The sequence below is a fragment of the Epinephelus lanceolatus genome, chromosome 19, assembly GCF_041903045.1.
Source record: "Epinephelus lanceolatus isolate andai-2023 chromosome 19, ASM4190304v1, whole genome shotgun sequence".
In the NCBI taxonomy this organism is placed as follows: Eukaryota; Metazoa; Chordata; class Actinopteri; order Perciformes; family Serranidae; genus Epinephelus; species Epinephelus lanceolatus.
The window spans coordinates 6343735-6474852 of NC_135752.1; the positions used below are offsets into that span (position 1 = coordinate 6343735).

General features: G+C 39.3%; 3 protein-coding genes across 3 annotated transcripts; 1 reads left to right on the forward strand and 2 right to left on the reverse strand.

The window, feature by feature from the left end:
• Nucleotides 1-4395: 4395 nt before the first annotated feature.
• On the reverse strand, nt 4396-41126 carry homer1 (homer scaffold protein 1). Its single transcript, XM_033647731.2, has 9 exons — nt 39954-41126; nt 20016-20172; nt 15103-15234; nt 13620-13712; nt 9964-10106; nt 8365-8524; nt 8170-8280; nt 8006-8086; nt 4396-6118 (listed from the first exon to the last, which is right to left on the reverse strand). The coding sequence occupies exons 1-9, from the start codon at nt 39956-39958 to the stop codon at nt 5930-5932; spliced, it is 1071 nt and encodes a 356-aa protein (XP_033503622.2). The 5' UTR covers nt 39959-41126; the 3' UTR covers nt 4396-5929.
• A 475-nt stretch (nt 41127-41601) lies between these two features.
• jmy (junction mediating and regulatory protein, p53 cofactor) lies at nt 41602-84866 on the reverse strand. The gene is made up of 10 exons (XM_033646852.2): nt 83114-84866; nt 69432-69605; nt 53576-53726; nt 53071-53240; nt 50716-50881; nt 50277-50467; nt 49904-49984; nt 49257-49349; nt 48628-49156; nt 41602-46590 (listed from the first exon to the last, which is right to left on the reverse strand). The coding sequence occupies exons 1-10, from the start codon at nt 83969-83971 to the stop codon at nt 46280-46282; spliced, it is 2724 nt and encodes a 907-aa protein (XP_033502743.1). The 5' UTR covers nt 83972-84866; the 3' UTR covers nt 41602-46279.
• An 8088-nt stretch (nt 84867-92954) lies between these two features.
• LOC144458757 (uncharacterized) lies at nt 92955-97079 on the forward strand. The gene is made up of 9 exons (XM_078162133.1): nt 92955-93186; nt 93751-93885; nt 94195-94329; nt 94521-94589; nt 95473-95567; nt 95676-95802; nt 95904-96024; nt 96109-96179; nt 96342-97079. Exons 1-9 carry the CDS (start codon nt 92965-92967, stop codon nt 96456-96458), a joined length of 1092 nt encoding a protein of 363 aa, XP_078018259.1. The 5' UTR covers nt 92955-92964; the 3' UTR covers nt 96459-97079.
• Nucleotides 97080-131118: the final 34039 nt, after the last annotated feature.

A 131118-nucleotide genomic window follows, 5' to 3' on the forward strand; every position in this document is an offset into this window, starting at 1 on the left:
ATACCAGTGGTGGAAGAAATACTTCAGTGTTTTACTTGAGTAAAAGTAGAAATACTACAGTGTAAATACTCTGTTCAAAGTAAAAAGTCCTGCATTCAAAATCTTACTTACTAAAAGTACAAAAGTAACAGCATTAACATATATTTAAAATACCAAGAGTAAAAGTCCTCATTGTGCAGAATGGCCCATTTCAGAATAATGCAAGTTATATTATTGGATTATAATTATTGGTGCGTTAATGTGTTCATTAGTTTGATGTTGCAGCTGGTAAAGGTGGAGTTCATTTTAATTACTTTATATACAGCTGGTTGGTTTATTCTATAATAACGTGATCATTTACTTGTTGATTATTATTTTGTTTTAATAATCAAAATATGCAAAGTAACTTAAGTTATCAAACAAATGTAGTGGTGTGAAAAGTGCAATGTTTGCTTTTTAATGTAGTAGAGTAAGTACTAAGTAGCATAAATAGAAATACTCAAATGAATTACAAGTACCTGCTCCTCAAAACTGAACTTCAGTACAATACTTAGTTACTTAGATACTTAGTTACTGATCAATTGTTTGGTCTTCCTCACAATAACATTGGAAAAAATGTCCATCCCAGTTTCTCAGATTTCCCTTTTATCGAAGTGATAAAAGTATCTGTGCACCGCCTATATCAATAACTGTCCACAAGGTGGCAATCATCAGTAGCATATAGTATGTTTCTATATGTTCAACTATAATACACTGCTCAAAAAAATAAAGGGAACACTAAAATAACACATCCCAGATCTGAATGAATGAAAAATTCTTATTAAATACTTTGTTCTTTACATAGTTGAATGTGCTGACAACAAAATCACACAAAAATTATCAATGGAAATCAAATTTATTAACCCATGGAGGTCTGGATTTGGAGTCACACTCAAAATTAAAGTGGAAAAACACACTACAGGCTGATCCAACTTTGATGTAATGTCCTTAAAACAAGTCAAAATGAGGCTCAGTAGTGTGTGTGGCCTCCACGTGCCTGTATGACCTCCCTACAACGCCTGAGGGATCTCCTCCCAGACCTGGACTAAAGCATCCGCCAACTCCTGGACAGTCTGTGATGCAACGTGGCGTTGGTGGATGGAGCGAGACATGATGTCCCAGATGTGCTCAATTGGATTCAGGTCTGGGGAACGGGCGGGCCAGTACATAGCATCAATGCCTTCGTCTTGCAGTTCCTGCAAGACGAAGGCATCAATGCCTTCGTCTTGCAGGAACTGCTGACACACTCCAGCCACATGAGGTCTAGCATTGTCTTGCATTAGGAGGAACCCAGGGCCAACCGCACCAGCATATGGTCTCACAATGGGTCTGAGGATCTCATCTCGGTACCTAATGGCAGTCAGGCTACCTCTGGCGAGCACATGGAGGGCTGTGCGGCCCCCCAAAGAAATGCCACTCCACACCATTACTGACCCACTGCCAAACCGGTCATGCTGGAGGATGTTGCAGGCAGCAGAACGTTCTCCGCGGCGTCTCCAGACTCTGTCACGTCTGTCACATGTGCTCAGTGTGAACCTGCTTTCATCTGTGAAGAGCACAGGGTGCCAGTGGCGAATTTGCCAATCTTGGTGTTCTCTGGCAAATGCCAAACGTCCTGCAAGGTGTTGGGCTGTAAGCACAACCTCCACCTGTGGACGTCGGGCCCTCATACCACCCTCATGGAGTCTGTTTCTGACTGTTTGAGCAGACACATGCACATTTGTGGCCTGCTGGAGGTCATTTTGCAGGGCTCTGGCAGTGCTCCTCCTGTTCCTCCTTGCACAAAGGCGGAGGTAGCGGTCCTGCTGCTGGGTTGTTGCCCTCCTACAGCCTCCTCCACGTCTCCTGATGTACTGGCCTGTCTCCTGGTAGCGCCTCCATGCTCTGGACACTACGCTGACAGACACAGCAAACCTTCTTGCCACAGCTCGCATTGATGTGCCATCCTGGATGAGCTGCACTACCTGAGCCACTTGTGTGGGTTATAGACTCCGTCTCATGCTACCACTAGAGTGAAAGCACCGCCAGCATTCAAAAGTGACCAAAACATCAGCCAGAAAGCATAGGAACTGAGAAGTGGTCTGTGGTCACCACCTGCAGAACCACTCCTTTATTGGGGGTGTCTTGCTAATTGCCTATAATTTCCACCTGTTGTCTATTCCATTTGCACAACAGCATGTGAAATTGATTGTCAATCAGTGTTGCTTCTTAAGTGGACAGTTTGATTTCACAGAAGTGTGATTGACTTGGAGTTACATTGTGTTGTTTAAGTGTTCCCTTTATTTTTTTGAGCAGTGTATATTAGTCTTACGTTATAGTAAATTGCACATTACTGGGTTTTGGACAGTTTGGGAAAAACAAAGACATCTGAAGACGTCTCCTTGTGCTCTAGGATATTGTGTTAAGTGGTACTTTTCATTGTTTCTAATCTTTTATAGACCAAATGAAATCAGTCTTTAACAAAAATAATCACAACTTTTAGCCCGTGTAGAAAATGTGAAGGTACATCCGGTTGTGCGGGATGGGAGTGCCATTTTGTGAGGGGGCGGTGCTGATTTCTCTCTTCCCAAAGTGTATGCACTCAGTCAAAAAGTGAGACAGTTCACCATGTCCGGGTATGTGAGTGGAGGCAGTGCATCAGCATCTGTAATTCAGCCTTGGGCTACCAAGTCACAACACCCCTTAACTGTTGGATTGCTGTTAACTAAAGCCTCAAGTGGCTTTTATAAAATGGTTACTACATATACCTGGCAAAGTCTCACAGCAACAGACTATAATTACTGCCTCATGTTCGCACATTCTCTGCCAACCAGTCATGTTGCAGTTTACTTCCATGTCTGTCCTGACACATATATGTAGTGAAGAACTTAAAGGAATCTGTTAGGTGTTAAGTGTATTTTTTGGCAAAACATGGATGTTTCACACACATCGTCCAGCCCAGCAGCACAGATCTATATAATCAGCAGTTTCACCATGGACACCCAAGATTACTGTCACCAATTCAGTATCTGACCAAATGTTTCCCCTTCTATTATACATTTTGACATTGAATTAATGGCCAGAAAAGTATTTTGCAGAACATTTTGATGTCACAGTGAAGCTGACCTTTGACCTTTTGGATATAAAATGTCATCATTTCATTTTATCCTGTAAGATATTTCTGTCAAATTTTGTCAAATGTATGTATGAATTCTTGAGTTATGGCCAAAAACATGTTTTGTGAGGTCACAGTGACCTTGAACATTGACCTTCGAACACTAAATTCTAATCAGTTCATTGCTGAGTCCAAGTGGACGTTTGTGACAAATTTGTGGAAACTCCCTCTAGACCTTCTCAAGATATCGTGTTCACAAAAATGAGATGGATGCATGGTCACAGTGACCTTGACCTTTGACTACCAAAATCTAATCAGTTCATCATTGAGTCCAAGTGAACATTTGTGCCAAATCTGAAGAAATTCCCTCAAGGTGGAGGTGGACGGACAGACAACCCCAAAACATAATGCCTCCAGACACGGCTGTAACTGCTGTGACACCAACTCAGTATCTGACCAAACGTCTCCCCTCCTGAGTTATGACATTGAGTAATGGCCAGAAAAGTGTTTTTGAATATAAAATGTCATCACATCACACAACTTTTTATCTCATTAGACATTTATGTGAAATTTTGTCGTAATTACCATATGAAATTTTAAGCTATGGCCAAAAAGGTTTTGTGAGGTCACTGTGAACTTAGACCACCGAAATCTAATCAGTTCATGGTTAAGTCCAAGAGAATGTTTGTGGCGAATTTAATTTCTCAATGTATTGAGATAGCTTGTTTGCAAGAATGGGACAGACGGAGAACCCAAAAACATAATGCTGGTATTTTTACCTCTGACCATCCTCGTCCTGGTGGATGACAAATTATTTGGGCTTCAGTTGGCGGTTGCCCCTTTTAGCTCTGCATCCCATTTCACAATAGGCGACTAATTGTCTTAGTAATACTGAAACTGTAATGCGGTCGCAGCTGTGTTAAACAGCAGCTTTGAACACTGCTCAGCCAATCATAATCTAATGTAGTTTTAAGCAGATATAAGTTAATTAATGCATTTGTCAAAAGATAAATCTCCTTACTTTGCAGTATATTGTTATAGATTGAGCCTAACCAACTTTACTTTTTGTAATTTAAGTATATTTTGATGCCAATATTTTTTTGTATTTTTACTGAATCTTTTAAAAGCAGGATTTTTACTTGAAAGTAGAGTATTCTGAGTATTTTTACACTGTAGTATTGCTACTTTTATTTTTAAAATCTCTGAATACTTCTTCCACCACTGGAAGCCAATGTGCAACATGATCAGAGTGCTAACTGTGAAAGAACGACACGACTGCATGATTTTCATTTGGTTTTGTTTTACTATAAACTCAAAATTACAATTTGTGTTTTGAAGCATGTGGTATAATCAACATTTAAAAGTCTTATTCAAATGTTTTTTTTCCCTTTCAAGCTGTAATACTCATCATGATAAAGTCACCGCTAAAATCATTCAAGTCTCCCAAATGTACCCGAACCAACAACAAGCCCTTAAATAGTGTTCTTCAGGTGTATATACTATTCCTCTTAACATCGCTGAATTTTTGGCAATAGTAAATCCCACGAAAAATAAAGTACCACTAGTCAGCTACCGTTGATGCATCTCTGTACCAAAGGCAACATCAGCAAAAATTCAAATCTGTACAGGAAAACGTTATTTGGCAAAAGAAAAGATTCTCTGCAAATCCAACCTGCCATCGCCTTCTTTATATTCTCATTTCCTTTTTCATAAATAGTTCAAAAATATTGCCAGTTTTTCAAAAAGGAAAGAAAACTGCCTCGACAGCCATGTACCAGACAATAAAAAAAGATTAAGTGAAAACAAGATGTAAATAAAGATCTTTGCTTTTGTACAACTTTCATCATCATTTTCAGTCACGGTTAAGTAATAAATTAACAAACAAAAAGGATTCAATCATTGCACTTCAAGTCGCAACAGAAACAAGAGGAGAAAGAAAGATCCACTCATACACACAAACTCCAGTTTTACAAGTGCACTATGAATTTGTTATATTCTTTTAAAAAAAAGTGTATAGAAAGAAAGTGAATAAAATCTCGCCTGTGGACTAAACATATTCGAGAGAGGAGTAAAATTACCTGAAAGTGAGAGTGGAAAGTGTTTATTTACCCTCTGATGCTCCCTTTTTTGTATTGCTCATATATTGTATAAGAATATAAGACAAAGTCCTCTCTGGCCGTTTGTTTTTTTGGCAGTCCCTCGGTGGATTTCAATCACAGGAGGAACGTTTGTCTCTTTAAGACATTCGAAAGTGACCCGACACCCTCCAGAGTTCAAATAACTAAAAATTAATCAGAGTGTAGGAAAAGCTCGAGTCCTTCTCATCTGACTCCAAGTGTTCATTTGGCTGACGATGAATTAAAGAAGATGGGGGAGAAAAATCACCGGCTCCAGGTGACTGCAGAATGCACCAAAGCGAAACTCGAGAAAAGAAAAACGCAGCTTGTTTTTTATTAATTAAAGTCTGCGTGATTGCTGGAGCAAAAACAAAAAATTTCCCCACAAACGGAATGATTTTCAAGAAACAAACCAAAAAAAATCTGATTTAAGAAAGTCAAGAATATTCCAGAGTGGAGCGGAGGAAAGGCATGGTCCAAGCAAAGCCTCTTTCACTTGGCTTGTTTGTAAACGTGTACTGTAGCAAAAAATGTGTGTACCGTTAATGCATAAAGTTGTGTGTAAACCTTTACACGTATACATGTGGGAAATTAATTTCAAGTTACATGTCGGTGATGATGTGCCAACATGCAGGTGGTTTCTTCTCTGAGCGCTGGCTGTGGTGTTGGTGGTGCTGTTGGTGACGGTGAATTCGCCTCTTTAGCTGCCCTCGATGAGCTTACCCAGCGTGTCTCGCAGCTCTGTCAGCTCGAAAATCTTGCCGTCCAGCAGCTCCAGCAGCGAGCGCAGGCTCTTGCGGAAGGCTTCCCTCTCCTGCTGGTTGCTCTCTAGACGCTGCTCCAGATCGCTTAGCTGGGCCTCCAATGTCTGGTTCCTCGACTCCGTGTCCTGAAGACAAACAAGATCATCAGTTTATTTAAACAGTGGTTCTCAAACTCTTAAACCATCCAAAGTTTTGATCAACTTTTTTTTTTCACATTTTCACAGTCGTGTAAAATGTGTGGAAACAATGCACTGAAACAATTCTGATAGCTCTAATTACTCCTCCTGTTTATACTCACCATTAAAAACTCAAACTAATAGATCTCTTCCTGATGTGCTTTTAGTGTAAATGATGAGGGACAAAATCCAGTGCCCCAGTTTTGTTCAAAAATATATTAAAATAACATTTACCTAAAGCCGATATGAGGCGTCAGCAGTCTGAATTAGACAAGTCCTCCAAAGGTATATGTTTTTAGCACAAAATTCCCTCTTTTTGTAACTGTCATTCCACTGCAGCTCAATAGGGAAATGCTGTATGAAGGAAATTTTATACTGAAAAAGAGTAACTGTGGAAGCTGCACCAGCAAACTGAAATGCATACTACTGCAATAAATGGTTAAAACCTTGAGGTAAGCATCCTGGCTGAACATAAACTCTAAACTAAGGCACGTCTGATTTTTTTAGTGGGAAATGCTGCATTCATGCCATGTTGGCAGGAAGATGTGACAACTATCGCCCCTACTAATACTGGATTTTTCCAATGTTGATATAGAGTGTTAAAATGACCATTTCTATATCCATTTCTCACCACCTTTTGACATTGAAGAAAACTTTGTTTTTCTCACGTTTATTCTGGTGAATAAAAATCCAGAAATAGAGGTCTGTGTTAAACAACAGAAAAACTATATCAAAACATCTGTTAAACTCTCACTCAACTCACGCAGTTTATTCCAAGTCTCATTTATCCAGTCATATATGCTCAGTACTTCCCAAACAGACAGCTCTTTCCCTCTGGGAACTGACCTGAAAGTGAAACTTATCTATGCTCTCTTCAAAACCAGACTGTAATTTCACCTCGCTGTACATGGGAGCTGCTCGTCTACCACTGCCTTAATCGGAAGTTTGTTTGTGTAATTGTACGACTTTGGTGAAGCCAAACTAACTTTTTAAAAACACCGAAGTCACACAATAGCCAAGACAAACTAACTGATCAAGGCAGGAGTAGACCAGCAGCTCCTGTGTTCAGCAAGATAAAAATAGCGCTTTTGTCAATGGAGTCTGGCTCTGAGGAAAGCATAGATAAGTTCCACTTTTACTTCAGTTCACCATCGGAAAAGGCTCTCTGTTTGGGAAGTACTGAGCATATGACTGGATAATACTGCACAAGTTGTGTGAGAGCTTGTAAATGGACACTTTGATATACTTTTGCTGTTGGTGAACATGGACCCCTATGACTTCAATTCATTTGGAATTTTCTCTGTTCTTGGATTCTTCTTTCAATGTGGAGGCATGCATGAAAATCAAAGTTTTCTTCACAAAATCACCATAGCATGGTGTGAGTGACTGATATAAAAACGGTCATTTGGGAAGTGAAGCATTCCTTTAAAGAACTGTAATAAATACACTGTTTCTGAATTAACTAAAGCTTGTTTTAGCATTTCTGAACTGAAATGTCTTGTTACTTGGGCGACACACGTGAAAATTCTGATAAATGTACAATAAGCTAATATCGCCCAACATATCAATGTCACTCTGGTGAAATCTTTTTGTTGTTACTACTTGTGTGATGGTTAGCTCTTCTGCTGGATTTTATTTATACTGATCTGTTGTTGCAGCCAATTTGGCACCAGTTTGTGGAGACATCTAGGTGCTTTTCACAAACTGGGAAATATTGAAGCTGTCAAAAATTCACCTTATTTGGAGTCTGAGTTAAATTTGCAGTTAATTTACAGTCTGTGGAATCTGACCTGAATCAGCTGCAGGTGTTACTGTGCGTACACCTGCATTACTCACTTGTAGTTTCTGTGTAAGGGAGTCTTTTTGAGACTGAAACTCGTTGGCACTCTCCACTTCTGCTTTGAGTCTCTCCAACTCCTGAAGTAAAGAGAGTAAATATTGAAGATGTGTAATACAGCTCAGTACACAAACACATCTACCTAAAACACTCCTCCACGTACCTCCTCCTTGGCTTTCAGAGCCGACTCCAGCTCTTCTATCGTTTGGTTGAGTTCTGTCTTTTGGGATTTGATCACTGTTGTTTGGCCACTCACACACTCCAGCTCTGTCACCTGGAATACAAACCAAAAAAATCCTCACAACATGGTCAAAATTTATTTTCAGTAAATCAGATCATTTTATTTGAGCAGTGATACCCGTTTGTGTAGCCTCTCAGCTTCTTCCTGATAGGCTGCCAGCTGTTGTTTCCACTGTTTGACATTGGCCGTGGACTCGAGCAGAGCCGCCGTCAGCTTGGCGTTGTTGCCCTTAAGTGCCGCCAGCTCTGCCTCCCAGTGCTTATTGATGCTGGATGAACTGGGATGTGAGGAAGAGACAAGACTATCAGAAAAGCTGAAACCAACTATAGTCCCTTAACATTTAATAGAACAATGTGCAAAGCATTTTAGAAAACTTTAATTTCTACGTGGTTATAACTTTTTAAAAAGTTTTTCTGCTGCATTAATATCCCCTAAAGCACAGCTGACAAAACTATCTCCACTCATTTAGTGGTTTATAATTAATAGGAAGCATGCGTAGTGTTTTAATGTAATGCTTTAATGCTGTCCAGAGGCCCGGGGACCAGATTAATAATGAATGAATGAATCGACATGAGCTGCAGCGCTCTTTGCTGCACTGTGCCAATTTCATTTTAAATCAGCACTCAAGAGAGTCGCGAGCGGACAAGTAACTCTCTCATTTACACTCCTGAATGTGATCATTTCACAATGTGGAGGTGTCAACAATTAAAATGTTATTTAAAGGGGACCTATTATGCTTGTTTTCTGATTCATACTTGTATTCTTGGTTTTTACCTGAAAATGTGTACATGCTGTAATGTTCAAAAAACACTTTCTCCGTACTGTCTGTACTGGAACACTTGTATTCACCGTCTGTATTTGTATTTTGTTGAAACTGTTTTGAGGCACTAGTGTAGCTATTTTGGGATCTGGGCCAGGTTTAAGTTTTTCAAAACATAGCATATCTTTATTTGTTAGAGACACTAGTTGCAAGGTTACTGTTTAATTCGTGTTTTTGTTTTCACCAATTCAGGATAGTTAGAAAAAAACATCACCAAAATGTCTGATTTATATTGTTCCACCTTCCCTTTATGAGCTGGGTCATAACACTCAGTAAAAAAACGCCACTTTTCATGGCACTATAACGTTAGAAAAACACCAACAGGTCACTACAAAACACTCATGCTTGGTGGCTAAAAAGCTGCTGGAAACACAGCAATGACACACTAAAACACAACCAGTTTTGTTGTTTGTTGGTCTTGAGCAGTGGTCTGCAGTGGTCTGCAGCTATGGCAGCCGTCTCAGCTACATGTCACGTCATCCACCACCCACACTAGCTCAGGATAACGTCACTTTACAAATGTTGATAGGATATGTCTGAAAGTTGCTAATGTAACGTATTCTTGGTTTGTGGAAAAGCAAAATGTCAACATTGTCCTCTGGCAACTGGGCTGTGTTTCTGTGACGTTAGCATGTAGCTACATGTAGAAGTGTATGGTACATAATGTAAACACTTGCAGTGGCGTGCCTGGAGCAGATGACCATAAAAAGAAGTCCATAACAAGCTGACGGCCATCAACATCCGACACACATTTTATATATATATATATATATATATATATATATATATATATATATATATATAGACATATATGTATGAGGAAGACGATATTGGGTGATATTTGGTTGTCTTGCTTGTGGCTGGATCTGTTCTGTGTTAACCTGGCTCCCGTTTACCTGTGTGAGAAGGGCAGTGCATTCTGGGAAGGCTCTGCTCTAGGTTCAGTGTGCTGAGGTGTGTCTGGTGTGACTCTCTCATCATCTGTACCATTGATGCTCTCTGAGGTCAAGGGCGACTGCAGGTCACCTGGGGCCGACTCCTGTTCCAACACATTAGTGAAACATCAAAAAAATATTATTAGAAAAAAAAAAAAGACTGAAGCAACAGGTCAACATTTTGGGAGAAGTTTATTTGCTTTCATGCCGAGAAGATACTAAATATGAAGCTACAGCCAGGAGAGAGTTAGCTTAGCTTAGCATAAATACTGGAAACGGGTATACAGATAGCCTGCCTCTGTCCAAAGGTAACAAAGTCCCCCTACTAGACTAAACAAAAAACTTTTATCATGATCATAAGTCAGCTTTAGAGGTGCTGGTAGGTGGATTTTGTTACCTTTGGATAGTGCCAGGCAAGCTGTTTACCCTTCTTTCCAATCTTAATGCTAACTTAAGCTAAGTGGCTGCTGACTGTAGCTTCATATTTAATGCACAGGGAGCAGTATCAATCTTCTTATCTAACTCTTGGCAAGAAGACGAACATATTTCCTGAATGGCTGAACTATTCATATAAATGTGGATTAAGACACACAAACAAATCAAAAATCAATAAAGAGTTAATGATTCTGTGCTCTCAAAAACTAACAGTAATTTCTGTTGAAATGGAATTAGGGACGCTAAAAGCTTACAGACCCTTTTTGTGCCTGAGGTGCTGGTTGCTGGAGATCAGACATATTTCCACACACACATTTCAGAACTATGACTCCATTTTCTGAAGACACCATGTCTCCTTTTCATTTATCTATGTCTTATAATCATTGTCATTTGTGATCGGCACTGCTCAAACATCCCTAATTGTAGCAGACTGTCACTTTTTGAGAGCATGAAAGGAGAACTGGAGGGATATGTGGGATAAATTCACAGAGATGGGGTTCCTTTGGCTGTTAGTCTGACATAAAGATGATAGACAATGTTGTTAAAGACTGATGACTGGTTTCTGCTGAAAAAAAATGAGTACAGTGATAAGACTTGGCTTTACTGATATGCAGAAATCCATCACTGTGCTCTCATTGTTTAGAGAATAATTCTTTTTTTTTGCAAGACTACTGCCGGGGAGGGGGGGTAAAAGTAGGGGAAAAAGGGCCATCGGGGGCAGGTAAAAAATTCTTTCCATTTCTTTTTTACCTTCTTTTTACCAGGTTTGTTGACTGACAACACATTCCTTTTTACAGCGCCACCCTGAGGGGGATTCATGGGGAGGTAAAACAAGCCACAAGGTGTTAGCTTAGTGGCTTTAATGTGAGCATAATGCTGAGTGAAACATAAAACAGCTTAGTACAGGATTGCATTAATTTCTCATCAATTTCTAATTCTTCTAGGTTGGCTTTGGTGTCGCATGGGGTTTGTTACCAACATTATTAACATATTTACATTACATTAACACTGATTCTCAACAGAAAACATACTCACACTGTAAAACACATTAAACAAGAATGGCTGGGAGATTATAAGGAGATTAAAATGAAGAGTTTTGTGCTTTAAACTGCACAAAACACAGAAAGTAAAGTCTTTTAGCATCTAGACTCTGGTCAGTCCCATGAATTTCTTTTCATGATCCTATACAGGTCATAATGTTGTGTTGAACCCTGTATTGCCATAGTTTGTTATGAGTTGAAGTTCATGCGATGTCTCACAAATGTGAGACATCTGACTCTATTTTGATAGTTAACAGCAGTAAGTTCATACATTCTGACATTACTAATATAACACCCAGAATGTCTGTGCTTTTAACTTAAATTTAAGATAAATTTGCTTGTATGAGTGCTTTCAGCCCATCACACACAGGCCATTTCTCCCTACCTGTAGAGTAACTTTGTGTACTGTTGGTTTGCATTATCAATTCCACTACCTGCTAGTTCTTACTAGAAATTGTCATGTTTGCTAACTAGTGTCAACAGATGTCTATCAATGTGAGCTATGTGGTAAAACAGTTATGGTAATATGAGGATGAGTGCTGCATACAAATGTACCCCCAAAAAGTACTTGTTTCTAGCAGGTTGCTTTATTTCCCAACTCTAAAAACATCTACATCTATAAACTACCATGAGATTGCCATCCTTACAGGTATACTTTGCAGGATTTCATAAAACAAACAAAAACAAAAACAAAAAACCACCTTGTGGTTTTATGCCTCCGCGCACCGGTCAAGTTGCACTTAAAGTTTACACCCATGTCTGTGAAAATGTAGATGCTTCACACACATCTTTTCCCCGGGCAGCACAGAAGATCTATACAATCAGCACAGTTTCAAGGTGGACAATCAAGATTAGTGTCACAAATTCAGCATCTGACCAAATGTCTCCCCGTCTGTTCCTGAGTTATGACGTTTAGTAGTGGCCAGAAAAGTGTTTCTGCAGAACATTATGATGTCACAGTAAAGCTGACCTTTGACCTTTTGGACATAAATTTACAACACTTTATTATTATATCAAATTGAACACGTGTGAAATTTTGTCATGAGTAGCATATGAATTCTGGAGTTATGGCCAAACATGTTTTATGAGGTCAAAGTGACCTTGACCTTTGACCACCAAATTCTAATCGGTTCATTGTTGAGTTGAGAAATTCCCTCAAAGTGTTCTTGAGGCTCCGGAATCCGGAGACAGCACTGCATCAAACCTATGTAAAAGCACCAACAGAAAGTTTTTGGAATATGATTTTTGATATTATAGTTTAATAGGTTAATTGAAGTCTGGCTGTTCAATAAATTTGTTTTAAATTGCATTTGTTTCCTTTTCAATTTAAGTTCCTATTCTTGCATAAGATTTTTTTGTTACAAGTATTTAAGTTGTCTATAATATTTTAATACAAGTAGGCAAATTTGGAAGTTACCTAAAATGCCCATCCCTAGTATCAATTCATACAAAAGTAATCCCTCAATCCCTCTCAGTCATCACTTTTGACTGACCATAAGTGAGTGGCAGTGTATTTATCTGCAGAGACTCTGCCCTCTGCCTCTATATTTTTTTTTATTTTGCTGTGTTTGTGATGTTCCTAAGCACAGCATGCAGGTGAGGTCGGGATTTCATAAAAAGGTAGTGAGCAGGTGCCAGACTGTAAGCAACAGCACCTAAAAAACTGAAAGACAGTAAGGTAAAACGGCAAGTGGACAAAACTGAGGTTTGCTTTTACTTTCACTTGTTATACTGTTTACAAACAGTAACGAACAATTCCTGCATCGTATACCTTTAACACTTTTTAATCAGAATCCTGCCTATATGGTCAAGTTGTTTAACTGTACTTATTCTCTGTGTGTATATGTAACTGTCTATCTTCCTTGTAAATATACCAGTAATTTAGTTTCTCTTAATCCTTCCTTTAGTGCTACTTGTATATACTATGTTATGTTTTATTGGTTATTCTATTGTTTCATTCTATTCTAATTTGAATATTTGTTATGTATAGATTTTCTGTGTGTTCAGCATGGAGGGGGCTGTAACTGCGTCTCACTGTGCAATCCTGTATTGTATAATGACTATAAAGTTAAACCTTGAACCTTGAGGTTGACTTCTTCAAAGTATGCGAGAGGATGCAGTGGTGGTGATGGTGTTTGATACCTGAGAGGGAGTGCTGGTGAGCTCCATCTTCTCCTGAGACTTCTCTTTTGCTAACCGCGCTGCCTCCTTGAACTCGGCAAACTTTTCTGCAAACTAAAAATAACAGGAGCAAGTTACACTACAGTTCAACAACAACTTCCACGTTTTCAAGACAGAGTATACACACTTGGATCAAAATCAGAGGGGTGTACTAGGAAGCAAGATTTTTTGGGTAAGGTACGTTAAGCCTAAAATCAGAGTTTTCAGCGTTACAGAGGTGGCTCTCCTTTAATTAGGCTAGGTTGCCATGGTAACTTATGTTGCATGTCTACACTTGTCCAGACCAATTTATGTTCTGAGTATTGCAGTGAAATCAGCTATCGGTGTCACCACTGTTGCAAAATCCCATGGACCGTGGTGCCAGAACTATGAGAGGTTCACTTCAGAGGAAGAGTGTTTGAAGACCAAATAGATGCATTGGCTTTTTCATGACAATATTCTCTAAGAGCGACACAGATTTCCAGCTAAGGCGATATGTTATAAATGCAAACGTGTTGAGCCGCATGTTATTAATGCCACAGTAATGATGCAAAACATCTGAGAAAAAAATGGTTTATTTTATTTGCAAGGTTGTTCTTGCTTTCACTGAACTACTTAATATGTTGATATTGTTTTCTGGTCCATGCTGGCTTTAAAAGAAACCTTGTATAAAATCACAGGTAGCATACTTTAATAGTTCACTATGTTATTTATCAGGATGACCTTTACTTGCATATGAAATGTGGTAGAATTTCTTCAAACCAAACCACAACGTTACCACTTTGAATTATGTTTTTATGTTTGGTCTTGATTTGCTGAAGTCCATTTAACACTGCTAGTATATATGACGTATTACAACTAATAGAACACCAATTAGACAACTGATTAGTTTACTGGTATTTGTCACATATAAAATCCTCACATATAAAATCCGATCAATAAAATAAATTTACCTTGATTTGGCCAAGAACTTAAGTGATTTCCATCCGTCCTTCATTATGGGTCAGTGTCAATATAGCCAATGTAAGTGCAGTTCTTGAGTGTAACATTTAAATCTGCTGCATCAAGTGTAAAGTTTAAGAGCTGTAGAATGTGCAGCTGTCATGTTAGAGAAAAAACAGAGTGGTAATATAAATATATTCACTTTTCTGTGAGCATCCCTCTCTTGCCTTATTTGCAGCAGCAGTGTTGTTTTTGCTGTAATAAGTTTTTCATATTCTTCATAGGCTTAAGTAGGCGGCACATGATCGATCCAAGAGTCAAACCAAACACCCTCTTTTTCAGGAGCGTGCACAGAGCCTGAGGAAGAAGGCCTGGGTTAACAAAGGCAGTTGATAACCACCTGTTATGTCTGACTGGGTTTTTAGGCTTTGTCAATCCAGCTAAGGCAAAGAAATCCTGGCTCTGTCCAGCTTGCTTTGTGGTAAACCCTTATGGATTCCACTGTGGGTCCAAGCGTTCTCACCTTTACCAGGTTGCTCTCAGATGAGAAGCCGAGGCCGTAGACTGTGTTCGCCCGACTGTCGGCCCACTGTCCAAACTTTTGCGACGTCTTGGTGAATGTCATATTGGGGGTGATGGTGCTGTTGATAATGGCCTGTGGAGGAAAAAATACATTCAAAAAGTTAAAATGAAAATTTTGTTTGTTGAAGCCCCATTTATTCAGTTAACAGCTGTTAGTGGGGCCGGCTGTCGTTTGGTGAGAGCAGCTAAATGTCCTGACATCTACTGGGACGTGGTGGTAGTGTGAGTGTGTGTGTCATGTATAGACTGGGGTTTGTATTTGCACTGTTTGGTAAACAGGAAGTAGTCAATGAAGAGTTCTTAAGTGAGTCCAACCGCCTGTCATGTTATTGATCAGTGTGGGAGGACTCACTGGCAGAGCTGGGAGAGAGGCGAGCACTGATGGTCATGAGAAAAAAATAAAATTTACCATTAAGATGCCTTTAAGAGTTTATTCTTGACATTAGAAACAGATCTCAACTCAAGGTCCGCCAACTTACTTTTCTGAAGCTTTTAACTGACTCTCATCAGCAGATTTACTTTTCTTATCTGCCATGAAACTGTAGATATCCAAGCTTTCTTCCAGTGCTTTTCATCTGCTTAGAAGTTGAGCTTGAGGAAACAGTAAATGAAAACATGGTCAAAAGCTCCAGAACAAGTGAGTAAGAGGACCCTGAGTTCAGACCTTTATATCACATATCTTTAAAGACGAACTCTAACACCCACTGAAAATGTCTAATCTGGGGCGACCTCTGACTCCGCAGGTGGAGTGTGCGCATCACATAAGCTTAGTCATTACCAACGGCCCAGGTTTGATTCCAACCAGCAGCCCTTTGCTGCATGTCATCCTCATTCTCTCTCCACCCTCTCCTGTCACTCTAAATGGGCTTTCACAGTACTGCATGGTAAATCGCTGCCTCCAGTCATTTTAATGAGGGGAGGGTAGCACAGAGGAAGCGGGTATCAGCACAGCGGTAGGGGTATGAAGCAGTTGCTGCCCATATGCACACTAGGGTTGGGTACCGAAACTCGGTACTTTTTGTACTTGGTACCGATTTACGTCGGTACTACCGAGTACCGATTCACTTAAAATGAATCGGTGCCAAATTTCGGTACCTGAAGTGGAGGCGGAGCGAGAGCGCATGACTCGCACCTCAGACTCAGTAACACTGGTGACAAAAAAAATGTGCAGACAAAAGTTAACATGCAGCACTGTTCCTAAATGTTCTCAATAAAATGTTGAAACTGAGAAGTTTAGACTATGGGCCCGAACGATGCATAGTGCAATCCAATGTTTTCACAGCGAAAAAAATTGATGAAGTTTCAATAAAATGATGTATAACAGAGCTTTCATACAGCTTTGCACACACATTACTGTTGGATGGATTACTCGCGAACGCAGGCTTGCACAGAAATGCCGCGCATATCACATGAAAGCGCAGGACCACACACATCATTGTGCTGTCATCCCATCACGCTATAAATCCAGATCAATTGTCTATAAAATAAAAACCTGACAAATTTCTTTACAATCCATTATACAGATCTTATTATCAGTCACTTCATATAGTGAGGAATATCGTATCTTACCACGTCTTAAGCTTGCGTGTGTTTCTCCCTGTCTATCCACATTTGTAGTCCAGCTTTCAAGATGCAAATATCTCCATATTGTCCAGTTGACACTCCATCAAACTTTGTATGACAAGACCAGCCACTTCACCTTTGCGCACCCAGACAACTGCAGCCTAATTATGCATGCTGACAGGGCCGTAGTCACCATGTACATTGAGGGGGACACGTGCCCCCCCACCAATGCCCAAAATTATCCCCCCAATATATAACTGAAACTGAAAAACAAATATTATCTTGGAGGACATCATTGCACTTGGTTGACTATTTTTCTATTATCTTAGATGTAAATATTGCATGTTTCTTTCAGATAAAACACATTTTTGACTTGTGAATGAGTCAGTGGAATTTCTTGCAATAATGAAAAAATACTGGCAATCATGTCGGCCTGGCACAAACCACATGTTTTGGACAGCTGTGAAGTGACAGAATGTCCCAGCATCATGGTTCTTATATTGCCAGATTCCAGAGAGTCTCCCCTCTTCATATATGGCAGAATATGTCAACTTCCAACTTGCTATGGTGAGGTACATATAAAAATGTAAGAATTTAGGCACACGGATTTGTTTTTTTCATTGATATAAAAATTAATATAAAATACAGGCACATAGAAGGACATGAAATGATGGCAAATCTGGTTAGCCCAGATTGTCCTGAAAAAAAAAAAACCAAACAAGATATAGCATGTGTATGTAGCCTTTATAATGACTGTGATATGAGCTTAAAAGTAAAAGCAGTAAAAAATACCCCAAAAAGGCCTAGAGCCCATAGGGTTAAAAAGTACTGAAATAAGGTACCGTTTGGTATCGGTACCGAATTCCAGATACCGGTACCGGTACTGTATCGGTTCAGTTATGAACGGTACCCAACCCTAATGCACACGGATAGATTTTGTTTTGCTGTGCTGAGTTCACCATGTTGAACGTCTGGCGGTTGTTGCCTGCCCCATAAGCCTTCCCAACTGACTAATTGGCAGGCATCACAGAAGAACAAAGCAGGACTTCAGATGACTGGTAAATTGTCCAAATATGTAGGAAAAAAAAGCTGACCTCTTCTAATTTTACTTCTCACCTCGCTGTAGTGATATACAGATGTACTCTGTGACATCACTCTTGGATATGGTGTAAAAGAGGACAATCAAATACTGCTTATCAGTCTGTTGTTAAGTTACTCTTTAATATATATTTTATATGCAAGTAGCTTGGCTCTACCCATCCTGAAAAAAAGCTGACAGAACAAAGCAATTCTGTACAAAATTTCCTCACAAATTTGACAGATCTTGTGAAATAATTAGCTGTGACGAGAGAGATTCACAAATTTGACAAAAAAATCTGCAATCGAAAAAGTACACTGACTGAAAACTGGCAAAACTGTACGTATGCAGTCGTAAAGATTAAAAAAGTGATTGGTGGATCTGACTGAGAAGCTGAGCACACTAATAGCAGACTGTCACTCAAAGCAGCCCGCCCTTAATTAGAATTACAAAGAAATTCACTCCCCATACAGTCGCCATGAATGTTGAAATTAACTACTGAGACCAAAACCATTTTCTGTACCAATGTGAACATGTTTATTTCCGCTGTTAAAGTTTGTCATTTCAACATGGTGATCTAAGTAGACTGGCTGGCTTCTGGGGTCAGCCTCAAGTGGTCATTCAAAGAACTGCAGTTGTTGGCACATCCACATTGGCTTAATTTTTCCGCCCCAGAGGTTGACGCTTGCTTATGACCAACTAGAAGAGTGCGGCAGGGTATTTATGTGCAGAGATTCTGCCCTCTGCCTGGATTTTCTTATTTACCTCTTACGTTGCTGTGGTCGGGACAATTATGGGCTGCAACTTTTGGGCCAGTGTTGTAGCCTCCAGCTAATAACAGCATGTAGGTGAAGGTGATGTAGTGGTAACTGATGAGATGGATGTGCTATAAGGCAGATGGGTAGGTTACTGAGGAGGAAGCGGGTATACTCCCCTATAGATTCCAATGGGTTTTTTTGCTGATGGGTGGGCATACAGTAAACTGCCAGAAAAAGAGGTAGTTATAACCCCTATACCCACGTATACCCTCCACTACACCACTGCAAGGTCAGGACTATAAAAAGGCAGTGACCAGCTGTCACACCGTAAACAGCACACATTCATGGAGGCCACAAAAATTGCACACATAGTGCCAAAAAAACCCTGCAAATATAGTAAGGCAAAGCGTCAAGTGGATAAAGCACATCCCACTGGAGTGAAATTGGGGTTTGCTTTCGTTTCAGCTGGCAAACACTGGGGGAGAATTTGGTGATGAAGAGTGATGCAGAGTTGACCTGTGTTCTGTGTGACAGGTAGGTCCTAGTAGTAAGCTGAAATATCATCTCTTCAATTACAACAAAAGTTCCTACAATACTAGCTTGCAGTGTATGTACAAACAGTGTAGGGAGGAGGGTCCAAGTTTGTGGTGTTGAGGTCTTTAATGTAGTTTAGTACAGTTGTTCCCAACCATGGGGTCACAAGACAAATCTGACATGTTATAAGAAAATTAACAAAAGGGCAAAGCAGAAGAGTTTAGACTTCCCTCTGTCATTTTGCCTTGGAAAGGATGAAATACTTTTACTTTTTGAGGGAAAACAAATCTAGTCAACAAGGACAACAATCAGTCTTTGATTCAACTCAACACAACTGGTAGGTTTTGTTTAGTTTTAAGGGTTCACAACTTTAAACTGGACTTTCTGAAATATTTTCAAGTCTTTCTCACAAGTTTTCTCACTTCTGGAATTTGGAAAGAAACACAACCAGAAAGATGTTTCATTGTGTGGCATCTGTCTCTGTTTGTTTTCTTTTTCTCTGCTGAGAAGACTTATTGTTTGTCTGGATAATAACGTCCTCCAGCACCAACCCACCCAATCTCTGCTATTTCCAGCAGAACACAGCAAAAACTCTCTGGTTCAACAACAACAGCAGTAGTCACCCAGAGAGGCTCTTACATAACTATGCTAACTCCACCCCTGCACCTCTCTCCAGACTAAAATAATCACTGCCACATAGATATGACAGGCTCGACCGCCTCCTTCACTGCCTCAGCACAGAGACAGGCCAGGCTGAGGCGAGTTGGGGGTAGAGGTGGGATATATTTACAAAATCAAATGTGGTAATGGCACTGGACAAGTTAAGTTGGACTGAGACCTCTCTGGAGCTCCATGAAGGATTGAAATAACACACAGACATAAATATACTAACACTTTACTGAGTGCGATATTCACACACACCTTAGATCCATCCAGACTGATGATTCGATATACATTCCTGGTGCTGTCGAAGAAGTAGGAGACGGTGACAGCATGTTTACTGGTGGGAACCCAATTCTTCTTGGTGTTTGGGTCAATCTGGAAGACGTGGGCCCGTGTACTGAAGATGGGCTGCTCTCTGTGGAAGAAACAGAGGGGGGAAAGGAGGGAAAGATGGTGCAATCAGTATCTGGTACAAGGCCTCAACTCTGAGATCCCTAAATTAGCAATTTGTAACTGAATACTGGGCCATGTGGACAACAACTTAGCTGTGGTTACACCAAAATATGTAGATAAAACAATACACACGTCAATAACCACTGCAGCTACATCAACAATTCAGCAAATGAATATGCTGAAGTAGAAAAGGAACGATTCCAAAAGACAAAAATGCTAAATCTGCAAGCAGGGAATAAACACTGGACCATTGCTATACATCATTCAAAGGCAGCTGCAGAGCAGAGTCACTGTATAGATTTGGGGAAGAGCACCCATGTAACAATCTTTTTTATGTCAAGAAACACATTACAGCGCATACCTCCACTGACACTAGATATGGAACCAATCAGAGTCTGAAGAAGCACATTCCAGTACACCACTCTTAACGTCACAGATGACATAAATAAATTTACTGAGTCTATGGAGTATTTAAATTGTAAAATAACAGAAGCAACTCTACCAAAAACTAAAGTTAAATCATTCCACAACCAGAAACCATGGATTACCAGAACCACACATAGACAATTGTAAAGCACTACCAAACAATCTAAGAAGAGGCAAAAAAAGGAGTAAATCACAATGGACAAGTTGAACAAGCTTACAGGATCACATTTCATTGGAGTTGTGCCTTGTATGACCATATGTGACAAGACAAATAAATAAATCATTGAATGATGACAACCCTAACAAGCTGATGTTTAGTGGGAATAGTAAACATTTTCTCTAGCTTAGTTTAGCTTGTTAGCATGCTAACATGTGCTTATTAGCAACAAGTACAGCTGAGGCTAAAGAATTGGTCATTTTGCAGAAATTTGGTCATAAACCAAATTTCTGGACAAACAACTTTTTGACCAGATGATAGCACTGTAATTCATCCTCAGGGGGACATGAATATGTGCACCAAATTTCATAGCAATCCATCAAACAGTTGGCCATACTTTTCACTAAAAACAAAAATGTGAATCTCATGTTGGTGCTAGAGGAAAGGTCTGGGGATCACCAATGTCAGTAGACTTCATCCTCTAGGGGGACATGAATGGCTGTACAAATTTCATTTCTAATAGTTGTAGGAACAAAGGTGGGGACCGATTGCCAATCTTACAATTCCTTGAGCCACGGTGCTAACATGGCTAAGAGACACAAAAGCAAACAAGTGAATAAAGCTGCACATCAAATATCTAACACTGTCCTGGCAAAAGAAAGGAAGTGAAAGTATTGAGGAATGTTAGGAATCAGAGGAAGGTGAGAGAAACAGCCTCTCAGGTCCCAGCACATCCATAATTCACCAGCCTTCTGTGTTGCTGCACTACCAGTGACTGGACGAGGGTAAAAAAAAAAAACACATCCACTAGGCCTTCATACCAAGAACAAGAGTGTTTATATAAAAACGTACAGGCTTCCTCTTCACATGTGGTGAAAGGTGTAAAGTAGCACACAAGGGCAGATAGTAAACATACTTTACTTTGTATATGCAAAAAATGACTTGGTAGGATTAACAAAATAAAGAGTGTCTATGAATATTAAAATGTGCAAATCACAAATAAATTCCAAATCATTCCAGGATCACTTCATTACTTGGAGTTAATGGACCTTTGCAGCCAGCGGGTGTTGAAGTCATTACAACGGATTTATGTTCGAAATAAAGCTTGACAAAATAATGTCATAGAAAACAATCATAATGCTCAGGATTAAGGCGACCTGAATGAATTTACTGAATTTACTCTGCTAGAAGACTGCAGCATTACACACAACACTCATGTATTTTGGGTGTGTCAGAAAATCAGTGTCAGAACCAGTAAAGGTTTACTGCCAAGTAGGTTTTCACATCCAAGGAATTTGCTTTGGTAATTTGGTGCATAACAGTCACAAAAAATAGTAAGAGAAATCAAAAAACAAGTACTGGAAAAGTCAAGAATTACAACTATCAAATTTAGAGTAAAATATATTGGAAATGTATTGTATTGTGATGATGTAAAGGAAGGTAGGTAGGTAGGTAGGTATAGATAGATAGATAGATAGATAGATAGATAGATAGATACTTTACTTTTCTTTACTTTACTTTACTTTACAAGACAAAACTACCATCCAACTGTGAGAGAGCTAAAAAAAATGTGCAAAGATCTTGGTCCATACAGCGTTAGTGAAAACAAAGGCTTTTTTTATATGCTTAAAACACTTTGTCGGTATGTGACTCCGTCCAGACATCTCTTCACTGACACACCCATAATCATGCTCTACAGAGAAGTGAAGCATAAAGTTGAGGAATCTGAGTACAGCAGGAAGGGAGGCATGAACTTTTGATGCCCGGACATCAAGGTCAAAGGATTCATATGAGACTATAATGGCACATTATCTCACAGAGGACTGGCAACTGCTGTCTCACATTCTCCAAACTAGAGTAGTGCACCAAAGTCACACCACAGCAAAGTCAGATGAACAGACTGAAAACTTCATCTTATGAGTTCTTCTTTGGGGAAATCATTTGCAGTTGAGAAAAAGGTAATAAATTACAATATATTGCAAAATATTATATCCCAAATTCTTCGCAATATCGCTATAATATCGTATTGTGACCAAAGTATCATGATAATATCGTATCGAGTCCTGTGGCGATTCCCACCCCTACTATCGAGTCAGATTAATGTATCGTTACACCCCTATTTTCTACCAATGAATTGTTGTTTGCTATGTTTAGGTAGCATGACACAGGGAAATGTACAACATTAGGGCCAATATCCTCTTTAGGTTCTATTAGCAGGGACCAAGAAGGCAAACCCTTACTCTAGGGAAGCACTGGACATCATTAAAGAGATAAATGATATGTAAAGGCTCTCGTGTTTTGAGGATTCTGGGGAAGTGAGACTGTATCACAACTTGAATCACATGTAGACACGCATTCTAGTGCAGGTGTGGACATACTTGGAACTGTCCACCTGTGATCTGATCATCCATGACATGTTAATACCAGGTGTAAACAGACGTTTTTCTGAAGCAGCAGTGACATTTGAAACTTCAGCCATTGTAAACATTTTTAATAACATGAAACACAATAAAATGTTTGTTAAAAAAGAAATTCTTGCATCTAATAAACATCAAGCAATAACTCTGACATTGATGTTGAAAATGGGAAAGAATAACTGTAAAAAGTTATAGGGGAAAAAAACTGAGAGTAAGAAATGCAGAATGTAACCTGGATACAGGAGAGAAATGAAGCAGACAGAGACAGAGATGGGGGCGTCTTTCTTTAAACCAACTGCTTCATGTGTGGGCAGTTAAGATAAAAATCAAGCAGGAATAATGCATTTTTTAAAAGCAGCAAAAGAAAGAAAGGGCAGATATGCTAATTCCACTTCTACTTTTAAAATAACAAGAGCTGAACAATGTGGTAGAGCCCACACAGACCTGGACAACCATCAGCAACTGTACTGCTGCAGAGATGATGGACAACTCAAAGGCCCAAGGTATAGAGAGAGGCAGGGCTCGACAGTGCAAGCGTTTCACTCGCGTTTGCGACTAAAAATAGGTGTGCGCGAACTCTAAAAAATATTTAGGGGCACATGTGCGCATAAAAAAAAATCAGCCGAAGCAGCCTATATTTTTGTCAATAAAAAAATATTATAATCTAACCGCAAATATTGGAGGAACTCCAGCCACCTTCCCTCTTCCCCATGTGACACGGTTATGGGCGGTTTTCCAAGCCACTGTCGGCACAATGAATATAAGTCCCACTGTCGGCAGGGTGGAAATAAGTCAAAGTGTGGCAGAGACGAGGGACTGGGAAAAGCGGCGGACCTCCAGGGAAGCCTGCTCCATTCTCCCTGCAGTTAGGGACCGTTCGCCACGGTACCGCTGCTGGGCAGGGTGGAAATAAGTCCTGCAGAGTTTCAGAGGACCTGCAGAATGTTTTAGGATAGTAATAACATTATATAAGATAGTCATATTGCAAAGATAATATATATAAGATAATAACATTAAAGACAAAATTAAATTGCAATACTTTTTCAAAACTTGATGATTTTATCTTTCTGTACATTTTGTATACAAATTCATTAAATAATTTTGCTTGTAAATGTCTATTTGCATCACGTTTATTACGGAAAACACATTATTTGATCAATTTACATTGTGCCCCTAAAGTTCTTTGTGCGCTCCTTACTTTTTCAACTTAGGAGCACATGTGCTCCTTGGGAAAAAAGTTAACGTCAAGCCCTAAGAGGTCTACATGCTTCTCTTTGATGGTGGAGCTGCTGAGCAACTTGCATGACAAAGCGGGGATTAGACTAATTGAAAAAACCACAGGTTGATTAATTGGACACAATCACGTGGATCAGATCGATATTGTGGAGAGAGTTGGTACACGGCCATATTTGTTTGGCTGGTGTAGCTGTGGAGACACTATCTGTGTTCACCTGTCACAGAGGTGGCTCAAAAGTGACATGCTCGAATGATTTGGCTAGACAAAAGCAGCAAGGTGTTACATTCGAGGCCTCGTATGTGTGAGTGTGTCTAGGCTAGAGCTGAGCAGCAGGGCGAACACTGACGTAGAGACAGTGAAGCAATGCCAAAGGTGACCTGGAAGCACCTGTGCCAACATACAGAGATCAGCAGGCTCTGGACGGCTTCCAAACGTTGCTATGGATGGAAAGCTCCCAGGGTATTGGATTAAAAGCAAAACAAGCTGTAACTGTCTGGTTGTAACTGGTCTGAATGCTCCACAACAAATCCACAACAAACTAAGAGCAGATTTATGTCTGGAGATGTCCAGACTCTGTTTGGAAATGTCCCAGTCTGTCATTTTTCCTTCAAAAATATCAAACTGTGGGACTGATGACCTGCTCCAGCTCAAAAGAAGGATAGATTGTAAATAAATGTAAAGGAGGATATAACAGATTTGGCATAATTGTCAAATTTTGCAATGTAAATTGACAGTTACACCCTTGTTAACACCCTAAATACAAGAGTCTACAAACAGTATGCTGCAACGTTCTCACCTAAATATTACTTTAAAAGCTTAAAAAAGTGTTTCAGTGTTTTGTTTTCAAAGTAAATGAATTTCAGTGTAAATGGAATTTTTTTTTCACCCATATTTAATGAGGCGAGTATGTTGAGATCATTTCTCTTTTTTATAAGGGAGACCTGGCCAAGACAGCAACATAAAAGGTTACAAACAACACATAACCACGAGAAAACAAAGAAGATATTTAGATATATATTAACATGTCGAGATATTAAAATACCAACGCACAGTGACAAGTACCAAACATTTTTTTACCCACTGTACCTATGTGAGCTTTAAAATCCAGCAGAGAGACTAATTCTCCTAGTTTCAAGTCTTTTTGAGGTGAGCAGAGCACAAAACAGCTTTCTTTCCAAGGTCAGCTATACACTTGGAGAAGACAACAAGAACACATCTTGTGATCTCAGACTATAACTGCAGTCAGATTCTTGCAATCAAAATGTAAATGTATGATGGTGGTCTAACCTGAATGGCTTTATAAATTAAAAATATCAATGACAGAGCCTACAAAAGGTCCAAGATGGTAAGTCAGCCCTGGAGTAAAGCATACATTAAATGAGTGAGGGCTTTACCGTTTGTAACAAATCTCAGTACACTGTGATATGCAGGACCTAATGTGCAAGCTATGTTCAGATGCATTTATGTACAACAGATCATTGTGACCAAGAATTAGTAAAAACGTAACAGAGACCTATCTTCTACTGGCCTAAAAAGTATAGGCGGGACTTGTTCCTGGAGTGAAACCCTACCTTCAGCCTCAGCTTTTTTTTTTAAAAAGATTATCAACCTACCCTTTAAAGAAAGGTCATCAAGCCAAATCCTGAGATATTTATGACAGGAGACAACTTCTAATTACTTTCTGAGCAGTTATAATGCCCAAAGTGTGCACAGGCAATTCAATGCATTACCTTAGTTTTATCAGCATTTTAAACCAGCTTTAGTTGTGAAAGATGAATTTGAATTCTATTTAAGACAACTTGCAATGTGGCCACAGCCAATATATCACTGTATCATCTGCATTTAAGTGAAGGGTGGGACCATCCACATTTTAACCTAAATCCCATGTAGAAAGGCACTGTCTTTGTTTTAGCAGCTGTGGATTTGATTCCAGCCTGCGATCCTTGGCTGTATGTCATTCCTTTCCTCTCCCAATTCATGCTTTAGTCTGTCCTATCAAATGAAGGCAAAAAAATCTGACATTTGAAAAATACAATTGCATTAATAAAATAAATAAATAAACAAATTATTAATTAACAAATTACTTATTAAATATGATAGTGTTCACCACCATCATGAGGTAATAGCACTATGTTGCTTTCTGAGGCCAGACTGATGTTTGGATAAAATGGCATTTTTACATAAAACTCAAGCTGCTCTCTTATGAGCTGTTCAAGAATCAAAGCCAGAACTGCCATCTTAGAGAAGGGCCTACAATTAATTTTTATAATTTTGATAATTAATATTTAAACGATAAGAAGAAAATTTCAGCAGATAAAATAAGTCATGCTACCGGACCCATGAGATGCTTTGAGCTAAATGCTAATCTCAGCATACAACATGCTGCTTTTTAGCAGGTGTAATATTTGCTATGTTTGGCATCTTAGCTTGGCAAGTTAGCATACTAATTAGTACTAAACAAAAAGTACAGCTGAGGCTGATGGCAATTAGTTTTAGCTATAAAGTACTGAATAAATGATACTTCAGACCTCAAGGTTTAGAGACTAGACGAAAAGTTTACGATTCAAATGTAATGACAATCCATCCAATGCAAATCCAACTAATGATTGCTGACATATTTCAGTCTGGACCAACATCTGTAAATGTTTTGGTTATCATAGCCGTTACTCATATCTGAAACAGGTTATCAAAATGCAAAATGGGCATCCAAAAATGCAAAACATACTCACTTCCAGCACTCTGCACTGCAATGAGTCACGGGTAAATTGAGATCCTTTTCACGCCTCTGTCACTCTGGACAACCGCACAAAAATAAACAAGAGAGCCAAACAATGTTCTTAATCCTTAAGATTTCACTTATTTCTGTTAAAGCCATTCATGGGCTGGCTCCAGAATATAAACCTGAACTGATGTTCCCTTTCCAACCCTCAGGCAGGAACTTGCTGTTCCCACCTCACACTGTGGACCAAGCGTTTGCTGTTAGGGCTCCTAGGCTCTGGAACTCATCTTTATCAAATAGCTTTCCTATCATTTATCCTCTAAATTTGTGGGTTTATTTTTATTCTTAATTATTGTGTTACACTGAACTCTTGATATTGATCTTTTAAATTTTAATGCAGCCATTGTTTTTACATTTCTCCCTGGTGTTTTATTTATGGTTTGAAATCATCTATTGTTCCTGATTTTATTCTTCTTTTTTCTTTAAAGTGAGGGTGAGAAAAACATAATTAATTATGCCTTATCACAATACAACAATATCCGAAATCTAAGACGCATATCTTGATAACGATATAACATCTTCATATTGTCCGGCCCTAGCATCAACACATCTGGAGATACAAGGTTTTCACTGGACAGGAAGGGGATGAAAGTACAAAGTAAAATAAAATGGAAATATGTAAGTTCAATTATCTCTAATATGTACTTGAGTACAGCACTTGAATAAATGCACTTAGTTACTTTCCACCACTGAACATTAGTAACAACTTCTTCTTGACACTAGGTTTCATTGTAAAATGTCTATCTGTCAGTCTTTCAGGGAAAGTGGATATGATTCCTTGGCTGGGAGCTATGGTCTCCTCTGGGACACAGAAATTGTTCTGCCTCTCTGGGATCCCCTCGTCATGTCTCAGTGTGTTAATTAAGTCAGCAAATGTTATTTAAAGATAGACACACTTAATCAGAGAGATAGTGGTAATGTGAGGGCATGTACACGGGATTCACACCCTCTCAAACTGGATGCCAAGAATATACTGTACTGCATGTTAAATATGGAGAGTATAAATGTGTGAGTGACATACACAATAATAGATCATTATTTATAATCCTTTGGTATAATAAGTCCTTTTACTTTTGGTATTTTGAGTACACTTTGATGCTAATTCTTTTGTACTTAATATTTTGCATACAGGACTTTCACTTGTAACAGAGTATTTTTTACAGTGTGGTATTGCTATTTTCATTTGGGTAAAACATTTGCATTCTTCCTCCATCATTGTACAGTACATTGGTGAGTAAACTGATACCAAGAAAGGAGATGAGATGATCACAGTTTGATTTAGTTTGAAGTTTGAGTCATTACATCAGAGTCCATGTTCTCTGTGTGTACTTACTATGTTTTGGGGGGGGGGGGGTTGTATGCAGAGGCTTGCATGTGATCATCAGAGAAATTTCATTTCCTCTGATATTATTTGCTTACAGACCTCTGTAAAAGCTTTTTAAAATATGCACTTGACAGCTACCTACATGATGTGCTATAAGACTGAAGCTAAAGATACCATGTCTCAGGCAAACAGCATCCTCACCAGAGGCCTGTACTACGTAGCCAGTTCAACTTACCCAGGATATCTTTTCGTTATCTGGCTTGACTAACCCTAACATTGGCCATCTGGATAACCAGTTCTACAAAGCTAATTACCAAGTTCAGTTCAGTCAACTTTGCGTTTATGTGAAAGTTTTATGAAGGAAGTAGGCTACTTCATATGATATCAGAAAAAACTGTACCAAAAATGTCTGCTGATGCGAGATATGCGTACAATGAAAAATTGTAGAAACATTGAAGATACCATCCAAAAATTCAGTCAGCTGAGACTTACATTACATGTACGGCTATTTTCTTTTTTTAGTTGTGGGATGACGACACTACTCTAAATAAGTCACATAAAACACTTTAAAGTAATGTCAGATTGTTTCTGCTACCTAAGGGTGGAAAAGCAGCCTATAATTAATGACTGATGAGATCTATCTGACCCAAAATGTAGCTTTTATTCAAGATTCAAGAGGCTTTATTGTCAATTCTACAGTTATGTACAGGCATACAGAGAATCAACAGAAAATTTTACTCTGACTTGACACACAATGCAGACAGTGCAAAAGGATAGTATAAAATAGAAGCAATAATACAAAAGTAAAAGTAAGTAACAGGAGCCAATTAAGAGTCTGTGAATTATTGGGGCGTTGGTGGCTTAGTGGTAGAGCAGGCGCCCCATGTACAAGGCTGTTGCCGCAGCGGCCCATGTTCGACTCCAGCCTGCAAAAAATGCCCATAAAAATATCTTTAAAAAAAAGTGTGTGTGAATTATTGTGATAAAATATTATCTTTTTTCAACCTTTTTTTTTAATCTTTATCTTTGATGGAATCACGGTGTAAAATCACCAACTGTCAGCTATCACTGCAGGCTAAAATAAACTTAATAAAAAGTTGAAAATACTGCTAAAATCATGTGTTTAGGGTGTAAATGATCTCTCAGTTTGTCAGAATCTCTGTTTTAAAACCAGTGGAAATAGAGCCCTGGAACAATGAAATGATTCTACTGACCTAACAATATATTTTTACTCGAGACTCCAGACCTTTGCTCATAGATACTCTTTTCTTCGGTGATCTTATGGGTCAGAGGTTGGGTGTTGACAGGTTGTGACCCGATACCCTGAGAATAACCTGCTCCGGAACAGGTTATGTTCAGCATAAGTTAGCACAGTGATTTATCCTGGTAAAAAGAGAACCAGCTTCGTAGTACTGAAAACCCAGAGTAAACCCTAAAGTTACCTCGCTAACTCAAATCCTGTATAAGTACAAGCTTCAGATGATGATCCCTGTAGAAGACATGAAAATAAAGCAACAACATTGTTCTTGTATTGCAGTTTAGAGCAAGCTAGTCCTGGTGTTATAGTAGTAAAGCAGGATGAGGGAAGATCAGTCTCCTATTTCAGTCTAAAAGAACCCTGTTTGTTGGATTTATACTTCGTTGTTTGCAAATTAAACAGTATGTTTTCATTCATCAGAGAGAAAGACTTTTAGGATGAGAACAATGTGTTGGGTGAATGTAACACTGCTTTGGATAATGAGTTTGGCTGAGGTTGCTGGAATATAAACTTAAACAAATCCAATAAAGAGCTGACAGAGCTGCCTATATTACCCTAAACTCTGACGGCATCCAGGACTGGATTCCAAACAGTGAGGAAACACTACACAGTGGATGTGCTATCACCAATATAATCCCACAAAATGCAGTTGACTAATGATGTGCTCCTTCTGAGTAATGCTGGGTTAATTTACTACTGTAGGCAGCGAGCGTGTCAGCCGACATGCTTATGTTCGCAGTTTATGATACAGCAGATAAACACAATATTTGATTCATTCTTTACACATTTGCTCTTGTGTTTCTGGTTGGGAAAGGATAAAAAATATGACACCACTTTCCAAACTCGATTGCAAGCATCACATTTACTACAGTCTCATGCACCCCGCTAAGCTCTGATTGGACAATCCCTGTTAATGGGAGTGATTTACCGAACAGCATTGACAGAAAAATAATTATCAAAAGACTGGTTAATTATTACAGAAATTTTCATCTTGAAAACTTTATGGGAGAGTTCAGATTATTTTAAGTGGGGTTGTACGGGGTACTCATCCATAGTCACTATGTTACACAAAGTAGATGTCAGTCAGCACGCCCCAGTTTGGAGAGGTGGCAGGAGTGCTGACATGGAAGCTAAGCAATGTACTGCTGTGGAGAGGCAGCAAAACATATTTTAGCTACCTCACAAAAAGCCCCACTTAAAAAAATTACTATTAGTTTAAGTTACACTATATTGAGAATATTTTCAAAGCTTTACCTTTCTGTCTGATGGCCCGTCACAATGGAGAAGCCTTTAATGCCTTCAGTTCTCCATCTATGTTTTTGTCAAAGCTACCAGATTCAAACAGTAATTTTTCACTGAACACAGAAGCTGCTGGACTACTGGTGCTTTGATCACTTGGTTTGTGTTATTTCGTGACTTTGGTGAATCCGATCTTAACCTTTTAAATGCCAAAGTCACACAACACAAACAAACTAACTGCGATATAATGGTTTCATTTTCCTGTTAGAAATCTCTGTCTGATGGCAAGGTAAAGCAGTGAAAACATTTTAAATATAGTGTGAAGTTAAACTGATATTTTAGGTGGGCCTTTTTTGAGGTGGCTAAAAATATGTTTTGCAGCTTCCCCCGTCCACAGCAAGACATTGCTTAGTTTCTGTGTTGGACTCCAGCCTGCTTCTCCAAACTGGGATTGTGCTGACTGACATCTACAGTGAGTAATGTACTGACTATGGATAAGTACCCCATACAACCCCACCTCAAATAATCCAAGCTATCCCTTTAAATAATATAAACAATGTATAACTTATATTTTTGACACTGTGTATATAATTAGTTTATATTTATTAAAACTAGTAAACTATTTACATTTCTGGCATTGTGCACATTTGGTTTTTGCACTTTATCGATAATCTATTATTCTTTCCCTCAGGATACATATGAGTCTATCTAGGGATGCAGGATAATATTGGCACGTCATCAGAATTGGCCAGCATACTTTTTCTTATTTTGCACAATGAATGAATATTGCATAATTATAAAGTATTGTATTTCATGTCTCCATCTGCTGGTGGGCCATCTTGATAAGAGTATGCATTCATAATGTGACGTTAATTCCACTACAGAAGAGACTTAATGATCACTTAAATTAGGTGAGGAAAAAAGTAGATAAATCCATATCGGTATCTGTCAGCAGCCAAATAAATTGTTTTATATCAGCATATTGGATATCAGCAAAAAATCTCATCTCATGCATCCCTAGATCCATCTTATTTCATCTGGTAGCGTCTCATCACGTCTCATCTCGTCAAATGAAGTAGCCTTTGTAGCTTAACTCAAACCCTTGTTTCAAGTTAGTAACATTTAAAGACTTCAATAAACTCAATGCAAACAGCATTGAATTGGGAATCAATTCAAAAGATGTCCAAATGTCTTTCAGGACACAGACTGCCTCTCTGGAGAAAACGCTAAATACCACGTTTGATTTTGGTGCTTTATGAATATATTTTCTAAACTTCAGTTAGTGTTAGATGCCCAGCAGGCTGGCACATTAAGTGTAGATTGAAATCTACAAACAAATGATTTGATTAGCAAAGAGGACATCATTTGCATTAGAGGACACTGTTTCATCAGCTAATGGCTTAGCTGACTGGCAAGTCAAGTTAGCTGAGGTGTGTAGGTTAATACAAATGTATTTGTTCATATATGAGTAATTTTTTGTAAATTACAAGAACATAGAAGACCAATGGGTCAACGGATGAAAACTAAAAGTGCGAAATAAAAAAGTAAATTCAACCAACTGAAAATTAACCTGTAAACTACTAATCACATAATTTGGTAACACTTTGTATCTATTCATGGTTTTATTAAAGACAAACCATGCTTCAGCGTTGTTTTAAAATGAAGACAATGATTCAGATTCAGAGGATTGACTAGATTAAGTCACTACTGTAATTCAACTGTTGGAAAGCATGCTGACTTTGGCTGTGCTCAACCCCAATATGAAAGTCCCAATTACCCATTGTTACTATGGGGGTTGAAGTGGGCGCCCTCATCACATTTTAGCGGGTCATTTTATATTTCAGGGTGTCATTAGTCTGACAGCGTGGCCTAGATCACAATCTGCCCCTGTGGTGTGTGTCTCTATGAGAGTGTGTGGCGATTGTTAGCCCATAATCCCTTTTCACAATGAAACATACTGAGGCATTCAAGTCTCAATGACAAGTGCTTTGACAGAGGAATCTGACCGCAGATGTTATCAGATCAGCAGTTCTCCACTTACAACCAGCAGAAAACAGAAGACACACACAGACACCAGTGTTTGCATACTGGGAGACAAAGGCATGCAGTGTCTGCGGCTAGAAAGTTCATGTGTTCACATTAGTTTCTAAGTGCGTACAGTGTGTTCTTTATCAGGACTGTTGCAAATCAGTTTCTCAGGACACTGAAACTTGTTAATGCCACATTATCCTCATACCAACTTGGATTCAATAGATTAGTCACATTATTCATATTTAGAATGAAGTTTGCCCTCTGTCTGTATTAAGGCTGATTTATGGTGGGATGCTCAACAGATATTCAACAGTGCAACGCTGTCAATTTATGTTTCAGCAAAAGGTTTTAGTCATCTCCTTAACCACAGACCCCCTGTGTAATCTGCAAAGACAGCTGTTCAAAATCACACAAATATCCCACTGCATATGTGTTTTTAACTTATTACCGTATCTGCATTGATTGATGTGCTCCCAGTCTGTCTGTGAGCAGCAGGTTCCCCTCAGTCACTAGGGAGGGCTGGGAAATAAAATCAATAAATACAAAAACTGTTGATTTCCTCCTGTGGTGCTGACATGAAAACTATTTCGGATCAGTAAATATCTGCTGTCAGGCTGGTGAAGGTAGTTTAGGCAGCTTTTGTCTTCTCAGCTTCCAAGGAGCTGCTGCTGACAGACAGACATAGTAACACTATCAATCACATAGTGTGAGAAAATATGACATTGTCTGCAGCCTTACAAAATCCACCAGGTGTGCAGCATCAAAGAGAAGTGTTAAGCGACACTTTTTTCTGTCACAAATATATTTATGTCGAGCGAGACTCTTCAAAACTTAGCCTTTTTGGGAATCCTGGGTCCTTATGAATTAATACAGTGACAAGTGTCCCAATTTTATGTAAGGGTGCAACTAACAACTATTTTCATTTTCAATCAATCTATTATTTTCCTGATTTGTAAATGTCTTGTCCCAACCATGCACAGTATTATAATAATGGACATATCATTTTGTTTCTTTGTGGACTCCTGTTTTACAGCACTGAGTTTGGCATTTTGGCTGTCGACATCTTTAGCCCTTTTTAGATATGAATTGTGCAAATTTGTAGGAAAGCCCAATCAGTCTTTTTTCAGCATTGGCAGTATAAAAACAAAATCGAGGAGTGTGGCAAAATGCTGCCTACCTACTATTGATTATACACTGCCTGGCCAAAAAAAAAGTCGCCACCTGGATTTAACTAAGCAAATAGGTACGAGCCTCCTATTGGATAATTACTGCATGGGCGATTATCTTTCAGCTGGCAACAAGTTATTTAACCCCAACTGGTGCAATGAGTTGCTTCTCATTTCCTAAACAACCATGTCGAAAGACACATCCCGTGGTCGTGGAAAAGATGTTAGTCTGTTTGAGAAGGGTCAAATCATTGGCATGCATCAAGCAGAGAAAACATCTAAGGAGATTGCAGAAACTACTAAAATTGGGTTAAGAACTGTCCAACGCATTTTTAAAAACTGGAAGGATAGTGGGGACCCATCGTCTTCGAGGAAGAAATGTGGCCGGAAAAAAATCCTCAATGATCGTGATCGGCGATCACTTAAACGTTTGGTGAGATCAAATCGAAGAAAAACAACAGTAGAACTCAGGGCTATGTTTAATAGTGAAAGTAAGAGCATTTCCACATGCACAATGCAAAGGGAACTCAACGGATTGGGACTGAACAGCTGTGTAGCCCTAAGAAAACCACTAATCAGTGAGGCTAACCGGAAAAAAAGGCTTCAATTTGCTAGGGAGCATAAAGATTGGACTCTGGAGCAATGGAAGAAGGTCATGTGGTCTGATGAGTCCAGATTTACCCTGTTCCAGAGTGATGGGCGTATCAGGGTAAGAAGAGAGGCAGATGAAGTGATGCACTCATCATGTCTAGTGCCTACTGTACAAGCCTGTGGGGGCAGTGTTATGATCTGGGGTTGCTGCAGTTGGTCAGGTCTAGGTTCAGCAACAGTATGTGCTCAAAGAATGAGGTCAGCTGACTACCTGAATATACTGAATGACCAGGTTATTCCATCAATGGATTTTTTCTTCCCTGATGGCACGGGCATATTCCAAGATGACAATGCCAGGATTCATCGGGCTCAAACTGTGAAAGACTGGTTCAGGGAGCATGAGACATCATTTTCACACATGGATTGGCCACCACAGAGTCCAGACCTTAACCCCATTGAGAATCTTTGGGATGTGCTGGAGAAGGCTTTGCGCAGCAGTCAGACTCTACCATCATCAATGCAAGATCTTGGTGAAAAATTAATGCAACACTGGATGGAAATAAATCTTGTGACACTGCAGAAGCTTATCGAAACAATGCCACAGCGAATGCATGCCGTAATCAAAGCTAAAGGCGGTCCAACGAAATATTAGAGTGTATGACCTTTTTTTTTTGGTGGTGACTTTTTTTTTGGCCAGGCAGTGTACATAGTGCGCCTTTTTCGGGGCAATGTGGGGCGTGAGCAAGTAACAAAACATGTTGCTCAGCGTGTGATGTAAATAGTGACGTGGGAGGGAAGCCACGGCTAGTCAGTTCTTCGGGAGCTCCTTCAGGAGCTCTGTGCTTTCTCTTGTACGACGGCCCGTTCTTCACCGTCCCCGTCATTTGATGGTTAATGGCCTCTTCGTTTGCGAGGACAAGGAGGGCGCGCAATTCCTTGTCTCCCCAGCTGCTCATCTTTACAATGTCTGTCAGGTTTGCATTTCCCTCTTGCTAATAGCTAATTCCTGCTATCAGCTGTTTCCTGTTTATCCACCGCCAGTGGCTCGCACGTGCGGTGTCATCAACAGCTCCTCCCACAAGTCTTCAACAGCCCCTCCCGTTGTGGAAGGCAGCCTCGGTCTGTTTAAACTAAAAGGGTTCCACCAATATGACTACCCTACAAGGCAGAAAATTGGGCACCTGGGATCAACTCACCAATCCGGCTCCGTGTGTCTAAATATTTGCAGCTTGCCAACAAAACGGCCCAACATTTGCGGAAAATCTGGCAGTGTAAAAGGGGCTTTTGATTCTGGGAGTGTAAAAGGGGCTTTTGATTCTGGGAGCCAGAAGTGACCATAGAGAGTGGAGCTATGGAGGAGTGAGGGGTGGATTTGACTCACTGTGGTGAAGCCTTGCAGAAAATCTGTCACTCAAAGCAGCCCTGCCTTTAATCATATGTAACTTTAAGCCTTAATAAAATGCAAACAGAGAGTTGTGTAAACATTCATCCTCCATACAGTTGTCACAAAGTGGAAAATAAGAGTACAGAGACCAAAACCGCTTTTTGTACCCGACTGTGAACATGTTTACTTCCGCTGTAAAGCTGGGCATTTTAACATTGGGATTTATGATTAATTCACTTTTGGAGCCAGCCTCAAGTGGCCATTAGAGGAACTGCAGTTTTTGGCATTTGTGCATTGGCTTTATTTTTCTACCCTTGAGGTTGTCGCTTGGTCCCAACCCAAAGAAAACTAATTTATAATGACATAAAACTGAGAAAAGCAATACAACCTTGCATTTGAGAAGATATTTCAGTCCTAATTTTAATACCAATTTGTCTTTGATGTGGCTCACTATAGGTACACACAGAATCTTGTGCCATTATAGATTCATTTGTTTATTTTCTTGATTAACATAAAAATCATTTGGTCCTCAAAATGTTAGGGGGAAAAAACTAAAAAAAAATACTCATCCCGATTTCGCCAAAGCCCAAACTGAAATTCTCTTTTTTTGTTGTCCTCTGTCTATCTGAGAGTCCAGAATCTAAAGATATTCCGTTTAATGCCATAAAACACAAAGAAAACCAGCAAATGTTCTCATTATAATTACTATCAATTAACTAATCGTAGCAGCTCATGTTCTTTTCAATACAGTGTCTTCTTATAAAGTTCCATTTACACTCTTAAAATAAGAATTAACAGCTATATTAATTCATGATGCCATTATAAAGTAGTAAACATTAATGTTCATACACAGAAAAAATAAAATGATCTGACTACAGGAGAAAACAGTGTCAGAGTACGGACGGTTGCAGTCTGTGCTTGCAGGAAAAATAACCCTGCATTACTAACTTAGCTGCTGTGTCGTCATGGTAACAGCCATGTGACTCAGGGCTGGTCATGAGCAGCAAACATCCTCCAACTCTCTCTCCTCTCTCTCTCCTTCCTTCCACATGCTCTCTCGCCCAATCCGATCCCAGCGTCCTTGTCGGGTTAACCCACTCGCAGAGGGAGGCAGCAGGAACTTGGCAAGACACAATCTCCAGTTTGAAAACACCCATATGTCATTCACCGGCCTCACAGCTTTCAGCGGCAGATAGAAATGAGTAACAGATGAAGAAAGAGTGTGTGTTTAAATGTTCACATTTAAAAAAGATTTTGGTCGCCACTTTCAGTCTTTTCTTCTAACAATTTCTCAAGGTACAGGGACGCACTGACGACTGACTGTCTTTTTCAATTGTCTGAGTGTAATAAGTCAAGAGAAAGTTATAGTATGTCTGCTGCCTTTTCAAATCACTTATCCTTGACCTCCATGGAAGATATAATAAGACCAATATGAGAAGTGAAAGAGAAACGTTGCATTATGAAATGGCTAAATTCATGCTTAGAAAACCCAACACTACATAACCGTGCAACATCAGCTGAGAACGTAAACTCTGTGCCATTTGAAAAAGGGTTTCAACTAACGATCATTTTACTATAGACCGATCCATATTTTAATATCTTGTAATCATTTGGGCTATAGAACAGACATCACAAGTTCCCAGAGCCCACAGTATTGTCTAGAAGTGTCTTGTTTTGTCTGACCAAGCAGTCCAACACCAAAAGATATTCTGTTTAATATGACAGAAGATGAGGAAGAAACTGCAAATATTCACACTGGAGAAGCTGGACCAGGGAGATTTTGCCACGTTCTGCTGAAATTATTAATTGATAATCACAGTACTTGCTTATTAATTTTCTGGCAATACACTAATCACTTCATCCACAAAAAATTCCATCTCTTTTTGAAACATCCTTGGGTTGAGCACTTTTAGGATGGCAGCATCTCCTTTCCTTTATGATAGTCCTTGCATTTAGAGACAACGCCTAGTTCTAATCATGAACTCGGGAACCGCACCAAATACAAACAAAAAAGAGAGAGAGAAAAAAAAGACACATAGCTGCATTACTATACTGTCTGTCTCTCTTGTAAAGTCTGGGAGTGATACATGTTGTCTTGAGCTGCTCAGAGAAGCAAAGGGGTGAGGAGTGGCACCTTAAACATGAGTTGTACCAACAGCCACATGATCAGATTCTGTTCCTTTACTTCTGAATGTGTATGAATTTTGGCAGAGCCTGTTTTACACCTGTTGGTGGACAATGTATTGTACTTAGTTTAGCTCCAACATTCCAGTCTTAGTTTGTTGCTAATAATTCATGTGAGATCTTTTCACAATAATGTTTAATTGGACTAGTTTCAAAGTGAATGCCTAATGAATGGCCTACAGGTTAAAATGCGAAGCATCTAATCACAACGTCCCCAGTTTGCCCAGGAACCTTTGTTGCTGGAGGTCCTTTCTCTCCTCTTATTGACCTCTCTGCTGTTGCTATAGAATAAAGTCAAAGTGCTATTTTGGGAGACAAAAGTGTGCTTCACTAAAAGTAAAAAAAATGACATCTGCAAGGTCAATATGCAGCTCATTACACTACTAAAGATAAAAGGGGAATCTGTGATAAACCATACTTTCAAGTAAGCTGTACTTAGTCCTGTTAGCCAATGACAGTAAACAATAAATGGTCTGTTCTCTTATGTAGTCTATGTATAACAGGTGTCAATATGTCCTTGTCATACCTGAATTCCTGTGCTCCCAAAATACATGTCTGTTTCTAGTGAAAACATGGTGGCAGCGAGTTGAACTCTGACCTACTGGCCTCACTGTTAAGTAGAAAATATCATCTGGACACTGTTTTATTCAAAAGAGCCGATACTGAAGAGGACAGCTTGTTTACAATCATCTATTATACAGGACTAGAAGCTCCAGTACTTGTTGGAACAGCTAAGTCTGACTTGCTAATTAGGGGGTAAGTGCACACACAGGACACGCTCTCTTTTCTGCTCTGAGGAATTGATTGTTGGACTGGATTATAACCAATGGCCTTGAGAATTACAGAGGATGTGCTTCACCCCCCACCCACTACCCTCCACCCCACCCTGCCCTACCACAATATGACAACAAACCAATCACATGCTACATCATCTGCTTTCATCTGGAGTAAGAACTAGGTCGCTCTTGATCAGGAGAATCACCATACATCTGCAGGTTCAGCAGCATGCATTACACGAGCCAAGTGTGCAGGAGAGCTCATTGTTGTCTGCCGGGGGATTTAAGCAGGTTTGCTTTCCCTTTGGCACCACAAAATTAAACACTACACTCTTTGAAACTATATTTTCTTGTGGAACTGACAGAAAAACAATAATGTCTTATATTGCTTTAAATCACATTGTACCAAAATAAGCAACTGTCTGAGCTCTGATACTTTCACAACAGTAGTTTACTGCATTACTGCCTAATTTTTGTCAGTGTATGGAGGCTGTGAGTGGATAAATGATGGACGGCTACTTCTATCAGGAGTATGTGGTTTATTTGTTGTATGTCTGGGGCAGTTTGCCACAGAGGGACAAGCATTTCCTTCAGTATGACAGGAGTACTTCATACAGTTAGCCATGGGTGGCTAAGCTAGCAGTGTTTGCAAGACAGTGCAGCTGTAATGCTCTGCTGAAATCTGCATTGGGGCTACTCAAATCCACAAAAACAACGTCAGCCATACCCTGACACGCCGAATGACAACTGTAGCTTGGCATGCAAGTTACATACCCCATTTTGCTGGATTTTGGTGGCTTTAGTTGAGTTGAAAATGATCCTCTCGGTGGTCTCTTGAGGGCGGTGTGAACAGGCTGGAGGCTAGCTTCAGCTTCTGATCCCCTCTCTCTATCTCTGTCTGTGTCCAACTAAAGCCGCTCTGCTTGTTGTGGCTTCACGGCCGGCGGAGCCACGGTGCTGTTCTCTCACCAGACATGGGCTCGTTGTTGTTGTTGTTGTTGTTGTTGTTGTTGTTATGCCCTTGGGTACATTTTCGTTTGGTGGTTTCATCCGAGGAAACGTGTCTGTGCATTCATGATGAAGACAGAAGCAGCAGCACTGGCGCTAGTAGTTAGTTGCAGCCGTTAGCCAAATAAAACTCACAAACGAGGATTAACGAGCTAAACTCGGGGCAACACTGACAGGAAAGGCAGTGTGATTTATCACCAATTTAAGCTTGTGAACTTGCCTTTTTGAATACAAACAGTGTATTTCGAAAGAGAAACACAAAAATGTTGTCAAACCGGTAAAATAGCGCTAAATAAGAGCTTTATCCACACGTCGCTAGCTTGATTTAAGTACTCCGTTAGCTGCTGCTGGTGTGAAAAACACTGGAATCTGACAAACTGGTACATGTAGATTTAGTTGTCCTCAGCCGAAAAAAACTCAACAAACCGACTGTTCATAAATCCCACTTTCAGTCGCTGGCTCTTTCTTTCAGTCCGCTGTGCCATTAAATTAAATTTCTCCAACCTAGTGTGGCATTAAAGAGTTTTTTAACTGCAGTAAGTCAGACATTTACCGCCGCTCTGTGATGGTGGACATCTTCTCTCAAGAGGGAGCTTGGTCTCCGGTGTTTTTGGAGAAAAGACAGAAAACACTTGGGGCATAATCCAGGTTTTATCTTCATCATCCTCCAGCTCGGCTTTACGGACGTCGATGTTCACCGAAAAATGTGTAGGTCTGATGTATGTGCAGCCACTCATAAACAAGCTGCTGTCCTATTGTTTACTTCATTGTTTGCGTTATTTATCCGAGTGTTAAACCGGGGTTCAAATTATGATCCAGGGGCTCCATCGGCGGCTTCATCCTCTCATCATCGTCCGCCTGTCTGGTCTCTTTCAGCCCGCATCTCATTCATTTAGCTCGGCTCCATCCTCCGCTGCTGCTCTGTAGGGAGCATTAACTGACGACGTCATCACGTCACCTCTGAAATTTTGACGTAATTAGCAATAAAGTGTTTGCTCACATCCGGTGTGGCTATAATAAAAGTTGTGTATTTTGCAGTGGTGGGAGAAATACTATATATATATATATATATATATATATATATATATATATATATATACTTACATATATGAATTATAATCATTGACACATTGTTTACATGACTCTACTATTGCTAGGTAGTAACAAATTTAACCTGCTGCCAGGTTGCTTAAACTATAATTATACATCATAATGAATTTGTTAGTTATATTTTTTGTTATCTGAATCTACAAAGTAACTTGTATCTGATGTTGTCAAATAAATGGTGTGGAGTAAATAATGTTATAAACCACCTATTACATGTTTATAAAGTGCTTATAAATGCTAAATAGGGGGATTAAAGTAAAGTGTTCAACCTTTATACATCAAGGAGTCAGCAAAGACAAAATGTTGGTGCTTAATTTTATTTTGAAAGGAAAAAAATATATATAATTGGGATATATAAAGCAGAGAGGAATGTCATGATAGGAACAAAAAAAAAGCAAAAAAAAAGGAATCTTATAAAGTACATTTACATTTGTATGCTTTTAAAAATCATTTTAAAATATGAAGTTTCAATAAATACTTCAATACATTTAGGCATGCGGATATATTTTTTTTTTTACATTTCATTACAGTATTTAATTAATAAAAATGACTTTTTCATCTTAATTATTGCACTTACGTTGTGATGGGTTCGTCCTAAAACCAGTCACATGCATAAGGTCATAAAAAGGTTAAAGGTCAAACTTGGGTCATGTTCAGGGTCAGAAGAAATCTACAAGTTTAACAAAAATGTTTTTTTTAAAAAAAATGGTTCAAGAAAAGAAAGGGACAGAGCAGTGTGAGGAAGTTACCCGTAACTGAGCAACTATCTGTTGCCAAGTTTTACCATTACACATGATCTGGAGGATGTTTAATATCATTAACAACCTCTGTGAATGAGCCACGATGTCTTACTGCATGCAAAATGTTCAGTCACGATGATTTGTGACACTTAGCAACAGTTTCTCTATTTGAATGGGAGCTGTAACTCCACAATTTCAGGAATAGTTTGACATTTTTGGGAAATATGCTTGTTTGATTTCTTGCAGATGATGAGAAGATCAACACCATTCTCATGTCTGTCCAGTAAATATGAAGCTACAACCAGCCGCTGGATAGCTGAACATAAAGACTGGGAACAACTTGCCTGGTTCTTTCTTTAGGTACCAAAATCAGCCCACCAGCACCTCTAGATCTCACAATAATACATCATATCTTCTTTATTTAGCCAATATGTAAAAACTGCAATTCAGTGGTTTCAAGGGGGATTGTTTTAGACAAACTATGTCCCGCCAGTTGTTTTCTACAATGCTTGAACCTGCAGTAACTGAACACAAACTTCATACTATCACCTTTCAAGTATCAATGTAAGAAAACAGTTAGTTTCTCAGACATCCAACCTGATGAATAGACATCAAATATTCACTCCCTTTTAGCTCTGGTTTTGGTCTCTACCAACTTCTGAGGGGTCTGGCTGCTCAGCAACTAAATGCAGTTACCCAAACGTACATTTGCCAGACCAACCAGTTAGTCTTCATTCTCAAAGTCTTCTTCTCCTGTCTAACTGAAAAAAAAAAAAATATATATACTACTTGAAAATACTTCAGATGAGGCATAAATCTTAATGGAAGGCAATGGGAGTTGCCTTTCACAAAAAGGTGCATAACTTCCATATGGATTCACATGCCAATTGGCAAAAAGTGGGATTGCCTGGAAGCACATGGTCACAGTTATTGTGAATTTGTTTTACTTTTGACAAAGCCAGGCTAGCTGTTTCCCCATTTCCAGTCCAGTCTTTCCAGTCTGCTAGGCTAAGATATATTTATCTGCTGGCTGCTGCTTCATATTTACTGCACAGACGTAAGAGTAGCATCTAATCTCTCACCTAACTCTCAGGCAGGAAAGTGAATGAATAAATTCACTTAAGTCAAACTATCCCTTTTAAAATTAGCCATGGTACTCAGTGCATGACTTGTTAAATACAGAAATGTAAATGTGATTTTCAGTTAAAGACAGTTTGACAGGGTTTAACACATAATAAAAAGACTGGTATAAAATCACACACACACACACAACAAACTCAAACAACAACTCCAGTAAGTATATAAGCTTGTAAAACAAATGTTGGAAGGCAGTGGAAGGAGAGACAGAGACTCTCTGTCAGGTTAATAAAAATGACAGTAAAAATAAATATAAACATCACATATGATCCGAATGTTGAGAGCAGGAGGCTGCGTATGCTACCAGCAGAGGGCGATGAAGCTTCAGACTTCAGCTGAACTAATTCCCAAAGACAGGTTTAGTTCAACATGCAGCATAGAAAAGTTTGTGCATCATGCATTCAAACCAGAAATCCTCCACATGTGGACTTTGTTAAAGATTAAACATTGCCTCAGCATTTTTTAAAGACCCCATGAAACATCAGTTAATCTGGAGGTTGTTTTCTCAAGTAATCGATTAATCATTTAGTCTATAAAATGGTGAAAATGCTAAGTGATGTCATTAAATGTCCAAAAAGACATAAAACAGAGAAAAGCATTAAATGGTCACGTTGGAGAAGCTACAACCAGAGAATAATTTGAGTTTGTACTTTAACAAATGACTTAAATGATTAATCGATTGTTTAAATAATTACAGATTAATTATCCGCTGAATTGTTTAAGCTCTAATAATACTATTTTAAGAGAAGAGCCCCATAAAAAGGTTTTCATCATCTGTCTTGACGCACTGCCATCTTTTTTAGATACATTTTTTTGGTCATTTGTTAATGGGTCTTTAAGAGTTATTAAAGGATAATGTATCATAACGGAGGATGATCACAATGTAGAACATTATAATTCATCGGGGGGAATCTGCAGATATTAAAATATTATATCCATCCATTTCTTTTCCATCTCAAAGAGTGACAGCACAATCAGTCCATCACATGAAACGACCAAAGTTAGATTCAAGTAATCTTTTTTTTTTTTTTTTTCCAGTTGGTGCTGAATATATATGTATATATCATATAATATATTTTGTCAAAATACTGTCCCAGTTAAAATGGCATCCTTGGAGGAGGAAAAACATAGAACGCACGTCAACAGATAATATTTGTTATTAATAATGATCTGGAGAACGACAGCTGATTGTGTGTTAAAATTTCCAGTGTTGGTATTTCCAAGTTTACTTTGTATTTCTGCCCCAGCTGCGCTGAGCTTCTAAAAGTCTGATCCTGTCTGGGCTGAAGGTAAACAGTTAGTTTGGATCATATCCTAACATAAACTCTCTCACTAATGTACTGCAGCTCTATCAGATACAGCATGTTAAACTAGATCAGCAATTTTCAAGGTGACACAAATTCAGTATATATTAAATATCAATGGGTTTTGTCAGCCCTATTATTAAAATAATGCTTTAAGTTTTGGAATTACATTTCCTATTATGCTTTGGGGTAATCTCTCAAGAATCTGTAGGCGACAGAACAAGATTTCTGTCAGAAGTGTTCTGGTTTCCATTTGTAGTCCATTTGTGGTCTGAATAGTACTGACCAATTACTTTTGGTAACAGGTAAACAGTCCATGTGGAAAGGTGGAACGCACTGGTCGAAATGCAACCTCAGAACCCATCAGCTATTATCAGACAATGATTTAAGCCAAAATGACCACCACATGGAAGTGGAAGTCTTTGCTCTGATATCTGCTATATCGTCATACCAATAGCCAATGGATTGTGCTTTGGGTGATGTATACAGGAAGTGTAACGTAATGGAGTCAGTGAGTTAGCTGTGAGCTACAACTTGAGCCCCATTTTGGCATACTGGCACCATTAAAAGTATGCCGAATTAGGTGATAGCAGTTCCTGTTTGTAGTGTACCAATGGATGTACAGACAACTATCACTGTTTTACTTTGTTACTGTAGGAACTTAAAGCTCTGCATTCAAAAGGAGTGTCTTTTTTCTATGAATTCTAAGCAGATTTGAGGATGTTTTTGAAGCAAGACATTAGAGATAATGACATCCTCGGGAAGTGTAAGTCCCACTAAATCTAAAAATATGTGCATCATGTCTGTGTGTTCAGATTTGAATGAGTTATGACTCTGAGAAGAAGCGCAATTTTTGGTGCAAATCGTGGCAAAAGGGCGCTAAAAGTTTTAAAGCACCTTCATAGCCTCCATGAGCTGCTACTGCTTCAACTGCTGAAAACTACAATAACTAACTTCCTGCTTTTTTAAGAACAGATGATGGAGACTGACGCCGAGTTTGATATCCTTCCTCCAAAACCTCTTTTTTGTTAGAACATATTCTTACTTTATATTTAACTATTTCTATATGTAGCTATTTATCATTTTTAAATTAAAAATGCTAAAAACAGGCATGGGTAATTTGCTAAACACAAATTAGTGCCAGTTTTGGCACTCTTCCCACCAGGATGATAAAAATGATCCAGATTAGCAAATTAAAGTTTGACATTATGGGAAATATGCTAATTTGTCTTTTATGCTGAGCATTTGTGTGCTAAATACAAAGTTACAGCCAGTAGCTATATTCCCCCAAAAAGGTCCTTTAAGGAAGTGGGAATTGTTCTATCACGTGTACACGTTTAGGCATTTTATGCACTGAAAGATACAGTACAGATGGTTGTCACGTAGTTGAATGTAAAAGTGTACAGCACACGTATTCAGTCAAGTCTGAATGCTTACTGTGTCGTTGTAAGTGAGAGAAACGTAAAAAACATAATACTCACTTCCTAAAACAAACCCATCACAGCAAGCTACAGTACAACTCTGACATGTAGACTAACATAATGAGAGGTTAGAGGTTGTATCCTCGCCAAGAATGCCACAGCAATGACATAAAAAAAGATTAGTGGTCCATCTTTACAAACAACACACAGAAGCATGAGTAAAAAAAAACCCACATACTTCTGAGCAGTTTTCTATTATAAAAAAATCAAGGGTTTTTGTTCAAATTGCACCACGGTATCTCCAGGTGATTTAAGCCATTGCTTTGTCTTCATTTTGGCTCCAAATATCCATAAAAGATGGAATTTATAAACTTCCAATAAGCTTAGTTTTCCCAGTCAGTGCATGGAAGGCCTTCATCCTCCGACTCTGACTCTGGCGAAGCCTCCTTGATTCTCCGCAGGGCCTCGTGGATGCTACGGGTCAGAGCGTCGGCAGAGTGGGGGAAGCTCTTGGTGTGACGCTGCTGCTCCGGCCGGGTCCGTACCTTCTTCAGCCGGACGCCCTGCCGGATCTGAGCCAGGATGTTGTTGCTGTCGTCGTCTGGGTCGGGGCCCAGGACTCGTAGCTCGGCCTTCCTCAGGTGGAAACTGCCACGTTTGAGAGAGGCCAGCACCTCGTCCATGGGGGAACTCGCTGCAGAAACGCACAGATGCCGCAGTTAGCCTCACATACAAGTTAAAGACTTTTTAATACCAGATAAAAAGCAATTTAATACCCATTTGACAATCATAGCGGCCAAAGCATGAAAGTATGAAGGAGAACCAGTGGAATTATTTATTATCACATCACATTTTGCAGTACTTCCATGCAACTTTTTAACAAAAATTTATACTCATAATTAATTTGATGCTAAAACTTGAAAAAAATTTATTTTACTCATTTAAGTTTTTGCTGAAATCAACACTTCACTTGCACATTATGAGCTGATGAGCTTCCAAGCTACTTAAGCTAGCTTTTTTTTAAAGATATTTTTTTTTAGGGCTTTTTTGCCTTTAATCGATAGGACAGTTTATTCACGAGAGAGAGAGAGAGAGAGAGAGAGAGAGAGAGAGAGAGAGGGTGCCCCAGCAAGCAGTATATTCACAGTGTTTGGTGCAGGTCTAATGGTGTTTGACTTAAGTTCCACAAAAAAGACTCTATAGCCTCCTGCAGCAAAATCCACCAACACAACAGGCATACTTTCAGTTTATGTAGGTGATAATGTAAAGCAAGCAGCTCGCTTTGTGTCCGGTCCCTGCATCACCTTGTCGATGTTCATCTTGCCATAATGAGCCGCTCCCTGTATATTGTCCTACTTATTACACTGCTATTTACTAAAGAAATAAGTCATTTAACCTAAAATATTAATTTAAAAAATGATTTTATTGATTTAAAAATTATTTTCTTGCTTCCAATAAGCGTCTCTGATGAGAAATGCGTCCACAGCAATGGTCAGTTATTCAGCCGTTCCAGGATGCAAATTCAACCAATCCCTGTGATTTCTGCATGATCTTGCAATTTTGTCCAATCAACGCAACCTTTCCACAAATTTGACCAATCATCTCAGTTTCCAGTGAATCTGACCAATCATAGATCTCCCCCACATGACATTACCACACCCACACTCCTTGTTTCTGGTTGTGGAGAAGCAAACATGAGTGACACAAACATCTCACATTTACCAACAAACTGCTAAAGACCATGCAAGGAATTTCCCTGATGTTCTGAACAAACGTTGAGGTTAACAGTTTTGCACCGCGAGCAACGTTTGGTTGAACACAAATGACAATCATGGACTGGCAAACACTGTTCTACCACAAAACACAACCAGAGAATGGCTGTGATGCATTGACAGAAAAAGACAAATCACAATGAGAGAGGCTGTTGCATCCAGATCTGTTGCACGTGCTGAAAGAGTCAAGGTGAGTTGATTAAATATGCATGGTTAGTGGTAATATTTGTGTAGTATACATCACAAACTCAGAACACTGCACTTTTATTCTCACTGGGACAAGTTGCCTTTGATTTTTAATGAATTATACAAAACAAAAAAAGGAAGAAATTGTGACAATTTTTGAAATTTTCACATGCTTCTGCAATTTAATTGCAAAAAAAAAAATGCCAATAAGCATCACAACATGCATCAGTTTTTGTAGAAAATAGCTTGTCAAGCTATGGAAGTGCAATAAACACCAAAGGTCAGGAAGGTATTTGACAAATAGTAACTGACTTCCAGATCTGCTGCCATACTTCTGATGCCAAACTGTGTTAAACTTTGGACAGTGGATGTATAAAGGGTACTATTCAAATAAAAGTTATTCATATTATGTTATTACATCTATATATTGCAGTTCTCATTATTAGAGGCGGGGTCGGCACTGGAAATCATGAAATCAGTTGAAACAAAGGCAGATTATCCCATGGCTTCTATATTAAAATATGAGTTTGTTTGGCTGCACTGTAAACAGATACACCACCTGCTCTCCTGTTGTATCTGTAACAAAGCAGCTGCTCAACAACTGTTTGCTGCTAAGACTTCTGGGAACTGTCATATTAACTGCACTTATTACTACTATGTATAACCACAGGTGGCGCCAAATAAACCAGGACTGAAATCTAAAGGATTATAACTGAACCAAAGACTTTTCAGTTGTTATATTATAAAGTGAAAAATGCAAGTTTCCTCCTCACCTCTCCTCCATTGCGACGAGTCCAGCGAGGCTGTTTTCTTCAGCTTCTTCCTCGCCGTCTGTAGCTGACTGCTGTCAAAGAATCGAGGGGAAAATGGAGCCAGGGGTAGAGAGGAAGATTCTGACTCGCATTTATGATGCTGCACTGGGCTGGGGTTATGTCCCCTCCCCTCACCCTGCTGCTGGTCCTCTGAGGGAGGAAGTGGTGGAGGAGGCGGGGGAGGTGGAGGAGGAGGAGGAGGAGGGGGAGGAGGACCCAGTGAAAGAATAGATGGGGAGGCCGAGAGGGGAGGCAGTGAGAGGAATGGAGATGAAGAGTCAAGAGTTTCAAGTTCAACTGTAGGTAAAGAGACACTGTCGCAGCCGCAGACGTCGGGTGGTGGAGGAGCAGAGAGTTCTGGGAGATCTAAGATGCAGTCGGTCTGAACGCTGGCTGAATGAGTGCTGGGCTGCTGTCCGGCTCTCCTCCGACTGTGAGGCTGACTCAGACGCAGCCGGCTGGACTTCACAGTCACCTGGCCTGGATAACGCTGATATGGAGAGTCAGTAAAAAGAGGTCAGACACAAGGATCACATTTTAAAGGTCCTCTTCAGAAGGAGTTGATCATTAGTGGATTTCTAAGTGCTCACCTGTTTGAGGCTGCGGAGTCGGTCCAGAGTTCGCTGCCTCTCCTGACTCACTCTTGTGTTGCTCTTGGCTTCATCTTCCTCAGCTTCACCTCCCTTTACAGGAAACAACAGAGTAGCTCTGATGTAGTAACAAGTTCATTTAGACTAAATAACTGGACCCCAACTGCTTAAAAAGCAGTCTGCTCAGGCCAACCTGAATTCCTGGAGAGAATTTCAATGGAAGAAATAACAGATTTTTCAGAAGACCACAAACTGTGACAAAGATGAATCCAAACCATTCAGGTAGCTGTAGGAGGGATGATGAGAGAGCATGGCTACCCATGTGAAAATATTTTGGCAATGCCCACTGTTAGATAACTTTTGGAAATCAATATTTACCACTGTGAGCAAAGTATTTAATGATAACTGCTAAGGGATCCTCTGACAGCAATTGCTGGAGTGAAACAAGATATAATTCACAGTAGGAAAAAGATGTATGCCTCACAAATATTACAAACCGCAGTAATAAAAGCAATTACAATAACATAGCTTAAAAAGGACCTCTCCACCTACGCTACCTATATCTTTAAAGTGAGACAAAACACACAGGAAATTTTATTTTCTATTTCTTCATAAGCCAAAGACTGTGATAAGTATTTGAGTCTTACCTGTTGCAGTGTCTGCAGGGAATCAGCATGGCTACCTTGTCGCTGTTGTAACTTCTGGTTGTGATTGACAATACAGATTTCCTATTCAAGAAAAAAGCACATGAATGAACTAATAAACTAACCTGTGCAGCTGTTACATAAGACTTACCAGAGTCTTCAAAGCAGTGGTGAAATGTAGTTAAGTTCATTTACTCAAGTACTGTGCTTTGGTAAAAATTCAAGGTATCTGTACATTAGGCGTATTTTCAAAGCGTAGTATTAGTAATTTTTACTTAAGTAAAGGATCTGAATACTTCTTCCAGCACTGCTTAAAAAGGCCAGCAGCCTCAACAACTACCAGCATCTCACCGCCTAATGAATCATCAGTGCTTACCTTCTTGTTTTTGAGGTAGACTTTCTTGGCAGTGATGCGGCCTCTGCGGGCTTCGAGCTGCCGTGTCCTCTGCTGTAGGACACTGAGTTCTTCATCTCTGAGGGGGGACGGCGGGGTTGCAGGATCTTCTTCACCCTTCATAGCATCGGGGCTCTCAAAAGCATCATAGTACACCACCTCATCCTGTCGCTCTGGTACAACATCAGAACAGATTCAGCAAAATGCAGTTTATCAGTGCAGCTTGGACATGTTCTTGGTTTATATAGCTGGTATAAAGCATCTTCACTTTTGGTGAGCTGTCATGTCTTCCATCTTAATTATACAGTCTATGTGTTGTGTGTTGTTACTTCTCTGCCCATATAGTACTGCAATATCAACATACAGTATCTGTAGTAACCACCAGTCTGTCACACTAAACGATGCAAAAACAGATGTTCACCTGTCATTTGCCTGCGTAGACTCTGCAGCTGTGCAGTCAGCAGCAGCTCTTCACAGCGCAGCACCTCTGCCTGTATATCATACAGCTGCAGCTGCAACTCATAGTAGAGCGCCTCCAATTGGTCCAGACGCAGCATGGCATCCTCCCCACCTTGCAGACTCTGCATCTGGAAGCAACAGCACAACACACAATTGCATTACTCTCCTACTACAGACCAGGGGGCATGTGGCACAGGCTGAGTGATTCTGCAGTGCTTCCTGTCTGTGCATGTGTTTTTAACCGAAGTGGAAACTGAACCTGAGGCAGTGCTCCTGCTCTCTTTCTCCAAGTGCTGAGCCAACATACACCAGGTACTTTTTATGTATTTACATATGTACAGAAAGTATTGACCCCTACAGTCATTCCCAATGAGTCACTTCCACTGTTGAACACCAGGATGTTATTCACTCCATTGCAGGATGTCTGAGCCATGAGGTCATTTTACTAACACAGCCATTATCTTGCCTTTTTTCCCTCTCTCTCAAGTAGTCTTTGTCCAAGTGTTTGTGGTCCTCACTCGTGTTATTGTCAGTCAAGTACATTTACTCAAGCATGGTACAATTTTAAGGTATTTATACTTAAATATTTCCATTTTATGATACTGTATTTCACTACATTTTGGAAGCCAATATTGTATCTTTTTTTACTCCTCTACATTTATTTGTCAAAATTGTTTACTTAGCAATAGTTACTCTACATACTCAGATTATTATCACAAAACAAAAGTCAACTAATAAATGATGTATAATTATAAATTAAGCTGTACGACAGTTAAAATGAGCTCTGCCTTTACCAGCTGCATCATGAAAATTATGAATACATTAATGTATCATACTTATAATCCAGTAATATAATACAGATATGATTCTGACATGAACCACTCTGTAGGATGTGTACTTTTACTTTTAGTGCTTGAGGTATATTGTGATGTCAGTACTTATGCACACTTATTTTCACTGCTAGAAAAATGGTCTTTTCATAAAACTGGACTGTCTATGCAGTAGAAAGATGCAATTACTTTAGATACTGGTGCTACATGACCAGAGAAAAGACAGAAAAAAGGCTTTGGCATTTGCTTTTGCTCAAAGGGTAGAAAAACCTACAACTGCCAGAATGCACTGCACTACACGAGACCAATAAATGCTCCCACTGGTCAGTGAGGTAATGCGAGCTCATCCGTTTTCACACAGAAAGCAATATGGCAGCTGGCTGGGAACAAACTGTCTCGAGTTACAGGCAAACAGTGCACTAAAATATGTTTCTGAAAACATTTTAGGCAAGAAATAGGCAAAGCAGTAATAGAATCTTGATTTGTTTTTGATTAGCACTTCCCAGTTTTATCATTTGGTCTGAGTCCTCTCTATACACCTTCTGTCCATGGTGGAAGGCATACAAAAATAAGTAAGTAAAATCTGTCTGAGAGCCAGCAAAACGCATCATCCATCAGATTTTCGCAACAAATGACCAGGGAGATTTGGGCACTGGTGAGATGGAGCTCATTTACACATACTAAACATATTGTTATGATACAAAGCTGGTCAAACATCAGCAAAGTATCCCTTTAAGCAAGATTCTGAAAGGGCTGTGGCATTTACTTTTGTGCAAAAGGTAGAAAACCTACAACTGCCAGAATGCACTGCGCCGCTCCACACCAATGAACACTCCCACTGATCACTGACGTAATGTGAGCTTGTCCGTTTCAACACAGAAAGCAATATAGCAGCTGACTTGTAACATAAACTCTCAAATTAAAGTTAAATGGTGCACTAAAATATGTTTGTGAAAACTTCTGAGGTGAGAAATAGGCAACACAGTAAAAGAGTATTGCCTTAGATTTGATCAGTGCTGCGTAATTTGCCATCCGAGCTCAATGACTGTATGGCTCCAGCTTCTCATAAAAAAAATTCTGTCAATCCGCTTCTGTACTCTTTGTGTCCGTAATGGTAGGCAAACTAAAATGCGAAAGTACAATCTGTAGTTTGAGCAACAGCCCTAGAGCCAGCAAATGTTCTGACCGGATTATTTGAATTGAGAGATGAGCAGGAAGATCTGGGCGCTGGTAAAATAGAGGGAACTTTACCACAGTTCATTCACACATTACTACCCAAATTGTTAAAATAAATAGCTGGTTAAAAATAGGCAAAGTATCCCTTTAAGTAAAACTGGTTATTGTGGCTTCTGACAAACTCACCTATCATCACAAGTTTTTTGAGAACAAACTCAAATAAACTTAAAAATCTGGCACACACAACTTGGTCTACATCAGAGCTAAACTGTCTCACAAGTAGCATCAGTGTGTGTCATGGTGTACTTTACCTCCTCCTTCAAGCCATGTTTCCTCTGTTCCAGGCAGATTTCCTTGGCTCTCATCAGCTGCAGAGTTTCTTTGGAAACAGCATACTGCAGCCGCTCCATGCGTTCCACCGCTGCTGCCCACGCTGACTTGCCAAACTTCCTCTGGTCGGCACGCATCCGCTCATACAAAGCTGCAACACATATTATATGACTGTCAGAAATGGACCATTAATCATGAAGTTCATGGATATACAACATGTGGCAACTATTTTAATAATTGACAATCATTTTGAGTATTTTTTATAGTTCATCTGGAGGGAGGAGGGACTTGCAGACATCACTTTGGTATGTGAGAGGTTGCAGATCTGAGATGGAGAATGTTGGTTTTAAATAAACTCTACGTGGAGTATTAACTGCACTTTGTTATAGAGTAAACATACAACGCAAAAGGTTCAAAGGTCACAGCAAAGACAAATACCCCTCACAGCTTTATAAATACAGGAAATGCCTCCTTTGACATGTTTACCTTTCTGTGCCCTAGTCGTGGTTTCAAAGAACTTGACAGTCAGGTCCTGTATAGAGAGCACAGCAGCGTGGGCCTTCTTCTGCCACTCCTCATCCTCTTTCCTCAGGCTCTCCACTCGACGAGGACCCAGGCGCTCCGTCTCCAGTGAGATCTGATAGGGGTCAAAGCAGGTCGTTAGAACAGATCGAACACACAATATTTGCATCAGCACAGATAACTGAGTTCAGTCAGTACATATCACAGGTTTCAAAGTCTGACACTTCCACCCCCACCACATTACTACATATAATATGTGTATGGTGCTATGTGATGAGTTTGTATTTTTAGTTCAGGTCACTCCTTTTATTATTCTTTTCTTTGTCTTACTTCTATTTAGTAGATAATCATTACCTATGTTTGGGGGATGTAAACAGGAAGTGTAATGTTGCCATGAGTTCAGTGAGTTTGCCGGACTTTTTTTAGCCTGGCACCATTAAAAGTATTACAAATTAACTATTAGCAGCTCCTGTTTGCAATGTATGAATGGATGTACAGACAACTATCATTGTATTACTTTTAATCTAAATAAAATTTAAAACATGATGATTCTCAGGCAGGTTCTGGAGTTGAAAGGAGCATATTTTTTCTGTGACTTCTAAGCAGATTGCTAGACGTTAATTCATCGTGGACACTGAAATTATATCTTTGGAAAGTCATACTAGTTATAAAAATATATGGAGTATGTCTGTGTGTTCAGATTTGACTGAGTTATGACTCCACAAAGGACTACGATTATGACACAAGTTGTAGTAATCTGGTGCTTTGGGTTTAAATTGGCAGGCCAGACTATAATAACTAACTTACTGTTTTTAGAACGCTGATGCACAAAGATCTTTGCCTCACCTCTCTCCCTCTGTGACCCCCCTTCAACTCTCCCCTAAAAACCCTGGCACTGCAGTTCACCACACTGCTCTGTAATACCAGCAAGTTACAGCAGATGGTGGTAACAGTGACCAAAGGCATGCCTGCACATGTTTGTGTTTAGAGTGACACTAACCCAGTGTCCTACTGGGCTGCTGGAACAATAAATAAAGACAAGAATCCTGAGCACAAAACAAGAAATGTCTGAATACACCCTGAAAGGAGTTTATATTACGTGGCACAACACTGCATGTAAACCAGAGCTCATGTTTCACAGTTCACCAGCTCGTGTCAGGCCATGTGAAAAAGAGTGAGAAACAGGGAAAAGGCAGTGCCACGTGGAGTCCTGTCCTGGGTGTTGACTGTGAACTGAATCCCCCCCTCCCCTCCTCCAAGAGAAGACCACATGGAACAAAATGTACACAGACACATTGACTCCCTGTGAGGCCCCATGCACATATATAGTCATATATTAATATATTAATATCTCAATGTTAAACAGATGTGTGTAGGTGCTCAGAAACAAACACCAACAAACCTCAAAGACCTTGATTTATGTCAGCCAGCATACTCAGTGCTTTGTATTGTAGTGTGTGTGTGTGTGTGTGTCTGCACGTGAGGCACAAGAACAGGGAGTGGTTTGGGGGTGAAACCAGGAGCGAATGGGGGAGGAGAGATTACGTCAGAGACCAGAAAGAAAAGAAAAATCACTAAGGGGAATGAGTGAAGTTAAAAAGAGAAAGAAAATCTTAACTCAGATTTTTAGCAGTGATCTCATTGTTCAGGTATCCTTTAACAGAAAGGATACAGTACCACAGCAGCAACATGTGAACACAATTGAAGAGGAAAGCAGCCTCCAATGTTTAACACCCACAGAGCACCAAAAGGCAAAGAAATTTGCCCTCAACAGATCAGTCAGACCTGGTGACATGTCATCAGGTCTGACTGATTTGCCCTCAGCAGATCTGTCAGACCTGGTGACATGTCACACCGCCAAAGTCATGTGCTGTTTACATTGTGTGCCTGTCGTTGTCAAACCAAAGCAAAACATCTCCATATCAAGTTGGCCCTTGACTGTCAGTCTGTTGGACTGGTTTCATGCAAAGAAGAGAGCATCCATACAACTGGCAAAATGAATCTTTGTGTCTGTGCTTTTTTTTTCCTAGTTAAGGATTAGAAGCTTATTGAAACATAACATGGTACATTAGAATTAAAGACCAGTGTGTAGGATTTATGGAGACATATTGGCAGAAATGGAATATCATATAATAAATGTTTTCTTTAGTGTACAATCACCTGGAAATAAGAGCTGTCATGTTTTTGTTACCTTAGAAGCTTAGAGCTGTTTATATCTACAAAGGGAGCAGGTCCTCATCTGCGGAGAACACCACACCACCATGTTTCCACAGTTACCCAGAACAGGCAAACCAAACACTGGCTCTAGGTAAGTAGTAGGCCTATTTGCATTTTCTTGTCGGCCACCATAGTTTTCAGCCCCTCCGCGACAAGCAGTGTTTAAATCACAGAGTCCCTTTGTTTATGGAGACAAGAACACCTTAGATAATAATTCAGCTCACAGTAAAAACCTCACGTCTGGATCAGAATTAAGATGAGCACACATTAGAAAATGGTGGGATAGCAACCTACCTGCAATGTGCGAAATAAAGAAACACTCATTTGTCATGTGAAACTGCTTTATTCAGTGTTTTGACCGGTTCTAATCACCTGGTTCATTTGTTTTGGAGAGGAAGAGACCTCAATGAAGGAATTCTAACCAGAGAAAGTTTCAGCTGATTGCAATCTACAATCATCAATACTGGGCACCACTAAATCCCAGTAAATCTTACACACTGGGCCTTAAAGGATTTCTTAGCTACCTTAAATTAAGTCCCTGTCAGACCTCGATTTAACATGTCTGTCTCATATCTGAATAAGCACCCCTGGTCACTTTTACATAAACAACACAAGTCTGAATTGAATGCTGTTAGGTTAAAGTAAAGGCTGCAGCAGCACATGATGATACACACAGAGTAGGGAGAGAGATTCTCTCTGCTGCCAGGATTTTGACTTGGGGTTAGAAAACCTGTCCACATCTCCCAGATGCTGGCTTCCTTATACTGGCTACCTGATGCTTTTAGAATAGATTTAAGGTATTATTGATTACTTACAAAGCCCTGAGAAGCCTTGCTCCAAGTATCTGATCTGTTATTGCCTTATGTACATTCTCACAATGTGAGATCCTTGGATGTGTCACTGCTTGTTGTTCCAAGGTCCAGATTAATTGACAGAAGGGATATAGATAGAGCTTCTAGACTTAGGAATGACCTGCCTGAGGAGATCAGGGCTGCAAACTCTGTCTGCAAACTCTGTCTCATCTTTAAAATCACTTTTAAAAACCCACTTTTTTGTGATTGGTTGTCAGTGATTTCACTTACATTTTCTGACATTTTAGTTTATCTTACTACTTTTTGGCTCTTAATTTGTTTCAATCTCTTTCTGTTTTAAATGTGTTCTGTTTTTATCGTAAAGCACTTTGTAACTATGCTACGAAAGACAGAGTTTATTATTATTATTATTATTATTATTATTATTATTATTATTTATTTCACATTTTGTTCTACCTTATACATGAATTTATCATCTCAATAATTGGCTGTTCTAATGAAATGAGGGAATCCATCTCGCCATATCTCTTCTCACAAACAGGGGTATGCATGTTTTAAAGAGTCCTTCTCCAATTCAGCACTGCACTCCTGCAACACCATGATTGACAACAAGAAATCAAAAGTGATGCAGCTGAACCAGAGATATCATCTTCTTTTAGTTTGTGTATTCTTCTGCTTTGCCAATACAAAAAAAAAAAAAAAAGCAGAAAAAGAAGGAAAAAAAAGATCTGTTGTGCGAAAGAGTAAGCACATTTAACATAAACCTGTAAAGCTGCTCTGCAACAGTACATTTAGGCTGGGTGATTCCAAACATCATGCCAATACCAGATTGAAGAAAAAGACAGGTTGATATTTCCCTTTCACCTGTCACATACTGCTGTCACTCAGTTGAGTTCCTCTTCTAATCCCTGCCTCATGCGTGACACACAATGTGTGAGCACCATTCATTCATCACGACTCATAATCACACAGGGTGAGACAGAGTGTGAGGAGAGATGAGGTCATTAAGAGTACTTCTATATGCCTAACTGTTCATTTGGAGGCAAATATACTTACAATTTTTCCAAATTGTATTCACATGGTAGCTTTGGGGCCCATCAGAGTGTTGTAACCTAAAATCCTTACTCTTTCTTAATGTAAGGATGTCTGACTTGTTTGTTTCAACTCTTCCTGTGCACAACTAAAACCAGGCAGGAAGGAGGGGGTGAAGATGCGACTGTGAGTGATTTCCCTTTAACACCTCTGGTCAACAGCTACTGGTGACAAAACACAGACGTGTCAAACCCCCTGAAAATAGAAGTGACGCCAGTTCCCGTGGTAAAGGGCTGGGATTACAGCATGATGATGACATGGTGGTACCTTATCTCATTTGGTTAAAATAGTGTTAGATAGTAGACAGGTGTTTATCTGTGGGGGAGGGATGGATATAACATGTGGTCAGCTCCACATTGAAAAGGATTAGGATAATGCCACCAGGTTTTTAAATATACTCTCTCATGAAAAGTCCACAACAAACAATGGTATGTTTGTCCAAAGCCTGATGTGTGCCATGGAGCTCCATTGGCTATCCACAAACTATTAAAGGAATACTTCACCCATAAAATAATCATTTATATGTCAATTACTCACCCAGTGTTATGCTAAATTAATTAAGAAACTTTGGTTTACTTGCATACCTCCACAGTGAACGAAGAATCCAAAAAACGCAAACATTCTTGATGAATTGAAGTCATAGGGGTCCATGTTTACCAACAGCAAAACTACATCAAAATATAGATTTACAAATTCTCACACAACTCGTGCAGTATAATCCAAGTCCCATTTATCCAGTCATATGCTCAGTACTTCCTAAGCACATACATTTTTGCTGAAACTGTAATATTTAGGGATGTCCCGATCACATTTTTTTCTGCACGCAATCTGATACTGAGTCCTTTATTTTGAAACCGAGTCTGATACCGAGTCCGATCCAATATTTTGCAAAGCATTAAGAAAAAAAAAAAAAAGAACGCATCCAAGTTGTCCCATAAGGTTTGTTTTTTATTTGAATAGTATCCAAAAAGCTTATCGGTGGTTCAGCAGCACAAAATGTAAACAAATTCAATATCTTCTTCTTGTCTTCAACAAACAAAATAGGCCTATATCTTTATACATTGGAAAGCGGAGGCAACAACGAACAACATAGATGAAAAACCTGGGCATTTTTGTTGTTTAGTTTCCTCAGATCTTTTATTACCGATTCCGATTATGTAAAAATAACGTGATTGGAGCCGATACCCGATCCAAGGATCGGATCGGGACATCGTTAGTAATATTTAAAACACTTTCACATAAACAGTTTCATGCATGTACGAGTAGTAGTAGTAGCCTGTGCTGTGTTTTCAATATAACAGTTTTAGCAAAATGCATGTGTTAGGAACAGTGGCCATTGCTCAAAGACTGCAAGGGAAGCTCAGCCTCCCCTAAAATGTCAAAAAATAAGTGGTCAAATATGTACTGTTGTGTTTACATTTCATTGACTACATATGCGCTAGAACGCGTTCAACTTTTGTTCAGAATCTGCTACTTATCACAGGTCACTGACGCGACTTTCTTCTCATTCATTCCCGTAGCGTCACAGTGTATTAAACAGTGGAAGCTCAGCGTCCAAAGACTTCAATGGGGAAGCATAGAGTGGGTTGTTCCACTGCAGCGAAACTAGACAGTCATTGGATAAATGCTCGGTTTTGTCCCGCCCATCGGACGCTCAGCGTCTCTGGGGGTCTATGGGGCAGTGGGCTGGCCTCAGCTGGCCTGGACGCTGGGCTTCTGCATGATGATTGGATGATCTGTCTGAGGCTGAATCCCTTTTTGATTGACAGAGAAATGAGCGAATCAGCGATCTTGAAATATAAACCACCACCGGAGCATTTTTCAAGTTTCATTCCGTTGTTCCGAGTTGATCTGGAGACTTTTCCAATCCTCTTAGTGACTTTTTCTTTGTTAAAAATGACTAGTGACAAATCTAGCATCTCTTTCTGGTGTTATTGGAGACTGTACTCGTGTTTGGAGACTGACTTCTGTTGCTCTGCAGTTACTGTCCCCAACGAGCAGCGGGTGCTGCTGTGAGCCCCTCACCGTCCCAAAGCACTCACAGGTGGTCACACTGGCCTCGCGCAGTAGCCCCAACTAGCGAGCAAGCTAGCAAGCTGCACATAATGGCAGACAATTTGAATATTGTCGACCGGATTTTGGCGAAGCCATTTGATAGTCTTCCTTACGAGGAGAAACTTACAGTTAAACAGCAAGGCAGATCTCAACACCTCAGATTGATTTGGTGCTAAGGGTTTGGAAAAGTAACAAGTCTTTTCACCTATCTGAAAATCTTTGAGGTGTGTTTTGCTGTGGTTCTATGGCATGAGTGTGGTTGAAAAAACAGCTTCAATTAAATGCTCCTTTTATAAGTTACTGCCTCACTACAATATGACAACTTTTATGATGTAAACTTAAAGTGAGCTTCCCCTGTTTGAAAGACCAGCAGCCGCCACTGGTTAGGAAGACAAAATGATGTTAAACTTACTTTCCCTTATCCAAAAAATTGAAAGTAACCTACAAAACTGGTCAAGATTGGGTCTCTCATTGATAGGAAGGATAAATATATTAAAGATGATTAGAATACCCCAGATTAACTACATAACATACATGTTACCTCTGGAGTTTCCCCCTTCTCTCCTTGCTAGATTTAACAGAGCCATGACTAACTTCCTGTGGGTGGGTAAAAAGCCCTCTTTCAAAAAAAAGAAATTACATACATCCGTGGAGGAGGGTGGTCTGGGATGCTTAAGAATAGATTGGTACCATTATGCCCTCTCAGTCAGTTATCAAACTTAAAATTCGTCAGAGACCTGTGCTCCTGCTTGAGTTGCAATCAAAAAGAAGCTGGCGGAGCCCTTTTTGATGAAAGCTTTCCTTATTCAGTCAGGAGGTGAATAACCTTATAGAAACACTGTGTTGACATTTGCTAAAGCCAGCTGGAGAAGAGCTCATCAGATATGTAACATGAATCACTATATAATCACTATATCAATTTGGTATACTAAGTCACTGAGAAATAGTAACAAATCTATCATGTGGGAAAATTGGGTGAGAGCAGGCATAATGTTAATGGAAGATCTATATGATGGAAAACACCTTCTCTTCTTTGAACAGCTGGTGTCTAAACTGAACGTACCCAGGAAGGGTTGTTGGAAGTTGATCCAAATAAGGAGTTGTATAACAACAGCAGATAGAAAGAGAAATATTGCCCCTGTTACTTGCATTCAGGAGTTATGGTGAACAAAATGGAAGCATAGAGGGGGGACATCCTGGTTTTATGACGAGCTTAGAAAACATAAGCCCCCAAACTATGAGGGTGTTAAGCATTCATGGATCTTGGAATATCTATCAACGGGGAAGCTTGGACAAAAGCAGTACAGTCGTGGTTCTGGTAGCCCTAGGCATGCAGACACGAATAATGTCATTAGGAATTATTGGACTCCATCGAAAATGCCAAGGCTGGGGCTTAGGGAGGATGATAGCTGTTGGAGATGCAAAGACAGGGCCACGTTGGTACACATGCTTTATGAATTTGAAATGGTGCATGACTTCTGGTCAGCTATTGTCAGATGTATTAAAAATAAACTCGAAACAGACCTCATTGAGGGTCCAGCATTATGTACACTGGGCATCTTAACCAATGGAGACTAACCTGTCCTCAGAGGTATGTTCCTGGGTGAAACTAGCCTTCATCACAGGGAACAGGATGGTGTTGAGACATGGGAAGTCAAAAGAGAAAATCAGCCTCAAAGAATGGAGTGATGATTTGGCGAGGATAGCTTCTTCTGAGCAGCTTATTCACTAAGTTAATAACAGTGTAAAGATTTTTCAGAAATATTTAGGGTTCCTATTTGGAAATGATCAGTAAAGATGATCAACATGTCAATTGATACCTCTGGGTCCTATCCTTGCTCTGTGTGCATTATATAATTGTTTGCGCTAAGTGGATGAACATAAGACGCAATATGATGTGGTATAAATGTCACATGACAGCCTGTGTTACACACTGCCAAGAAGAACTTGCACGTCCTTTTTTTCCTTTAGTTTTAAATGTTGTTTGTACATTTGTAATGTACTGTTTGTTCAAATGCTGAAAAAGAGATAAAAAGTTTAATCATAAAATGTGTGAGAGTTTGTAAATGTATATTTTGCTATAGTTTTGCTGTTGGTAAACGTGGACCCCTATGACTTCAATTCATCAAGAATGTTTGCCTTTTTTGGATTCTTCGTTTAACATCGTGAGGCATACGAGAAACAAAGTTTTCCTTCCAAATTCAACATAACATGCGAAGAGTAACTGACGTACAAATGATCATTTTGTGGGTGAAATCCTTTAAAACACATCAGTGAGCCACACTGTCACACTGAGTGACATGTTCCTTCTTACCATGAACACATACACTGCAGTTTAATTTGACTCAGTCCTACAAACATTGTCCTACTGCCACAAATACTCACAAAAGCACCAAATCTGGATTAATCTGCTGCTGAAAATAATCCCTAACAAATGTACTATTCCCTCATGTTTGAGTAACATTTGTTAAAAGCCACATTGCCCAGCTGTTTTAAGGAACTTCTTAGCCTTTTAAAAAACACAGGAAAAAAAACACATCAGTTCACATTTGTCAGCAGATTGAACTTTTTGATTGATTTAAAGCTGAGACAATAAATCGATTATTAATAATTATACAACAGTTAGTTCCGGCCCTGCAATCTGATTGGTCGAGAGACAGTAAAACCGTGATGATACTGGAGTACAACATCACGGTTATTTCACTCTGTATGTATCACTCCGCCTCACGGCTGATTGCAATCAACAATCAAATCAAAACTGACGGTTAGTGTTAGTTAGGTCAGCAGTTGCGTTGTAGGCTAATTAATTCATCCACTGTCAAACAGCCAAAAATATGGATTTATTTCCTAAAATAAGTTTTGAATTGAACTATGAATGGTCATCAGAGGAAGATGAGGGAGAGGAGAAGCTGAATCCATCTGAGCACACATCCAGGTTTGTCAGTGTTTCATCAGCGGAGCTCAATGACTTGGAGAAAAGCAACATACTGTCAGATCAGAAGGCAGAGTCGGCTGTGCCTGTGAAGCGACAGTCCACCATGCAGTCATCAGAGACTTATTTCACCGGCTGCACAATTAATGGAAATGTGCAGATAAATGTGTATAAAGAGTAAGTGCCTGGCGCACCATGTCTGCATTACATAGCAACGGTGACAGCGGAGTCCTGAGGGAACTATTTTTGTTGGCGGAAGACAAATAAAATGCTTAAATTATCTATTTTGTCCTCATTTTTCAACATTTCTTAATCAGCCTTGCTTATTTAACTGTTGAACTGTTGTATAAAAGCAATATCACACTCAAGCTCGTGATGTTATACTGTGATATCGTCACGGCTGTGATTCGGTCGTAGGCACGAGGCCGCAATATCAGTCCCTCTCGTGTGATATTGCTTAATTAACTAACTGACAAAAAATGGATCTGCAATTAGACGATTTACTGCTTTTCTGTTTTACATCACTGTAATCTGAATATATTGGGGTTTAGGACTGTCGGTTGGACAAAATGAGACAATTGAAGACGCTGTGTTGGGCTTTAGAAAGTTGTGACATGCATTTTTCATTATTTTCAGATATTTTGTACACCAAATGATCACTATGATTACATGAGAAAACAATCTGATCAATCCATAATGGAAATAATTGTTAATGGGGCCCTAGATGAATTACTTGATTACTGAATCTATATGGTTAATATCTATGTAGGTGTTTAAGTATTTTTGTGAGTCATGACGTATTTAATTAGGAAAGCTCATTACAAATAAACAATTGGGTCCACCATTGACTTAAATTCAGGTCAAAGAGCTAAATATTTTGCATATCATCTTGTGTGATGTTTCAAAATTTGTGTAAAATTGGCTCATCAGCTGAAGATAAACACAGCAACCGTTTAAGGGCCCGTCATGACAACCGTTGCCATGTAATAACGCAGCTGAAACAGTAACTGGAGCTTACTTTGGTACAAAAGTATCTCAGACACATTACAGAGAAACCTCATTTTTAATTCATGGCTGCCCTCTGACCCTCCAGGCAACAGGACACCGACACTGCACCGCTCCAATGTGCAATAAGGCCATCCAACAATGCACCATTCACCTAAATACTCGACACCTTTTGTTGTCGATTCATTCAGGTGATCATTCATTCACTGTTCCATCTGCTCTTCCATTCACTGATTCAGTTAAGTTTAGATGTCTAAAACTAAGGAGAGTGGAAAGAGTTAAAGAGATATTATTTTATTGTAGAACTGCAGTGGTTAAATCGATTAGTCGATAAAGAGTAACATAATCTCCAACTATTTTGATAATCAATTAATTGATTCAAACAAAAAAAAAGTCAAACATCAAGTTTCAGCTTCCCATTTGTGAGAATTTTCTGCTTTTCTCTGTTTAATTAAATTACAATGATAATGTTATCTATAGAGCACTTTTTTTTACAAAGTACTTTTCATAGTTGAGAATTAAAGCATTTCAAGACTGCAACGAGGCAAATCAAATCCTGCAATTACAATAATACAAAAATAAAATGCTTAATTAACATACCCATCAATATGTGTGATAGTGTATGCTGAATATCATATGCTGTATAACTGTGATGGTGTAAACAAAATGTCTTTGGATTTTGGACTGTTGGACAAACAAATCAAGCAATCTGAAGATTGTGACTGACATTTTTTCACTGCTTTCTGACATTTTAAAGACCAAACAGCTAACAGAGAAAATAAAACATCAGTTGATAATGAAAAACATTGTTAACTCAATGTAAAACTCAGCTCATGTAGCCTCTGAATACAATAACCTTGAAATATCACAGCTAAAAAACACAGTATTGATTCCTCCTAACCCTTCTGTACAACATTTCCTCTACAGTTTGACGCCTCTGGTTGATTGAATCTTAACTCATCTGTCTTTCAGCCTCACACATGTCCCATATGTATTCACACTTGCAGAAGAAGTCGGGAAAGCCTGTAATTCTATCAAGCAACTGATACTCGGCTGCTCTAGTCCTTTTCACCTCACCTTTGTGACATTAAGTAGGATGCAAACCACATGTAAATGATAGTAGCTTGTGTCCTAATTCCCAACTCTCTCTCCTTCCCTTTTTCACAAGCGTGGAGGATCTCCACGATCCCCTGACTCATCAGTTTGAGAGAAACCAACCACCTCTGCCAGCATTAAGGAGTCATTTGCATACAGCTTTGTTTTCAGCCGTTGGATCGCCCTGAGGGGAGCAGGTGGTGAAGCTGGAAACTTTGGAATCGTACAGAGTTCAGATTTTCAGAAAGCTTCATGAAGCGCATCAGAAACATGCAGAATGGTTAGAGGGGGTTGTACACCTCCAGTCTGCAGGTAACAGTGACTTGATCCATCTGTTTCCAGCACATTAGTAATAAACCTCTATAAAGCTGGGTGACTCACAGGACACATAAAAGTTGAAGGATCAAAGGTTGAGATATCATGACTCTTAGCTTCTAGTAGCTCCACAAACAGCGGATACTACAACTCCAATAATGCAACTCAAAAGTATCTTTCATTAGATCCTCTCTGTCTCCTAAATGCCCATGTCTTTCAAACTTCACATGTCCAGATGGATCTCTGGGAAGGTTTTACATTTTCCACAAAGTATAGATTTTTAATAAACCTTTTACTTCAATACCAACAAGACTGTTAATCTTACAAAATATGGTTGGATTAGTCAATTGTCTTATTGCAGTTGATCAAATCTGCAACTGTTTTGGTATTTGATTAATACATTATCTTTAAAGCAAAAATTTCTCTGACTGTTGCTTTTCAATTCTGATTATTTACCATTTATTTTAGTCTTCCATGAAAGTAAAAAATGTTGGCGGTCAGACTACTGGTCGCACAAAACAAGCAATTTAATAAAGTGGACACAGTTTACAGTAATGACATCTGTCGTGTTAAATTGATCACTATAAGAGGATGATTATTGTAACGGATGTGTTTCATTTTCTTTATTTCTCATGAAGATTACCATCTAATTGGCAATGTATATTTATTACATTAATATAAAGTTATGAAGAGGACAGCCTAGCTATTTACTAAATTTTACTGACCATTTCAAAATACAGTGAGCTATAGCTGTTGCATTACATTACCAGGCATTATCAATCCACATGACAAGGACGGCTTCAACCACAGGTGCTTTGCCCATGGGCATTTGTTTTATGTCTCCATCACTAGTAGCCATAACAAGCATCCATACGCTTCTAGTGATCCTTTTTGGGGGTCCATAAATTTACTTCAGTTTGGGCCATTAGTGGAGATACAGAATGGGAACCTCCAAACATCAGACATAAGTGTCAAATTCTTTCGGCTTTGGAAAAGACTTGTGAAGATATCTGATCAGAAACTAACAAAAAAGGTACTCAATTTGGACACTGAGTTGAAATTCTTTTACTTATTTTATTTTAACACTTGTTGTTCATTTCCCAGAACAGATCACTCTGTAATATCCAGGAGATGAGGAGCAAAATGTTTTATGTTGAGAGAAAAATGGTCTGTTGAAATATGGTATAAACCACAAGTACAATTTTACTGTCTTATAAACAACAGCCACAGTGTAGAGCCTTATGTTAAGTGTAATTTAAACAAAAGAGGGAAACTGAGTAAAATGTCCTCCATTTATGTTGATTTCTTTTAGTCAGATGACCATGAAAAACTTGACTTATGTTTGAGAAGGAGAACCTTTTTTGTTTGCCTAGCCTGGAATAGAAAGTCAAAGTATTTTGTTTGGAGACTGAGCAGTAAGGTAACATGTACTTAAAATTGATCACTGCAACTCTAATGTAATACAGTGTCCTGTAAAAAGGTTAAATAATTAAATACAACATCTGGACACTGTTGAACATTTGTTAGGGACTAATTTCAGCAGCAGATCTAGATGTGGTGCTGTAGTGCATACTTATGGCAGCAGGACTATATTTGTAGGATTAAGTCAAAATAAACTACAGTGTGTGTGTGTTAATGATAATGAAGGAATATGTCAGCCAGTGCAACAGTGTGACTCACTGATGTATTTTTAATAGTTTTGGGGCAACAATGGAGCTCTAAGGCACAGAGGAAGAAGATATATCAAGCTTTGATACACACACAATACTTAATGAGCAGATTAAGTCATTGCTTGTTTGGGACCTTTCGTGGGATCTGTTGACCATAATAAAAATATCAAATATCAGCAGACTCATCCTTTAAAAAAAGTGCTACACAAATTGTGTGTGTGTGATTCAGTGAACTGTCTTAATTTAGATCAGTATCCACCCAAGAAGCCAAATACCATCATACTGCAATACACACTCATAAAACACACCCACACAGTCCCTTGTGCTGGTTAGTGACATGATGCTGGATGAGCATGCTGTGTAAGGAATGTAGTTTAGAGACAGGAAAGTACTCACAACACAACAAAGGGGTGAAACAGAGAGTGTCTGAGGACATATACAGAGACAGCATGTGTCCAGTTAAACAGCACTCAGTACTGTGTAACATAATATCAAAGCATGCACAGGTTGCACAGTCCAGAAAACCTCAAACTTGATTCCTTGACTATTCTGACGAACAAGACACAGACTTTGGCCTGCTGATGTTATTTCACACTGTTGGATAAGCCTGTTATTTTTGTTTCCTCTCTCTACCACTGATTTTCTCCTTTGTTCTTTTTCTGGCCGGCTGGATTGGACTGCACCTTGAACTCATGAGGTTATGTGGAATGGACACACCTGTGCACAGTGCTTACTTAACTTTGATAGGCTGTTAGGCTGTATCCAAAATCACTCCCTATTAATTATATAATGCACTACATTTACTGCCTGACATTTTATTTAAAATTCCAACTTCTGTTCTATTTCATTGTGTCTCTCCTGTAATTGTACAGGCCTGGAGGGTCTCCAGTCCAATGGGAACGCCCGCTAAGCTAAAAAAAAAATGTTTTAATATGCCAAAGATCTATTCCAGTGTTTCCCTGCATTCTGCAGCGGCACACCACTGGGAGGAATGAGGCAAGTGTCTGTGGTTAGTTCACGTCTGTAAGAAGAGGTGAAGTTAAGATAATGTTGATATCGGTTACGAACAGGCTCAGTAGTAAATGATAGACTACGTGCTAACAAATGCAACTTTTTTGTGTTTTAGCTGAGCTGGACCAGAGAATATTTGCAGTTTTGCCCTCATTGCTCTCCATGAAGTGTGCTGTAAGTAACATGTGCTAGCCCCGTTGCGTTTTATGTTGTTTGGGCATTGTTCCAGACTCCGTTGGCAAAATAGCTTTTTTAATGCTACTGATCATATGCTAACTTATGCCTAGTTCACACCACATGACCTTGGCCCTGACTTTCTGCTCGCCAACAGTTTTTGGAGCTCCTGACAAAAGCCCCAGATCAGAGGCAAGTCGTTAATCACTCAGCGCTCACAAACCGGAGCTTTAGTGCTGTGTGCAAACTGTTTTGGCTCACGGATGCATTGCAGACACTCCCCAGATAACTAGCATTCTACATATCTGGACATGTCAGGGACCCAGCAGTGGGCTACAGCCAATTAGAGTACAAGACATGAGTTGAGGACAGGGACAGTTGGTGCTGCGGTGTGTGTGTGTGTGTGTGTGTGTGTGTGTGTGTGTGTGTGTGTGTGTGTCTGTGTCTCTGTGTTTGAGAGAAAACAGCAAAAGTGACAGGGGGGAGGAGAAGGTGGAAGGTGGACTATTGCACGCAATGTTTCTGTAAATTCTTAGGCTAATAACTTGTACGTTTTTGACTTTGATATTTTTCTGGTAAACACCCCACCCGTTTGATCACGCACCTTCATAAGACCTGGGTAACATGGTCATATTGATAAATGTAGCCAATTTCATTCATTTCATTCATTTCCAGTATGGTTTTGTTGCTGTATTGCTGTAAGGAAAATTTCAAACTCATAGTCAGAAAGAAAAATAGAAATTCATAAATTTTCCTTTTGTATTTTAAAATTATCCAAAGCATTTGTTAAGAAATGACTTAAATGTTGAACAAGTGTACTGTGAGCATGAAGGACTCTGACCTATTGACCCAACCAGGCATGTGTCGAGACTGAAGCCAGCTCTATGAGACAGTTCAGATTAGTCCGTGGATTTACTTCCCTCTTCAAGCCTCTAATGAAGAAAAACAACAAAGATGGAGTGGAGAAAGAGTGTGGAAAACAGAAGAGTGTGCTGAGGCTGCAGAATTACGAAGTGGTTTAGTGGCTGCTGTAATAATACTTATGCTGGTTGTTAAGCCGCTCTGGGTGGAGGGGGGGAAAAGCCTCTCTGGCTGATCCTCTGCCCTCTACAGCCCCCAAACACAAAGCTACAGGGTAGCTACTACACCATCATCATCACCACCACATGTATCCTCAGCAACTAATGTCATTACAGTGGGCTTAGGAGCTCGGAGGACGACATTACCATGCTGTGGTTCAGGGCTCCTTTCGCAGCACTAACCATGGCTTTTAAAACCACAAGAATAGCACTGTAACTGATTGAGTGCTCTGTAGTAGTGAAACGCAATCAAAGTGTATTCCAGGACAGTTAGCCGGCTACTGTTAGGTCTAAACCTACTTAAATCAAGCCCTAAAGCAGATGGTATTTGTATCTGTGTGTGTATGTGCTTGTGTGTATTACCTTAATCTGCTGTCTGCGCAACATTGCCAGCTCCCTCATGTCCCTGAAAGGCTGAAGCAGGTAGTGGTAGAGCTGAGTCGTCGCCTCCAGCAGCTCTCCGTATGCCTCGTCCTCCTCAGGGTACACCTGCAGCAGCTCCACCATGCTGTCCATGGCTTTATGTTTGTCCAACACCTGGGACACAAAAAGACATGGAGAAAAGATGTAGCTGGGAAACTGTTGCTGACAGAGATTTACATGATGCAACATATTTACCATTAAGTACAAGGAAGGAGTTATTTTAGTCAATAAACCAACAATGTATTAGTCCGTCTCAAGGGAAAGATCAAGTATGAGCGAAATTAACATTGGCGAATATTCACCTCCTGTTCACTTGCATTCAATGGGAGTGAAGGGGCAAATAAAACATTTACTTCCAACAGCAAAGCAAGTCCACAACTACCCATCACGTGGAAGTCAACTTTGGTGAACTATGACTGGTGATGTCACAGCTTTAACCAATAGCTAGGAAGTGTGTGGATTAGACAATGATTGTTTCTGTGTCTAACCAGCCGATATTGTAGTGCAGTCCTTCTGGACCAATATGCAGTGCTGGCTACAGTCCTGAGAGATTAAGTTGTCAACCTTGACAGGGAGACAGTCAAATTTGGTGTTGGTGTTGAAAACAAGAACATGGACTTTGTTCTCAATATTGTCTTGTTATTGGGGAAGGTTTTCATGCACAAATGCAAATACTTTAAGACTAATGATTAGGGATGTAACGATACCAGAAACTCACGATACGATATTATCACGATATTTATACAAGGGGATAAAAGAGAAAATTTATTGTTAAAAATAGCTATTTTATTCAAAAATAGTGCATGTACACTGTACAGCATGTTATTTTTAACTTGGAAGCATATCATAAACAAATCAAAACACAGTTGGACATGTGCTTTGATTTCCCCCCTATTACTGCTAGGCAGGCAGACATTAGAGTGCCATAACAAAGTCATGTCAATTAAAACTATAGTGACAGAATATGAAAATGGAAACATTCAGTATTTTTTAACCTACTCTGAACAAAAGTAGTGTAGTACTATTACTAGAAAGTCATCTGAATGACATCAAATTATGAGGATAGAGTAGTCTTAATATTCATCAAATATACAGAACTTAGAACAATCACACCCTGCAACAACAACAAAATTAACAAATTAGAAATAATGTAAACTCAATAACACACAATCCCTCACTCACCGATACATAGAGAGACACAGAGAGAGAGAGAGAGAGAGGTGGGTAGAGATGTGTGTAAAAGAAAACCAAAATAAATAAAGCCCAGCCATTTCCCTGGAAGTCAGAAAAACTCAAACACACATTCACTCAGTTTGTTCACGCCAGGTTGACAATCTTGACATCAAGGAGACCCTAACACTTTCTCAGAACAGGAGATGAGGAGAGGAAAGCTCTGGTCCTACGCTTTCATGTGATATGCATGGCATTTCTGTGCGACCCTGCATTCGCGAGTAATCCATCCAAAAGTAATGTGTGTGCAAAGCTGTATGAAAGCTCTGTTATACATTGTTTTAGTGTAACTTTATCATTTTTTTTCGCTGTGAAAACATTGGACTACCGACAAGTGAGGTCTTGTCGGAAAGCCATGATTCCGCTGTTTCACGTGATATGTGTGGCTTCTCGCTATGACGAACAGTCACGGAGAAAATCCACAGAGAAGAACAATCAATCTCTTTACTTTTATTCGCTGTTTTCTCCGGTCACGCACGGGTCAGAGTCGGAGGCTGAGAGGCTGAGCTGCACGAGTCTGCTCTCACCTGCGTGCGCAGTTGCATGCAAAGGATTATGGGGAATGTAGTCGCACAGTCGATATATCGATATCGATATCGATATATCGTTACATGCCTACTAATCATAGTTAGAACCATTGAAAGAATGAGTTAAAACTCTTGAGTAAGTGTCTAAAACTTGTAAAAAGACAAGAAAGCTCTTGCATTGTTTTCATTACCAGATATGTTTGAGCTAATTTGTGATGGCCCTGTTTTTCCATTCTTTGTGTTTTATTTAGGTTTGACTTTTATCTTTGCTTAACCTGAGACAGATGCTATTCGATGAATAAGACTTTGAGAATGTGCCATAGTGTTTATAATCATTAAGTTCTCAACAAAGAAGGGTAAAAAACATCATACTTTGCAAGTTAGCTAACATTAGCTGGCAAGCTAGCTTTCTGTGAGCATCACATCCTGCACTTGCTCCATTCAGCACGAATATGTCCTGCTGCCTCAGCAGGAGACAGTCACTTGCCTGCACTCACTCATTAGTGACTGTACCCTAATACAATCTGACCTCCCAGCTATATCTGTGACTCCTGGTTCTAATCCCAGTGGTAAATCTTTAAAAACAAGTCCCAAATATATACATTTATTCTTCTGTAAAAGGGCTAAATAATTTCCTTAAACAGCCGGGCAATATAGACTGTTTATTTGATTATCTATGAAGACTCCTGGGCTCAGTTATCGTATTGGATTTCAACTGTCGGATTGGATAAAATCTTGAAAATGGGTTGTTCAAAAGAAAAAAAAAGATTCTGAAATGGGATTAGATTATGTAATCCAGTCTTCCATCTGAGATCAAACCTTCATCTTCTGTTGTTCAGAACTTTTTAGTAGGATTGCGATACCTTGGCTGATCCCAAAAAATCAGAATGATCTTGATCCCAGTAGAACTCCGGATTCAGGTGGATTTCAGGAACAAAATTTTAGGCTTTCTATTAAAAACCTTTTTTTTTTATATTGACAGTTATTTGGGGAATTTTTTTTTTCTACTGTAGTGAAAGGCTTTAAATTACACTCTCAGAGATCGCCGTTTAATTTTCTTCAATGGCACCTATGGCTTTAAATGGTAGCTGCAGTGTGTTCATTGACAAACTGCCTACATTGTGATACATAGTCCCATTTAAAGCAATGGTTTTACGAATATGATAATTTTGAAATGTTTGTATCTAGATCAGGGTGATCTGATCCAATGTTGCTTTGAAAAACCGGCACAAAAGTAGAATAGATTAGCTGACCCTGGATACATGACATGAGATTTCTAGATAACAGAGTTTTTCAACTGCTGGTCTGACAAAACAAGATATCTGAAAACATCAACACGGACTTTAGGGGATTATAGCTAGCTTTTTTTTTTTTTTTTTTTACAATTTGTAAATTAAACAATCGAGAAAGTAATCTTTAATCAATAATAAAAATAATTGTTAGCTGAAACCCTAGTTAAAAGCAAACACAAATTTTACAAGAGTAAAACACTAAGAAAAGTAAAGAGTATCACCAGAATTATCCTTCAAACACATCCACCTGAATAGAAAATTGAATTTTAGTGTGTGTAGTGAGTCTAATTCTGACTAATTCATGATTAGTCCTAAACAAAAACAACTCTGAAACAACTCTGAAAGCTCAAGGCAATAAATCCAAACATTATCTATAAAAGTGAGAGTAAAGAGTGTGCAAGTGTCTCTGCATGCATGTGTGTGGTCAGTAATGATACCATAAAGTATGTTGTTTGAGTGTAGTACAATGAGAATAAATTGGCCCCAACTGTTGCTGATTCGTACCGTATGTCCTGCTATTCACAGACTGCTCATTGTTCAGGAGATAGACGCTATCAAAACAGCTATTGTACACACAAATACAATTCATCTCACAACTCTCAGAAACCAGTAGCTCCAATTCATACAGCACAATACTCCCCCTTCACTTCTGCTTCAGATAATATTGAAATGTGCCACCACCCAATCTTCGTCCAAAGCGGTGGATAAAGTGCTCTTCTTTCTGCAAGGAGCTATAGATATGAATAGAGACTCTTATATTAACTCCAGGCTGCTTATCCAAAGCCCTCCACGTTGGGGATAGACACTGCACGATTCAGCTTGAACACTGCTCCTACTGTTTACCTTGGGCCTGTGTCTCCGTGGTAACCACTGGCCAACCATACACCGACTCCCTGCCCCTGCAGTCGCTCCTAGTCAGGAAAACCTCTGGGCTAAATCAGACGAGTTCTGCCTGGGCACGAGCTTTGCAAAGCTACAAAGTCCTGAGCTTTATGGGCTATTTTAACTTCTATAACTTTTATGGATGCAAGTGCTGGAATACATTGATTGTTAGAGATTTTCTTTAAAAACTTCCTTTGAAAACTGACCTGTTTTTTTATGATGAAATATGCTTATTTCCTGCTTAAGTTGTATTTACATAGTCAAATCTATTTGTTGATGATGACAGGCAGGAAGCAGGAGGTCCTCCGACTGTTTGGTGTGTGAGCTGATGAGCCTGCACTTCAAATATGCAGCAGGATTACCTATTTAAATAAAGTTAAAACAATTAGCTGACTAATTCAGTCATTTTCAAACTCCTTGTGCCCGAGGCTCATCAAAGTGCAAGCCAAAATCTCTGAATTATTATCCGTGCAAATCAGCTTTTATAACACGTGTTATCACTCTGTACATTTTTTTTAATTCACTAATGCCAATAAAATTTGAAGAATAACTATATCACTCATGATATATTTAATAATTAATTAATTCATTATCCGTAACAATTTACCCTCTCAAGGGTACATGACAGAGAGGGCCTATCCCAGCTGACAATGGGCAAGAGGCGGGGTACACCCTGGACAGGTCGCCAAACCATCCCAGGGCTGACACATACAGACAGACAACCATTCACACTCACATTCACACCTATGGACAATTTAGAGTAACAAATCAACCTAACCTGCATGTCTCTGGACTGTGGGAGGAAGCCAGAGAACCCCGGAGAAAACACACTGACATAGGGAGACCCTGAAAATTCACACAGAGTTTGCATGTTGCATGAAGGTGCTAACGCCTGCCCCTTTTGTTGCTTCTGAAAACTAGTAACAAAATAATTCAAGAATGAATTAGAAACAAACGGTCTTGCTGCCTCTAATTCAGGTTGTGTGCTCTTTTAAAGTAGGCGAAGTTTCTCTCAGCGCGAAAGGGATGTTTGGTTTCAAAGGTCCTCTTCAACATGCTTAGCACCATGCTAGCATTAGCCAGCTTCTCCCGACAGGTGACGCACCCAGTCTGAGGGGCATTAACATCCTCAGTCAAGCTGAAGCTATACGGTACAGGTAGCTTTCATGATACGGTCTACTCAAATTTTTATTCCTCTTATCTTTAATTGGTGGGGTGTCTGCACTGGTGGTTAGTTGTTTGTTGCACTGCACAAGAAAGCAATCCATTTCCCCTCATAAATTTCTCTTTTTCAATATTGTTGTCAATCAGGGCCACACTTAATAATCCCCATTACCTGGCAACTGCGTAATTTATTTTTGGTCATAGACTTATTGTAATTTAAATAAATACTAATTCATAATTTTTTGTATACTTGTATGTTACAATAATAATGTATGGTTGTCCCGAAATCACACGCTACAGCTAGACTTGTGCCATAATGCCAGTCCAGGTGTGCCAGTGTGATGCAGCACACCGTTAGGAAACCACTGCACCAACTGATTGGACAATTGACAGAGAATACAATCTCCAGCTAGAGAATTCTCTGCTCTGATTGGTTGTTTTTGTTCAGCAGCAGTAGTAGATTCTAACAGATGCCATTAGACAACAAGAGGTGAGAGGATTTTTTGTCGCAGACTGTCTGTTTGTTAAGTTTCCAACGGTAGCTTTAGATGTATTTATTTCTTACTTTTCCAACTTGTTTGAAAGATATTATTACATGATCGTGTGCTAAATGTAGCTGTAAAGTCGACAGAAAGCACTCCAAAGTGCAATGAGTGCATAATTACAGGAGTGATATGAGCTATAGCATAGCTGCTCCAGGCCTATCATCAGGACTAACTCTTCCAGTTTGTCGGTGCTAAATCTGCTCCGTCTTGCTGGAGCACTTTTCTCTCTGCCTTTTAATTGAAGCATCTCGCAGGAGGAACACAGCCGACTATGATCTGAGCAGACGCTCAGTTTGAATGAACTAAATGCTATTTGGGAGACATAAAATGCAGTGTGAGCCTAAAGGGGAAAACCAGTTACCAATAGCACTCAATGGCAAGGTTCTTTGCAGAGCTGCCACCACCTGTGAATCAACTGAACTAGGACCTACAACTAGAAATCCTTTGAGCAATGTGGGTTCATGTTTTTGTGTGTTTTTTTCCCTCAAATATTTCATGCAGGGATGCACACGAGGATTAATGATAACTGTAGCCAGCAGAGGCATACATCACTGTTTTCAGCTCAAATATAAAACAGGACACATTAATTGTCCAAATAAATATGTGTTAGTGAGTAACACAAAAGACTACCCACATTGTGCAATGTAAACAATCTGAGCTAAAATGTTGTCCCACAAAGCCACAGTATGGCAGACTAACGTGCACACTCACCATGACAAAACACAAACTGTGGGCACATTAACAAACAAAATAAACAGAAGTAAATAAACTGCCTATTATCAATCGATTATCAACCTTATTCCTGAGGGCGCTACTGTAGAAATGATTATGGGTGCAATTTCTGAGGGCTGTACCACCAAGCCAGTTCAACAGAGCCAGGCTCTCTTTGTGTGAGCTGGCTCTACAAACTCTAAAGCCTCGGTCAGAGATACCATGAAGGTGGTTATGATCTGTCTTTAACCCAGGCTTTCTGCTTCAGGCTCTGTGTGTGTGTTCTCATAAAATGAATCAAATGATCATGTCACTGCGTGATCTGACACATGATATTGACCAATCATGTGCCCCCAACTTCCGCTTTTGAAGAATATTAAAGAGCATTGCAGTAAAAAGCAACACAGTAGCTTCAACCTAGGCGAGACAGGAGTAATTGCATTAATATTACTAATAATAATACTAACAAATGTGAACTCATTTGTGAATGAACTGGTTTCATTTTCCCCTCCATTTATTTTCCCACGTGACAAATGCACATTCTACAGCTGATTCTACAGTGATTTTATAGAAGGTTTCTTTCAGAGCCTGCGTGGGCAAATGGAACGGAGAACAGTGAGAGCACCAACAACCATGCAAATAAAATAAAACAATATTATTCATATTTTCAGCATCACTGATGGACTGGAGGTTGCAGTGGGAAAAAAAAGAAGCACCATGATACACACATTAACTGTTACTGTAATTGCACAGTTTCCTTTGGGGGCATGTATGTAACGTCACAGCTACAGAAATAGAATGACTGTCATTCTATTTTCATAGTTAAGATTCAACAAGTTGTATAAAGTGCATTTATAACGTATTCCCTCATCTGACAATCTGTATCGCTCATACATAAACACTGACTATAGAGTGACACTACACAAAGCAGTAATGAAAGGCGCTTTGTAAACAATTTCAAGCAGAAACTCCGAACATAACCTGGACCCAACCAGGTTAGGTCTGCTGCAGAAGTTACCCTGGTGATCTAGCCAGGTTAAAAGAAGCCCCTTTTACACTGCCAGATTTTCCGCGAATGTTGGGCCGTTTTGCCAGCAAGCTGCGAGCGTTTAGACACACAGAGCCTGATTGGCAAGTTGATCCGAGGTGCCCAATTTTCCACCTCGTAGGGTAGTCATATTGGCGGTGCGCTTTTTTGTTTAAACAGACCGAGGCTGCCTTCCACAACGGGAGGGGCTGTTGAAGACTTGTGGGAGGAGCTGTTGATGACGCTGCACGTGCGACCCACTGGCAGTGGACAAACAGGAAACAGCTGATAGCAGGAATTAGTGAGCAGCTAATAGCAAGAGGGAAACACACCTGACGGACACTGTAAAGATGAGCAACTGGGGAGACAAGGAATTGCGCGTCCTCCTTGTCCTCGCAAACTAAGAGGCCACTAACCATCAGATGACAGGAACGGTGAGGAACGGGCCAACTTACAAGAGAATCGCCGAAGGACTGACTAGCCGCAGCTTCCATCCCACATCACTGTTTACATCATACGCTGACCAACACATTTTGTTATTTGCTCACGCCCCCCATTGCCCCAAAAAAGGCGCATTCTGTATAAACAAAAAGAAGGCAAGTGGCAAATTGCCGCACTCCCTGATTTTGTTTTTATACTGCCAATGCTGAAAAAAAAGACTGATTGGGCTTTCCTGCAAATTTGCACAATTCCTATCTAAAAAGGGCTAGAGAGTCACCTTTGTAGGATGGAAAAAACTAGCTTTAGGCTCAACATACCTCACTAAGCCACTAATCTTGCTACGTGGTACACCCTTATGGTGAGATATCAGAGGTGGGAGTAAGCTAGTTAATGGACTTTTTACGGTTAGTCGGTGACTAGTCTCTGTGGCAAACAGCCAACAGCAGTTCTTTTCTCAAGTAATTCAACTTCAGTTGAGCTAATACTGGGTTTTTTTTAACAGATATCTAACTAACGTTAAATGTCTCTGTGGAGCTCTGGCACGTGTTGTACTGTCCACGTCTGTGACGTTACTAACAACCAGACTGAGCTATACTTGTTGTTTCAACAACAGTGATGAACATGCACCCAGAACAATGGGACTGTTCCTGTAACCAACAATAACCACAGTTTCAATCATCTACTGACAGAGAGAAATAGGTTGTCACCCGTCCCATATAATACCAGATTGTCCTGTATTGAAAAATAAAATGCACTATCCCTTACTAAATCAATGCGAGTGGTGATCTGTCCCATATTTTCGCACGCACTCTAATGCATACACTATGTTGTCACTTGCCTGGAATGACATGAGAAATAATAAAACCAAAGGAGTTTCAACAGAGAGGTGTTAAATCAGAACATGCACAAGAGAATGACATCTAAAATAACAGGTCTGTCACTCAACGTCAGCACATGATATTTCTGTATTTACCTGTCATTCACAGTCTATGTTAGAAAATTGCCTCTTATAAAATAAACTCAGTAGCATACCTTGAATTATGTGTTACATCACTAGGTTGAGACTGTGTTACTGATTTGCCATACTTAATATAAATTGAATGCCTGAAGTTATATATTTTACAACTGCTTCAAATTACTGATATTTCTCAAGTCTGCTGCTGAATTCGGCATTATGGTTCACTCAGTAGATTTATTAAATCAGCAGTTATGACAATTCCTGAAATGCGTCGTTAAGGCAGACGGGCGGAGCATTCGCTGGGAAACATCATATTTATTCACTTTATATGAAGCTTTACATCTGTTCTGTTTATGAGTCCTAAGAAATTATAAATAATCTTTTGGAGGAAGTGTATGTTTACTGTGAGCTGGCTCGGGCACTGTTAAATTTAACAACATGTTAACATAGCAAGGCAAGCTAATCGCTAATGTGCTTTGTTAAAAAGATAAACAACCAATGCTACAACCAGTAGCTGTCAGAGATGGCAGAGGTATGGATGCATTATCCCAACTGAGGTGTCACTTTAGGTGAGAGGATTTGCATACTGTTACAACTGGAAAATGTTGGTTCCGGTTCAATGCAGGAAGTCGCACCCATAATTTACTCATGATATCATGGGGGCTAGGAATAAGGTGGATAGAGAGTGAGGAACTGTGTATGTGCATTATGGAAAATGCCAAATTCTCTGGTTCTAGCTTTTTAAATATGAATATGTGCTGGTTTTCATTTATGACAGTAAAGTTAATACAGTATCTTTGGGTTTTGCACAGCTGGTTGCACAAAATAAGATATTTAAATATGGTAACTAAAAGGTGTGGGATAGACATTGTCACTGTTTGCTACCTTCTGTTTTATACACCAAATGATAAAATCAAGGAAATAATCAGCAGATTAACTGATCATTGAAAATAACAGCTGCAGTTTTGTTAGATGCCAGGTGTACATTATACTCACACCTTTTGTTGGATACTAAACACTGTAATGTAAAGCATCAAGCCTGCATAATCCACACCTCAGTTAATGTTTAATCTTTCTCACGCTTCACATTATCATCACACCTGAACGACTACAAAGCAAAGCCATTAAAATGTAACTATTAGCTTACAACGTGTCAGGTTTACTGTAGGCAAGCCTAATTCTGTTTAACAACAGGCCACAGATAAGAAAAAACTTCAAGTCTCTGGTCAATGTTTGACAGATCCATGCCCTACATCGAGTGTTTTGCACCAGTCTGTCTTTCTGCATATTTGGCCCAGTTATCATCACAAACAGGGCTGCGATTGGGTCAGCATCTTGTGATGAAGGCATTAATAGTGATTCTCCAAAAGCTTTGTACACACCAAACAATCAGGGTTCCAAGGAACACGATTACCAGGAAGGAGTGCCAGACTGAGCATTAGCACTGCAACTATCAGTCGATTAATATGCTGATTGTGGTCCTAATGAATCATTTCGTCGATAAAATGTTACGTTGTGAAAAATGTCCGTAGTAATTCCCCACAGCCCAACATAATGTATTTAGACTGCTTGTTTTATTCAATTAAAAGTCCAAAACATATTCAGGTAACTCTCATACATGAAAAGGATAAGCATCAAATCGTCACATTTGACGAGATGGAACCGGGAAAGTCTGCAAAGTTTTGCTTAAAAAATGACTAAAACAATTCATCATTATCAAAATAGTTGCTGGTAATTTCTCTGTAGACTGAGTAATGAAATAACGGAATAATTGTTGCAGCTCTACAGCACATTACAATGTTAACTATCATGTAGTTCAAAAAATGGTAAAACTCATTTTACTTTAACAGACGTGTCCTCTTTTGCTTTTCTGTCTCAACATGTCATTAAATCTTGACTACAGTCTTTAAAGTGCAGGTCGGCACTCTGCATATTATATTACCTCCAGTCAAGGTTTATAAGGAATGAATTTAGTGGCCAGGAAAACGGAAACACGTGCCATCCAATAAAACTGTCTGTACATATATACAACCTGTGGTGTTGCTGACACTACCTCAGAGTGATGATTTCTTACGCTGTTGCTGTGGATTGCATTATATCACAACATGTTTCTGATTTTGTGTTCTTCCATATATGTAAATGAGTTTGACAAAATACCAAACACATTTCAAAAACATCTACATGTCACAAGATATGAAGATACTTTTGTCTCCCTTGTTGTCTGGGGCTGAAACTGACTGTTATTTCTTATTGAATCATCTGCTGATTGTTTTCTAGATTAACCAATTTATCTTTTTAAATATAAAATAAAATATTGAAAAATGTCCAGTGCCATTTCCCAGAGCCCATTTTGACGTCTTCAAGGTGCTTGTTTTGTGCGAGCACCGGTCCAAAAGCAAAAGATATTCACTTATGATGACACAAAACAGAAACAATGTAGTAAATCTTCACATTCGAGAATCTGAAACCACAATGTGATGCTTTAAGATAACTAACATTTCATATTAAAGTTATTTTAAAAAATATCTCAAAAATAGTTGCTTATTATTTTCCTGTCCATCCACTTAACATTTAATTATTTCACGCTTCCCTTATCATTTGTGTTTTGACAAATTTTACCAACAAAAGATAGTCATCTCTCACTCGCAGCAGAGAATCAGTGAAACTCACCACTGACATAACACTAAAATGGACCAGATTACAGACTTACAACAATTACCATTTCTAAAGATTATTTTTTGGCCTTTTGCTTTTATTGATAGTACAGACGAAGACTGATAAAAAAAGGGCTGCATTTAAGGACACAGCCTTAGTACATAGAGAGCTTCCTTTACCAGTAACCCACTAACACAACAGCTACAACCCATACAGTCTGTGGAGTCAGCCGTTCAGCGTGATGAGATGCCACTGAAACATTTGAAGGATGGCTATACTTCATGTCTGTAACCTCTGATGGCATTTTATACAATGAAATGCTTCCTTTTACATGATGGGTATTGAGTGAAGTAAAAAAAAAAAACAGGTATCAAATGAAGCACTCTATTTACAGAGCTGGGTACTGTTTAAAAAAATGACACCAGTACCCTTAAAGTGATACTGATCTCAAAAAAAGAGTACTTCACTGGGCTCGACTTTACCACACTTCACAAAGTGTGGGATGTAGCTCTTACGGTAGTAGGACAATGACATGTCCAATGAAATCTATGAACCCTTGCTGTGATTGGCTATGAGAAAAACCATACAAATAGTCACTTTTTCTACATCTGGGTAAAAAAAAAAAAAAAAAAGGATCAAACGCAGGTATTGTTTGACTGGAGAAGTTTCAATACTACTTGGTACTAGGTTATTTCAGTTAATACCTTAAAAAGGTATCAAGTTCAAATAGCTAGCCCTGTCTGTATTAGTACTGGTATCATAATTTTATAAATGATACCTAGCCCTATTTGTCATGCATGATAGTCAACTTTGGAAATCACCTTGGCCTGTGGGGAGCCATTTTTAACTTTTTTCTTACCTCCTAGGGATAAAATAAGTTGATTAATCGGTACTGAAAATAACCACTAGCTGCAGCCCTACAACATTTTGTACACTGGAAGGCCGTATAAAATAAAACATAATATGCTTCTGAGTTGTGTCACATATAAATAAGTGAGACATTAAGTGTCATTAAATAATTTCTTCCTGGTTGGGCCGAGCCCTCACTCCACTGTTTGTTTACCAATCAGTTGAAGGAAACAACAGAGGAGGTGAAAAACCGCCTGAGGCTTTGTCTCCGCTCAAAACACATACTGAGTGACTGTGATCATGATTTACAGTAGTGGCTGCATTAATCTATGTGGATCTGTCACATCTCTGTTACAGCTAGGGTTATTTGCAGTGGTGGAATGTAACTAAGTACATTTACTCAAGTACTGTACTTTAGTACCAATTTAAGGCACTTGTTTTTACTTATGTATTTCAATTGAATGCAACTTTAATTTTCTCCTCCACTACATCTTATCTTTACTCCACTGTATTTGTCCCCCAGCTTTACATACTCTTCAGATTACAATTTTTCATATATTTCCTGTCCAGTTAAAACCATCTATCTTCAGATGTGTTAATTTTAAATGTTAGTATTATTAACACGAAACAGTAATATTAATCAAAAAACATTATATATAATACTGAAACACTGACAGCGAACATTTTACTGCACAACAACCACTTTTACTTTTAATACTTATGTACATTTTGCTGATACTTACTTTTACTTTAGTAAGGTTTTGAATGCAGGACTTTTACTTGTAATGGAGTATTTTTTACAGTGCATTAGTACTTTGACTTAAATAAAGGATCTGAATACTTCTTCCACCCTTTGATAGTTGGTTGAAAATATTTGTTAGCTTCTGTGTTACACTAATTACTTGTCTTCAGCTGTCTGGGTCAACACTGAAACAATCTCAACAGCTGTAGTGACACATCATTTCTGTAACTCCACCTCTAATTGTTCTCCTGTTTTGTTTTTTTTTCCTATGTGACTCCCTTCAAACTGTTCACCCAACTACAGTGAGGTCTGGCCAGACCAGATCATATTACAAGGCCTGTGAACGTGCAGCAACAGATGGTAGATCACAGGGGGGGACAAAGGAAGAGGAGGAGAATAAGCAGACCATGAGGCACAATTATGCTCCGAACACTACATGGTCTTTGGGAGTCTGCGGTTGTCCTAAAAATTGCCATCCCATGTGATATAAGGCTGACTTTTCAAAGTGTAAAAGTGTGTTTTTGTAAACATTGAGCACCAAAAGATCCACATCACACCTGCATTTCATTCAAACCACATGAAAGCAGAAGTAAATTCACCTCTTGCATGCGTCTTTTGGCCCTCTCCAGAGCATCTTCATAGCCTTTCTGCCTCAGCTCACTCAGGCTCTCGTAGTACTCGTCCGTGTCCTCGCTCTCGGAGAAAAGCACCTGCGAAAGGATCTTCCAGCCGCAGGTGTCCAGGGCATGACCCAGGTACACCTGCAGCTGGTAACACAGGGCGTCCGTCTCCCGCTGCGACACCCCTGAGGCACCGAAAAGGACCGACCACACGCCGGACTGCTCCTCTGGGAAGGAGGGTAAACACGGCTCCAAGTCGGAGTTGACAGCGCACAGCTGGAGGTGGGCTGCCCTCAGGTCCTGGAAGGAGAACAGTCTGGCCCAGCTGAAGTCCTCGCGGCCGGTGCTGTCACCGTCCCCCGGGTCTGCATCATCCGGAGAGATCGGGACATCCACTGGGTCCAAGATCTCGATATCTATTACTTTCGGCGTCACAATATCCCAGGAGCCTAACGTCGGGCTGACACACTCGGATGTCTTTGAACTACCGAGTTTTTTGTCCCCAGCAGCAGTCTTTGTTGTGGATTTTCCTTTAGGGACCGAATGTGGTCGAACTTTATACGCTTGGCCGTCTTTCTTCGTCGTGACAGGACTTTTTGTGCGTTTTTCTGCCACGGAGGCACCGGGGGAAGGGAGCATAACAGCGTCGAGGAGCGGGTCCAGAAGAAAAGTGGTCCGTCTCTGCACTGTTCTGTTGTGGCAGGTTATGGCGAACTTTCCCTCGATGTCGTTCCAGGCCACGATGAAGACAAATTTATGTCTTTCTTTTTCATCGAAGACTCTGGGTCGAACGGACACCCATCCGGACTCCAAGTTATCTTCCATCGTGAATGACATCTCATCAAGCCAATAATATAAAGACAAGATTAAGGTTAGCTCAAAAAATTAAATCTAATGTCGAGGCGAACGGCTACTGCTAGCTGCGTTTAGCTAACGTTAGCTAGAAAAGTAAGGTTTGGCGCAGCTAAAGAGAATAAACCGACGAGCTAAATTAAGAGGTGAAACAAAGGCCGTCCAGCTTTGTTTACCAGCCGCCAGCTGCGTGTGAGCTGGAGAAAGCCCAGCTAGCGTCGTTGTCCCTCCAAACGGTCGGATTTGGGATACAGACATGAAGAAGTTCAGACGACCAGATGCGCTCGAACACAGCGGCAAAGACGACGAAGGAAAGTCGGCTTCATAATGTCGGTTGTCATGACACCTGCCCGTTGACCTGCTCGCGCTCAGTAATATTAAACGGTGACTGTGTCGCTCTTTGTCCGCTCACACACAATGCGGTCGCGCAGATCGGGCTCTGGATGTCACGTGTGAGCTTCTGTTTACAAGCAGGCAAGGTGCGTGCGTGTTGTCAAATCCGGGGAGGGATTTAACTGGTGCACCCTCCCCCCCCAGGCCACGCATGGGGCGTTCAAGATCCATGATGACAGTCGGAAATACCAGAGTTAGTAGAGGCGTTCATGTCTTTTTTCCCTCGTCTTGACTGAGTCAAATATGGTGTTGTGACTGGGGACGTTTTTCATACACAAATGTAGATACTTTAAGATCAAACCTTGTTTGATTCATTGGAGTTAAACTCTTGATTTAGTCACTGAAACGTGTTAAAGCCAAAAAAGCATTCATTACTAGGTATTAAGTTAATTTGAGATAGCCCTGTTTTTTGTTTTGATGAACAGGGCTTAAAAATGTGCCTTGTTTGTTTGTTTCTATTTAGTTCAATAAAGAAAAAAAAAGATAAATAAAACTAGGACATGTAGGGTTTGTTTTTTAATACATGCTGGCTTATAATTATCAAAATATGATTATAATTAATTATATTATATTTAATTAATTTCATTTTTTGGCAATTTTTTTTCCTTTTTTTAAACTTGCCCAATATGTCCTGCATTTCTACATTATCATATACACATACATCTCAATTGTGGGATCAATAAAGGTGTATCTTATCTCTTATCTTATCTTATTAAAAGACAATTCCCTAAAAAAATATGTAAAATGCTGTGAATTTGGAGAGACCCTATGTCTTTATATAGATATATATATATATATATCTGTGTACCTTAATTCCTAAATGGCCACTAGTATTTTGTTCTTTTTTTTTGTCATTTTTTTGTCTTTCATTATTATTTATTTCTGTCTTGCAGTTTGTTTAGCTGTATTAATAATGTAGCCTAATCTGTATTCAAATGTCATATGACGTGACTTTTTTTTTACCATAAATTAAATTTTAAAAAGGCATTTATATCTTTTACTCATGTAAAAGAATATACTCCGTTACTAGAAGTACTTAGTATATAAGTAAAGTACAAAAGTATTAAAACCAACATATTCTTATAGTGCTAAGAGTAATGTTTTTTTTTTAATTAAATAATGCACAATGTATTATTGCCAAGAACCTGAATCATGAGTATAGTCTGTTGTTACTGGCTGTGATGTGTGTTTTGCTGTGCATATCTGTCTAAAAAGGTTGTTATCACCACGCCATTTATTGTCATTTGTGTTATTTATTGGTTGTGAGAAAAGGCAGACACGTGAGCAGCAAGCTACAATTTTCGTCTTTCTGCCCCTGTTGAATCATACAACTGTTCAAAGATTACAGTTTATATTTTGCTATATGTCGTGTTGAAATATAGTGAAGTGATCATAACGATGAAATCTGTGTTACTATTTAGTTGTTAAAGCACATATATTTCTATCTAGCCAGTAAGAAAACCATCAACTTTGAAACATGCAGTTTAAGCGCATATTTTTCCTATGTAACGTGAAGGCAACACATAAATCCGTTTACTGCGATAGTTTTTAAATCAAATGACAGGCAGAGGTTTAAAATAAATTCGCATCAGTTTGCTTTTTGTTAATTGTTTTTTCTGTAATTTAATGATTTTAATTAAATTATTCGTCTGCTTTCATACATTTTCTCTTCACTTTCTATAAATCGCTCTCTCTCAGTCTGTCCCCTCCAGACGTGCACGAGGAGCATAAACATCTGCACGTGGGCAAATTTATGACGCAAGCGTGCAGAGAACGTGACGACGGCTGGATGCAAATTTGCGAATCCTACCTTGGTGAGAAAAATGACCCGCCCTACTCTCCCTATGATTGGCTAGTACTCGTTGCCCCGTTGGTTGGATTGGTTAGATTAAGGCAAGAGGAGAGTGATTGGTTAAGATCCGAGTAGCATGTCAGTATAAGCCAATCAGAGGCAGAGTAAGGCGGGCCATTCCTTACCACCTCACAGAGCCCTATATTATATCAAAGACAGTTGATAACTATACTACTTATAGTACTTACAGTATATACTATAATATATGATATTATATGTTATATTCTACGGCACTGCCACCTCGGATTCACAAATTTGTACTCGGCAAGCCGTCTAGGACAAAAAACATTAAATTATTTAAATAACGGAAAATATCTTCCAATGTTTTTTTAAGAAACATAGTCATAGGCTATTCATTCCTGTTCCTGTGGACCTGATGATGTAATACCATTACGCTTACTTTATATATATTATATTATATTTTATACAACAGTTAGTTGTATAAAAGTTTTTAGTTAATTAACCAACTGTCACACTCGCTACATTGACGCAAACTGACACTAGAGCGTTACACCAAGAAAATGGATATTTTCCCCATTTGAATTAAATTAGCTATGAGTGGTCGTCATGAGAGAACGAGGAAAAGGAAAGCCAGGACTCTTCTGTGCAGACCTCCAGGTGTGTTTGAATCCGACCGTGCCAACATCCAGGTTTGCCAACGTTTCAGCAGCCGAACTGTCCTAAGTACGAAGTTACACAGCTGCAGCTCAATGTAAATACAAAGTAGCTTGTGAGTTCCTGGCGTGTGTGCTGCGTTGCCTGGCAACAGAATGGGGGAACTGTTTTTTTTTCGCGGAGCTACATAACATAGGCTACTTCAATAATTTATTTCATCACCTTTTGTTAACATTTCCTTACTCAGTGTTGCTGTTTAAGCTGTTGTTGAACTGTTGTATAAAACGGCTGAGCTAGGTAAAGTTGGAAAGATATTGGCAGATTCGAACTTCCGGGATCAGTAACTCTTAAGTGAAACGTTGTTAAAACACAAAACACACATATTTTCAATCGTAGTAAGATAGACAACGAGCTACAACATAATATTCATCAAAATGAGCCGTCCTCTGAGCCACACCAAGAACATTGGTGTTTACGTGCAGCCGGCTTTGAGCACAGCGCGCAGGGACCGTCTACAAAGTGCAACACCGAAAAGAGATATTACAAAAATATTCAGTAACGTCACTATAATACAGTGTAGTGTCACCAAACTCACTCCACACTTCATTGGTCTCCTACAGAGTACACTACAGCACTTGGTTTGAAAGAAAGGCATTTTACATAATTTCTGGCAATTTTTCTTAGGAATATTAATCAATAATTTCAATATGATGCAGTGTAGGGTCACCAAACTCACTCCACACTTCATTGGTCTCCTACAGAGTACACTACAGCACTTGGTTTGAAAGAAAGGCATTTTACATAATTTCTGGCAATTTTTCTTAGGAATATTAATCAATAATTTCAATATGATGCAGTGTAGGGTCACCAAACTCACTCCACACTTCATTGGTCTCCTACAGAGTACACTACAGCACTTGGTTTGAAAGAAAGGCATTTTACATAATTTCTGGCAATTTTTCTTAGGAATATTAATCAATAATTTCAATATGATGCAGTGTAGTGTCACCAAACTCACTCCACACTTCATTGGTCTCCTACAGAGTACACTACAGCACTTGGTTTGAAAGAAAGGCATTTTACATAATTTCTGGCAATTTTTCTTAGGAATATTAATCAATAATTTCAATATGATGCAGTGTAGTGTCACCAAACTCACTCCACACTTCATTGGTCTCCTACAGAGTACACTACAGCACTTGGTTTGAAAGAAAGGCATTTTACATAATTTCTGGCAATTTTTCTTAGGAATATTAATCAATAATTTCAATATGATGCAGTGTAGTGTCACCAAACTCACTCCACACTTCATTGGTCTCCTACAGAGTACACTACAGCACTTGGTTTGAAAGAAAGGCATTTTATATAATTTCTGGCAATTTTTATTAGGAATATTAATCAATAATTTCAATATGATGCAGTGTAGTGTCACCAAACTCACTCCACACTTCATTGGTCTCCTACAGAGTACACTACAACACTTGGTTTGAAAGAAAGGTATTTTATATAATTTCTGGCAATTTTTATTAGGAATATTAATCAATAATTTCAATATGATGCAGTGTAGGGTCACCAAACTCACTCCACACTTCATTGGTCTCCTACAGAGTACACTACAGCACTTGGTTTGAAAGAAAGGCATTTTACATAATTTCTGGCAATTTTTATTAGGAATATTAATCAATAATTTCAATATGATGCAGTGTAGTGTCACCAAACTCACTCCACACTTCATTGGTCTCCTACAGAGTACACTACAGCACTTGGTTTGAAAGAAAGGTATTTTATATAATTTCTGGCAATTTTTATTAGGAATATTAATCAATAATTTCAATATGATGCAGTGTAGTGTCACCAAACTCACTCCACACTTCATTGGTCTCCTACAGAGTACACTACAACACTTGGTTTGAAAGAAAGGCATCTTACATAATTTCTGGCAATTTTTATTAGGAATATTAATCAATAATTTCAATATGATGCAGTGTAGTGTCACCAAACTCACTCCACACTTCATTGGTCTCCTACAGAGTACACTACAGCACTTGGTTTGAAAGAAAGGCATTTTACATAATTTCTGGCAATTTTTATTAGGAATATTAATCAATAATTTCAATATGATGCAGTGTAGTGTCACCAAACTCACTCCACACTTCATTGGTCTCCTACAGAGTACACTACAGCACTTGGTTTGAAAGAAAGGCATTTTACATAATTTCTGGCAATTTTTCTTAGGAATATTAATCAATAATTTCAATATGATGCAGTGTAGGGTCACCAAACTCACTCCACACTTCATTGGTCTCCTACAGAGTACATTACAGCACTTGGTTTGAAAGAAAGGCATTTTACATAATTTCTGGCAATTTTTCTTAGGAATATTAATCAATAATTTCAATATGATGCAGTGTAGTGTCACCAAACTCACTCCACACTTCATTGGTCTCCTACAGAGTACACTACAGCACTTGGTTTGAAAGAAAGGTATTTTATATAATTTCTGGCAATTTTTATTAGGAATATTAATCAATAATTTCAATATGATGCAGTGTAGGGTCACCAAACTCACTCCACACTTCATTGGTCTCCTACAGAGTACACTACAACACTTGGTTTGAAAGAAAGGCATCTTACATAATTTCTGGCAATTTTTATTAGGAATATTAATCAATAATTTCAATATGATGCAGTGTAGTGTCACCAAACTCACTCCACACTTCATTGGTCTCCTACAGAGTACACTACAGCACTTGGTTTGAAAGAAAGGCATTTTACATAATTTCTGGCAATTTTTATTAGGAATATTAATCAATAATTTCAATATGATGCAGTGTAGTGTCACCAAACTTGCTCCACACTTCATTGGTCTCCTACAGAGTACACTACAACACTTGGTTGGAAAGAAAGGCATTTTTTCATAGTTTGGGGGAATTTTTATTTGTAATTATATTCAATAACTATTACAGTGTAGTATCATAAACCTCAGTTCAACCACTCCTGTGTGGTACTACAACAATTAGCTCAGGAGAGAGGGCTTTAGTATAATTTGGGGGATTTTAATTTTGTTACATTTTAGTATGGTGTGGTTGCCTAATTGCCACTACCTTGAACCAATCAAATGAAGGATGGATGGGGTGAGTAAGTCACTAGCCAATCAGAAGCAACTTTCAATTAAGCTCTACCTGCAGTGATATTTCAGTCTGCAAAACCTCTATCATGGAAAAAGGAATATGTCAACTGCCTATGCATATGGTTTCCATTGAAAATGTGCCCCCAGTCCTGCTCCATGGTTCTATGTAAGTAATCTTTTCATTGTAGTTATTAACATATTTGTACTATGCTTGTATACTTGTTCTGACTCTTCAACTAACTGAAATTTTACTGGATATCAGCTCCAAACTAATGTGTATTTTCTGAATCTGAAGAAATAGCATGAAAAGACAAAGACACATGATGTCCCTAACCTATCATTAACCATATGTTGAAATAATACTGAAATTACGAATTAAGGACATTTTTATGGGAAAACTGTAAATGTGATTTTTTTAGTTCTTAGTTATGTATAGATATGTTCATGTACTGCTTGTGTCACATGACAACCATGGCTTTACTGTAGAGTTTAGCTCTATCAAGACTTTATTACACAAACTCACTTTATTTTGACAAAATGTTTTAGCTTTTCCTGTCCCCCTTTCCCTAGGTTAGAGGCAATTTAAAGACAATGGGAAGAGTTAAAAAAGGAAGCAGAGCTCAGAGGAAAGACCTGTGGGCAATGGCAGGTGGAATGGAAGCTCTTGTCAGATCAATGAAGAGTGTTAATATTACAAACAGAGGAACAGAGTATACTTCAGAAATCTGGTCTGAACTATCTGTAACCCTTTTTGGTCAAGATCAGAAGAAAAACCGTCATTGGCTATGGGTTATATGGACCAGAAATAGAAAAGGCGTGAGGGACCTGACTATTAAACAACAGGACAAGACAAAAAAGTCAGAGGAAGACAGTCATGCTAGAGACCTAGTATCAGATGAGGACACAGAAGAGAATGAGGCAGAGGAATTACAGGCAGGAGTTCAACCACAGGAAGTGACAGATGAAGACTCACATAAAGATGAGGAAGAAGACAAACAACAGGAGATGTCATTACAGACAGGAGTTCAACCACAGGAAGTGACAGATGAAGACTCACATACAGATGAGGAAGAAGACAAACAACAGAAGATGCCATTGCAGACAGGAGCCCGACCTAAACATGTAAAGACATGGAACAGAAAACAATGGAGAAAGTTGCCTGTGGTATCAAAGAGGTTCACAATTACAGTAAACAGAAAGAAATGGCAGACAATTGTTCCACTGCATGGCTCAACAAAACTGAGGCAACCATGGACCAAAGTCTTATACAACAGTTTCCGACAGAAAAATCCCTGTTGTACTCTTGCCTTCAAGAGCCAGCATATCAAAACTCCTCAAAGCCGGAAAATTAATACTCCATATTTAAACATCAGTGCTGTTTGTACATTCCCTTCCTGTAGTACAAAATACTTCTTTAAAAAGAAAAGGGAGCCAGTGGGAGAAAACCTGCTTAAGATATCTGTGCTCCAAAAAGGAAAAATGTCACACAAAACAAGTGAAAAAAAATTCAGGCCTGCAGTAAACACAAGAAGAGGGAAAATAGCAAGAGCTATACACAAAGGAGTGAGCCAACTGTACTACAGTAAACTTAAAAAAACACCCGTTGCCGAGCTGATTTCCGGAAACATAACACGAAGTCTGAACAAAAATGTTCTTAAAGTGATAAGTTCAGAGGTTAGTAAAGGGAAAAGAATTCATGATGATGTTTTCATGGAGATGCACCTCACTCAAAATATCATGAAGGAATGTGACTCCAAATTTTCCAAGATGCCTGGCTACATACAGCACTTTCAAGTTGACCCCTTTGGTGTACACATGTATACTGAAACAGGAGTAAGCATAGTTGTGCAACACCTGAGAAAGAAGATCCCGCTGACCTTATACCTAGATGCAACAGGTAATGTTGCATCCAAAGTTCCCGGGCAGACCAAAAAAGTCCTTTACTACTCTCTCACTCTTCCTGGAGGGGGTCCGAATGCACCTCCCCTCCCAGTCTGTGAAATGCTGACAAATGAACACTCTGTACCACCAATCACATTCTGGCTAATGCAGTTCTGCAGAAAACTGTCGCAGTACACAAAACTAAGAGTACATCAAGTTGAAACAGATTACAGCTGGGCACTAATGCAAAGTGTTCTTCTGTCATTCAACAGAGAGAGCATTGTTAGCTACATAGACAGGGCTTTTTCTATTTGTTCAAAACTGAAGACATGGAAGGACATCAGAATGTTTACAGTGCTACACATATGCTCTGCACACGTGATCAAAGCTGTCACTCAGTCAATTTCAAGAAAAACAGCAGACAAAGGATTGAAGGATTTCGCAACATTTGGTTTTGCCAGGTTACAAAACAGTACCTCAATGACGGCAGCACTCAAAATCTTCCGCTCACTGTGCACTGTACTAATTGGCAAATACAACAATGACATTGTCCTGAGTAATCTGAAAGTCATGCAGGACTTAATAAAAAAATGCAACATTCCTGACATGGAAGAAACTGAAAAATTAGATGGGAGCCCCTTAGCTCAGGAGGAAGATGATGAAGAAAGAAGAAATGCCCACACAATTGTTGGCAGATCTCCCTTCACATATGAGTTCAAGAGGGTCCTGGAGGAGGTACAGAGAGAGCTCGAAAAAACAGATGCCGAGAGCCCACATGATGAGGAAAATCCATACTTCTGCCCAGGCATTGTTGATGTCCTTTTTGAGAACTACCTTGGCATTTTTCCCCTGTGGAGTGGTCTGCTTTTGGGGAATTTGAAAAGGTATGCATCTGACAAAGAAGATGACACATTTGGCCCAGGTAAAACAAGGGACACAAACTGCCATGTGGAGAGATGGTTTGGAATTGTCAAACAGTCAATTCTGAAAAAGCAGAGGCAACTGAGGCCAGCGACATTTGTCAGGAAAATGTATGGCTCTCTGCAGGGGAGATACAGAGAACACATCATGTCTCATAACTTCTTTGAGCAGTTACTCCTTAAACCCATGCTACCAAAAGACCTCACTCAATCTCAGGAGGGTTGGGCAAAGCGAGATGGAGCAAAGCCCCAGACTGCCAGTTCCAAATTTTATACTGCTCCAACCACTATTCCAGTTCCAAAGAGAGCAAAGTCAACTCTGAACACTGGCAAAGATCTTCAAGAGAGCGCAGATGGGAAGAACAGCAGCAATGTCCTCACAAGTAAAGGGTCCACGTCTGCCACAGAGGTACTTTTTTGCTGATCACTAAAATGAAATGACTGCTCAAAACAGATTAAAACCAAGTCAGAGTAATTTGCACTTTCCAGAGCTATACTAGCATTGCTAAGGAAGCATTTACAAACATTAAGCATCAGTGAGGCAGTTGTATTCACATCCAAGGTGTGTTCACCCCAGGACACAGTCTCCCATAAAATACTGACAGAATTTTAAATAATGTGAGAAAATATTCATGAATACAGAACGATGTGGGATAGTTTAATGGCAGCTTTCTCCATAACAATAATATTATTATGATAATAATCTTTATTTATAGAGCACTTCTCAAAACCTACATTATATAGTGCTTCACAAAGGCAAAGATAAAGAAGTCATAAAACATCAGGTTTAAAACAAAAGTCCAAAAAACACAAAAACAGATAAAACCCCAAGTAAAATCAGGAATGACTGTCCAATAAAAGTATGTTTTAAGAAGGGACTTAAAAGAGATCACAGACTCAGGACAGTTGAATGTTGAAAGTATTGCAAATGCTGTATGAAGTGATTGCAGTTTCATTGTTCATATCCTTGTAGGTTGAGGCCCTTTGGACATGCAAACCAACCGAAGTTGTTGTGGCTGTTGTACGACATGCTGAACAGAAGCACAATTACACCCTGCGGCACAGAGAATTTCAGAGTTTGAGGCCTGATGAACTCATCGTAGGCGAGGCAAGTTTCTCATCAGAACTGATGTCACAGATTTATCTAAAATTAATCTACTTGTTGATGGATCAGTCCTTTAAAAATTATGTGAAAATGTTATGAGTTTTGCTGCATAAAATGATTTAACAAGTTGATTGTCGTGAAAGAAGGTCTGGAATGTGACTTCAGACAAACCAGTCTTTAGCTAAAGTGTTGCATCAATGACCCATTCTCAAACATGTTGACAACAATGTGATTAAATATGAATTAACTTTAGTCTCTACACTACCATTACCAACATACCAATATTTTTGTGTGATTAATTTTCTCCAAAAGGTGATAGAATGTTACATTAGAGCCATCCTCAATTCTAAGGATACTGCTGGCCGACTCTACCTCATGAATCACTACACCGTGGGTGCAATTGTACATGGCACAAGAGAGCAGATGGCAAGGCAAGGGTTAAAAAAGGTGAGTGTAATCATTATTATATTATCACTTTAGTAGTCTTGTTTTTAACCAATACATTTATAATAGCCACTTCACCTTTTTGGTTGGTCCAGTGGAGGAAAATTCATAATATATTCTCATCATTTGTTTTTTTGGTTCAGTATATTACAAAAGAAATACAGTCCTTTTTCCATTTTCACACATTTTGTCAGGTCACATTTGATGACTATGATGGAGCCATTGGATTTGTCAACATAAGAAATGTGCACTGGAAGTTTGTGGTGAGTATAAAGCTACTTATAGTACTATGTGTCTTTACAGCATTTATGTATGGCTCATGGTTTGTCCATTTAAATGCTATCAACCTTGCAATTGCTATAAAGGTTTATGAATACCTATAATAAAGTAAATAAAACTACATAGATTACTATTAGTTGAATCTTTTAATAAAAGTTCATGTACTTTTATCAAATTTTATAATTAATCTACTCACAGACAATAAGAGGCTTACTGTGCATCAAGTTGTCAACTGCAGTTTTGAAGTTTTACATAAATGAATCTTATTGTTACCTCCACCAAGGAGGTTATGTTTTCGCCGGTGTTGGTCTGTTTGTCTGTCTGTTTGTTTGTTTGTTTGTTTGTTTGTCTGCAAAATAACTCAAAAAGTTATGAACGGATTTTAATGCAATTTTCAGGAAATGTGGAAAATGGGACAAGGAACAGATGATAAAATTTTGGTGGTGATTAGTTGAAGCAAAGGGGATAAAATAATAAATAAAGTCTATGGTCTGACAGCCTCAGCAGCAATTAACATGGTGAAAATAGCGCCATCTGGTGGCCAGAAAGCACATCTTGTTCTACTTGCTAAAAATATTGTTTAAAAAAGTTGAAATTAATGTTCTGTGTTAGAAATACAAAAAAAACATTATATTCTGTGTTAGTACAAAATAAAAATGAAATAAATACACCACAGTCTCTCCATAGTGAAGGCATATATTTGTGATGCAGGCTGCAAAATATGATGCAGAAGGGGAGGGAATATCAGCTACTTGGTGGAGATCTGCACTCTGAGTGCTTTTCTAGTTTTATTATTGTTGCTGTTGTTGTTAATGACACATTTGAAGATGGTATATGGTTTAATGATGCTACCTTTTTATGTTACAGTATCTTCATGCCCTTTCAAACCACATTTTTGTGGTTGATCCTCTACAAGGGTCAGATGAAGTCGAGGACTCCAGAAAGGCTGGCTACAGATTTGGGTAATATTAAATAGATTATGGGAAGTAAATAGGTTACAAACACATTCTGTCAAGCCATAGAGTAAGCGCAAAGGTAAAGCAAAAATGTATTTTACTTTCAACCTGTAGACAGTATTTCAAAATGCGCCGGAACAGACTTGGAAAGGAGGACTGGGTTAACATCAAGTGGCAGCCTGGCAAGATAACGCACACCTTCCAGAAAGATGACACCAGTTGTGGGATCTTTGTCATGCAGGTGATTCTACGCAATATGTTTTCTTTATGATAAAACAGCATGTAGTTTTACTATGTAAGATGATCGTACACAGTACATGTGTTGTTTTGCCATCTCTACAGATGGCCAAGATGACCGTGACACAGTTTCCAAACATCCCAAAGAGGTTTCACATTAACACATCCAAAAAATCTCTTCAAAATCTAAGAAGAGACATGGCAGAAGAAATTCTGAAAGGATCAGGTATTGCTCAAAATATTACATTGATATGTCAAACACTTCCTACAAACTTAACAGTAATAAAGACCTGTATTTCCTTTTTTGCAGTTTCAAAGGATGAGTTCTGTTCCTTCTGTGGCAATGAGGACCTGCCCAAGACTGCTGTTGATGCTGTCTGGGTGAGATTTAGACATCAATAGATAATCTGAATAGTGGATAATCAGTAGATAATCTGGGGTTAAGAACCAGACACAACATTAAATTATTCAAATATTATATACTTTTATGCATTACATAGAGGTAACATTTTCTTAATATGTTTAATGAATTTATCCCTGTAGATTCAGTGTGAAACTTGCACAAAATGGTTTCACATGCAGTGCCTTGGAATGACAGCGGCAACGACACCAAACACAGATACCCCTTGGTATTGTGTACTGTGCAACGACCCTAAATAAAGAGGCTGTAGGTGACTTTGGTGAGGTCTTACCTGAGATAGACTTTCTATGTAAAAATAGGACTGTGAACTTCTGTCATTAATAATGTACAGTGAGATGTGTGTGTGTGTGTGTGTGTGTGTGTGTGTGTGTGTGTCTATTCTAGGAACGTTCATTTTGCCGTAGTTATTTTTCATGTAATTTTACTGTATCACAGATAATCAAAATGTTGTTTTTGAGTCTCTGATTGATTAACATTCCTACTAAAATTCCCAGAAATTATGAAAAATGCCTTTCTTTCAAACCGAGTGTTGTAGTGGAATCAGCGGCTGGAAAACTGGGGTAGATATATGCAGGGCTGATGAGCTGATGGATTGCATGTGACTGGCTTGGTGTGTCAGATCAGCAGTGACCAGGGAGCTGGAAGCAGAGGAGCGCCACGCCCACCACACAGACACAGACACACAGAGAAACACACAGGGTGGCACAGGAGACACAAGGGTAGGGGAAACACAAGAAAAAAACTGGAGGCCAGGCTGTGGCTGCAACAATTATAGTGAAGTTATTGATTAATATTACTTAGAAAAATTCCCAGAACTTATTAAAAATCCCTTTCATTCAAACCAAGTGCTGTAGTGTACTCTGTAGGAGACCAATGAAGTGTGGAGTGAGTTTGGTGACACTACACTGCATCATATTGAAATTATTGATTAATATTCCTAATAAAAATTGCCAGAAATTATGTAAGATGCCTTTCTTTCAAACCAAGTGTTGTAGTGTACTCTGTAGGAGACCAATGAAGTGTGGAGTGAGTTTGGTGACCCTACACTGCATCATATTGAAATTATTGATTAATATTCCTAATAAAAATTGCCAGAAATTATATAAAATACCTTTCTTTCAAACCAAGTGTTGTAGTGTACTCTGTAGGAGACCAATGAAGTGTGGAGTGAGTTTGGTGACACTACACTGCATCATATTGAAATTATTGATTAATATTCCTAATAAAAATTGCCAGAAATTATATAAAATACCTTTCTTTCAAACCAAGTGCTGTAGTGTACTCTGTAGGAGACCAATGAAGTGTGGAGTGAGTTTGGTGACCCTACACTGCATCATATTGAAATTATTGATTAATATTCCTAATAAAAATTGCCAGAAATTATATAAAATACCTTTCTTTCAAACCAAGTGCTGTAGTGTACTCTGTAGGAGACCAATGAAGTGTGGAGTGAGTTTGGTGACCCTACACTGCATCATATTGAAATTATTGATTAATATTCCTAATAAAAATTGCCAGAAATTATGTAAAATGCCTTTCTTTCAAACCAAGTGCTGTAGTGTACTCTGTAGGAGACCAATGAAGTGTGGAGTGAGTTTGGTGACACTACACTGCATCATATTGAAATTATTGATTAATATTCCTAAGAAAAATTGCCAGAAATTATGTAAAATGCCTTTCTTTCAAACCAAGTGCTGTAGTGTACTCTGTAGGAGACCAATGAAGTGTGGAGTGAGTTTGGTGACACTACACTGCATCATATTGAAATTATTGATTAATATTCCTAAGAAAAATTGCCAGAAATTATGTAAAATGCCTTTCTTTCAAACCAAGTGCTGTAGTGTACTCTGTAGGAGACCAATGAAGTGTGGAGTGAGTTTGGTGACACTACACTGCATCATATTGAAATTATTGATTAATATTCCTAAGAAAAATTGCCAGAAATTATGTAAAATGCCTTTCTTTCAAACCAAGTGCTGTAGTGTACTCTGTAGGAGACCAATGAAGTGTGGAGTGAGTTTGGTGACACTACACTGCATCATATTGAAATTATTGATTAATATTCCTAAGAAAAATTGCCAGAAATTATGTAAAATGCCTTTCTTTCAAACCAAGTGCTGTAGTGTACTCTGTAGGAGACCAATGAAGTGTGGAGTGAGTTTGGTGACCCTACACTGCATCATATTGAAATTATTGATTAATATTCCTAAGAAAAATTGCCAGAAATTATGTAAAATGCCTTTCTTTCAAACCAAGTGCTGTAGTGTACTCTGTAGGAGACCAATGAAGTGTGGAGTGAGTTTGGTGACACTACACTGTATTATAGTGACGTTACTGAATATTTTTGTAATATCTCTTTTCGGTGTTGCACTTTGTAGACGGTCCCTGCGCGCTGTGCTCAAAGCCGGCTGCACGTAAACACCAATGTTCTTGGTGTGGCTCAGAGGACGGCTCATTTTGATGAATATTATGTTGTAGCTCGTTGTCTATCTTACTACGATTGAAAATATGTGTGTTTTGTGTTTTAACAACGTTTCACTTAAGAGTTACTGATCCCGGAAGTTCGAATCTGCCAATATCTTTCCAACTTTACCGCACTAAACGGCTGTAATTGTCTTCACAGCCGAGACGATAACATCATAACTCCCTCTCGTGTGATATTGCTTAAATATATTTTATTTCTCCAGAGATATTTGTTGTAACATTGGATTAGTTCTTCTCTAAAGTGTGTGTGTGTGTGTGTGTGTGTGTGTGTGTGTGTGTGTGTGTGTGTGTGTGTGTGTTTGAGAGAGAGAGAGAGAGAGAGAGAGAAAGAGAGAGAGAGACCAGGATGTGTTGTGTGACCCCTCTCTGCATTTTTCTTCAAGCCCGATAAATCCGAAAATTGTAAAACAATGTGTTCACACTGAAACTGCAGATTAGATGCTGTTTTCTCTAGATGAATTATAATGTCTGCAGAGCAGTATATGTTTTTACTTGTAGTTTCCTGTCTTTGAACGGGGTCATCTGGTGGAGTTTCGTGAGCCAAAAAGCATGCTGAAAGGTGAAAGATTTTAAATGTTGTTCACTGGGTGAAGGCAATACATTATATCTACTAAAATAAGTCTGACATTCGGGTAATACCACATCCTAATATTTCCGTTTAGCGAACTGAGCAGAAAAAGATATGTCAGCTGAATAAACACAGGAATCACAATTTGATCTCAATTCGAGTATGACACAAAAAAACACGTGAATCATAGCTTTAATTATTTCTGGTAGAAAAATAAGAGAAATAACATAGACTGTAACTATGTCTGAGTAGACTTTGCTGTTGCAGTTTAGTACCTCCTAAAATTCGTTGTTTTCATCCACTAGATGGCAGCAACGCTGTTTGTCAAGTCTGTCTTCTTACGACCCAGAGAACAAGAGATAAGCACTGCTATAATCTGTATTTTTGACATAATGAAAAACTCTAAATAATTGAATAAATGTGGCAGAATGAAAACATATATGAAAACCACACTGACCTCCTGAACTGACAAAACAAACAATCAGATTCAGTTAAAACTTCCTATTTTCCATTCTGTTTATCCAATCAGTTCTGTTTCATCCATGCATTCAGTTTATTTATGGGGGAAAAGTAGCCCAGTCCTATCATATCTTCACACCAGAACATATTGACTAACATTTTCCCACACCAGGACAAATCAAAAAATTTAAAAAAGACTGTGTTCACATGTTTGTCACAGTTAAAAAGTAAATTAGCAGCTGTTTTTAGAGCAATGTTTGTTTCTGTTTAATGTTTCTGCCCATTAAAAGGTTAGAGTATATATTATGGCTGCATTCAAGGGCTTAAGTGTATTTCAATTTTAGATCCCAAGAGGTTTTTTAAGTGTAAAGATATTTTTTTAAAAGGTAGGCTAGTTGAAAAACAAATGTCAGTGTAAACATGTTTCCTGCATTTGGATGGTGGAAGGTTTCATGAGTCAAAGAGCATATTGAGTGGTGAGAGATTTTAAATGTTGTTCACTGGGTGAAGCTCATGCATTATTTCAAGTAAAAGAAGTCTGTCACTCAGTTAACTGTGCAGACACAATATGCCAACTGAATAAATACAGGAATCATTATACCCTTTGGACATCCAGTATAAAACACACACAAGTAAATCATAAGTTTAAGTTTAAGTTTATTTCCTTTATTAATCCCCCTGAGGGGAAATTCAATGTTTTCACTCTTGCTTGTCAATTACACACAGCTCTGAAAGACACACACATGCACAAACAGGACCTATACATGCACAAAGTGGAGAGATGTCAGAGTGAGGGGGCTGCCCTTGGTGAGGCGCCCCGAGCAGTTGGGGGGTTCGGTGCCTTGCTCAAGGGCACCTTGGCAGTGCCCAGGAGGTGAACTGGCACCTGTCCAGCCACCAGTCCACGCTCCATATTTTGGTCTGGACGGGGACTCGAGCAGGCAACCCTCCAGTTCCCAACCCAAGTCCCTATGGACTGAGCTACTGCCGCCCCCCTAAACTTTATAAATGTTCTCTGGCATAAGAATAAGAGCAAAAACAATGTCTAGGTTTGGTTGGTTAATTGTTAATAATATTAATAAAACCTACATTGGTTTAAAATCAATTTAAGTCATAATAAACAGTTTAATATCTTCCAAGCAGGGACGGTGCTACACCGGGGCTAGGGGGTGCTATAGCCCCGTCAAAAATCTGTGTAGCCCCAGTTAAGCCCCTCAAGCATTTTATTTTATATTTTATAATATATATTTTTAAGTTAAAAAACATTAAAAAGTTCACAAGTAACCATTCTGTTCCAATGCAATCCCCGCTTGCATGTTTGTGCTGTGCCTGTACCCCATTGATTGGTGAACCATAAACTATGTGTGATGAGATGATGAGAGCTGCTGTTAATTTGGTCTAATATGTGTCTGCTGTATCAGGTTGCAGCGGGGGGCCTTCATCTAAGAGCAGTACAACCTCTGCAGCAGACTCCACTCCTGCTGTAAGACAGCGAGACAGGAGAGAATCTTATTGTCCACTGACCACCCCAAAGTCTGTCCAGGTTAGTTTTATTCCCTGTATGTAACATCTCATGCAATGTCACTGTTTGTGTTGTGCCTCTCAAAGTTATTGTACTTGTGTCTATTTAATATACATGTGGAGAAAACTTCTAAAGATGCATCATCTAAGATGTCACCCTCTTTACCTTGTTTAATGCAGCGGAGAAAAAAAACGGGGACAATACAGTAAACTGCCACATCTCATTGCGGCAGCCCCAGAACTTTATGATTTGGTCGTAGCAGAAGTCATGAAACACGTAAAAAAAGAATGTGCAAAGGTGACACATCTTGTCTTTGGCTCAGTCTTACGTAACACCTCCATCCAGTCCCTAAATATTTTCAGTTGGGAAGACAAAGGGCTCTAGTTTCCCGGCGCAGTGCAGGGTGGCGAACCCCGCGCAGAGCTAGTTTCGAGCAGCGCAACCCGAGGCGCGCTCAGTTTGGTAGTTTGGCAGACCGAGGTGCGCTGAGATGGGTGTGGCGGTGCAGCAGGGGGAGGTGTCGACAGATCCAGCTTGGCGCAGTGACAGTTTCTTGCCAAAAGGCTTCACCAAAGGTGCGCTAAAAGCTCGCCAGCTGAAGCCAGGTCTACTGTCAGCGCAGGCGGAACGCAGCCGGTGTAAGCCGAAGTTTGGCTGACCGGCAGACAGTGCGCACATGTCACCAAAACCTCACAGGCAGGTTTCCAGAATATCAGGCACATTAATAATGCAATAAATAGCCACAAAACCACTATTCAATGCAACTATCTGCAATCAGCACATGAATGTATCTCTGTATCGACTGTCCCGTCACATCTGATGTCAGATCAAAGGGGATTGGCACCATTTGGCATGTTTTTAAAGCGCTTTATAAATAAATAAAGTTGAGTTGAGTTTGGCACCTTTAATGGAAACCCAACCTGATTTGATTAACACAGCTGCAAACTAATGAGTTCACATCCCTCTCAGCCAACCACAAACAGCCACAGCATCAGATAGGGAGTATATATTCAGCATCTGTCATCTTAGAAAAGCCAAAAGAAAAGAAACAGAGTGAGACTGCGAGAGAGAAAGAGAGAGCGCGCGCACGAGAGAAACGCAACATTGACTTACAATTGTGGTCCTCCTCCCAGGTCAAAGCCTGGGAGGAGGACCTTTGCATCATCAGCCCGTGGAGGTCTGCTCGCAGTTCCTTATATTCGGACACTGCGAGCTTGGACCTCCCGGACCAAAACATCAGTTTCCTCCTGGGAGAAGTTTGACCGTCTGACGCTTCTGCTCTGTTTTGCCATGGCAAATTGAGTAAACTCTCATTACGCCTTTGCACGGCGCATTTAAGGGCAAGGAGAGGGGCTCATTTGATTCCATGCCTTCTCTCCTCCCTCTTTCCAACTTGCACAGGTAGGAGGGACGGAGGTGGGAAAGAGGAGTAGCCGTGCCAGGCACATGGTGTGCCAAACTTGCAAAAGCCACCTGGCCACACCCAGTTGGCGAAGCGCAGGTGTGCTGCGCCCCCGCCTCGCCCGGTCTGCGAAACTAGAGCCCTTAGTGGAGGGATGGCGGATTGGTGCACCTACATTTTTAAAGTTCCTCCAATACGCTGCATCTGTGTCTCCAGGTGGGCCCACACCAAGTGACAGCGCAGAAGGAAAAACAAAGAAACGTGTTGAAGCCATGGCAGGAGCATTAATATTTCATTTGTTTGATTTCGTTCAAGGCGCATGTGTGCACCTATGGTGCGCAACTCATTACTGTTGCGACATACAGGTGCCACAAAACGTTGTTTTATGCGTTTCAGGACTCAAGGGATTTGTGTGTCCCACAAGCAGACACTTCTGAAAGTGAAAGAAATGGGAAGATCTTTCAATGATGAACTCCTTTGGTGGAAGGAAAAAACCTGCAAAGGAGTAACTCCCAAACAGGTAAGAGAATATCATGGAAGAGAAGCCACATGTTGATGAAACTACAGCCAGTAGAATGAGGCAGATGGAATCTATGAGGAATTAGGATTCAGAAGATGGATGGGAAGCTGATGAACAGAGACTCATGAGCACCTCTTCAGGACAGTTTAATACCAGTACCAGCCCTCTTCCCATCAACTTCAAACACACAGGTAAATTGGGCTTGATTTTAGATTCATTCATTACCCGTTTTTGTCCCACTTTTAGGATACATGGTATTTAAAGGTCAGTTTCACAATTATGTTAGGAATCTGATGATTGATTTAGAGACATATTTTCAAGGGAAAACACTTAGAAATATCACCAAACAATACAGAGCTTTTTGGTGCTATTTCAACATAGACACCCTTAAGAATACATTTTAGTATTATACTTAGCTACTTTTTATATTACAAGAAGTAAATATGTGTTAAACATTTTCACATCAATGTATATTAATTTAAATATAATTCTCTTCCTCTTCAGGGATACTCAATGTTTTGTTTTTGTTTTTTTTTTAAAGATATTTTTTGGGCATTTTTAAGCCTTTAATTGATAGAACAGATAAGTGTGAAAGGGGGAGAGAGAGAGGAAGTGACATGCAGCAAAGGGCCACAGGCTGGATTCAAACCCGGGCCGCTGCAGCAACAGCCTTGTACATGGGGCGCCTGCTCTACCACCAAGCCACTGACACCCCAGGGATCCTCAGTGTTACAGTATCAGATAACAATGGACAACCTGGATCAAGCCATCAAACTCCACACAATGACCATGACTAAGCAGACAATAGACAACCATTGGCTTATAATGATAGCAAACCAGGAGCAAGTCAGCGCAGCCCATCTTCCTCATGAAACATGCAAAACAGTTCTCAGCATTCCATTCGAACAAATTCTACCACATGAACAAGACAGCAAGTGGCTCCAAATGGAGTTTCAGGAACTAGTGGGTCGAGTAGTGGTTTCCTCTATTCCAACTTTCAAAACATTTAAAGACTGTGTCCAGTGGCATTTGCCACATGAGTACTCTCAAGCAATGGCACAAAAGACAAAGATAACACCATTGGGCTTGCATGACATTGATGAGAAAATGGCTACAGATATGATAAAAATAATGCAGTACATCAATGATGTACTCCATTATTACACAATGATGTCCCTTATGTACCCGTTGAAGTTGATGGGGAGAGGGTAAATAAGCCTGCTGTCAGACTCATAGTGTCTGGAGATGAACTCACAAAACAAAACTCTGACAAGGCAATACGGGACATGGAGAACATCACACTACACGGATAGCAGGCAGGAATCATAACTGCAGTGGCTGACTTCCACTGCAGTATGAATTTCACCAACCTCATTTACAAACAGTTTTACAACACATCTTCAAACTCAGAGAGTGGCACATTGTTTCAGCTCAGGAACAAAATATACCGGAGGAACGTCAGCACATCATCACTCGGGAACCACTACAGACCAAATGACACTTTCATCCAGGATGTAACAGATGCCTCAATCATCACAGCTACCCTGCATCATTTCAGTATGGGCTCAAAAGATGACTCTCCCAAAACAAACTGCCCACCTGCCAGTTTTGGATCACTGGAAGAGAAACGAAAGTGGTTTGATACACAACTTTCAGACATTGTAAGTACATACATCATGAATAACCATACTGCATCATACTCCCCACTTTCAACCTCAGTCCCACAAAGCTGATCAGACACAGAGGTTGAGAAAATGATCCAGTGCCTGTTTGAGGGATGCATTCATCCACCATTACACAATGTATCACAGTTAAGAAAACATGTGCAAGAGGCACATAATTTCACTTTTACAGACCATGGCAGTACAAGTACAACACTGCCACAAAAGTGCAACTCTAATGCAAGGACAGATGGGGGTACTTAACTACCACAGCACATTCCTGAAAGTGGCCATGCTAGAGCGTGACTTCCAAGATGCCGTCAAAGAGGGTGATGGAAAGAGACTTTGTCGCCTGTGGAAGTTTAAAATGCTCCATTTCAAAGATGCAGGCCATCATCGCTACAGCCTTGAGGCTCTCAAACTCCAACTTGACCTCCATGCCCAGCTGAGTCCTACTGAGGCTCACAGGCTGAAGTGGAACTGCACAGTCAACACCAGCAGACAGGCAGGACACATACAGTAATCGCCATGGACCTAAATTGTGAACATTATGTCCTCTACACAAAGAAATGCATTTCACACATTGGTGCCAACATCAGTTTTCCAGTAGCACAAACCATGAGCCAAACCCTTGGTGAGGGTGAAGGATTTGGTGGACTGCTTTGACCGAGGCTGTGACCTTAGACCAGAATCTGTCCGACACACAACTCCAAACAAAGACACGGACATCACTGTAATGACAGCTGTACTACATAAACACAGGGTTTTCCATTATCAGCCAGGAAGATCATACTTCTCATTCAGAAACCAACAAGCAAACCCTCTCCATCATCTAAAAATGCCAGAACTCAAGAAGTGGATCAATGAACGCTGAATCATGGCCCATAGAAAAAAATATCTTTGCTACAGACACTGTATAGGAAGCAAGTGTCAACCATTGATGACCTGAAAATCTGGGTCTCCCCCTTTCTCCCTTGTGCTCCCTCTCTACTACCTGTGATAGGGCAATTGTATGAAACCACGTTTTCTAATAAGAAATTTTAGTTTCTATTATAGATTTGATGTTGATTCCGTAAGTTTTACATTTGATTGTAATAAAATATTCAAATGTTAATTGTCTCATTTTTTAATGTTTTTTCTTGGGGAGGCAGGTTGCAACTTTTAAACATAAGATTGGAGCTTACACGTGCAGAGCAAAAGAGTAGCACTTATTTGCTGATGTTAATATTCAGAGCTGTCTTTTACATATCTTAATATTTAATAAGATAAAAAGATGTACTGCACCCAGGTCAGTCAGTTTAAGATTAGTCTTTCACAATATATTGATTGTGAAATATTGATATATTGATTATATGATTGCCTGAAATAAGATTTGTTGTTAACACAAGATAAAGAGACTTTAATGTTTTGTTCTATGACATAAAATGCTTGGGTAAATACCCCACTGATGAATTTTGAAGCTTTTATGGATCTTTAAAAAGGCTGTTGCCAACAAGTGGTTAAACGAGACCACCCAACATCCTCACCTCAACCAAAACCTTACAGCCATGCTGTGGAGCTGTCATTAACACATGCTATTGTGGTGTAGTTCGTAACGTTAGCGTTTTACTTATGGAGATTGCATTTAGGCTTCAAAACTCATAACGTAAAAAGTATCATAAAAGTTTGGCTGTTACAAAGCTTATTTCTGGCAATGATCTAAAATCCAGTGGAAAAAATCCCACTGTTTTTTTGAGGAGGGAACCAGAGAGGTGTTAAACTCTTATGTCAGCCTACAGAAAAATGTCATCCCTGGAGCACTTTATAATCAGTATGTTTGATACCCAAGGCTATTCAGTAAAGGCTGGGACACACTCTGTGACCCCATGGGAGCTTTGTGACATATTTGCAATGTAACTGGAGCTGTATTGTTGGAGGGTTATGGCAGACAGTGCCAGAAATGAAGGGAGGATGTCTGCTCAGGTGCTCTTTGGGTATACTTCTTCTTTGGGGACACTTAAATGGCATTGAAACTACCAAGGGACATTCATATATATAGACCACATTTATTAATTTATTTTATAAAGACATTTTCAATAATAGCAGAGTTGAAATTGTTTATAATATATTTATTTTTGATAAAAATATATATATACATAAATATACACATATAGATAAATACATATATTTATTTATATGTATGTATGTATGTATGTATATATATATATATATATATATATATAGACATATAAATGTACACACACACACACACACACACAAACACACACACACACACACACACACACACACACACATATATATATATATATATGGAGCCTAACATGCATGTCTTTAGACAGTGGGAGAAACCGGAGCACCCAGAGAAAAACAAACTGGGAGAACATGCAAACTCCACACAGAAAAAGGTCCACAACCTTCGACAGCAGTGCTCACCACTGCTCCACTGTGCCTTCCTAAACTTGTGGAGTAATTCTTTAAACGTTTAGAAAACGCTCTTATCAACACTCAGCCGAACCATTTGAAGGTCCTCCGAAACAGATTCTTCTTCTTTTTGAGACCGTCCACATCAACAGATGCAACAGCAGCTACAGCTCCGTCATTTAAAGACACAGAGGCTGCAGCTCCATCAGCTGTGACAGTTGCAGCTAAAACACTATAATCATTGCTCTTACTGACATTTGGCAAACAATCTGCACTGTCTGTGCTGTCATTGTTGGTTGCAGCAGCTGACACTTCCTTAGTGGGAGCAGCAGTGTCTGTTGCACAGTCACAAATGTTGGTCACTGAAGGTCCTGTTGGATTTTCATGACTGGTAATGTCAGCCTGGGCCCTCACTCTGCGGAAAAATTTCAGGGTCCTCTGAAACAGATTTTTCTTCTTCTTCTTTGTGAGACCATCCATATTAACAAGTGTAATGGCAGCTGCAGCTCCATCATTTAAAGAAATGGAGGCTGCAACTCCATCAGTTGTGTCCACAGCAGCTGAAGCTCCGTCATTATTGCTGTTAATGACAGTTGACCCACAATCAGTGTCCACACTCTCATTATCGGATGCAGCAGCCGAATATTCTTTAGGGGGAACAACACTTCTGTCAGTTGAAGAAATGGTGGCTGCAACTCCATCAGTTGAGCCAGTGGCAGCTGAAACTTCCCCATCATTGTTGGTACTGATAGTTGGCACACAGTCAGTGCCTGCACTGTTATCATTTGTTGCAGCAGCTAAATCTTCCTCAGCAGGAGCAGCACTTCCATCAGTTAAAGAAATGATGGCTGCAGCTCCATCAGTTGAGCCAGCAGCAGCTGAAGCTCCATCACTGACTGTGTGCCAAATATCATTGGTGTTACTGATAATTTGCACACAGTCAGTGTCTGTACTGTCATCACTGGTTGCAGCAGCTAAATCTTCCTCAGCGGGAGCAGCACTTCCGTCACTTAAAGAAATGAAGGCTGCAGCTCCATCAGTTGAGCCAGCAGCAGCTGAAGCTCCATCACTGACTGTGTGCCAAATATCATTGGTGTTACTGATAATTTGCACACAGTCAGTGCCTACACTGTTATCATTTGTTGCAGCAGCTAAATCTTCCTCAGCGGGAGCAGCACTTCCATCAGTTAAAGAAATGATGGCTGCAGCTCCATCAGTTGAGCCAGCAGCAGCTGAAGCTCCATCACTGACTGTGTGCCAAATATCATTGGTGGTACTGATAATTTGCACACAGTCAGTGTCTGTACTGTCATCATTGGTTGCAGCAGCTAAATCATCCTCAGTGGGAGCAGCACTTCTGTCACTTAAAGAAATGAAGGCTGCAGCTCCATCAGTTGAGCCAGTGGCAGCTGAAACTTCACCATCATTGGTGCAAGAGACAGTTGGCACACAATCAGTGTATGTACTGTCATCATTGGTTCCAGCAGCTGACACTTCTATAGCAGGAGCAGCAGTATCTCTGACTCCATCATGAAGGTTGGTGGTCGCTGAGGATCCTGTTGGAATTTCATAACTGGTAATCTCAGCCCGGGCCTTCACTCTGCGGAGAAATTTGAGGGTCCTCCGAAACAGATTTTTCTTCTTCTTCCTCTTCGTGAGACCATCCATATTAACAGGAGTAACTGCAGCTGCAGCTCCATCATTTAAAGAAATGGAGGCTGCAGCTCCATCAGCTGTGTCAGCAGCAGCTGAAGCTCCATCATCATTGGTGTTAGTGACAGCTGGCACACAGTCAGTGTCCTCACTGTCAGTATTGGTTGCAGCAGCTGACACTTCCTTCGTAGTGGCAGCTGCTGCAGCAGTGTCTCTGTCTCCATCACGAAGGTCAGTGGTCATTGAGGGTCCTGTTTGATTATCATAACCAGTAATCTCAGCCCGGGCCTTCCCTCTATGGAAGAATTTTCGGGTCCTCTGAAAAAGATTCTTCTTCTCCTTCTTCTTGGGACCATCCCTATCAACAGGTGCAGTGGCAGCTGCAGCTCTATCATTTAAAGAAATGGAGGCTGTAGCTCCATCAGTTAAGCCAGCTGCAACTGAGAGTCCATCATCTAAGGGTTCCATGGGGCAAACAGACATTAAATGATGGGCAGCACATCTATAGGAGCTGGTGTCCTTTGTTTGGTCCAGGTGAGTCATTGTCACAAAACTGTGTTTTAGGGCTTCCCTGGCTGTGATTCTCTTTGCAGCATTCCAATGGAGACAAGATTTTAGGAACCCTAAAAACTGCATCCTATCTTGGTACTCAGGATTATCCCTTGTCTGAGAGAAGTTTTGTACTGCCCACTCCAAACTTGGTGACCCAGCCCAATCTGATGTAAAAGCTTTGAGCTTGATACCCATTCCCTTCTGATATTCCTGTGGGCTCTTAAATCTCCATGCCCACCCTGATGGACTGCTGGGGTGGCGCTCCCTGATGAAATACTGAGAGGTGTACATGCCAGCCCTCAGCAGGCGGGTCTCTGGTGGACCCAGCAGACGCACCATTTCTCTCAGCGAATAATATGAACAATTTATAGGAAAGATAGGCTTGCCAAAGTAAAGGAATGCCAGGGTGCATCCTAATCCCCACATATCAACGGCCTCAGACAAAGGGAGGCCCCACATCACCTCTGGAGCCCTGAATCCATATAACTGCATCAAAGTACCAACCTGCACTTGGTTCACTGGCTCAGCCATGCCAAAGTCAATCAGTTTCACCCTGAAGGGCTGATCCTTGTGATTGACAAGCATGATATTGTCAGGTTTCACGTCTGTGTGAAAAATGCCAATATCTGCCAAGGCTTTCAATGCTACAAGCATCTGGTGGGTCACAGGGCGAATTTCATTAACACACAAGCTGCGCTCACAAACCATATCCAAAAGGCTCTTGTCCAGCATCTCAAAGGCCAGACACGAGACATTATTGAACTTAAAACTTTCAATGAATCTCACAAAGTTATTTTTGTCAGGGTCAAGAGCCCTGATTTTTTCAATGGCTTTCAATTCTCTGCCATGACTGTCACCTTCTTTGGGGATCTTTACTGCCACTATGTCATCAGTGCTTAAATTAATACACCTGGCAACCTTGCCAAAAGCTCCCTCTCCAATAAAATCCCAGACCAGATAGCTGGTGGAGTTGCTGGAGAGTTCATCGCGCTTCTTCACAGGAAATGTGTCAGTCTCACTTTCACTATCTGAGCTTGAAATTGAAATGTTTGCAAAAGCCATTTTTGCAGTCAAATGTGTCAAAATGCTCTCCAAACACAGATGTAGTTCAATTTCCTCAGGGTCGTACCAACTAGAATTAGGTTTCCTAACACTTGGCTGTCACCTCTGACACACCCACCAAACGAGAGAAAACCAAATCACACTGTCACTGTGTTGGTGTACACTAGTGGGTATACTTACAATGTTGGTTTGAATGTTTTGTGATGTCACAAAGGATAGAAGTGGACGGAATGACGTCACTGTCACGTGGTCCGTCCATCGACGAACCCTGTTTTTTTTCGAAACTCTAGCTTCTCTTACTCTCTCTCACTTATTGAGTCGGCCAGTTAAATTTCGCGCACGAGAACAAACTAGATAGGCTAATTAAAGTTATACCATGGTCTGGGTGAATACTCAATTCTTTCTGAAATAATCATCTTCTGAATAATAACGTTTAGCCATCATCTCACTTCCCTTCACTGATCAGAGTCGCTATACTCTCTACGCTGTGGCCACAGCGGGTTTCCATGGCAACGCCTGTCAACTAACTAAATCGTCTGCTCAGCTGTGGCTTGTGAAAAACTCATGATTTTAACTGTAAAACACATTAAAGCATAAATAATTGATTTAATATTCATTTCTTTGGTAAGTGACCATGGTATAAGCGGGTTAATGCCCTTCGAGGTGTCCATTATCAGGAATTAATGGACTTAGCGGAAGCAATCCCTGATAATGGACACCTCGTCGGGCATTAACACTTAGTCTACATCATCATACATTAAACAATAGGCTACAATCCCTTACACCGAACAAAGGTGATTTAACACAATATAATGAATGAGGAGATGTGTGTGTATGTTTCAAGCAGATAACTGTTTTGCAGCCAAAAACAGCTGTTTTGATGTTTCCTCCCAAAGCCCAGTTCAGACCGAAGATTGGAGGGGAGGTGAAATTTAAAACTGTGGCAGGAAAAAGTCGCCAGTGTCTGGCTTAAGAGCTGGTCACGTCAGATACAAACTGTCAGCTGGTTTGTTGATATCACGTTCAAAAGATGGACAAACAAACTAAGGTTGAACATGTAGTCACAGATTCGCGGGGCAATAATTTATAGCTAAACGTTCTTCCCATGGTAAGGTAGACAACAAGCTACAATGTAAATTTCATCAGGACAAGCCGTCTTTTCAGCTCGGCCAGTAACACTGATCTCTTTGCACAACTGACCGTGAAACGAGTGCGCAGGGACCGTCTACAAAGTGCAACACCGAAAAGAGATAGGCTAACGAAAGTATTCAGGCATGTCAATACTATGCAGTGTAGCGTCCCCAAAATCACTTCACACAGTGATGGTCTCCTGCTGATCACACTACAACACTTAATTTGGGAAAATATGCTTTTTCATAATTTTGCTGAATTGTTTTGGAATAGATTATTCATTAATGTCAATGCTCTGCAGTGTAGTGTCCCCAAGATCACTTCATACATTAGTGGTCTCCTGCTGATCATACTACAACACTTTTCAGGAAATATGCTATTTCATAACTTTGCTGAATTTTTATTAGGAAAATGGTTCAATAACTTCACTAATATAGAGTGTAGTGCCACTACCGTCATTACGACCACCAGGGGTCTCTAGTGGGTAAAACTACAACACTGAGTTTGGGGAAATAGGCTTTTATCTGATTTGGGGGATTTTTTCTTCTTTACAGTGTAGTCTCCGCAAAATCACTTCACACATTAATGGTCTCCTGCTGACCATACTACAACACTAATTTAAAACCTCAAGAGACCATAGTTGCTGAGTGAAACCACCTAGCTTTTAAAGATTTAATTAATATTTAATCATTTTAAGCAGAATCTTTTTACTGCAACCATCAGAGAAAGTGTTTTTCCACAACTCATTACATTTTCTAGTTTAGAAGCTTTCCCCACTGGTCAGTAGTTGAAAACAGGGGGTTCAGTCAGAGCAGTTTATTGGTGCAATCCCAAAATAAACTGACATTGTTAGAACATATGTGATTTGGTCAAAGTGGTGAAACTGTGGATTTGTCTTGATTATAATTATGTTAAGAGAAGATTCATCAAAACAAGTTCACTCATTTAATCCTCAGCAAACTATATATACAGAACAAATTCACACAGCCAAAAAAATAAAAAAGTACAAAGATACAAAGTCACTCAGCAGTGTTCTTCCGACATGAATTGAGACTCTAAAACAAGATACTGACCAGGTTTGATGAAATAAAATTACATCAGAAGAAAAAAGAGTCAAAACAAACACTCCTTGAATATCTATACCACATATAATACTGTACATTATTTATGAATAAATCCACAATCCTGATTTTGACATTAAAAAGGGAAAATAGAATTGACAGCTACTTTTATCTTACAGGATAACAATATCTGCAGTCAGTCCCAAGACTAAAAAAAATTCACTATAGACCATGGACAGATGTTTGTTTCAGTTGTACAAATTTTGCAACAAGTTTGACTTATACCTTTCTAAAAGCAGACATGGCTGGGGTTATGGGAATCTTGCATCTTTTGACATTTTCAATCCATAAATTTTCCAAACCTAAACCCTCCAATCTATTTTAAGACTTTGCCAAACTCACATATAACCTGTTCAGTTTGGGCTGTTGCACAACAGACAATACCAAGGGGTATCTTTGTTTGGTATTTGTTCTGCTGTCATTCCTAGGCACTGTGTGTGAAGCCCTCTTGTACAAGTTCCACACTGAATCTGGGGGATAAACATGTAAAACAGAAACATGTTCCTTTTTGGAAAGCTGTAATACAATATTTTATCACTTTAATGGTATCCCTGAAATTTCACTCTGTATTATCAACACATTATCCACTGTTCAGATTATCTATTTTATTTTTATTTTTTTTATTTTTTTTTATTTAAAGTTTTTTCAGTTTATAGAGACAAAACATAACAGATACAAAAACAGACAAGCGACAAGCAAGCAGACAAGACAGAATCACACACAGAATAAACAGGGGGGAGGGGGGACGGTACATGATACTCCAAGGCAATGTCAGGGTAGAGAGTCACACAAACTCAACAAGTGATGAATGTAGAATAAATAAGAAGAACAACAAGGTGTAAGTTCATATGTCTAGAAGGACAAAAAATAAATAAGTAGCCTACATTTGCATGCTTTCATTTCCTCAAGAGGGAACATAATTCATATATGAAATAAATTATATAAATATACTGACTATCAATATCTAATTCAAATATCTCCTAATAATATCCCATTGTCCACGAAGACCCCTATCGAAATCTTTCAGAAAACTGGCCGCTCTCTCCATGTTAAGGAGGTCTAAGTATTCCTCGAGCCATATCTCCTTTGAGAAACGGGCCGGCTTTCGTTCTTTCCAATTGCAAAGAATTAACCTTTTAACTGAAAGGCAGCCTAACGCCCATAGGCGAATAATGGGGCTGGTTATTTTGTCAGGCTTACATCCCAAAATACATACCGTGGGAGACAGGGTGAAGGATCTCTGTCATAATTGCATGCATCTCTGACCATAAAGTTTGGACAGCTGGGCATTCCCACAAGAGATGAAATAATGAGCCACGGAGGCCACAATTATGCCAGCACAAATCATCAACATTTTCAGACATCTTTGCAAGTCTGACAGGAGTAATATAGGCTCTGCATAAAATCTTATACTGAATCATCTTGTATCTTTCACATTTAGACAAATGTATACCAGAATTCCAAATAAGGGCCCACTGTGCAACTGAAAGAGATAATTTAAGGTCACCCTCCCATGCCTCTTGAGTGGAGATATACAACTTATAACAATCAGATGACAAAAATTTATAAATACAAGAAACAGAACGTCTTGACCCGGTAGCTCTCACAAAAACTTCATCCTGTTCTTGGCAAGAGGCAGGCTCTGTCCCCTCAGTGTACTTTTTTTTTCAAAATGGAAGATAACTGAGCATATGTCAAAAAGAACGCATCTGATAGGCCAAATCTTTCCTTAATCAATTCATAGGGTAAAATCTTACCATCATAAATCTGTCTGATTGTATTAATGCCATATGTCATCAACTGTTTGCTACTGAGCGTGCCTCTTCCAGACGTAAGAGCAGGACTGTTCCAAATAAGGCACGAGGGAAGACATAGTCCACTATTAATATTAAACCTTTTATGTAAAATTCTAGCAATAGAACATGAAAAACTAATAATACAATTTTCCAAGGCGACAGGGGGTTTGGGGTAGTACCATAACGAAGCTAAGGATCTACCTTTATATTGAGCTAGTACCGATTCCCCAAGCTGTTCCCAACTGCCCACCTGATAGTGATCCTTGTATGCCCATGAGAGTGGATACCGTGCGTTATTTGAAATATAGTAATTAAATAAATCTGGAACACCTAGTCCACCTTTGGAACTGGGGATGCATAACTTTTTGTATTTTGTATTTTTCACACCAAAAAAACTTAATGAAAAGGGAAAGTATTTCTTTAAACCAAGAGTCAGGAAACTTAAGAGGAATATAAGAAATTATATACGTAAGTCTAGGCAATACATTCATTTTCAAAAGTTCGGCTCTGCCCCATAAAGAAAGTGGTAAGCTGGGCCATCTCTCAAGGTCATCTTTTACTGCACGAAGGATAGATAGGCCATTCAAAGTAAATATTTCTGTCACTGGGGCTTAAATAATAATTCCTAAATATTTTATTCCCTTTAATTGCCACAAAAACGGTGTATCCCCAAGATCAGACTTGAATGCATTAGAATTAAGAGGTATCGCCTCACTTTTTTTCCAATTAATTTTGTACCCTGAAAAACCTCCGAAGGTATTAACTAAATTTAAAACTGTTCACTGTTCAGATTATCTATTGATGTTTGAGAAGAGTGAAACATCAAGTCTCATCCAAACATCATCAACAGCTGTTTTGGGCAGGCCCTCATTTCTGCAGAAGGAACACAACTCATCCTTTGAAACTGGAAAATAAAAAAAACAAAACCAAAACAAAACCAATTAAATTGCTGTTAAATTTGTAAGGAGTGTTTAACATATTCCTTCAATATTTTTAAGGTACCTGATCCTTTAAGAATTTCTTTTGCCATCTCTCTTCGTAGATTTTGAAGACCTTTTTTCGATGAATCACTGTGAAATGTCTGTGGAATGTTTGGAAGTTCCACCACCATCATTTTGGCCATCTGTAGCTATGGAGGACAAAAACCAGTGTACTGTGTATGACCTTACAAAGTAAAGCAATGCGTTTTTTTAAATACATGTTGCATGACAAAGATCCCACAACTGGTGTCATCTTTCTGGAAGGTATGAGTTATCTTGCCAGGCTTCCACTTGATGTTAACCCAAACTTCCTTCCCAGGTCTATTCCGGCGCATCTTGAAATACTGCCTACAGTACAAAAGGAAAATCTGTTTTGTTTTACATTTGTGTTTACTCAGTGGCTTTTTCTAAATGTGTCTTTACCATGTTTATTTTCCATAATCTATTTCATATTACCCAAATCTGTAGCCTGCATTTCTGGAGTCCTCATCTTCATTTGACCCTTGCAGAGGATCAACCACAAAAATGTGGTTTGAAAGGGCATGAAAATACTGTTTGGAAAAAGTTATATATTATTAAACCGTAGTGCTACATGTGTTGCTGTGTACTTACCACTAACTTCCAGTGCACATTTCTCATATTGACAAATCCACTGATTCCATCATAGTCATCAAATGCAACCTGATAAAATTTGTAAGTGGAATAAGAACAGTTTTTTTCTGCAATATACAGTAGCAAAACAAAGCTTTTATGAGCACTATAAACATTATTTATTTTTCTTCACAGAACCAACCAAAGTAGGGAAGCTGCTATTCCCAAAGTATTGGTTAAAAACATTTTTCAGTTTGACATCAAGGACTACAACAACACTAGGTGGGTACACACAGTTTGAAGCTTTTGTCTCCTGCCTGTTGCATATGACACCCTTACACGCTTCAATACTAAAATAAAATTAAGAAAAATACATGATTACAGTGGTACTCACCCTTTTTAGCCCTTGCCTGGCCACCTGCTCTCTTGTGCCAGGCAAAATGACACAGATGGTGTAGTGATTCATGTGGCATAGTCGGCCAGCAGTAGTATAATTGAGGATGGCACTAATGTAATATTCTATCACCTGTTGGAAAAACTACTCGTACTTGTAAAACTGTCAGGTCACTGTCAAATGTTTGAAAATATATCACTTATGCAACACTTCCACTTCCAGAGCTTCTGAACAGACAGTCTAGTTGGATATCATTTAATGAAGCACAACTCATTACATTTTCACATTAACTCTTTCTAAGGATCATTTGACATAAATCTGGTACAACAGTTTCAATGAGAAAATGACCTTGCCTATGATGAGTTCATCAGGCCTCAAACTCTGAAATTCGATGTACCGCAGGGTGAAATTCAGCTTCTGGTTAGCTTGTTTTAAGACAGCAACAACAACTTCAGCTGTTTTGTATGTCCACAGGAAATCAACCTGTAAGGATATGAATAATAAGACTGTTAACACGTCCTTTTGCAAACTCATTAAATTGTAAATATTTCAATACTCTGTCTGCACATGCAGCTTTCCTGGTACAGAAAGCTCCTATTAAACAAGTCTATCTTATTTTGTCTTCTTGAATATTTCTGACATTATTGAAATTGTTGTGTTTTGTGATTTGATAAGCAACTTCATGGAAGATGGACTCAAGTAGAACTGTGTGGTGGGTAAACACAACTTGGATGTGAATACAGTTGGCTGATGCGTAATTAGGGTCCAGGCAGTTAAGCTGCCAGGACACTATTGTAATCTTAGGTATTCTTCTTCTTCTTCTTCTTCTTCTTCTTCTTCTTCTGAGGAAATCATACTTCCCATGGGTGAAAACTCACCAAACTTTGCACAAAGGTCCAGTCTCATGCCAGATATCCTTAGCTGTAAACCCAAGCCAATAGTCCTGATGGTGGCGCTACAGCAAGCATCTAAAGTTCAAAACTTTGAAAATTCATAACAAATCAACCATACGTGCTACAACTTCACAACTTTCATCAAACTGTAGCCCCAATACTGAAGAAACTTTTGTACACTTAAACCTATTAAACATTATGAAGTTCATCACTCTGTTTTTTTTCAAAAACTGTAAAACTTCTTAAACCTATCTCCTCCCACAATTTTTGCTCAATTGACACCAAACTTGCTACAGAGCATCTTCAGACTGTCCTACAAAAACTATGTTTCTCAGATTTCTCAGATTCTCAAAATTGAGCCTACAGTGCATCAAAATGTTTGACTGTAAACGGTACTGTAAACATATACATGCAAATTCTTGCTAAATAAATCTTCAATATTCATAAAAAAATTACACAATTCTAGAGTCATGGTAGATGATGTGTGGCAAATTTCAGAATTTTATCCCAAAAACTGAATTTTTGACAGCATTTTGAATTTTGCTCTAATATGAACAATTGGAGTCAGTGTAAAAATGGCAATTTTAAACATCAGTTTCTCACTTATGGAGCAAATCAATCATTGTTACAAAAACATTACCAACATCTCCATGCTGTCTAGATGCAATATGTGTATTTTCAGATTTTTGTTTCGATAACTGAATTTTTTACAGTGGTTTGAAATCTGCTTTTCCATGCATGGATGGCTGCTAAACCTGCACGTCTGGCTTTGTCAATTTGTGAAGCTACACATGAATTGTCACTGACTAATTATCTCAGTGAGATAGATTCTTAGTCTCAGAGGTTGTGAGGTCAAGCCTCAGCTGATGCAAAAGGCAGCTTGTGTTGCTAAATTCCTAAATGTCTTCCAATTCTTCTGCTTGTTGCTCAGAATTGCCTAAAAATGCCCGGACCCGACCCATCGCTGCGCAGCAGCTATAATGTTTCTTAATGATTCCTTAATTTTTTCTATAGCTTTGGAAAGTATTTCGTGGTTTCAGGTTCCACAAATCACAATGACTTGTTAATCAAGCTAGACTATGCATTTTATTTTAGTGATCAGGAAAAAATACCTCTGGTGCAGGCTTGGAGCCTTTACTTGTTGGATCATTGCTGCTGTGCTTCTCATCTTTGCTCTTCTGGAGATCTTTGCCAGTGTTTGGAGTAGACTTAGCTCTTTTTGGAACTGGAACAGTTTTTGTGTAAAATTTGGAGCTGGCAGTGTGCAGCTTTGCTCCTTCCCTCTTTGCCCAACTCTCCTGAGACTGTGTGATGTCTTTTGACAGCATAGGTTGAAGAAGTAATTGTTCAGAGAAGTTATGAGCAATGATATGTTCTCTGTATCTCCCCTGTAGAAAGCCATACATTTTTCTGACAAAGCCTCTGTTTTTTGAGAACTGACTGACGATTAAAAAACCATCTCTCCACATGACAGGTCATGACCCTGGTTTTTACTCAGGCCAAGGATATTATCCTCTTTGTCACATGCGTACCTTTTACAATTTCCCAACAGCAGACCACTCCAAAGAGGAAAAATGCCTAGGTAGTTCTCAAAAGGACATCAACAATGCCTGGGCAGAAGTTTGGATTTTCCTCTTCATTTCACTTCATTTGTACCCAGGCATCTTGTGAAATTTGAAGCCACATTCCTTCATGATATTTTGGGTGAGGTACATCTCCATGAAAACATCATCATGGATTTTTTTTATTACTTTGTCTTATCTCTGACCTTATCATTTTTGTTGAGGCGCCGTGTTATGTTTCCTGAAATCAGTTCAGCAACAGGTGTTTTGTTTGTTTTGAAGAAGGGTTTGCTCACTCCTTTGCGTAGAGCTCTTGCGATTCTTCCTCTTCTTGTATTTGCTGTTGGTCTTAATTTTTCTTTGACTTGTTTTATGTGCACTTTTCCCTCTTTGTAGTGCAGATATCCTAATTATGGTGTGTCCCACTGGCTTTTTATTTATCTTAAAGAAATATTTGGCTCCACAGGAAGAGAATGTACAAACTGTATTGATGTTCAAATATGGACTACTAATTTTACGGCAGTGGGGTATTTTTTTATGATGGCTTTTCCTGAAACAGATGTATAGCACATTTGTCCATGGTTGCCTCAGTTTGAGCCAGCCAGTGGAACAGTTTTTCACCAGTTCTTCCTTTTCACTGTACTTGTGAACCTGTTCAATGCTGATGGCAACTTTCTCCATTGTTTTTGGTCCCTTGCCTTTTCATCTTCATGTTGGGGGCGGCAGTAGCTCAGTCCATAGGGACTTGGGTTGGGAACCGGAGGGTCGCCTGTTCAAGTCCCCGTCCAGACCAAAATATGGAGCGTGGACTGGTAGCTGGAGAGGTGCCACTTCACCTCCTGGGCACTGCCGAACCCCCCCAACTGCTCGGAGCGCCTGTCATGGGCAGCCCACTCTGACATCTCTCCACTTAGTGCGTGTATAGGTCCAGTTTGTGCATGTGTGTGTTTGGACCTGTGTGTAATTGACAAGCAGAGTGAAGAATTAATTAATAAAGTATATGAAAAAAAAAAAAAAAATGTTGGGCTCCTCTTTGACACGACATTCTCTGTTGTTCATCTTCACTCTTTTTCTTCTCTTAGTCTTCATCTGGCACTGTGTCCTGCACTTCAGTCCCTGTTTCTTGTTGTGTACCCAAATCCCTCACTCCATTTCAATTATTGGTCCAAATGACCCACAACCAATGATGGTTTTTCCTGTGGTCTTGACCAAAAATTGCTGTAGAGAGTTCAGACCAGATTTGTGACGAAAAACCTGTAACTCTATTTGAAATGTTAGCACTCTTCATTGTTTTAACAAAAGCCTCTATTCCACCAGCCATTGCCCATAGGTCTTTCCTTTGAGCTCTAGTTTGTTTTTAACTCTGCCCATTTGATTTTTTTAATGGCCTCTAACCTAGGGAAATGATGACAGTAACAGCTGAAACCTTTTGTCAAGACAAAGTAAATATGTTTAAGGACACTTGGGACTTAAAAGAAACAACACATGACTAATAACTAGCCTAAATCACATTTCTTGGTATACAAAAATCAATATCCCCTACTTGGAATTAAAGTAATATTTCAGGAAATGGTTAGTGGTAGATTATATATATATGATCAGCTGGAGACCATTGATATGTGAAGTGATTTTGGGGAGATTACACTGCATAGTACTGAATCTATTGAATAATCTTTCAAATAAAAATTCAGCATTGAATATTTATTTATTTTGCCTTTCTTTGCAGCATCTTCACCAAAACACTTGCATGATGTCACTTCCTTAATGTTGATGTCAGTGGGAGTGACCCATTATTTTTAAAGTGTGTAAATGGCAGTGTGACAGGGTTGAAAACATACTGAGAGATGTGTATAAAGATTGCAGTTTCATAGGTAATTCAGGTATTATTTTTTAGAAAAAATATATGTTTAGTTAAAGTAGACAAACAAATGATTATACTAGCATTAACATTTTAATTTTAACAATTAAAATGTAAAGATGGTCAGTGAGGACATGCATATATGTTGTCAGCTACTATTAGACAGCCCATTATTTAAAAAGAAAAAAAAATCATTTTCTTTTGCATCATGGTACAAAAACACATAGTTCTATTAACTGGTGACTTAAAATGTGTGGTTTGTAGTTTCCTATGATTGAAAATCTGTAAAGGCAAGTCTGGGGACTTAAAGGGCACCGGATTCAGAGAATCAACTGGCAACCTAAAGGGCGGAAAAATGAAGCCATCTTGGTAGTGTGAAAAACTGCAGTTTTTTGAATGGCCACTTGAGGCTGGCTTCAAAAGCCAGTCAATCTCCATAAACCCCCATGTTAAAATGCCCAACTTTAAGGCAGAAATAAACATGTTAACAGTCCAGTATAAAAAAACAATTTGGTCTTACTTCAACATTCATGACAACTGCATGGAGGGTGAAATTAGAGGAAAAACTGAAATATAATTGTGATATCCCACTGAGCAAGTTTCCATCGGGTGCAGAATGAAAGTTTTTACGTCTTCTTTGGACGTCTTTTGGACGTCTAGTTTTGACGGCTACAGGACGTCTGTACAAGGTTAAAATGTGGTCCAAAAATGGTTGCTATAGATGTCCTCTCGACATCTTTTATGGACCAAATTTGAACGTAATTTTTATGTACAAAAATATTTAAAATATTGGCCAAATTATGGTCCATTTACAACCTTGTTTTCCAATGAAAATATTCAGTACAGCATTCAAAATACACTTCAATTGTTGTCTTCCATTGTGAGAACATACAAATACCAATCTTGGGTGTATTGTAATGTGTATATATAATGCGTTGTGTATGTCCCCCTTGTCCCTATTTTCTCATGAAAAAGTCCAACGTATTTCATTCAAAATACACTTTATTGTTGTCTCTCACAAATTCAAATCTCTCACAAATCACAAATTCAACTTATTTTGTCTATGTTTAATGTTGTGTTGTGTTTCATGTTATCTTGTGTATGTTTAATATGTTTTTCTGGATGGCGCATGCTTAAGGTGTTCCCCAGCATGTTTGCGGACAGCATCCTCAGTCCCCTCTTTAAATGTTTTCAGTACAGCCCCTGAAAAAGTTGGAAGACAAAATATGTTATCTCACTGTATGATACTTAATTTCAACACTAGGCGGCGCTGCTGTCAAAGCAGCTTCTCCATACTGACAAAAAATAATAAAATAAAAATTAATAAAATTGGGCGGCACGGTGGTGTGGTGGTTAGCACTCTCGCCTCACAGCAAGAAGGTTGCCGGTCCGATCCCGGGCGTGGGAGCCCTTCTGTGTGGAGTTTGCATGTTCTCCCCGTGTCAGCGTGGGTTCTCTCCGGGCACTCCGGCTTCCTCCCACAGTCCAAAGACATGCAGATTGGGGACTAGGTTAATTGATAACTCTAAATTGTCCGTAGGTGTGAATGTGAGTGTGAATAGTTGTTTGTCTCTATGTGTCAGCCCTGTGATAGTCTGGCGACCTGTCCAGGGTGTACCCTGCCTCTCGCCCGATGTCAGCTGGGATAGGCTCCAGCCCCCCCGCGACCCTCAAGAGGATGAAGTGGTTAGAAGATGAATGAATGAATTAATAAAATTGATAAAAATTAATTTTCACCCATTTAGAAATTAGATATTTAAAATCTGATTACACAAGTGTGTTTACCGCCCCCTTAAAGTCCACAGTGTACTCTCAATTCAGTATTTACAACTTCCAAATCTAGGAAAAACGCTTATATTTTTTAAAACTACAATTCCCTGGGACCACGCCACGCAGTCCCAACATAGTTGTAGTTCTTCTGATTTGCAAAGTACGGTTCTAAATAGGGTTGTAAAAGATATATCTACCCAGTATATCTAATATTTAGTAAAGCCGAACTAGTTATTACACTGCATCTAGATGAACTATGTTAAGAAAAAGTAAAGATGCTAGAAACGGCGTTTTTGGGACAGTAGGTTTGTTTGCGGCTTGTAAAATAGGGTCGTTAAAAGATAGATCTACTGAATATATCTAATATCTAGTAAAGCCGAGCTAGTTATTACACTGCATCTAGATATGTGCTGCCACCGAAGAGGTCGTGGTCATTTCACGTATTTCTGTGAGATCAGGTTGAAAATGGCACAAAGAATGCAAACCGTCTGATAGTAACTTTGACGCTAACATTAGCTAGCTAGTAACGTTAGCTACAAGTAGAACTGTATGGATGGGCAGAAGCATAATGTTACGTAAATGCTGGTTCATGGCCAGAAAAAAACGAACCATAATTTAATTTGGTCCGGACTTAGACGTAAACGGTAGCAACCACACTGAAAAAAAACTGTTTAATAATTAAAATAGTGAACCGTAGCCTTGCAATAACGTTAGCTAATAACGGTCATTGAAATTGGCCCTGACTAAAAGCAAAGCTGGAGATATTCTCAGAAGACAATCATGAACACAGTAAAAGTACACAGGAAAAGTAGACGTTAAAAAGATTTGTATTGCTAACATGAAATAAAAGGTAATATGCTAAATATAGCTACTTACCGATCAATTCAACTCTCTCTGTCTGTGTCTGCGACTACGACCAACTGCAGTCAGCTAAAAATAAACTATAACGGCTACGTAAATTCAAATTTGGCCGGTTTGCGCTTGCACAGAACACCCAGCAGGTAGCAACCGTTGCTGCTGTGCTAATACCGCACGCACACAGGCACGCACACACACACACACACACACACACACTACAAATGTATTGGGAGTCCACAAGTGTTAAGGTTTGATTACAGAGGCTGTTTTAAAATTTCATGTGGTGAGCACAAAAAAATCAACTACAGCGTTCAAATATTGAACGTCATATCAACGTTTAGATGAAGTCGTAGTACGACGTTCAGATGCACAACCTATTACGGAGGTCATGTAGATGTACAGATATGGTCCTGGACTGACTGACGCGATATGGACCTGATCTGGCGGTCCAATCGACGTCAGATGTTTGGTGGGATTGTTTGTTTTAGCTCGATAATGTAAGCTAACGTTAGCTTGCTTGCTAATGCAGGTTTTTCTATTGAATCTAAAGAAGCCAAGTTGTAAAATGCTTCCTCTATCCCAAATGAATGTGCCATAATGTCACTAATATATGAGTGACATTATGGAATGTCACTAAAACATTGTCACTAAAACATTGGAAAAGACTTGGCAGCACTGATCGATACAGTGGCTGAGGCCTGAGCTGCTGACCACTCTCCTCCTAGGAAAGTACTGTCCTCATGTCAAGGCGTGATGGGGGTCCACGGGCTAATTCTTGTCTCATTTTTTATGAACACTAAATCCATCAAATTCAGTGCACTTTAATGCTGAAAAAAATCCTAAATTTAGAGAAAACATTGAGGTAAATAAATATGGTAATATTGTAGCTTTAGCTCTATAATTCTAGCTAGTGTTAGCTTTTTTTCTAGCTAACGTAGCAACATACAGTGATGAAGTGGATCTATTTTATCCAGACTCCAGGGTTAATCTTGCTGGTAATTTCGCTAGCTTGCCATTTGCAAAATATTAAATATAGGAATATTGCAGATAGTAATCTTATTTTATTACTATCTGCATTATTTATTATTTTATTTTATTTTTTCCGTTTCCCCCAAGTTGACAACGAAGGCATTTTGGTCAGACTTTAGAAATTTGTAACGTGGAAATTACGATTTTCAGTGAACAGCATGAATGTGTTTGATGTAGAGACAAGCTTAAATAAGGTTTGTAATTCACTGGCACTGTCTTACTTGGAGAAATGGTGAAGGGTGGCAAGAGGCTACAGCAACAGTAAGTTAACTTGCTTGTAAAAGCTAACAGTAAAGCTAACTGTGAAGTTGCGTCATTTACGTGTTGGGTGTAACGTTAAACGGTAGCCAGCCGTTCACATTTTTACCTTCAATACATCGTAGGTGAAGGAAAAATAAGTCACGTGAGTGAAAGCAACAGTTGGGGTGTGTACATTAAACGTTAAGGCTGCCTCAATCCACCACACAGCCATAGTTAAATTTACATGGACTAGAGGAGTCGTTTGCTCTGTGTTAATTCAACTGCAGTTGTGAGTCTGCTGAAAAGCTGATGTTGCGCACCGGTCTGTGGCCTCACAGAGTGCGCCGATGAACGAGTCCTCTCCTCGTCCCTCTCGAGCTATGATAAGCGGTAAGTCACGTAGAAGATGGGACATGGCTGGAAAGGCACCAGTAGTATTTTTGGGGGGGGATGCTACCTTACAATTGTAATGAATTTGAGTGGATGGGGGTTAGGCTGACCAAACGTCCTCTTTTGCCCGGACATGTCCACTTTTCACGTCACGTCCCATCCAGGGGTGTTTATAAACTGATGATAATGTCCGGTGTTCCGTGTGTTTGTGTGTGTGTGTGTGTGTGTGTGTGTGTGTGTGTTAGAGTGCGGCACGGGCTGCATATTTCTGTCCGAACCCGAACCGAGCCCGACATTATTTAATGACCAAAGCACTGAGTTTATGTCACACAGTTGTTACGGTTACAGGGTATTTAACAGGCCGGGCGTGCGCCGTGGGTGCTCAGCAAAGAGGGAGACCTCCGTGTTTGAGATGGGAGCGGGAGGCAGGAGCCGCCCCTGACCTTGCATATTTGACTTACAAAAAAATTTAAAAAAACTCAGTTTAAAATGCAGATGCATTTGGTTTGTCTGGTAGTTCACCTGGTAGAGATGTATCACATATCAAGGCTGAGTCCAAACCACAGCAGCTGGGATTTGATTTGGAAGGAGTGCTTTGGTGCATGTCACCTCCTTTCTCTCCCCTGCCTTTTCTGCCATGATGGATCATGATAACTACTTTTGTTGAATATATTGTCCCAAAAATAATTGCATTTAACAATATAATTGTCATTTTAAGACCATTTTATGCCACTGATATAATAATACAATACTTTTTACGTTCCTCGGCGCAAGCGCCTCGTTCCTGACCGCATCACTGTCGTGACAATAATGACGGTAAAGCACACCCTCTCATGTTATAATACTTAATTGAATGTGAGGAAGCCTTCTTCCATGTTCTTTATTAGACACCTGTAAACTGATCATAAAATGTTTTAGGCCTACTTATGTTGATAAAACTATTATCAACACTTGTGGATGTCAAGTGAAAACTTAATCCGCAAGGCTGGAAGGCAGTGTCAGCAGGACAGATGACATGGTGACAATTTCAATTTGACAATGCACAACATTTCTGTTGTAATGTTTTTGTTTGGTTTCATTACAGGATTGTGACAGTGATGAGACCTGGGCACAAGTATCTGTGGGGGTGCTGACTGTTATCCCTGAAGATGTGCAACTCTCCAAATCAGCTCCACCTTGACCCAGTGTCTAGTGCCATTATTGTTGAAGGAAGTATTGTAATGGATGACCTCCAGAACCTACCTGAGGTACTTTGCCTCTTGTTTGGGCTGTCGTATGCTTTACATTTGGACTACCCTAAAGCCATGAAAAACACTTTCGGCTTCATTCAAAGAGTGATGCTTGGCTTGGGAGAGAACAAACTCCCACCGAAACTGCAAAGTCTTAAAAATCTCCTGTTAAGTTAAAATGCAAATAAATGTATGAGTGGTGACATTTGGCAAATCTCACTTGTTAATGAGAGTGGATTCAGTTGCTTTTTTTTTTTTCACAAAATTAAGACACCACATTCAGATTGTCAGTCCACGGGTTCATCAGCAAGTTACATCTAGAGGCGGTAGATGTACGTATAATTATTCAGACATATGTGAGATCCATTGCCAGTCATTACACTTTCATGTTGTTGCGCTCATTGAATGAAGCCACTTTGCACTTGTCAGCATGTTGGTTCTTTACAAAGGTTGGTCTTTAAACCGTGTATTATTGTTATTACAGTATTAAAACTGTGTTTTCAGGATTATATGTCAAATTAAAGGTCAGGGTTGGATTTTCTTTTCTCCAGATTTATGCTAATTTATTTTTATCAGCTGGCAAGTATTACTGGCACATTATTGTACCAACACAGATTTTGGTACTAGTGTGTATGTAGGCAGACAGTCCAGCAGACTCCATTGTAATCCGACAGCAGTGAGTTGTCAGAGAAATGTAACATAGGTGAAAATTTGGTGTTTCAGATTGTTATTCTGAAGAAAAAGTTACTGTTTCACTGTACAGTGTAAAACCTCCAGTACATGTCCGTTTGATTACCAAATTGGCTGTTATACTAAATGTTTTTATTTGATGCAAAAAAGATCAGTATATTGTTGTTGGATAGTTGTACCTGTTGGTATGGTCCCAAAAATGTAGTAATGGCTGAGCTTATTTTTTATACTGTCATTTAAATTGTTGTGTACGGAAGCCAGTATTGGCCATGACAATAGCTGCACGCAGCCTCTTAAAATTGTTTTAAACCAGCATAATACGATTTTAGAGTGGCATGATGTGTTAACAGACCTGAAACTAAAGCGTGCTCTGTGACTTTTTGAAATGTAATGAATGTAAACCAGTGCCATCTTTTGTGGACCAACCCCATTTTAAGACCTTTGTTCCTTTTTCCACCTTGTGCACGCCAACCCTCTTTTCAGACCTTTGTGTCTTTTTCTAAAGTTTGTTACCAACTTACCAACAACCAATTGTCTTACCATTACCTCACTGTTTAAAAGAAGCACCTCAAAATCAGATGGATCATTTTTGTTCCGAAATGATTCTGATGCTGGAAATTCAACAATTGAATGTATTGTTGACGTGTTGATATAAAAGGAAGAAAAAATTAAAAAAAGAAAAAAAAAGAAAATGGATATAATTAAAATTTTAACTGTGTTATTACCTTGATTTATTATGTTGAACTGTATTAATTGGATTATTTTAGGAGATTGGAATCTGTTTTTCATTCATGTATAGATATTTGAAGCACTTAGGTTACTGAAGTAACACTTACTTGCTTTTTTTGAGGCAATTGGTTTGCATGGTTTTAGCAAGTAAGTCAGATTGCTGTTCAAGTAAATATAACTTAGAAATGCTAAGTTACAGGGAATGTCACATAAGTCAGTCCAGCTTAGATAAGTGTGTTGTATGGACTACACACAGAGTAAATTTCACATGCAATAATTTAGTAGATTAAAATAGTAATTCTGAGTAGTCTTTACTAAGTCGAGAGTACATCTAAAGTAAGTTATCAAGTACACTCTACTTGATTGTTTTAGTTGCTTTAACTCATATTTAAGTGTACCCTACTAAAGAAGTACTAGTTAGCTCAACTTACAATACCTATTTCTCTTTACTTGTTTTTTTAAGTGCAATCAGTTTGCATTCTTTTTTTAAGTAATGATAACTAATAGGATTTTACAGTGTAAGAGTGGAAGATGGATCTCCGAGGGAGTTGATTATATCCTTTTTGACGTCCTCAGGGGTTGCAGAATGGTACATGTCCACCAACCTATTACCTGACATGTTGGGTGCTCCTAAAGGATGCCAAAATTTCTTTGGCAGTTCTGCTTTGAAAATATCTGCATACAGATAAGAACAGTCTGTTACGGATTTGCAGTAGATGACCACTTTCTGTGTGTTCGCTCCCTTCACTTTGAGTTCATCACACAACCATGCAAATGTGTCCGGCCCGCTGCTTTTGGTGAGACCCTCTTTGATGCAAGCCTGATGTTGGAGCAACCAGGACACACTGCAATTTCAACACAGCCTTGCATTCTGAGATGTTTCATTATGTCTAGCCTGGTTTTCTTTGACACTGTTGCTGTTGTGGCAAACATAGGCACAGATTTGGGGAGCAGTGAACGAAGGTCACCAACAAGTCCACACCATTCACAGACCAAAATTATTTCTAGTTACCCAACACACATACATACACACACAAACATGTATGGATATGTATGTATGCATGTAGTACATACATACATACATACATATACATACATACATATCTTACTATAATAACTTATTTTCTAACCATGTGTATATGTGAACAATAATACTATGGAAAATATCCTGAAAAATGATTCCTGTGATAATATGTATTTGTTGTAAAAACATGTTATGGCTCCTAGCTGATAATGGGTTATGCTACTCACCACTGAATAACAGTGTGCACTTCATCCACTGTTAGTCCAATGAGGCGATTTTGGAAAAGGAGGGTTTGAAGCACCTTTCTCCAGTAGTCGCTGCAGACAAAGGTTTCTGGTGTACTGAAGACAATGGCGTAGCCTACTCTCCATGTGAAATCTTCCGATCAGTTTCCAAGTCTTTCCCAGCACAGGCTGCAGAGATGCCCTTAGCTTGGAGCTGCTGGACTTGATCCTCCATTATAGACACCAGGGGAGAGACGATTATTACCATACACTTAACTGGCCATTTATCTGGGTAGTTGTTCGCGAGCCTTTCCAAAACCAGACCCTACCCACTCCCACTCTGCTATGGAGTGTAACTCCGTTTGTAGTCACCTCCACAGCTGAATGAAGCACCCTTCATCAAAGTGAAGGGGATAAACACAGCAGCAAGTTTTGAGACAAACTTCCATGTCTGTGGCAGAAAGAGGAACTGTCCTAACTTTTCGTAACCATGGAGAAAAATAAAGCTTCATCCAATGTTATGTTCTCCATATGTATTTGGTAGCATTTCTTTTCTCTGTGTCTTAAACAACTTTTGGCTTTTCAATATGATGTGTATAAGCCACTTGACTTTTGTAACAGTTCTTGTCTATCTCACACTGCAATCAAATGAATGTGTCTTTTTTTCTTTTTTGAGTTTTTGCGCCTTTAATTGAGTAAGGGTGTGGCACGCAGCGGAGGACAGCGGGCTGGAGTTGGGACCACAGCTGCTGCAGGAAGGACATTGCCTTTGTACATGGGACGCCTGCTCGACCCACTGAGCTACTGGGCGCCAGAGACTAGGGAAAGATATATTTTATTTTATTTTATTTTATGTTCTAAATGATGAAAGCGGACGGAATGATGTCACTGTGACGTCATTCCATCCATCAATGAATCCTGCCTTTTTTCAGATTCTAGCTTCTCTTACTCTTTCTCACTTATTGAGTCGGCCAATTACATTTTGCAAATAACCCTTCAGGCGTTAACGTCTCCATGAGAATAGGCCTATAAATGTCTTAGTTTGAGCAGGATACATTTGTGAGGGTAGTCACGGAATTTATGGAACACAATGTGGCGTGACCCATGGTAAGTAAGTCACCACTGGTGCAGGCTCACTGTCAGAGGGTTTTATAACTCACTCCCACTCCTCACTAGTTGGGTGTGAGACAACATTCAATTTGGCCTGAAATAAGATTTGTTGTTAACACAAGATAAAGAGACTTTAATGTTTTGTTCTATGACATAAAATGCGTGGGTAAATACCCCACTGATGAATTTTGAAGCTTTTATGGATCTTTAAAAAGGCTGTTGCCAACAAGTGGTTAAACGAGACCACACAACATCCTCACCTCAACCAAAACCTTACAGCCATGCTGTGGAGCTGTCATTAACACATGCTATTGTGGTGTAGTTCGTAACGTTAGCGTTTTACTTATGGAGGTTGCATTTAGGCTTCAAAACTCATATCATAAAAAGTATCATAAAAGTTTGTTTGTTACAAAGCCTATTTCTGGCAACGATCCAAAATCCAGTGGAAAAAATCCCACTGTTTTTTTGAGGAGGGAACCAGAGAGGTGTTTAACTCTTATGTCAGCCTACAGAAAAATGTCATCTCTGGAGCACTTTATAATCAGCATGTTTGATACCCAAGGCTATTCAATAAAGGCTGGGACACACTCTGTGACCCCATGGGAGCTTTGTGACATATTTGCAATGTAACTGGAGCTGTATTGTTGGAGGGTTATGGCAGACAGTGCTAGAAATGAAGGGAGGATGTCTGCTCAGGTGCTCTTTGGGTATACTTCTTCTTTGAAAAATTTTTTTGGGGACACTTAAATGGCATTGAAACTACCAAGGAACATTCATATATATAAACCACATTTATTAATTTATTTTATAAAGACAATTTCAATAATAGCAGACTTGAAATTGGTTATATTTATTTCTGATGAAAATATATATATACATAAATATGCACATGTAGATAAATACATATATTTATATGTATGTATGTATATATTTACACACACACACACACACACATATATATATATATATATATGGA

Bases quoted from the DNA above. Each gene is read 5' to 3' on its own strand.
- homer1 (XM_033647731.2), bottom strand. The intron at 8,525-9,963 runs GTAAACGGGAGC...CTCACATCCCAG, and splicing joins GCACTGCCCTTCTCACACAG to TTCATCCAGCATCAATAAGC. The intron at 6,119-8,005 runs GTGAGTAATGCA...GTTTGTCTTCAG, and splicing joins CCCTTACACAGAAACTACAA to GACACGGAGTCGAGGAACCA.
- LOC144458757 (XM_078162133.1), top strand. From the start codon at position 92,965: ATGCTACCAAAAGACCTCACTCAATCTCAGGAGGGTTGGGCAAAGCGA. The intron at 93,187-93,750 runs GTACTTTTTTGC...ATATCCTTGTAG, and splicing joins GGTCCACGTCTGCCACAGAG to GTTGAGGCCCTTTGGACATG. The intron at 93,886-94,194 runs GCAAGTTTCTCA...TTTCTCCAAAAG, and splicing joins ATGAACTCATCGTAGGCGAG to GTGATAGAATGTTACATTAG.
- jmy (XM_033646852.2), bottom strand. From the start codon at position 83,971: ATGTCATTCACGATGGAAGATAACTTGGAGTCCGGATGGGTGTCCGTT. The intron at 69,606-83,113 runs GTGAATTTACTT...TTTGTGTCCCAG, and splicing joins CCAAAAGACGCATGCAAGAG to GTGTTGGACAAACATAAAGC. The intron at 50,468-50,715 runs GTGAACATCTGT...ATGTTGTACCAG, and splicing joins TCTACGCAGGCAAATGACAG to AGCGACAGGATGAGGTGGTG.